The sequence below is a fragment of the Mus musculus genome, chromosome 7, assembly GCF_000001635.26.
Source record: "Mus musculus strain C57BL/6J chromosome 7, GRCm38.p6 C57BL/6J".
Classification (NCBI taxonomy): Eukaryota; Metazoa; Chordata; class Mammalia; order Rodentia; family Muridae; genus Mus; species Mus musculus.
Window position 1 is genome coordinate 79,482,532 of NC_000073.6, and position 141,890 is coordinate 79,624,421.

General features: G+C 50.0%; 1 protein-coding gene, 2 long non-coding RNA genes and 2 other non-coding genes across 10 annotated transcripts; 2 read left to right on the plus strand and 3 right to left on the minus strand.

Annotated features, from left to right (window-relative positions):
* The first annotated feature begins 17,494 nt into the window (after positions 1–17,494).
* Positions 17,495–51,872, plus strand: Mir9-3hg (Mir9-3 host gene). Of its 4 annotated transcripts, NR_040311.1 has the most exons (5): positions 17,495–17,719; positions 41,386–41,445; positions 42,015–42,145; positions 45,232–45,338; positions 48,655–51,872. It is a non-coding gene; the product is annotated as a Mir9-3 host gene (long non-coding RNA). The 4 variants fall into 4 exon arrangements; NR_040312.1 differs by lacking the exons at positions 17,495–17,719; positions 42,015–42,145 and adding an exon at positions 32,904–33,141; NR_040314.1 differs by lacking the exons at positions 42,015–42,145; positions 45,232–45,338.
* Mir9-3 (microRNA 9-3) lies at positions 22,733–22,822 on the plus strand. The gene has a single exon (NR_029818.1). It is a non-coding gene; the product is annotated as a microRNA 9-3 (primary transcript).
* On the minus strand, positions 22,748–22,805 carry Gm51285 (predicted gene, 51285). Its single transcript, NR_162809.1, has one exon. It is a non-coding gene; the product is annotated as a predicted gene, 51285 (primary transcript).
* An 8,433-nt stretch (positions 51,873–60,305) lies between the features above and the next one.
* Positions 60,306–67,899, minus strand: Gm31740. Its single transcript, XR_391642.2, has 3 exons — positions 67,501–67,899; positions 64,578–64,741; positions 60,306–62,486 (listed from the first exon to the last, which is right to left on the minus strand). It is a non-coding gene; the product is annotated as a predicted gene, 31740 (long non-coding RNA).
* Positions 67,900–110,831: 42,932 nt separating this feature from the next.
* Rhcg (Rhesus blood group-associated C glycoprotein) lies at positions 110,832–135,126 on the minus strand. 3 transcript variants are annotated; one of them, NM_019799.3, is made up of 11 exons: positions 134,809–135,126; positions 125,014–125,200; positions 121,209–121,359; positions 119,056–119,203; positions 117,963–118,129; positions 117,148–117,285; positions 116,826–116,962; positions 116,439–116,563; positions 116,010–116,083; positions 112,251–112,457; positions 110,832–111,269 (listed from the first exon to the last, which is right to left on the minus strand). In NM_019799.3, the coding sequence occupies exons 1-10, from the start codon at positions 134,993–134,995 to the stop codon at positions 112,275–112,277; spliced, it is 1,497 nt and encodes a 498-aa protein (NP_062773.2). In that variant the 5' UTR covers positions 134,996–135,126; the 3' UTR covers positions 110,832–111,269; positions 112,251–112,274. The 3 variants fall into 3 exon arrangements, with proteins under 3 accessions (NP_062773.2, XP_011249180.1, XP_006541067.1); XM_011250878.3 differs by having other exon boundaries at positions 125,014–125,234; positions 134,809–134,967; XM_006541004.1 differs by lacking the exon at positions 125,014–125,200 and having other exon boundaries at positions 134,809–134,873.
* Between the last annotated feature and the right edge of the window lie 6,764 nt (positions 135,127–141,890).

Below are 141,890 nucleotides of genomic sequence, written 5' to 3' on the forward strand. Positions count from 1 at the left end.
CCGTGAGGAAGTGTGCTACACTACTACGGAGCTTAGTGAGTTTGCTAATTCATTCAAGCAGAAGTCTGGGGAGTGTGTGTGGGAATGGACTTTAAGGGTGTGGGATAATGAGTTCATTGACGTGGACCCACTGTAGTCGAGATTCTAGATTTAATATGGAAGCTCCCACAATTAAAAAGGTGTCAAGGGTTTGTTTAATTGGTTGGCTGAAGCATTTATCAAAAGATGGCCTACTGGAAAAGAGTTGGAAATACTGATATCCCTTGGCTGACTGATGATGAAGGAATTTTAAGGTTCAGGGAAATTACAATGTTTTGGTTTTGCTTTGTAGTTTTTGTGCATACTATTCTGAAAAAGTTTTAATGGGAAACTTGACAATTTCTGTTAGAGAAGGTTGCATGGTTGGCTTTGCAGACAGAGGCAGAAGTGCTTGGGAAACAAGGGCCACTGGGAGGAGAACAAAGGCCAGGCTTGGTGAATGAGAAGGGAATGCACTGCCCATGAAAACAGTAAGCAAACGAGGCTGGAATAAAAAAGAAAGAAAGAACCAGGGTATGTTTGTAGAGGTGCATTATGGTGAGGTGGAAGGGGAAACCTTCCCCCTGAGATACCAGCCATATTATATAAAATAGAGTTTATTTAGGGTATGGGGAGAGGAGTTGAGGAGGTAGTAGAGACAGAGAAAGGGAGAGGGAGAGAGGGGGGGGGGGAGAGAGAGGGAGAGAGAGAGAGAAAGAGAGAGAGAAGAGAAGGGAGGGGAGGGGAGGGGAGGGGAGGGGAGGGGAGGGGAGGGGAGGGGAGGGGAGGGGAGGGGAGAGGCTGGCCAGGAACATGTGGAGAGAGAGGGAAGAAGGGAATGGGGAGAGAAGGGACAGAGAGGGTTAGAGAGTAAAAGACTAAGAGAGTGAAGAGGGGTCAGCAGCCCCTTCTATAGTGAGTCAGGCATACCTGGCTATTACCAGGTAACTGTGGGGTGGAGCTTAGAAGTCATGCTAACAGGTCCTACAGGTTAAGGTGCAGCCAAGTGCATCACCAGAAAACTTGCTTGTACCTTCTCAGGCACTTTCCGTCTTCCCAGTCTTGGAGCAATAAATGCCTGCTAATGATGGTGGGCAGGCTTATAATGAATTGACCTGGAGACCAATACAAATATTAGATTTAAAGCATTTTAAAGAGGCTATGGTATTGCATGACTTACATTCCTCCTTTGTCAAAGAAATGCTAAATAACCGGGCTATACGGCATAGTGTGATCCCACAAGATTGTAAGGGATTGGTATCAGCTGTTCTAGAAACTGGCCAACAATTACAATGGTTGTGGTGGTAGAGGCACGAGGCCACAAAACTAACACAACATAATTTACCAAGGGGTATAAATGTTACTAAAGGCCAGCTACTTGGTGAAGGGCGGGCATTATGCTGACTTACAAGAACAAATCCAATTTGATGATGGTGTAATTGAACAGTGTCCTACTGCAGCTTTAAGAACTTGGCTTGCTCACAGAGCTAGCTGTGCAATGCTTGAGGGTCTCTCGTCTTCGCTGATCTTCACCTCCCTGAGAGAGGCACAACCTAGAACGTATCCTGGCGTTCCTTCCTCCTGGTCCCTCCAACTGAATCAAGTTGAGGATGAGGCCTGTTTGTCTCTGCTAGGTAGTGCCACCGCTGCTGATTCGTGTTTGCTAACCTGACTCTCCTGAACTGGATTGCTGGTGTATCCATGAAGTGTTTACAAGCAGATCGAGCTGCCGTTGCTAACCTGTGAACTAAACTGCCGATTTCCGGACAACACAGGTTGGAGTTGCTCCAAAGAACCTTCCTAAATAGACCCACTTCCCCCATATCCTTTCTTTTCCACTATCTCTGGTGGATGGTGGGCTACAAGGGGGGGGGTGATAAAGCATTCAAGAACCATCATTAAAAGTAGGTTTTGAAAAAAATTAAAGTTATAGCAATGTTAGAATGGGTGCTCTGTGTAAAATGCAATCCTCTGCAATGGGAAGAGCTAGAAGACATGCCCGTCACTAATCCTATGAGACACAACATGGTGAGAGGTCACCAGCACATTTGAGGAGCTTTGCTGTCACCCTTTTCTTACGCTAGATCATGATGAGCAGACCATAATAAACAAAGTGGGTTTTTTTTAAGATTTATTTATTTATGTGAGTACACTGTAGCTGTACAGATGGTTGTGAGCCTTCATGTGGTTGTTGGGAGTTGAATTTTTAGAACCTCTGCTCGATCCGGTCGGCCCTGCTCACTCCGTTCAACTCAGCTCGCTCAGTCCCTGCTTGCTCCGGCCCAAAGATTTATTTATTATTATGCATAAGTACACTGTAGCTGACTTCAGATGCACCAGAAGAGGGTGCCAGATCTTATTACGGGTGGTTGTAAGCCACCATGTGGTTTCTGGGATTTGAACTCGGGACCTTTGGAAGAGCAGTCAGTGCTCTTGCCCAGCCTGACAAAGTGGTTTTTATGATGATATGACTCATATGGACCTTTGGTACTGGCTAATCAATCATGGTGTTTTGAGACATGAAATAGACAAGAAGCCTCCAAAAATTCTCAAATGAAAGAAAGACTACATTGAATCGTGGCAAAAGGGATTCTTGGCCTGTGAACCGATTTCTAGACTTGAGACATTTTGCATAGCCAGAGCCCCTTGAATGAAGGAGTAGCCAGGTTCCTCTGAGAAAGGACCTTAATAAAATACCTAAAAGTTTTACTGTCAGACTTCCTCCAGTTCTTCCCCAGAGGGACCTAGGGCCCTTTACAAGGCTAACGGTAGACTGTCAGTGACATTACAGAGAAATGTGTGTTTGGTGAGTTTTGTTCAGGTGAGAGTTACAGAACTGCTGCTAGCTGTGAGTGCCTGGGATACTGTGGGAACAAAGATTCCTTGAAACAGAAACCCCAAACCAAAGTCATGTATTGATTGGTTGTTTAAACTATAGCATGAGGCTGGGGAGATAGTGAGGGGCTGGAGGGATGGCTCAGTGGTTAGGAGCACTTGTGGCTCTTGCAGAGGACCTGGCTTCAATTCCCAGCACCCACATGGTAACGCAAAACCATCTGTGCCCTCTTCTGACCTTCAGGGTCACCAAACATTCACATGGCACAGATGCATGCAAACACACACACACACACACACACACACACACACACACACACACACACACTAAAATAAATCTAAAAAAATATTTGTAAAAAGTCAAGTTGTGGTAGTATGTATTTGAAGTGGTAGCTCTGGGGGGACAGACAAACGTATCTTCTAGCTGAACAGTGGTGACACACACCTCTAATCCCAGCACTCTGGAGGCAGAGGCAGGCATATCTCTGTGAGTTTGAGGTCAGCCTGGTCTACATAGACAGCCAGGGCTACACAGAGAAACCATGGCCAGCCAGACTAGCCTACATGTTCAGTGAAAAGACTCTGTCTTAGAGAGAGACAGAGACAGAGACAGAGACAGAGACAGAGACAGAGACAGAGAAACAGAGAGAGAAGAAAATGGACCACTACCTGAGTGACCCGACGAACAACACTTGAGCATCTAGCCTCTACATATCCCTCGCCCGCCCACTCTTGACTTGAACCTAATCCTGCATTTACCCATGGGACCTATGGTTCATGGTGACTTTATAGCAAAAAACTACAGCAGGTAACAAAAGCTGATCACTGCAAGGGTGGCTCATAAGAGTCCGTAGAATGAACCACGTAAGCAGTAGATATTGAGTGTAGGTAGATGGGTCCCATATTTGGGAAGGTAATAAAAAGATGTGGTGGGGGTGGAGGTGGGGGTGGGGGAGTCCTCTATGTGCTCTTCCACATGTTGGAGAGTGGAGACAGAGAGGCTGGCCCTCTCCACCGTCCATCTCCAACATTAATAAAGGAGAGAAGGGAAACCTTCCATAAGCCCCCCCTCCCCGCAAGATCCTATCTGCTATCTGCTAGGCTTGTGGGTTGTGGTGAGAAGGCTTTTGAGAACACTTTGTTGCTGTTTGTAACTCTCCGCAGTGTTCCCATACACTGCATCCCCATCTGCACTGGGCAGGGACTGCTTTTCACTGAGGACTCGGGCCCTTTTCTCAGCGATGTTTGCAACTGCCTGGACATCCAGCAGCTTCCTCTCTGCGTCTTGCAGTCCATTGTCTCCCTTGCACTCCTATGTGGGGGTATGTGTGTTCTCTGGAGGCGATGACTCACTCCTGTGCAGAGCTGGCAGCTACCTCTGTGGTGCAGAAGGGTAGCAGCGCCGAATCTTGATTTAGCTGAGACAGAACACCCACAGGGCCACCCTCACAGGCTGCTGGGAACACGACTCAGATTTGTCCCCAGTCCTTCCTGATGGGGAACTGTTGGGCTGCGGAGCACAGGCGTCTCCTCTTGGCTCTGACTGGCCTCAGAGAGAGAGAATGGAACCTACCTTCTTTAGCCAGGCTGACGCAGGGTCAGTGTCACCCCAGAACAGCCTGGGCTTTCCAGATCCATGAAGGATTTAATAGCCACAAGGGGTTGGTGGCAGATTCTCAACTGTGCTCTGTAAATTGAAATATAAATTCTAGTTTGCTTGTCCAAAAGACACACGGTCCAGGTGTTTCCAAGCTGTAAGCCTAGGCTGGGCAGATTTTGGAGTAGGTCTCACTTATATCCCAGCCGAATGTCCCTTGTCACTTGCAGTTTCTCCTGGCTTCCGGCTCATGGTCCATCTTCTCTCTTGACTGCCTCTTCCTCCCTCCATCTCCTTTCTTCCATTTTTCCTCTTCCCTGCAACTCCCAGCTTGGTAAGTAAAAACCTGCCTACTTCCATCTACTGCCCAATCATAAGCTTTAACCTTTTATTGACTAATTAACTTGGGGCACAAAGTTTGCACAACAAAAGCTGGTGTAGACAGAATTCAGTCTTCTTGGGGCAAACATCTTGGGATACAGTATTTGAATTAGCATTTGAATATGTAGCCACACCAGACCAACCCCAGGTCCTGAGTGCGTCGGGACTGGACTTGAGAGAGGGTCCTAAGAAAGACATGTTGGGGACCAGCAGAAAGTGCCAATGACCCGGTGACTCAGTAGAAGCTAAGCCCTGTGGACCTAGACTATGCTTGTGTAAACAGAGGCCCACACACCACACATTGTGATACTTCCATACCCTAAGTCCACACTGGCCCTGCAGAATAGAGTTCACCAGCCAGTGTAGGAAACAAGGCTTGGATGCACCTCCGTTCTTACAGGCCAAATCCCGCCCCCCTCCAAGTCTTAGGTTGAAGTCTAGTGCCCCTAGTTCCTCACTCGGGCTGCAGCTGCGACTATTTGGAGATAGGTGTTTGTTTGTTTGGAACTGAAGCTCATCAGCAGCCCAGGCTGGCTTGGAGGTTACGATCCATCTCGACCTCCTAAGCAAGGGAACTGTAGAGGTGTGCTGCTGCCATCCCTGCCTTGGAGATATTGTTTATGGCACTAACTGCAGGACTGGAGAGATGATTCAGTGGCTAAGAGCACTTGTTGCTCTTCCAGAGGACCCATGTTTAATTCCCAGTGTAAAACCCAGCCAATCCTGTCGTTTTTTTTTTTGTTTTTTTTTTTTTGAAGAAACTCCATTTTGTGCGAGACCAGGGGTTAAATGCCAATTCCGGGAAGAAAATCACACCAGAGCAAACATCCTATGACACCACTACCACCCCTCTTTAGCAACAGCCAAGCTACAACAGCAAGACCCAGGTACATAGAGATAACCTAAGGTGTCCGGCAGAGAGTGGATAACCTGGCCATCCTGTTTGTCAGGTGGTCCTGCCCTCATGTTCAGTTCCTGCAGATTACACCAGAAATGCAGTTTTTAAAATATATTAATCATATGGAAATTTCCAAAGTTTGCTGAAACCACAATAAAAACCCTGAACCCCTAGACTTTGGGCTCTCGCTCTGACCCACTATGATGATGAGAGTCTAAGACACCTTGCTCAAGAGCTCATAATAAAGAAGACCCTGATGTATTTATAGTGGAGTTGGCTCCTTTGGTGATCTTTGGGTACTTGAAACTTGGGCATAACACCAGCACCCCCATGACAGTTTACAACTTTGTAACTCCAGTTCTAGGGGATCCTATACCCTTTTCTGGTCTCTGCCTGCAGGCATACATATGATTCATAGACATATATGTAGGCAAAATACCCATACACATATAAAATACAAACATTTTTTTTAAGGGCCAGAGACATGGTTTGGCAGGTAAGAGCACTTACTGCTTTTATAAGGGACTCAGGTTCAGTTCCCAGGACCCATATGGCAGCTGACAACTTCCTGTAACGCCAGTCTCATGGTGATAAGTTATTTCTCTGCTAGTAAAATGAGCCAATTTAGGCCAGATCAAAGTATTCATAGGCAGGCTATTGCCATGAGGAGGGAGGAAGAGGGGATGGGAAAGAGAAACAGAGAAAGAGCACACATGCAGAGAGAGGGAAAGGAGAGAGAGATCCAAATGTCTGGGTTATATGGGCGGAGCCTCTGCGGGAGGGCGGCTCAGTTCCTGGGCTGGACAGGTCAGTGTTAGGGACTGAGGGATGCTGGGAGAACCTGGAGGCCAGGTCTGCTTTGATATGTAAAATTTGCTCCTCAGTCCCTTGTCCTGGGATCTGAAACCAAACATAGGGCATCAGACACCGTCTGTTTTCTGTAGGTACCAGGCTACACGGTGCATATAAACTCATACAGGCACACAGGCACACACATTCCCAGAAATAAAAACAACATATCAATCTATGGTGTTGCCTGCCCACCTCTGTCTGAGGCTGTGGCCTGCTGAGGACAGGAAATGTTTTTGTCACTGTCCCAGCCCATACATACATGCAGGCAAAGCACTCTCACATGCATAAAATAAAATAAAAATTTTAAAAGAGCTCATTAAATTGAATTAGATCAATATGATCTAACCCAATATGATCAGTATTCTCAGCGGAACTGGAGGTTAGGACGTAGCCAAACACCAAGGGATGACCACGTAAGACAGAGAGGGAAGGTACTTTGCCCGATAAGGTAAGACAAGAAGTCTCAGAAGATGCCAACCCAGCCATTGTCGCCTTAGGCATTGTGGGTAAATGAATTGTGTTTGCTTCAGCTGTCCAGTGTGACACTTGGCTGGGGCACCCTGACACCATCTTTCCCAGAAGGTGGGAGGCAGGTAGGCTGAGGTCCTATTCACTGATTCCACATGACTTACAGTGTCCCTTGTATGTCAGCAATGTACAAGGGCAGGAATATGATACGAATGGCAGATAGTCCCTGGTGGTATATAAGATTTATTTTATGTGAGTGTGTGAATGTTTTGCCTGTATGTATGTATGGGCTGGGACAGTGGCATAGAAACATCCCCTGTCCTGTGGTACCACCAAAGCCAGCATGGGATATGGGCATGGTGACAAATATGAAGTCCAGTGGAATTCATGGGGACCCAGGCCACCTGTGTGCCTGGCCGTGCTGCACCAGTCACACTACTGTCTGGCCAAATAAGAGGGCACTATAGCTCAGCTAAGTTGATGAATAAAATTAACCTTTACAAGGCAGTTCTGGCTTCTGGAAGGACCTTGGATACTTCTGCCTGCTCTTTCCCAAGCTAGCCCAGCAACGGTCCCTAGCTTGTTTCCTCCCAAGGTCCCCCCCTCCCCTGGCCTTTTCTACTTGCAAGGCTCAATGACCAAGATCCTTGCTGGCCTATTGTTCTCAATGCCCCGTGTAAATTATGAAGCCTGTGGATGTCGGCTTCCCCAAAGGATTCAAGAACTAGCCATGTGCTAAGCAAGCAATTGAAGCTCTCCACTGAAGACCAAGAAGGGGATGGAGGAAGCAGGGTACTGAGAGCCTGGAGTTTGGCAAAGAGGGATTTCTAACAACACCCCAGGCTCAGGCTGACACAGAGTGCCAAGAGAGTGAATCTCATAGAAGAGAAAGCTGCGCAGTGGGGGCGGGGTAGGGGGAGGGTAGAGCCTTCTCAAGCACAAGGCATCTTCGAGGCCTAGGTACTTCTGACTTTCTCCAGCAGCTAATGACACCCCAGTCTGCTGCTTCTAGAAATAAGTCTGGGGTTGAGGTCTATCTTGGTCTATCTTGGGTATCATTGACTGGGTCCTCAATGATACCCAACATGAAAACACACTTTGGTATGGCCTGACCACTCCAGTCTGAGAGCTCGACGAGGCTGTGACCTCTTGAGGATAGGAGATATTTCCAACATGAGCTCCCCAGCACACCGCCTGACCTGTGCCAGACACTCAAGAAACATTTGAGAGCAAACAAAGAAAGGAGCAAAGGCAGTATCAATCAGGCACAGACTGCCCTAGAAGCAGAAACCATGCAAATGTGTTGAGCAGAAAGGATTCTGGTCTAATCCAATTGGAGAAGCTGGCAATTCCCAACTGAAAGAAGGCCTGCAGGATAGACTCCCAAATACTACAGACTGGCCTGCCGGGGCACAGGGCCACTGCTTCCCTCTCTATTTGGCTGGCAGGAAGTTAAGAGGCATCCTATATTAGTCAGGGTTTTACTGCTGTGAACAGACATCATGACCAAGGCAAGTCTTATAAAAAAACAACATTTAACTGGGGCTGGCTTACAGGTTCAGAGGTTCAGTCCATTATCATCAAGGTGGGAGCATGGCAGTATCCAGGCAGGCATGGCACAGGAGGAGCTGAGAGTTCTATGTCTTCATCCAAAGGCTGCTAGTGGAAGACTGACTTCCAAGCAACTAGGGTGAGGATCTTATACCCACACCCACAGTGACGTACCCATTCCAACCAGGTCACACCTATTCCAACAAGGCCACACCTTCAGATGGTGCCACTCCCTGGTCCAAGGATATACGAACCATCAAACATCCCAAAGGTCTGCCGGGGGGCAAGAACTTGACCTTGAGTTTTGTGTGCACTCCTGTAATTCCATCATTTGGGAGACAGACAGACAGAGTCAACAGGACCAGGAGTTCTGGGTCATTCTCAGCTACATAGTAAGTTTGAGGCCAGCCTGATCCACCTGAGACCTTGTTTAAAATACTTTTTAAGCCAAGTGATGGTGGCGCACTCCCTTAATCACAGAACTCAGGAGGCAGAGGCAGGCAAATCTTTGTGAGTTCAAGGCTAGCCTGGCCTACAGAGTGAGTTCTGAGACAATCAAGGTTACACAGAGAAATCCTGTCTTAAAAAAAAAAAGGAAAGAAAGAAAGTAGTCTTAGACACCGTAGGCTTTCTTCAAACTTGCTGTTATTCAAGAATGACCTTGAGGGCTGGAGAGATGGCTCAGCAGTTAAGACCACTGACTGTTCTTCCAGAGATTCTGAGTTCAATTTCCATCTACCACATGGTGGCTTACAACCATCTGTAATGGGATCTGATGCCCTCTGCTGGTGTGTCTGAAGACAGCTAAAGTATAGTCACATACATTAAATAAATAATAAATCTTAAAAAACAAAACAAAACAAAAGAATGACCTTGAACTATAACTTCTGATCCTCCTGCCTTCATCTCCTGAGTACTAGGGTTACAGGCCTGTCCAAGTCACTAACTTTAAAAAAAAAAAAAAAGTGATGCTGGCAAGACAGCTTAGAGGTTAAGAACAAGTATTGCTCTTGCAGAGGACCCAGATTCAATTCCCAGAACCCATGATGAGTGGTTCACAGCTGCCTGTGTCTTAATTAGGGTTACTACTTCTGTGATGGCTAGAGAGACATGGGGAGGAAAGGGTTGATACAGCTTACACTTCCATATCACAGCTCATCATCAAAGGAAATCAGGACAAAACCTAAAGTGGGACAGGACTTTGGAGGCAGTTGCTGATGCAGAGGCCATGGAGGGATGCTGCTTACTGGCTTGCTCCCATGGCTTACTCAGCCTATTTTCTTATAGAACCTGGGACCACCCACCCAGGGATGGCACCACCCACAATAAGGGTGGCCCTTCCACATCAATTTCTGATAAACAAAACTCCACAGGCTTGCCTCCAGCCCGATTTTCTAGAGGCAGTTTCTCCATTGAGGCTGCCTTCTCTCAGTTGACTCTAGCCAGTGTCAGGTTGACATAAACAAGCACAGCTTGTAACTCCTGGTCCAGGGATCCAACACCTCTGGCTTCTAAGGGAAGCCACACACACACACACACACACACACACACACACACTCAAAAATAAAATAAATCTTAAAAAAAAGAATTTGTCATGCTAGCAAAGAAAAGATGCAGAAATATACTGGTCTTCCCGAAACTTCTTATGTATGGAAGGCATAGTTTTTCAGTTCATTCTGTGTCAAGAGCCGGAAGCAAGGGACTAAGGAAATGGCTCAGCTGGTAAGATGCTGGTCATAAGTGCACGAGGGCCTGAGTTTGATCCACAGCACAAATGTCGAAAGCCAGACATCATGGCTCACTTGTGATCCCGGTGCTGGGGATACAGAGACTGCTTAACCTCTGAGGCTTTCTGGCCAGCCTAAGCTAGTCAGTGAGCCCAGGTTGCAATGAACTATCTTGTCTCAAAAATTAGGGGGAGAGGCCTAATGATGAGCGACATCTGAGACTGACCTTCAATCATGTCCACCTGCACAAGACACAAGCCATTCTTTAGAAAGTAGCACAAGGGCTGGAGAGATGGGTCAGTGGGTAAGAGCACTGGCTGCTCTTCCAGAGGTCCTGAGTTTGATTCCCAGCAACTACATGGTTACATGGTGGCTCACAGCCATCTGTAATGGGGATCTGATGCCCTCTTCTGGTGTGTGTGAAGACAGCGACAGTGTACTCATATACATTAAATAAATAAATAAATCTTTTAAAAAAGAAAGTAGCACAAGAGCCAGACATGTGAGTATATACTTGTAAGCCCAGAATTTGGGGAGTATTTGGGGAGTAGAGGCAGGAAGATCATGAATTCAGGGTAGTCTGGTCTATAAATCAAGTTCTAGAGGGCTTGATACACATGCCAAGACTGTGCTGGGAAATGCTGGGCATTGGGCATTTGAGGCCAGGTCTACATAATAATCCAGGATAGTGTGGGGGACATAGAAAGACCATGAACAAGTTAGATTTATGGAGCTAGTATCATAGTACTTACTTATCATGCTTAAGTTTCAGCTTCAATCCCCGAAACACACACATACACACACACACACACACACACACACAGAGAGAGAGAGAGAGAGAGAGAGAGCTTCCAACCACCAGGTATTCTAGTACATATCAGAGCCAAGGTGACAGTGAACTCAGTTCAAATTCCCAGTCCTTGGGCTTCATAGTGAGACCCTAACTCTAGGTTCTCACACTGGGTCAGCCAATCTGGGATCCGGTTTTCTAGGACAGGAGTAGCAGCATCTGCTCCATCAAAAACAGCTGATGTAATGGTGTGCTTACCTCCATGCCTGGCACAACGTTCCCCCTCAGTTGTTAGCTCTAGTAGATCTCCCGCTGTGAATAAATCCAATGCAGACATCATGCACCATTTTCAAAGTTAATCAACCAGCCCATCGCTCTGAGCAGGCATCCAAGTATGTTGTAAATTGTCACAGTTGCCACATGGTGGCGCACCTGCCCTTGCCTGCGAGGGAATTTGCAGGATGGCGGTTTTGACAGGTGTCAGATCTTTTCTCTTTTCTCTGGAGCCCTGGCTTGCTTGGAACTCACTATATAGCCTCAAACTTGCTGTGATGCCTTCCGGAGGGATGACATTCTGGGCTTGCAACACTATTCCAGCTTTGGTGCCAGATCTTCCAGAGACCGGCCTCCAAAACATGTGCCCTTGACTGCACTGCAGTAAGACTCCAGGGCTACCTGCTGGGAAAGGCACACAGAGCATCTTTGAGTCAGAGAACTGGCAGTGACTGGACCGGATCTTGCTAGTACAGACCAAAGACAGGGACAAGATTCAGCTGCAAGGGGGAGTTGGGCTAGCAGAGTCTCAGACACTCTTTAGTCCTTGAGCCTCTGGTCTTTCTTTTGATGGCTGCCTCACCTATCTGCTTCAATCATTTCTGATTTTTTGTTTCCTCGTTGCTAACTCTTCCAGGCTGCTGAGCTCCCCTGCAAGCCTCCAGCCTGGGCCTTCCTCCAGTGCTCAGAAGGGATGTGCTAGATCCAGGCCAGGCTAGAGATCAGTCCTCCTGAGCATGGGACCAGGCCAAGATTCACTCAGTTGGTTGTCAGGGAGAGGGGAGGAAACGGAGTTGTAAACAGGGTCACAGAAGCCCATCTGGTCTAATTGATGGGTGAGGTCAAAATGGACATCTCTGGGTCACAGAGATGACATTGACTTAGGCTCCTCTTTTTTAACGAAAGCACATGTTTACTTTTTAAGTTTGTTTACTTTTCGTTAACATAAAGCCATGCGAGCTACTACAGCATCCCATAAGTTAGGTCTCCAGTGGCCTTTGCAGGAAGGTTCCTTTGGAATTTGGTACGAACCATGCCGTTGTTTCCATGGCCCTGAGTGAGTTAGCTTTCCCCCAGACTACTCTGGTTCTGTCCTGTCTGCCTCCAGGAGACACTGGAGCCTTTGTTTTATACACATCAGAGCATCTCTTGCCTAAGTAGAACTCTTTCGCTGGGAAGTGGTGATGCATGCCTTTAATCCCAGCGCTCGGGAGGCAGAGGCAGGTGCGTCTCTGTGAGTTCGAGGCCAGCCTGGTCTACATAGTGAGTCCCAGGACAACCAGGGCTACACAGAAAGAAAAAAAAAACTGTCTTGGAAAACAAAACAAAGAAAACAAAACAACAAAAAAAAAAGAACTGATTTTTTTCTTTTTTCTTTCTTTTTTTGTTTTTGTTGTTGTTGTTTTGAGACAGGGTTTCTCTGTGTAGCCCTGGCTGTCCTGGAACCCAGTTTGTAGACCAGGCTGGCCTCGAACTCAGAAATCTGCCTGCCTCTGCCTCCCAAGTGCTGGGATTAAAGGCGTGTGCCACCACCACAAGCATAAACATATTCAATTTTAAGCAGAGCCATTTGCTCTCTTTGGTTCCAGAGACTCGATTATAGCCTTTGGAAAGCTAATGACCTCTCCTGAGCTAAGCCTCTAGCAGTGTGGGCTCAGAACCCCCGCACATATTTGTTGAGTAAATGAATGTCAAGGACCCACCCACACTGTGGCCACTGGGAACATCATATCTGGATCTTCAGAGATTTTTCAAGACTGCAGCTGTGAGCCCTGGACCTCCAAATCTTAATCATTGCCTGAACCTCCAAGTGTTAGGTGCCCTCAACCCCACCCCTACCCCAAAAGAAATAGCTTTTTGTCTTTCGTTTTCTGAAATCTGTAGAGATGAGGAGGACCCTGGCTGGAAGGAAGCCACTGAGATGGAAAGGCAAAGCTGGGGAGGGTCTAACACTTTGGTAAGCACAGGGGTAAAGAAAGAACAGGCAAGGGTCTGAAGTCTCCAGGCTTCCATCCAACTGTCCTGATGTTCCCAGCATGCAAATGATGCCCTTGACCCGCGGCAGAGTTTGAAAGATAAAGAGGAGCCAGGAGGAGAAATAGAAGTTCAGGTCACCCCGTACTGCAGTGTCCCTGGCGTCGCTATAGACCTAGAAGCGGGCGTGTCACCGCCCACTCCACTTAAGCAGAGAGCCTTTCCCGCCGCCAGGCCAGGCTTGGTGCGCACTTGCAGCCGAGTAGAAGGTCCGGCAGAGGGCGCTGTTGGACAACGCGCGGAGCCGCGTCAGCACGCCAGAGCCGCTAGGTCAGGACAGCGGACCACAGGACCCCGGGTTTGCCCGCAAGAACGAAAGGAAAAAAATGTGAATAGGAGTGTGGGAGACTCTTAGGAACATCTGTGTCTGCGAGAGCTTTCATTTAGTCTGGGCAGATCTCGGAGCTCTGCAGGCCTCACCAAATGCAGTTCTGGAGCCAAGAGGAGGGGGAGGGATCCTTTGAGCCGCAGAGCCTGCAGCCAGCCGCAAGGTTCTGATCCGGATGGATTCGAGTCCCGAGGCCTCTCTCTCTCTCTCTCTCTCTCTCTCTCTCTCTCTCTCTCTCTCTCTCTCTCTCTCTCTCTCTCTCTCTCTCTCTCTCTCTCTCTCTCTCTCTGCTTCCCAGGACTGGCAGGAGAGGCGCCCATTGTCCTGCGCACTCCATTTGCATCCTGAGCTCTACGCACACCCTTTCTTGGGTCACAGTCCCCCATCCTTGCCCTCTCACGGGCCCCTCGGTGACTATACTTTGGACGCCTGCTCCTGAGAAGTTAGACTAATCCTGGCGATGGCCAAAACAGGCAGACCAGAGGCTCGATCAACTTCTAGAAGGTCCTGGGCATCAGGGTTGCCCCTGGATTTGACGACTTGACCCCCCCAACCCCCTCTCCCGAGCAAGAGGGTCATGCTTCAGTGACCTTGCTCTGGGAAAAGCGATGGTCAGCCTTTGCTGAGTTTTCCTGGGCCACTGACCTTCCGAACTTTCTTGTTGTTTCATGGCTTCAAGAGTTAGAGACAGTGTCAGGCTCCCGGCCTGTCTAAGGAGTTTCTGGTACACAGGGCCTCTGAACCCTTTTCTGAATATTGACCTCAGAGCTGAGCTCACTGCAAGATTCACATCTCTCTGCATCCCCGGTCCCTATGGGAGGAGCACAGGGTTCTCTTTTGGCCATATTCATGAATCTGGGAACACATAGCAAGACCATGGTTAGCAAGACCTTCCCCCATTTCTCAGTGAGTCTGGGAAGTTGTGCTGGGAAGGCAGTTTGGGCCCAGGGCACAGCAGCGCTTCCGGGGGTGACCCCTACTAAAGCTGGACCCCTGTCCCTACTCTTTCGGCCCAGGAGCAGCTTTGAGATGCTGGCTGGAGGGTGCAGGAGCAAGGAAAGCCAAGAAGGGGACTACTGGATATGAGAGTGCAGATAGAAGACTGGAGATGTGACTACCATCTGGGCTGCTTGTCCCTTCCCCATCTCATTCCTGATCCAGTTCTCTCTCAAAAAACAAAAAACAAACAAACAAACACAATAATACAACCACTGGGACCAAACACCCAGCCGCAAACCAAAGGGCTTTCAGAATGAGGTGAGTGGGTCAGATTCATTCGAGGCAGAGTTGCTTTCTCTCTCTCTCTCTCTCTCTCTCTCTCTCTCTCTCTCTCTCTCTCTCTCTCTCTCTTTCTCTCTCTCGTGAGATCCATGTAACCTCAAAACGAACCTGCCCTTTTCAGTGACTTTACTTCATCCAAAAAAGGCTGCCGAGGGCGGGAGCTTAGGGGACGAACACTGACGCCGGGGCTAGAGCCGCAGAGGCCTAATGGATTCAAGGCCTGCGCAGGCAGAGGCGCACCCGCCGGCCTGCCCGCGCTCTCAGGAGCTGACAATGGAGTCCCGGGGTGACCTGAACAAAGAATTTGGAAGTAGTTAAACTGCAGAACACGTCCTGGGCCTGGGTGCCTCCTTTCAAAAAGAGCGCTGGGAGAAGAAAAGAAAGCACTGGGGGGTGAAGGGGGCGAGAAAATGCCCAGGGGAAAAGTTGGTAGGTCGCCCTAGTTGCCGCCAGCTACCAGACGCCAGGAATTCAATAGGAAGTGGGGGAGGGGAGGAGTGGCCGAGCCTGCCAGACTGTTAAGGAGTGGCTGAGAAAGTTAGGGGAATGCTGGGGTTCCAAAACAAGAGATAGCCTTTACCTCGGGCAAGGACTCCCCCCACCCCCAACACTCTTTCTAGATCAAGTCTTCGAGGTTAGTGTGATCAAAGAGGCCAAGGGAAGATCGACTTCACCTTAGGGACTACCTCAGAAGCCTGTGGATGGAGTGCGAGGAGAAAGAGTTGGGGCCTTCAAGGCTTCCCCACGAAGACCTGCCCCCCCCCCTCTAAGTCACTGTACTATATCTTAATCTCCCAGGGTCTCCTAGGCTGCTCTGTCGGGTCTCTGGATATGTCGCCCTTTCGGATCCTTTTCTGGAAGCTTGTTTCTGGGTTGCTGTCTCCATCCAGTTCTGGAAGTCTGACTCATCACCTTCATCCTGTCTCCTGCTTTTCCGCTTTTCTTTCCCCTCTTTCTCTTCTTGCCTTGTTCTGCACAGTCAGCAATCTGGATTCTTCTAATAAGAATCTCCCCCCAAAACACAAAACACACACACACACACACACACACTTTTTCCCTTTTAAGATCAGGCCTCCAAGAGTAGAGATTAAGGCCAGTTAATATGTTATCTTATGTTTTTCTGGACTAAATTTTCCACCATGAACACCAGCACAACCCGGGAAGAGAAGACGTCTAGAAAACCAACTATACTGATCTCAAACTAATTTTAAGAGGAGGCATCTAGGAAGATCGTGGAGACCAACACAGTAAAAATAAATAAATAAATAAATAAATAAATAAATAAATAAATAAATAAATAAATAAAATAAAGTAGCAGGGGAAATAATCAGAGCAAGACCAGGAAGAAGAAAGGAGCGGTGGCAGGCACAGCTTCCGGGAGGTGGTGTTCTAGGAATCCGGGAGAGCATGCCCCATTCAAACGGCTCAACTCCCTCCTTTGGGAGGCGATCAGTTTGCAAGGGGTTAACTGCGTTGCTCATGAACTTGGCCTGTCTGTCTGGCTCAGGATGAATGATGAGACACGCTGACAAGTTCGGCCGGAGGGACCTCCCCTGCTGTGGTGGCGAGAGAAGCACACTGGCAGAAGGGACCCTGAGCGAACCACAGGGACGCAAGAGGAAGAGGTGGTTCCGCAGGTCAGGCACTCGGGTCTGCCTGCCCTCTCTGTTCCCGCCTCCTCTTGACCTTTCGCCCCCTTCCTCGTAGCTTCCTAATATCATCTTGGAGCACTAGAATTTTCAGGGGCTCTGACTCTGAGTCCCAGAACCCTGTACCCGCCCTGTGGACAATGCCGAGCGCGATGCAGCCGGGCTCTGGAGCCTGACCCGGGGAGGCCGGATTCAGCATTTGGACAGCGGCTCGGGGGCCGGTTTGCGGCCCAAAGAGTTTGCAGGTGCACCGCCCTGGATGAGGCGAGGTAGGGGACACTCTGGGTCTCGGAGGAGCGTGATCCAGGTTGGAACGCAACCCAGACTGTCAACGAAACACGTTCCTGCGAGCTAAAGAATCCCTTCCGAGCCCTCATTGCGACCACCAAACCAGCCAATCCCTCGTGGGTTCCCTCAGCCAACACTTGTGTGTGTGAAAAGATCAAATGCCCCCATTGCATCCAGAGCGCAGACGTCCCTCAAATCCTAGGCTCTCCATTCTTCCCCGAGCATCCTGGATCCCTGGGCTTGGAGCTGCCTGTGAGGCTTCCAGCCCTCTGCTTGTCACCACTTCCCAGGTGGTTGGTGGCTCTGGGTGAACCCAGTGGAGCGGGGCGTTTGCGGGGAGGGCTGTTCGGATGCAAGCTGGGCGCGGGCAGGCTGGGCCGGGTCGCAGGGCAGGGCGCCCCTCGTCTCCTGCCTCCGCCTCTCGGTTCCGCACTGGTCCGAGTGAAGCCAGGGGGGGCGGGGGGGAGCCGCGCTGACGTCACTGCGGGCCGTGCCCGCCCGAGAAGGCGGCGCTGAGCCGCTCAGAGCCGGGAGAAGCGGCGCGCCGCCAGGAACCCCCGCGCCACCGCCGCCGCGCCTGCCTCCAGCAGCTCTCGGCCACGCGACCGTGCGGTCAGCGGCGCTTGGAGGGCGGCCGGAGCTGGGCCTGAGCCTGGAGACTCGCCTGATCCCGGGCGGCCGAACCACCATCACCACAACCGCCCCACCCCCGCCGTCGCCTCGTGGGGCCCCGGCCCCCTCCCGGGTCCGTAAGTGTCACTGCCTTCTGCGTCTCGGCCGGGCTAGAAGAGAGGGGCTAGGGCGTCAGGTTGGTAGTCTCCACTAAGACAGTGTCAGGGAGCCGGCTGGACTGGTTCAGGGGCCTGGGGTATCTCTGTGGGTCCCTCTTGAACATCTCAAGGGCTCAGGGCTTTTCTTGACTACAGGGGGGTTGGGGGTTAAGCTCTAATTGTGGGTCAGAGCTCAGGCATCTCCCGCAAATCTTCAAGACCAAGGTCAAGGGTCTTGGGATAGCGAGATGAGACGCGCCTGCGGTGTTCAGAAAGGGACAGGGTGAGAGGTCCGATGGAAGTTGTGGGGAGGTAGAGAGAGAGAGGTTTGAGGGAAAGAATGTTTCTGAAAGAGGTTTCAGGGAGTCCCCTCCCTAAGTCCTACCCGTGACTTTCTTCTGCCTTCTTATCCCTCACCGCTCCCCCCCCACACACACACACACCAACACACAAATAACCTACAAAGTGGCTTCCTGGAAAAAAATTTTTTTGAGAAAAATGAAACACATAGCACCCACTCTAAGCAAGATTTGTGACGTCTTTTTCCCCTTTTAAATAGGAAGTTGGGAGAGCCCTCCTTTCAGTACTCCACTCCATGCTTTGGGGCAGGCCTTTTGGAGCTGTCTGTGGGCGTCTCTGACACTCCCTCCAGTCTAGCTTTGAGCTGAGAAGAACAAGGGAACCATGGATGGAGCTTGAGGCTGTTTAGGGTCATCTCTGGGAGAAGCTTGGGTGGTAGGGTGTCACAGGAAGGAGGCAGCTGGCTCTAGCAAGGAGAGGCTCCAGGCCAAATCTCTGGAGCAGCAAAGACATCCAAAAAAATACAATCTCTGAGCCATTGTGGCAGAGAGGCCAGATGCTGGGCTTCAAGGGGAGAGAGACCCTCTTTGAATCTTCTTCATATTGGGGGTGTGTGATAGGTTCTTAAGGGGGTCTGGAGTTTGAGGGTCTGGCTTTCAGTCAAGGGAGGTCAGAGGTAGGTTAAGTAGGCACAGACATAGGGGTGCACCTCAGGAGCCTCCAGGAGCAATACTGGCTGGTCACGGGAAAGGCTTGGCATTTTGAGGAAGGTATTTTGAGGTCCCTGTTTAGAAAAGCCCACACCCTGCTGCCTGCCTTCACCTCAGCTGTTGAGGAAGTGGGCAGGTTAAAAGACAGAAAGGAAGATACTGTCCAATCGGCCATGTGTGTTTGAGGGGAGGTGTGGAGGCCTCTGTACCCTCTGGGTACAGGGAACTGGCTCCATCTGTGGTAACCCAAAGCTGGGTCTCCTTGTGAACAGCCCTTCAAGCCTCCAGACAATAGGAAGATCAGCTTAATCAAAGCTTGAGCCCAAGGAAGGGATGGGAGAGAAAAGCTGCCAGGGGGAAGAGGCACCTGGAATCAGCCTGGGCTGTGGCTAGAGATTCTGTGTCCTAATTACAGCCCAGAGGGGGATGAAAGGGAGCGTTGCTGCCAGGCTGAATGGCAGGCCAAGTGGCTGCATCTGCTTTGCTCCACCAGCCCCAGGCTCCCAGCCTCAGGATCTGGGCAAGGTCCTGGTCGCAGGACAAGGGTATCTGCACCCTACTGTGAGTGAGGGTGTGAATTGTCCTTCTCGGAACCCCTTATCTCATAAGCGGAGTAACTACCGACAGGGAATAGAAGCACGGAGTCGAGGCAAGTGGAGTTCATGGAGTGGATGCCTGCCAGCAGGCGCAACAGCACTCCTGTACTGTGCATGTAGATCTGCATGCACAAGTAACATGCCAGCCTTGGGGGCGGCCTCATAAGCTGACTGTGGGAGAAAATGCAAGGTAGGTTTCAGTGGGCTCTAGGGCACATGTGGATAGTTTCTGTAGATTCAGATATGGGAACTCAGCGCAGGATTTTTGTCCCTCTGTGGTGATTTATGAAAATAGGAGTATGAAAAATGGAGTCTCCAACCTTTGGTGGAGATGTCTAAGTGCTGGCCGTCCCCCTGGATGCTTGCTTTTCTAAGTTACTGTAGGCACCCTTAGGACTCAGGTTTCAAACCACAACTTGGAGACCAAGGAACTTCTGAGCTAGGTGAACTGCTGAAGACAAAAAAATGCCGGGTGGGCAGTTCTCAGCACCATGGCCAGGGCCTGTCAGCAACCATGGGTTTTCTAGCTCTAGATCCACTGCCAGCTCTTTCTTGGGACTTAGGGACAGTAGGCTAGAGGCAAGAGATTGATATAGGAGGAAGTGTAGCGAACTTAGACCCGGCCCAGAGTACAGTGTGAAGATGAAAAGACAATCAGAGCCAAAGTCAGCTGGGTCCTCCGTGGGTAGGCTCAGCCCCAAACAATGTGTCCCTGCTGGGTCTGACCTGGAGGCTTCCCATCCTGTACATGGGTGTGGCTGCTAGCTCAAGGAGACTACCTACTGCCCTGTCCCACCAGAACATCCTCCAAAGGGCAAGCAATGGATGACCCAAGGCCCACACTCACTGTGGCCTCCTTCCTGAGAGAGAGCTGATAACACCTTCATGCACCCGGACACTGGAGACAGAGCCCACTCCAGCATGGTGTAGGAACCTCTGCCTGGCTGGCCTCACCTGCTTTGGCAAGGGACATGGTTTCCTAAAGGACAACAGAAATGTGGCTTTGGTGGCACTAACCTGCCTTACCTGAACAGAAAGCAAAATCAAGCTTTTTAGTCTTTCTCCCAGACTCCTAACCAGCCCTAGGCTCTCAGGCCAGGGCTCCAGCGTGCTATAACCATGAACCTCACAGCCGAGGAGCCATTTTGTGCAGCGTCCTGCTTAAATCACACTCTGAGAACGCTCCTTCTCTCTTTCCCCTCTCTCCTGCTCCCCACTCCCCCTCTTTCTTCTCCCTCCCCCTCTTTCAGGTGAATCGTGCTTGCACAGTTCCCTCTGCCTCTTCAGTTCCACCCATCCAAGCTCAGGGTGGCCCAGAAGGACTAGAGCGCAGGAGGCCGCCCACACTGACAGACACACAGCTAAATGGAAGAGGGTGTAGATTCCAGAGGCTGTAGGAGGAGAAGAAAGGGACACCTCCTAATTATGAAAAATCCTTTAGAATTAACCAGGCAGGCCCAAATTCGAGGTTCCTTCCTGGGCCTTGCTGTCGGTAGGTCGGCCCCTCTGTTTCTCTGATGCTTTTCAGTCTAGCCTGTGTCCTTTTTCTGAGACAAGGATTTGTCTGTGAGGTGGCATTTGGAAAGAGGTGTGTAACTGCTAGCTGGCTTGCTCACTGGCTGACAGGGATGGCAGTGGGGATGCAGCCCACCTTGGATTTGGGGTCAAGATAAAAAATAGGACGAATCTAAAACAAGCACGGGGTACAGAGGTGTGGTGCCAAAGCCTGGTATTAAACAAAAAAAATCCAGATGTGTCATTTAAGGGAGACTGCTTTAGATACCTTTAGAAAAATTCCCTGATCCCTTCCAAATCACCCACTTTGGGCCTATTCTTTGAACCCAGCCTTATGGGATTTGCTGATGGAGAGTGTGTAAGGGGTGCCCCCCCCCCCGCCTCACCAAAACAGATCTGAATGAGTACCCCCACCAAATCTGGGCTGCTTTGGGGATGCCTTAGCACAGAGAGTCTTTGGGACTCCCTCATAGTCACTGCTGGAATCCTGGAACCCGCTACCCCCCACCCCCACTCTATTGTTAAGTCAATCTCTAGATCTTGGATTTAAGATCTTTCTAGGGATGACTGGGGGGGGGGGAAGGAGATATCGAATTTTTCATATTTAATCCTTTGCCTCCCAGGAATGGGTGAAGGGGGTGAATCAGGGCTCATAGTGGGAGGGGTGTACAGGAGCAAGGAAGACAGGATGGGTTTCAGGTGAGCAACCTCTAAACCACCACGTTTAGGAGACTGAGACGGGACTTCAGTTTGGTGGCCAGGCTCAATTCTACTGTGAAACCTCAAAATGTCAATTCTTTTGCCCTGTAAAGTCACTTGGAGTAAGTGGGCTAGGGTGTGCTGTGAGCAGAAAGATGGCAGGAGCTGATTATTTTTATGGGAGGTGAATAGGAGCCCAATTACGGCCTTGGATATCTTTAAGGCGCAGGGGCACAATTGATTACATATCCTTGGCTGTACTAGGAATGGTCAGAGGGAAAGGGCTAACAATCTGGTGCCGACATTTAGGACCTGGTTTGAGCGAAGCATGCCATGGGAATCCCTACAAGTCAGGCAATATATATGGGATACATTGATCTAGACACCCACTCCTTCCCTTAATCCCCAGTCTCTACCGCGGTGTCTGTACAGTGCTGGGCAAGAAAAAAAAGGAAGAGAGACCTTAAGGATAAAGTGACCGGTTCGCAGCCTCTCCTGCGCTCACTTGGTTGCCTTGGAGAGACCTCGACCTTAAACCTCTTCCCTCAAACTCTAACTCTGGTGGTCTGCGGTGGCTGCCAGGCACCTAAGACGTTGCTGGGAGGTCAGAGAGGTTTGAGAGAAAGGCCAGACTGTGTGCATCCAAGCAAGCAGGCCTAAGGCTTCTGAGGGCAGAAGAGGCGCTCCCCTGTCCTCGCGGCGCAGAAGCCGTGAACGCCGAGGCCATTGTAAGGCTGGGTGGTGCCGAGCGCGGGAAGGGGGCTGGGATTTGAATGGAAGCCCGTGATAGGCCGATCCCCCGACTGACGTCACTTCCCCGCGGGGCGATTAGCCTGCGAGAGGAGGGCTGATGGTCCAGTGCGCTGGGGGCCGCCAGGGCGCCCGAGGCTGCCCAAGCGCAGAGCGCCGGTTACCCGAGTGCGCCCCGGGACGGCGTCGAAGCGGGCCGCGCACGCACTGGACGGGGAACTGGGGATGGAGAAATCGCGAGGGCGAGGGAGGAAGGGAGCTGGGCGATCCGGGTGGCGGGAGTCCGTGTGTCTGTGTGTCTGTCGGTCCCCTCTGGCTCTCCGCGTGCGCCCGGGGCTGCGGGAGCGGAGTCCGCTCAGGCCCCCGCGCCGGGTCGGCGGCGGCACGTGGGGCCCACAGCGCGGCAGCGGTGCCGGCGAATGGGAGGCCCGTTTCTCTCTTTGGTTATCTAGCTGTATGAGTGCCACAGAGCCGTCATAAAGCTAGATAACCGAAAGTAGAAATGACTCTCACAACTTCTGCGTGCGATGGCCCGGCCGGCCGCCCTGGCCACAGGAGCCAGAGGAGCCCAGAGAAGCCCACGCCACCCAGGGATTCCAGCTCGACGGAGCGGCCACGCCGGGACCAGGTATCCGACCTCGGCTCTCCTGGGGACACTTGCCGTGTCCTGGAGGCATTCCCTTCACCTCCTCCTCGGTCCCTGCACCCCCATCACCATTTCCCAGCGCCGAGGCTGGAACCCCGAAGTGGAGTGGGTTGGGGGCAGGGAACGGGCTGGGGTTGCAGAGGGGTCGCTGGCGGGGAAGGCGCCAGCCTTTGCCTTCACCCCATAAATCAGGCTAGAACAATCCACGCCCTGAGCTGCAGACTAGGATTTTGGGATGCAAATGCGATGAGAAAGAGAACGGAGAGAGGAAGGGAGAGAGGAAGGGAGAGAGAGAGGAAGGGGGAGAGAGAGAGAGAGAGAGAGAGAGAGAGAGAGAGAGAGAGAGAGAGAGAGAGAGGAGAGAGAGAGAGAGACCGGTAGGCAGTGTGTAGGGGGAGTAAAAGGGTGGGCAGGGGGCTGCCCTGCCGCTAACAATGCAGCCTTTATCGAATTATTCGACGAGTCAGCCCCTGAGCACCATTAGCATACGGCTGGGGGGTTGCTGGAGCTTCGCCCCTCGGTGAGGTCAAGTTCTTGATAATTTGATCACTTTTCACCGGCTCTGGCAGCTGCCTTTGTGTGCAGTTGGGGGGTCTGTGTGCAGCGTGAAGCGGAGCAGAACTGGCGGGGAGTGTACTCAATGGCAAGGGGCCTAGGCGGGGGGCCTCCCGCCCCGACCGACCGGCCCTGCCCTGCATACAAACCAAGAGCAGGCTGCTGGGCGGGAGAGACGTAGCCCAGATCCTCTAAACCTCTATAGTTCTGGTCGGACGGCTGGGGCCGGAGCCTCCCCAACTTCCCCAACTGGTTAAGGGGGAAGCCAGGCTCTCTGGAGCTCCTCTCCTTCCCGCCCCAATAAATGGCAACATAAGATGTATTACAATGTCTAGCAAATAAAAAAGCAATTGGGGGAAAAAATCTGAATTCCGTTCCCATGGCAACCCAATGCTGCACACCGGCCACTCAAGCTCCAGGTCCCTCTTAGCTGGGCGCTGCGAGTGGGGCGTGCCAATGTTCTGTGTCCGTGGTTCTTAGCCCCACAAGGAGCGGAAGGTCCCTTTGAGGTTTCTCTGCCTTCAGGTCCCTCTCCTTCCTGCCACTCCCTTTACTCTTTCCTTATCTTGAAGTTTGGGGCCCCCTGCAACTTAGGAAACCATTAGGGCTCCCGCGTGGTGGATGTAGACCCAGCTATGGACCCTATCAAGTGTAGGGAAGAAAGGATCCAAAGTCAGTTCACATACCTTAAGGCTTGGGGTCTTTTGGGGTTCTTTAAGGCACATATCAGTGTATACATGCTTTAGCAGATTGACTGGGAAGGATTAGTGCTACCATCCTGACTTGACCCGCTTTCTTTTCCTTGAACATATTAAGGAAGCAGATCTGGGGGGTGAGGGCCTACTCCTTAGGGAGTAGCACACACAGCGCAGAAGTGCAGAGGTGGGCACTACCTAGGTCACCTTACCTCCATCTTGGCCCAGTTCAATCCCAAGAGCCTCTTGCCTTAGTTATTTATAAGATTGGTCTCTCAGCCTCTATCCAGAACCTGCCCAGCCCCCTTGTGATAATAGAAATCTTTTTCCATCTTTGTGCCTACCAGCCGTTCCTCCCCCCCCCCCACACCCTTTGCTTAGCAAAATTATCTTAACAACAAAAAGGTGACTTGTGTAAAAGTAAAAATAAATTCAGTGATACAAAGGAGAACCTCCTGGGTCTGGGGAGGGGCAAGGTGTGGCTTCCATACGGTAGATGGAGAGTTTTTCACTGCATTGCCTTGGAATGTTAGACAAAATTAAACGCGGTGGCAGGAAAGCAGCTGTCTCTGTGCCTCCTTCTCAGGGACTCATTGGGTGGAAGGAAGGGGTTCGAGGTCCTTTCATCTTTTCCTTCCCGTTTCTTAGGCCTGTGAAGGGTCACTCGCGTGTTTGAGGACCCAGGAGCCTCCCTCCCCCCAACTGCATCTACTGGGCTTGCTCCCCCTTCCTGGTGCACCTGGGAGCCTGTGTGCTGGTGGTGACCTCATTTCTGAGGAAAGCAGAGCAGCTCTCTCAGCCTGCTTGCCCAGCACTCCCTGCCTCCACGTCTCACGGATGGGCTGGGGCTTCCCCAGAGCCTGCCCCGGTACTCAGAGCCTTCTCTTCCCTGGCCCCTCTCCTTTGCTATTTTTGTAAGAGCCAGTCCTTCCTACACCAAGGTGGTCACATAGCTTCACGACTGTGTCTTAGGTGTAGTTCAAATGTGTGTCGCCTTTGGTTCTTTTGCCGTCCAGGCAGGCTGGAGTCCCCCCATTAGGAGTCCCATGGAGGTAGAGTCCTAGCCTGAGACAGTGCAGGACTTTTACTGCTTTCTATGAAGGGGGAAATCTGCTGATACAAACCTTGCACTTTAGGGAAAAGATGAGGGCCTCAAGGGAGGAGGTGGTGGTGGTGGTGATGGAATGGGTCTGCTGATTCTGATTCACAGAGTTTATCTCACACCCACCACAAAAGGTTTTCAGGGGTGCCAGCCCATCCATTTTATCCTAACAGAGAGATGTTCAAATCCCACCCAGGACCCTTGGAGCCCGAGACACAGGCTTAAAATTGTGTTCCTTATCAACCTCCCTAGCTAGCCTATGGCTTCCTTGGGGAGCTTGGAGGGTCCTCAGCCTTTGCTCCCCCCCACCCATCCTGTCCCATTTGTTGAGCGTTCTCTGGCCTGACTGCCCAAGTTTGGGTTACACTGCTCCAACTTGCACTAACTAGTCTCTTTCTATAAGAAAAGGCTTGTGGGTCCTGAAAGCGCCGGCTGAAAGTACAGTTGGAAGCCTAAATTGGTTGAGATCTCAAAGATGTCAACACCTTTCATTTTACAACTAGAAACGCGGAGCATGTCGCAGAAGGTCACACGGTAGGCCACTTGGCAGGTCAGGGTTGAGAACAGCCCTCGTTGAGAAGGAGGCTTCGAAGGCTTCTTCCTCCGTTGTCCAAAGAATTTCAACACTGAACTATACCGGCCATATGGGCCTCAACCCGACCAATGAAAGCTGGCATCCGCAGTCCTCACGGAAACGCACGGTGCAGCGAGGCCAGAAGCTGGCTCTAGACTGGTTCGGGAGTTCTCGACCGCTGTCGGACCTCCCGGGAAATGGGAACAGAGCACGAAGCAGCCGGGCCAGGAGGCCTCCCAGGACCCAGTGCGACGCTGAAAAGCATGAAGGGTCGGAATTAGGCGCTCATTTAGCGAGCGTTACTAATCCGAAGTTACAGCGCTAATTCCCTGATCCCGCCGCTCCCACACGCAGCGCCGGGATTAGAGGCGCGGCCGCCGCCCGCCCCGCCCTCGCCCCCAACGCGCAGCCCCGCGCCCCGGGGTCCGCGGATCCCGCTAAGCCTGCGCTGGCGCTCCTGGCCGGCCGAAGCGTGCAAGCCGGCCTGCGGAGCCGGGCGGGGAGCGCTCAGCCGTGAGCCCCGGCACAGTCTTGCCCGGATTGATGCGCCCTCAAGGGCCCCCCCCCGAGAGCCGGAGTGGTCCGGAGAACCGCTGGGTTTTCTCCCATCCGGGTGTCTACACCCAGAACAGCGGCCCTTTGGAGGCTTGCGGCGCCATTTTAATCGCCTTCTCTTTCTCCTCGGCTTCTCACACGCGTGGGGTGGGATGTCCTTGTCCCCTCTTCCACCCAGACTCGAGCCCAGCCTACCTTCCTCCACCCTGGATTAAATGGCCAATCAGCTTTGGCCTAGGGTGGGATGCGTATTACCATGGCGACGGTTATAGACCCCCTAGCAGTGGTACCCAATACGGAGGGTGTCTTCACTCCACTTGAAGAGTGTGAAAGGAAATTGGGAACGAGCTAGAGGTAAGAGGCTGAAGGAAGGTTCTGGCGCTTTATCCTTACACGCTCCATTCTGGACCCTATGTGGATGCGGATGATGTGGACCCCATCTTGAGAGCTACCTGGGCTTGTGTTCAGCTTTTTAATTAGCTGAGATGATCACTCCACAGTCTTTCTCATCTTGGTCCGAAGGCCCTTCTCTCTCTTCCTAAGAGAGTAGGAGTCCCAGAAAACTTTTCCCAAACTGCCCTAAGTGTAAGTCCCATGATTTCAGGCAAGTCCATTTTCCCATCCAGAAGATGGGTGGTTGTTCAGGTGCACCCAAGGACAACATTCAAGAACAACATCAAGCATAACAGTGATACAAGCTCTGTCGTGGTTAATGCCTTCGAGGACAGGACTTGTTGGGGTAAGACCCAAAAGCTGGGGTGTCCTTTCTAGCTAGGGTGCCTCACAGATTCCTAGAGCTAGCTTTTGATTTCTCCTCTAGACAGCTGGAAACTGTAGAGAGGAAGGTCGTTAACAGAGGAGCCGGGGTGGGGGCTGTGACTGGAACAAAACCTTGGTCAGTGGCTCTGAGAATGGGCGGCCGCAGCTCCTATAGCGCTGGCTCCTTCCTTCCATCCCGGTCCGGCTTAAGCGCCACTTTAAGTGGTCCCTGCATTCACTGGCCAGCCCCTCACCGCAATTGAGCCGCAGGGGTTTGAAAAGAGGGCCAGGGCCTCAATGACAGGACCTTGGGCCAGGCTAATTGGTTTTGGTTCAAGGGGATAGTGGATTTGTGAAAAGCTCCAAACCGCCTTTCCCACGCCAGAGCCAGGTCACAGCTTTAAGGAAAAAGGTTGGAAGAGTTTGGGGCCAGGGGAGAAATCTGGGAGCCAGGTGCCTAGGACTGATCCTCTTGTACCGTCTAAAGCACGTCTCTGCTTGAAGAGTAGGGGATTTGAGGGACCTCAGGAGCACCTGTGTTTTAGGAACGGGCAGGTTGGAGACCCTGCATGCCAGCACTGTGCCAGAAGAGTCTCCCACTTCTGATTCTTTGGCTAACCCTCCCTGTGAAAGGGGCCCACTTTCCCCGCTGGGATCATTCAGAAAAATAAACCACAACAAACAGACAAATCAGAGATGGCCGAGGGAATTAATAGTTCTTACCTCAAAGAACTGGTCTTTGTCCTGAGACAGTACTAGAGTTGGCCTCAAGAAAACATACCTATTCCTTGATATGTCTTTAAACTACTTTGGTCACTAGCAGATACTTCAGAGATAAGGAACAAGAAGTCCTCAGTATTTGAAAAAATAAAATAAAAAGAGTGTCCAAAGTTTTCTTTACAGTCTCAAAAACCAACCATTAATTGTACCATGCCTTAAGTATCACAACTTGTAAACGCTTTACTGCTCTTGTCTCAAAAGGCCTTGGAAACCTATGCGTTTGCACCAAATGGTGAATAATATACCCATTATATGGGTGTGTATGTACAGGCTTTGCTGATATGCAGAATCCTACCCTTATATTAACAGTCATGGAGAGGTGAAGAGTCAGCACTATTGTTTTTTTGTTTTTACACTATGATGGAACTCCAGACCAGCTCAATGCTAGGCAAGTGCTCTACCACTGAGCTACATCCCTGGTCCAGACCTATTTAAAGGAACATTGAGTCCATAAAGAATTGCATATCATCTCCATTGTGTGTTGAATGGAACATTCTAATGTCATCGCCCGCTGAAGAAATTCTTCCCCAATCTTCCCAAATCTGCCCTATGTTTGCCTACTTGAAGCATTTGCTATGTAGAAGAAAGGTACTTTGGAGAGATAGAGAACTCTATGTATTACATTTTCTGGTTTTATTTCTATTTTTAATTGGCCAGAGCCTAATTTCTCCCAGCCTCTGTTAATTTGCACATTGGAGATTCATGTGTAAATATGCATGTGGCATGTGTGCACGCCTGGGCCTTCTTATCACCAAGCGTGTGTTTAAATACACACAATCCGCATCTACACATGATTATGGGCTTACTATTTGCCTCTTCTCGGAATCGGGTTAATTTTCCCTTGGCTAATCCTCAAACCCATTAAGTTCTCCTCTCCTCTCCCCACCCCCACCAAAAAAAATGCAAACCCCACTACAGACCAATGGTCTCACCCTGCTTCTCCAGCAGGCAGCTCTCCAGGCTGGATGCTGGAGTGAAGGTCCCTATTAGGCAGACTTCATTAATGTTACCAAATATACCCCGGCACATTTACTCGGCTACTATGAAGTATTATCATAAATAATTAAAATTAAACTGCACTTGTCAAAATAAATGAACAAAGTGGAGTTAGTGATGTCTTTGCTTTGATTTGCTTGCTAGGGCCTTGCTTACTCAGTAATTTGAAGAAAAGAAGAAAGAGAAGGAGGGAAGAAAGAGCGACTGCCGGAGAAGGGCAGAGCTGTGGAAAGGAGAGGGGAAGCCCTCCTCAGGCATCTGCCATTGGGCTTCCAGTCATTAGGGCGCTCTGGGAGGCTGGAATGCAGCCTCGGACGTCAGCTCATAATGAATATTGAGGTGTGGATGTGGAAGGGGGATTTCTTTGTTTACCAAGGAAAGGCCATGGGAGTGGGGGAGAGGATTGCCTTTGGGGATTAAGGAGTGGGCTTTGTTTTTATGAAGGGCCTCACTTCTTTTCTGAAGTTTTCTGCAGCTAATTGATTCAATTCAGACATTCCTCTTACCCACTTGGCCAGTGAGGCCTTGGTCCTTGTAAGATGTGCACAGCCCCAGTTCCCCATCTGCTCTGCCCCCTTTCTCCACTGTGACCCTTGGAAAAGGGTGTGAACCTGCACATCAACCAGATTGGGTGGATATGTGAGATGTGCGCAGGAGACACACACACACACGCACACAGACACATGGACACACACACGGACATGAATATTGCTAGAGGCATGATTTTCATCTGTAAATAGATTCTAGGTATACAGTTCTATGAATTCTGACAAATAAATTTACACCTAAGATAGCAGTTCCCCTTTTCCAGAAACTTCTCTCTTGATTCTTCCCAGTCTGCCTGCTCCCGCCCCCCCCCCCCCCGTTTTGAGGTCCCTGTCAGTTATACCTATCCAGGGTTTCATATAAATGGAATGTATGCCAGCACTTTTAAAGAAAGAATTTATTTCAAGTCTGGAGGGAGCACACTCCTTGGAGGCCTGGCTGAGCATGTGTCCAAGATTATCAGACCTGGGTTAAGCATTCTCCCCCTCAGGTGGACCCAGAAGTCAGACCTGTAATTAGATAGGGATGGGGGTTGGCTTGGGCTGGTCCTTCCACAGGAGAGCCCTATTCTCACCCTGGGTCTGTTAATGAGCCGGGGACAGGTGAGCCTCACACATTCCAACTCGCCTGCCTTCAGCGGCATCCAGGAGCTGGTGGTGAGCTATTAATGGAAGGTGCAGGCTTTGTGCTAATTAGAACTCTTCAGCTTCCATCTGTGCAGCACTGGAGCCCCTCACCGGTCAGCCTCACCACCCCCACCCCAGCTTGCAACCTAGTTTCTGTTTCCCCCATGAATTAGGGGGTGCTGTGAGCAGAATTGCTTCTCACTGGCTTGGGTTAAATCCCTAGTCTTGATGTGTTTTAGAAATGTACAGGGTGGCATTTCTCAGACCTCCCTCTTGGTAGGGTATAGTTGCCTCACAAGTTAGATGGAAGTTGAGGAACCATGGCCACTCTCCAGGGTAGGCCGGGGTTACAATGTCTGTCTACAATGTCTGTTACAACGTCTGTCGGAGGTTGTTTTGTAAAGGACTTCTGGAGAGTGTAGCTCCAGTCCCTTGAATTCTGGATGTCTCTGGAATCTAGTCTGATTGTTCCCACCTCACCTCACCTCACCTCACCTCACCTCACCTCACCTCACCCTATGGCTGCTCCAATCTTTGCTGCCTCAGACAGCCTAGGCTAGAGCCATGTCCCTTACCCTTCATCTGAAAACAAAACAAAACAAAAAACAAGACAAACAACCCAAAAAACAAAACAAAAAAACAAACCCAAAACTTTAAAAATGTAGTATTTCACCTCAAGTCCAATGGATATAGTTTCTGACTCTTATAAAGGTTTCACTGAAAAAGACTTCATTAATGTCATTTAAAGAAAACACGGATCTCAGAATGGAGCTTGGGAGAACTTCTTGCCTAAAATATGAAGGGAAAAGAGAGGGTCATCTCCATGAATGCGCCTTTCAGCCTCTGTATTCCCTCAGGTCTCTTGGGGTTGTGTGCAAAAATATCAAGCCCATAGGCCAATGCATCTCATATCGTTCTGGTTGGGTTATCCTGATAATATCATTGTGAACTGTGAGTGGGTTGTGGTCATTGTGGGGCTTCTCTGGTTCCCTCAAGTTTGCATCTAACACTGAAGAAGGGTGGAGCCTGAGAGGGCTACAGAAATCCCCTGCTTAGGGGGAAGGTAGAACTGGCTTGCTTGTGTGGCTTTTCCTGTGGGTGATCACTCCTCACTGAAGTTCTAGAGTTCAAGATGAGGAAGCACCAGGTTTAAAAACCCCACAGTGTAAATTTTAGAAAGGGTGAGCTGCCTGGTGTGCTCCACGCTGAGGCAGGACTCTTTCACAGGTTCTTATCCTTTTCCACACTGCATGAATCCTTGAGGTGTGACCTCCACCTCTCTAGGTAAAATGGGGGGGGCACAATAGTACCTGTACTGACAGGGCTCCTGTGAAATTTACATAAAACATACAAATAAAGTGCCTGGCACACAGTAGGTGTTGGTCAAATGGTATCTCAAATGGCAGGGGCACACACACACACACACACACACCCCAAAGTCTGAAATTCAAAACTCCCCCTGCTGAAGGCAGAATGAAGACCCCAATAGATGCACATAGTGTCACCAAAGGGTCCATTGGCTGCCTACCTCCCCAGCTAGTACCATCTCTGCTGAGTCCCAAGGACTGCAAAAGAGCACACACACACACACACACACACACACACACACACACACACACACACCACCCCGTGTATGGAAAAATTCTGGGCTGATTAACTAGAGGGATATGTCTTGAGACACTTGAAGTCAGCAGACTGGCTTTAGCTACTCTTGCAAGGAACGCTGGAGCTGAAAGCCAAGAGGGCGCCTCAAGGAGGGCAGTGGTTAATGCATGGAGAAAACCTCCGGGGGTCTAAATCCTCACTAGTTGTGACATTGGGAAAAGCTATGTTTGCGCCTTGGTTAGGTCGAGATCTGCCAAGGCATCCACGCATCCACGAGTCCTGTCTAGTACCAAACATGGGTACTAGATAGAACCGCTCCCTCCCTTCCATAGCAGGTACCAATGTCTCTCCCACTTCCTGGGCGCGCGTGGTGGGAGCTCAGGCTGTGGTGGTGACTTGGAGGACGCCTGTGTCCTCACCTCCAGGCCAGTGCTACAGAACCCTTGAGGATTCGAATAAACCGTACACACTTCTAGGGGTCGGTGGCGGTGCCCGTCTTATCCCCTCTGTGTTACAGTTGCTCACCAGCAGGCGCTCCAGATTCCCGCACTTCCTTCCTGGGCTCTGCAGTCCCCATCGCTAGTCCCTACAACTCCTCAGCATGGAGGGCGCCCCACCGCACAGGAAAGGTGAGTGGCTGTAGCCAAGAAAGGAGGACAAGTAGAGTCAAAAAAAAAAAAAAAAAATCCCAATACCCAAAACCAAACCCCAACCAACGAGCCGGCGACCAGGAACGTCGGAAGAAGCCAGGACCACGATGATAAGGAGACTGTGTTTCTACCTGAATCCCCTGAAAGGCGTCCCCGTCCCTCTCAAAGCCAGAAATTAAAGTCACCCCCCACCCCCATTCCCAAGTGTGCTATGGCTTTAATAATACACCTGCTGGCTTGTGCTTTGTAAGGCAACCCCGCTGGGCTGGGTGTGGAGGGACCCCCGCAGGCAGAGCGCACTGGGGTGCCAGAAGCAACCTGGCCTCCAAAGTGGCTTATTGGACATCTCTGGCCTGAGCTTGGCTCGCGAGGGGCGATCGGGAGCCTCGGCTGGTAAAGGGGCGGCCTGCCCGGGGCTCGGGACTTGGTCCCGGGCGCTCGCTCTCGGAGCCCGTGCGGTAGGAGCTTAGGCAGAGATTCCCTTGGCGGCTCCGCACGCACCTCGAGTCCCAGGCCTCCCCGGGCCTACGGAAGCACCGGGCGCCCGCGGCGAAGCCGACTGGGCAAGGCCCTCGGAGCACGGCCTGAGCACACACACTGGACGCCCGGGACCGAAAAGGAGACCCGGAGGAGCAGCCGCGTCCCCTGGGCCTGCGCCAAGGCTTCGGCGGGGCGCGCTGCGGGGCCGGGAGGCCATTTTGAGAGCGAACGAGCGGCGGCAAGATGGCTGCGTGGGCACGAGGTAGGTCGCAGCGCCGCAGGGTGCGCCGAGCTCCTCCTCGCGCCAGCAGGGCCGAGCCAAGCCCGGGGGAGCGGCGCGCGCAGAGAGAGCACCCGGCCTCGGGGGCCCCGGACTCGTCTGCAGTGGGCTGGCGCCAAGTATTCCAGGGTCCCCGGACCATCGACCATCGTCGCCCCAGGACCCTGAGGCCACCGTGCCTTTCCGGGCTGTTGACGAGAAAGCAGCAAGAGAAAGTAGGCGTCTGTTGGGCCCCTGGCAGGTACGCTGGCCAGAGGGTCTTCTCTGCCAAGCTGAGGTTCAGGCCCAGCTGACCAACAGCAGTGACAGTAGTGTGTGCTTGTTTGTTTTTGTTTTGTTTGTAGTTTGGACCCGAGAGCGCTTGGACAGTTATTTCCAAGCAGTGCTAACCTGTGCGACCAAAACCCACACTTCCTTAAAGCTAAGGCTGGAGGTAGTGAGCACCCTTCTCTCCATTATCCTGGCCCCTGGTATGACCCTAAGGCAAAGATAGTCCAGGGCTCCAACCTGAGATCTGTGAAAGTGTGGTAGAGGCTGAGGGTGACCTAGAGACCCCCATTCTCGCTGCTCAGGCTGGGGTGAGTCTGTTTGAGGATGAAGGTGACAGAATGGGAGCCAAGGGACAGCATCTTTGGATTTGCCCTCACCAGGCCTCAGCCCAAGAGTCACAATTTCATTTCTTTTTCTGTGCCCTATTCCATCAATCATTGGTCTGTCTGCCTCCTTAAGCCATGGATGCTCCAAAGCAGACCCTACACACGTATGTTTGTGTACAGAGTCACCCACCCGTTATCAATTTATGTTCGTAGGACTCTGCCTTGTCCCGGGGCCTAAGAAGGCCTTGGACCTCCTTAAATGAGTAGGGTGATGAGTCCCTTAAGTGACTTCCACCAAAGTGTGTATTCAGAGCTGTTAAGCCTGAGGCCTTGTTCCTTGATTTAAATCTCTGCAAGTACACATAAACATAAATACAAAGATTCAGCCTGTCTGTCCTCCTTTCCAGTAACCATCAGGTCTCTCCTGAACTCACATCCCCTTCTTACTCAGCCTATGTGACAGATCTCTTGGCCAATGTCTATCACAAAACCCTGGCTTAGAATAGATTTCATGATGGGATATTGCTATTGCTCTGAGCTTCCTGGCAGTCAAGACAAAGAAAACATGATGACTTTATAAGCTTGCTCAAAAGGGGAGCTTATCAGGATTTGTGAGAGATGAACGTTTTTTTTCTGACATATGTTTTGTATAAAATTTAGAGCTTTCGTGAGATGGGGATGTAGCTCAGTGGTAGAGCACTTGCCTAGTGGTACACTTTACCTAGCACCAGAAAAAATATATTAAAAAGCTGGGTGATTATGTAGGTTGCACGCATATATCATAGATGGGGCATGAGCCCTCCAAAACTTGATTTTACCTTGAGGCCACTAAGTACAATAAGAACATGGACGGGGATCCTAATTACCAGTCCAGTCCCCAATATCCAGAAGCCAGGCTTTACTGGACTTCTCAACAGGGAAAGACTTTACCTGTGGCCTATGAGTCTCACTTTTGACGATGATCATTCTTTCGGCTGGGGTGCTCTCTCGTTCTTTGCCCTGGTTCAAGGTGCTAAACTGGACTTATTGCTGTAGGAATCTATAAACATGTTGTAAACAAAAAACTAAAGCTGAACCCAGTATTGAGATGACAGTAGGGCTGGAGAAGCTGCAGCGGTGACTGGGGGGCAGGTACTTTGTTTTTTTCAGTGTGGAGTTCCTTTACCTGGTAATATAACCCCTCTGAGCCCCCCCCCCCCCAGCAAATAGTGAGAGCTGGGTTCCCCCTGTATGCTGGGCCTCGGTTCCTAGCTGCACTCCCACACATCCTAGCCCTTGCTGGAAGGGGTCATTTGTCTTTCAGGGGGAGCTGTCAGTGAGGACTACAAATCCCTTTAGGTGAAGCAAGGAAGGTTTCCCCTGTTGTGCCAGGGGATCTTTTGTCTTCTTTAGTGGAGTGCCATGCAGGCTTCTTTTCCTCCACAGGTTTGGTTCTTGTGGCTTTAAGTACTGAGTAAGTCACACTGACCTAAGTGTGACTCAGCTTAGTAAATGTCACTGGCCCCCGAAGGTGGAGTTTGAATCCTTGGCTTGATGACTGCAGGAAATAGTTTAATAACCCAGAAATCTGTACCCAAAAGTGTCCCTCCTGAATGTGGGGAGGGGTATGCTTCTTAGTAGGGAGCCCCCATTTTCAGAAAGGCTCTGGCCAGATCTGGTCCCAGTCCTAGTGCCTTCCAACAGGGTCTCCAAGGGCAAAGCTGCAGAACTGGGTCCAGTTCGCAGCTAAAGCCCCAGCTGCAGAAGAAAAACAGGGTTCAGCTCCCCAGATTAGTTACTGTCTGCAAGGATTAAAGGCCCCAAATAATGGCTGGCTTCTCCCCTCCTCTGTGCCAAGGGAAGGCATGTAAATACAGCCGCACGCCAGCTTAGGCAGTAGATGTGTATAAATCGAATTTAGCAAATCAGATCATGGTTTAAATGCACTATTTAAAGCAGTCCTGCAGGGAAGCCTTTTACAAAGGGAATAATCATTTTGTGATGCTAATCATCAGCCTCCAATTTATCTCCTTTGTAAGTTCAGATGTTGGTGCACTGGGTGTTCTGAAATTGGGGCGCTCTGGTGTAGGGCTTCAGTGATGGCTGTCTGCCTTCCTTTCCTGACCTCTCATTTTAAATGGGTGCATGTCCTGTTTCTCACTGGGGGCCTCAGGATGTGTGTCACTTAGCCTGATAGTTCTCATCCATCCCACTCATCTTTTCATAATCTCATAGAGGCCACCATTCAGCTGCTCCTGGCTCCTTTTCTAAGATTTTTCCTCTTCCTGGGGGAGATGCAAGCCCTGCTGTTCCCAGGCATTGGAACTAACTCCCTCTCTGATCTGAACCTTCCTTTGTTTCCCCTGAGCTTCTGGTACTTCTGTTGTTGATCATAAAGACGATTTCAGAGATGACTACATGACACTTAATCAACCTCTGAATTTAGAAGGCAAATTAAATGCAGGCACCCCTTTATTGAATAGGTAGTGTCCATTCACAGAAGGAAAAAAAAAAAGCGAGCCCTGAGGCCTGGATGTTAAAGTGACTTTTTCCCACAAGTTAAAATCAGAACTCAAAGAAGAACCTGTCTCCTAATTGCTATAAAAGTGTTTTATACACTGAGCTGTAGTTCCTTTCTCTGCAGAGAAAATAAAATCAGACCATCTGGGTGGGAGAGAGAATGAAGGAAAGAGATGGATCGGAGTGGAATAAAGGAAGTGGGCAGGAAGCTGAGGAGCTGTGAAGAGCCTGACCTTGCTTAGCTCACAAGCCCTGATATAGTGTCTTTGTCAATGCTGCCACTATTGACGCGTTCCTTGGTAATTATGACTGTGTGTTGGCATGGCGACTCAGTAAGAAGACTAGAGGCACTGGGTAAATGCAGGGCTTGTCCTCACCTTCTAAAGCAGAGAGGAGCTTTTGTGGGTAGTTCCTCCAGGGAGACGCGGTGGAAAATTCACCAGACCCTGTGCTGGGGCATGGGTATTGACACACCATGGGAGCCAGGCGGCCCTGAGCAGGATGGCACAAACAAGACTTGGTCTGACACTGAGGTCTCCCAGATCCACCCTCCAGTTCCTTTCCATTGTCTTTGTTCCCCAGGCTTGTAACATCTAGTGTGTCCATTCCTAGTCCTTTCTGGGTTGTCTATTTCAAATAGGTTTATGTTGCAGTCTCCCTGAACTTGATTGATCATACAGTCATCTACCTAATAGTCCATGGTTGTGCATCTGGAAGCCGAAAGGAAAGGCTGGTAGGCCCAGCTGTAAGGAGGGGGTCTGGGGCTGGCTTTGCTTTCTTCATTGGTGCCTTCTCCAGAGATTCTTTAACCACACACTCATCTAAAAATGAGGACTTGCTGCTAGAGTCAAAAGCTGTCCTGTCCAATGTGATATCCAATAGACGTGAATAGTTTATCTCATAAGTGTGAGCAGTATGGCACATTTAAATAATCTCTGACTAAATAAAATACATAATTATAATGACCTGCTTCTTCTGTCTTTGGAATGAGGCTTCTAGAACATTTGAGATTACACAGGAACTGAAATGGCAGGTCTAAACCAGATGATGGAGCCCTCTTACAGACTTAGACTTGTGCCTGATTCTTCTGATCTCACGCAGGAGGTGTCTAATCTCAGAGGTCTATGTTTAGAGTGCAGTGGAAAAGCCAGGTGGAGGGTCTCAGGCCTGGAAGAGCCTGTTGTGTGGGAGAATCACCCCTCAGTCTTTGGAGGTGGAAGCTATGGCCTGAGTTCGTAGGCAACATTGTGTTTTTCAGCATAGGGTGAGGTTAACCCTGGAAGAATCTTTCCATGAAGGGTCAGCAGCCCCCTAGTGGGTTTGTGTAGGTAGAGCTGGAGCTGACAGGTTCATTGTTCCAAGAGTGGCACCCACACCAGGCAGTGGTGACTTCACACTCTCCCAGATACACAAGAACCACTAAACAAGGAAAGACAGCTGTGTGTCTCAGGTTCGTATCAAACTCCCTTTTGGCTAGGTTCCTTTGGAAGATGGCTGGGGCTGCCTATCTCTTGGCTGCCCCTCCTCCCCTCAGCCTCAGCCGATGTGCAAGCTGGAGCTTCTGGGATACTCCTTGGCTCAAAGCCAGCATTTTCTTGGAGAGGCTCCTGCTTTGGCTCCCTGCCAGGCCTCTGGTCTCCAGAGAGGTTTCCCCCCCCCCCCCAGGGGAGGTGCTGGGCTTGTCCTGCTGTCAGAGGGCTGAGGCCTGTTCAGCCTTCTCACCTTGGGAGACCCCAGGCTGTGGGCTAGCCTTGCCACCAGCCCTGGCCCCTTTCAGAATATCCAGTTTCTTGCTAGGGGAATCTGGTCTGGGTCAAGGAGCTTTCAGCTCCCATACTCTAGGACTGTCTGAAAAGTGCCTCCTCCCTGGAGCCTGAGAGACAGGGAGTGGGAATCATGAGTCCTGGGGAAGATGCCACAAACATTTACCAGGCACAAGCACTGTGCCAGGCTCTGTGCTAATCTTTGCATGCTGGGTCTTTGAGGCCTGGCTCAGTGGAGTAAAGATAATACAGGGTCCACCCTTCTTTTCTCGTCATGGGGATTGCTTGAGGTGGGTCTCAGAAGCTATCTCGGTTTTCACAAGGTCCTTGTCTCCCAAGGAAGCTGCTAGGCTTTCAAAGCAGCCCAGGACTTGTTTAGGCTGTGAGAAGATGTCTCTGCAGCGTCTCCTGCTTCACGCAGGCCACACTGCTGAATAATCCAGATGGGAGAGCTCAGCGCTAGGCCCCCAGGAAGCCCAGGAGAATTGGAGAGGTGGCAAACAGCTCCTCTGGTCCTGGCTTGTCTTGATAGTGTCTGTCAGCTAACTCCTTGCTGTACTTCAGTTTATACAAATCAGGGTAGTTCTAGGACAGCCAGAGATACATAGAGATACCCTGTCTCAAATAAAATAAGCTAAATCAGGGTGACCCAACTCCACACGCTTTCACAATTGCAAGAGACTGACTGCTCAGGGTGAGTGTGGTGGATCTTGCTTTCTGCTCCTAGAAGGGGTATCCTTCTATGGAAGGATAGAATCTATGTCCTCTGTTCAATCTTGTTTTCTTTCTAAGGTGTGTGTGTGTGTGTGTGTGTGTGTGTTTAACATGCAGGAGTTGGTTCTCTCTTCTGTGTGGGCCTGGTGATCAAACTCCGTTGTCAGGTTTGGCAGCCTTCCTGAGTCGTGTTGCCAATCTCTCCCTTATGCTGTCAGAGCCCAGCCGTGAGGCAGAGGCCACAGGGCTCCCGGGATCCAGGCCGGGCCTTTCTGATCCAGTCCAGAAACAATGAGCATACTGCTTCTCCTCTTTGTGAGCTGCTGTTCTCAACTGTGAATTTGGGGTTAGCACTCAGGAAATACCAGGGCCCAAGTTCAGTCTCTGGGTCTGAGAATAAGAAGAGAAAGGAAAGGAAAGGGAAAAGAGGGGAGAAGAGATGTCATGTCACACATTGGTTAGAAATAAAATCCCTGGAAGATAGTAAGCAAGGGACCAAGCTTAGCTCTCTCTCATGTTGCACTCAAGTTGTTGTTTTGTCTTCTGCTTGTCCACAAGCTCCATAGTGGAGGGAAACCCAGAGCTGCTCCCTGACTTCTGGATCACAGAGATCAGCTTGAGCAGTGTTAGCAGGCACACATGTAGGAGTTTATGAGCACACATACAGGGTATATGATTGAACTTGGGTCCAGGAAGTTAAGAAAAGAGGGATTTTCTGGAGAAAGAAATACCAGAGAAGGCATCCTGTGCCCAAACGTGTCTTTTAGGCCACCAAGAGGGCAGGATCCACGCCAGAGGATGATATCCTCTGGCCAGAGGTTCAGAGAAGCTGGAAGTATTATACTACACTGGGCTTGAGATTTAGGTATGGAGCATCAGGTCATATGGTAGAAGCCAAGAATAACAAGGCAGGGAGACAGCTAAAGGAACTGGTCTGGTCACCATGGGAACAAGGTGGTGAGGCCCCATGCCACCTAGGCCAGCTGGAGCTGAGCAGGCATACCAACTCTGTGCCTGGCACCTCATCGCACTTGCCTTGGACTCTATCACGGAGCCATTTCCAACTTTGTGGGGTAATTGTGGAGCTCAGAAGTTGGACATCTTCCCATGCCACATTATTTTTTTTTACCACAATCATTTATTCATTCAACATTTATTGACTGCACATTATGTGTCAGGCAAGGCCTTGGGGACACAGAGGAGGAAACCACAGTCCTCCACTGAGCCCTTGAGCTCTTGTAATATGGAACTTCACGTGTCCATCCACAGCAGGAAGGTCAGCCTGAGGGAGGGAGTGCTGAGTTAGCAGGCATGGGATGTGACAGTGACCATCAGTCTGTGGCTTCTTGCCTCCCCCATGCCCCTCATTCTTCAAGGACCTGCAGAATAAAGTCAGAGGCCACTTCACGCTTTGCCATGGTGACCATCAGCTGTCACTTAGCTCAGCTAGACTTCACTAGCTAAATCCTCTAGATCCCACTGGCCCTATAGTCTCTTCTTCTCCATTTAAAACAATTTGGATCTTAAGAAACAGAATATCAATAACTTGTTGAGATTTATGTGTAAAACTAGTAGGAAATATCTTAAGTGCAATTGGATATTAAACAGTACTTGGAGGGATTCATGGAAGAATTCGTGGTTTCTTCTCCTTAGACACCAGAAGCTTGTCCAGAGTACCAGCTTTGGAATTCCCTCCTGGTTCTCCTTCAGCTGGATTCCAAGCACAGTTTTTGGCAGTCAGGTCTACATGCAAACTCACAGTGGTGAGCACCTGGCCACCACTTCCCACATAGCTGGACTGTGGCCCAGCCCTGCAAACAAATCCCTCTCCCTAGCACTCTATCCCGGACTGTCCCTTGCCTTCCTAGAACAGGAAAGACAAATAGGTTTCTTCTCATCACTACTATTCTGGTGAACTTGTTACTGGTAACTTGTTTTGTGTGTGTGTGTGTGTGTGTGTGTGTGTGTGTGTGTGTGTGTGTGTATGTGTGTGTGTAGATAAAGCTTTTAGATATTGTATGGTGGTTATCACAGCACATAGGAAAGAGTCCATTCCACTTCTGGCTGCTTGGAAGTTCCTTCTAAATCTTTGAATGATTGAGCCACCAGAAGACTAGGGGGATCTGTCCTGCCCTCATCCTCATTGTGCACTGTCCAGTTGTTGCTGGTGGGCAAGGTGAGTATACTTGAAGTAGGCTTTCTTCTGCGGACGGGTGAGTAGCGGCTGCTGAGACTGCAGTGCTGGATTCTTCCTGAAACGTCTGTCTTTCCTGTAGGAAACCGAGAGGTCAGTGAAGATGTTTCCCAGGAAGACAGCATGTCCTCTTAGTTCTTATGCTGAGCCACAGAGCAAGGGGATGCACAGGGACCAACAGCAAGTGGGTCTTCCCTGCACTGGTGGCCTTAACTCTCTTGTGGCTTCCTTTGCTTAGGTTTCTGGAGGCAGTTTACTGAATAAATGTCACATCCACAGAGACTTGCCAAGGGCTTAAATATGGGAGTGAGTTGACAGCACACACTTCAGTCACGAGGCTCCTGAGAGATGCTTCCTTTAGAGCAAAGTGGCTCACAGACTCCTGTGCTGAGGGAGTGGGTGCGCAACCGTCTCACTTCCTGTTCTGCTCTCCCTCTCATGGGCCTTGTCTCTCTTCCAGGATGCACTCCAGGGTGGGCCAGGAGAAAAGAGAAAAGACAGCTTGGTGATGACTAAGAAGGTGGGTTCCCTCCCAACCTTGGCTGCAGGCCCCACACTAAGAAGCTGGGTTCCTTCCCAACCTCCGCTGTAGGCCCCACATAGACACTGATAGCTCTCTCCAGCAGCTGTTCTTTCTCTGTGTGTGGCTGGAAGTCCATGTAGAATTCACTCAGTTTACGTCCTCATTACGGTTTCCTTTACTGGTACAAAAGCACCTGCTCGAGGAAGGCATTGAAATCGAAACAGGGAAGGCAGGTGTGGGGGTGTTCAAGTCCTGTCCTGGCTACTCGGGAAACTGAGGCAGGAGGAATGCTTGATCCCAGGAGCTCAAGGTCAATTGCAACAACCAATAAGGTCCTATCTCAAAATATGCTACAGTAAAATTAGATAAATAAACAAGTGGAATGTTTCCTTCTTGTGGGAGCAGTTGCTTGCTAGGTTGACCCATATAAAATGTCTTTATTGTTAAACTGAGAACAGTCGACTATTGGCTATTCAAGCTAGTACTTTTCCATCGTGGGGTGGTATATAGTAATCATTTATGTTTCTCTTCCTCCTGTGATACTTATCTCCGAATTATTTTAACAGCAAGAAACTGGAGCCTAAGCTAGTACTGAGAGGAAAGCTACCTCTGCAGCGCTCCACTTTGCCCCAGCTTCAGGATATGTTGTCTTGGGATACAGGACAATGCAGATGACTTTCGAAGCCCAGATACAATGGTTCGTGCCTTTAACCCTAGTACTTGGGAGATGGAGACAGGATGCAGATGACTTTCGAAGCCCAGATACAATGGTTTGTGCCTTTAACCCTAGTACTTGGGAGATGGAGACAGGACAGTAAGGAGTTCAAGGCAAGCCAGGGCTACATGAGACCCTGCCTCAGAAAACAAACAAAGGAAGAGACAGGACAAAAAGGAGAGAGCTGGGGTGCTGCCCCGCAGTGGCACCATAACCTTTGGCCACCCCAGTGGCAGGAGCTCCTGACGGACCGCTCTTGTCGTCCAGTGCTCATTACACCACTGTCAGTGTGTGTCTGCTGCCGCCTCTGGGTGTGTGTGTTTCTTTTTGTATCTCGTGTCAGTGTCAGGCAGTGTGTGTCTATTTATGTCGGCCTGTCTAGGCGTGCTCAGTGCAACAGGGAGCTGGGGGCGGTGTTGGGAAAAAGAAGACATTTCAGAGCCTCAGCTCTCCCCCTCAGGGATATCAGGATGCTGGTATGTATGTACTTGCACACATACAGATACAGGATTCTTTTTCTCTTGTTCACTGTGTGGGGATGCAGTCGAGGGTCTGGCCAGGTATGGCCTGAGCAGTTGCCGGGCTGGGTGAGCCCCATCTGCCAAGAGCTCCCAGTTGCCTTCCTTCTGCCCTGTCCATGGGGGGCCTGCCCCTCTGCAGTTTACCATCTACTTCCTAATGTAGTAGATGGGAAGGAGGAGAAGATGAAATGTTGCCTGCAAACAATGGCCGAGACAGCCTGTCTCACCCTGCACAACCACCAGTGCCTCTGTCCCTAGCCACATCTCTATAGTGAGTCTACACACTACTCTGCTAAGCCTGAGGTGAGAAAGAAAGGAAACCCCCCAACTATGCTATTCAAAAATTATGCCCGATGCTTGCACATGCAGAGATAGTTGTAGACTGTTGAAGGAAGAGCCACCAGGTTGAAGGCTTGAGTCAGAGTTTGTATCTATCTGCTGGGCCCACAGGCACAAGGTCCTGCATCCACTCTAGTGCTCCCATCTCTTAGTCCCAAGACCTCTCCCTAGCTCCCAGCCAAGCAAGGGAGGGGCAAGGGGCCCAAGGCAGCTGCAGGGGCTATGTTAGTAAACACTTTACTGGCTTCCTATTTTCTTCACACACACCCCCCACCCTTCTCCACTCCCTGATGCCCCTAACACACTCCCCACCCCCCCAGCATCCCCCTTTCTGTGGCCTGCACAATGAGCTTATTGTCCCGGGTGTGATTTGAATAAGGGATCTGCGGGCCTGTTCCCAGCATTGTCCGAGGGGCTGGGAAAAACCCCAGTGCAGGCAGGAGGACCAGACCAGACAGAGACAGATGCCTAAATTAGCAACAAAGCTTTGTGCAGGTCCCCCGGACAAGGGATCGCCTTGTCTGCGTGGACTCGAGGGTGTGGAGCTGGCCGGCTGCTCGCATGTCTCCCCATGTTAATTAGTTTTGCATGCATGTCTGAGAAGGTGCCAGGGGAGATGTGTTTGCCTTCCTCCTCCCCCAGGAGGGGGCTGTGTTTGTGGCTGGCCAGTGGGCTGGAGGCTGTGGAGTTGAGCTTGGCAAGGCTATGCGGGCCTACCTGGGGAGCTAGGCTGTGGCTCTGAGTGGGGAATCCCAGCTTTCCTGTCCTGCTGCTCTTCAGCCTGTGGGAAGCCTGGCCTTGCTCTCTGTGCCCCTCCACTCCTTCCCCTACCCCTGAAAGTTGGTCAGCTCTGACTCTAGGGGACTCATTGGCTTCTACCCAGACCTAGGCTACTGCCTGTCCATCTGGCAGTCTGTCTCTTGTGACACAAGGCCCCTTGGGACCAGGCAGCAGAAGCGACCAGTCTGGGCTCTCCTCTGTCCCAGAGCCAGATGGCCAGTCGGCTTATCGCATTATGGCCTCCTCTGTCCCCAGGCCCCTGCCGTCCATAACAGGTCAGGGTCTTGTTTAGGATATGATGGGGAAGTTCCCTTTTAGGCCCTTGTAGTAGGGTGGTAGACAGGGTACAGTCATGGCCTTGCCACTGGCTTACTGTGTGACCTTGGACAGATTAAGAGTCCCTTTGACTCTTAATGTCAGTAGCACAGTGATGAAGCTGAGCTTCAGGAACTCCTGGTTCTGTCCCAGCTGAGGACATCTCTGCTGGTGGTGATCATTTTAGCTTGTGTTCATTTAGCACAATGACAAGAGTGAGACTAGTGAGTTCTGAGTGTGGGTGGGTGAGGTTATGGAAAGAAGGAGTTGATCACTGCACACGCTGAAGTCTGGGGTTTTTTGAGCAATTGATGGGAGGTCAGGAGTCAGCAGAGCCTGTCTCCCCAGGTCCTTACACAGAGCCCGCTCTGAGACTTCCTCTGGCCTCTATGCTGCAGTGGTGGAAAGTCACCCCAGCCCAGCACAGGAGAGGAGAGCAACTGCTGACTGGTGCCCTGGGTGTGTCCCATTCACTCCCTGCAGGCCCTGGGCGAGGGCACAGGACTGAGAAATGCTGGGTACCTTCCAGGCTAAGCTCAGCCAGGCCTCCTAGCAACTTTCCAGCTCATGTCTTCAGAGCATCCACCCCTCTAGAGCTCCACAGGAGCCCCATAAAGTAAGGGGCATGGGGATGCAGCCTTACTCCCTCATCCATGTGCAAGTGTCTGCACATGTGACTTTGAGCTCTTTGTGGGTCATCTTCCATCACTCGTCTTGCCCTCTTGTGACACAGCCTATGGGTTACTGGACTTCCAAGCCTCGGGCTAGTCAGTCCTAACTCCCCATTCCTTTCTGATTAGATTTTATTACCAAGCCTATGCCATTCTTCATATACAGAAAAGGAACTAATTAATCTGTGTAAGTGCATGTGTATGTGTGTGTGTGCGTTTCAAATTTTAGATAGGGTCTACATATACCCCTGGATGTCCTGGAATTTCCCATGTACTCCAGACTGGCATTGAATTACAGAGATTTGCCTGCCTCTGTCTCCTGTATCCTGGGACTCAAGGAGTGTACCACCATGCTCAACTACTGTGTGTCTCTTTAATAAGTTAGGTGTCTTTAAGAAGATGTTCTAATGCCCAGTTCCCTCTCTTATTTCTTCTTTGGCAGCCTTCTCTCCTCAGACATGGTGGGATGTACTCTGATCTAGAGCAGGCAGCTGGCCAGAGGCCCACAGGGAGCTCAGTGATTGGCCTCAGATGACCTTGGGGACAAAGGTGAGCCTTGAGCCATTCTCTTCTGATTGTATGGCTCTAGCCAGTTTCTTACTTCCCGCCCCGTTCTCCATGTAGCTATCCTTCATCTGCCTCCCCACCTGTTTCTTAGTCTATCCAGGAGTCTAGTGGACTGGTCTAGACCTTAGTGAAGTCAGGTACAGTGAGCCTGCAGTAGGGGTGGGGAAGAGTCAAGATGGCAGGGACTTGGGGGAGCTGCCTGCTGCCCTCCCTGCCTCACCCCACTCTGAGCTGCCTCAGCTGCTGCCTCAGCTGTATCTCTGAGCTCCTTAATCTGGTGATCAGTGTGGTGCTGGGAGGGCGGGCTGGCAGAGGCTTTAGAGGTGACAAGGGATCTTAGGAGTCACACTCTGCTAATGGAGCATCACCAAGTGTCATGGCAAAGCTGGGGAATCACATTCCAAGCGCAGCTTCCCCTCTGGAGGCAGTAGCCTTGGCTGGGCTGGACCCAGGACGGGTGGTACCCAGTATATGTTGGGACATCAGCACTGACTGCAGCAATGCAGCACCTTGTTCTTTGTTCCTAAGAAGAAAACTTCCCAAGATCAGTATTTTCTAGGCCTTTCTATGTGACTAGGCTTTTATTTTTTGGTAGCTGCCCTTAGCTGTATGCTAGGTCCTAGATCTTCCAGCTGCCAAATCTCAATTAGAATAGTCTCCTCTGAGATGCTCAGGCCAGGGCTGAGTGGTTATGCTAGATGGTACACTTTCCATATGAGTTTGAGTGGCTCAGAGAAAACCCAGAGTTTAGAAATTGAAGTCAGGTTGCTGAATACAGTTCCAGGTAGTTCTGGGGGCATGGCCACCAGGAGGCAGGAAAATCCTGGCTGGAGAGAAGGGACAGAGGAAGAGATGCTGTGGGCAGACACTCAGCCCTGGATTAATGGGCAGTTAGATCCTGAATGTTCTGGAGTCTCTAAAGTATCATTTGTGATGTTGGGAAAACCCTACATAGAGTTGTTGTGACTGGTGCCAGACACACATGCTCTCTTCCTTAACTGAGTGATAGCTAGGAAGGCCATTTAATATGGCTTTGAGCTGAGGGGACAGACATGGTAGTGATGTCTAGAGCATTCATCACCAGTATGGCCTCGGTACCAGCATGGCAACTGGCCTGAACCAGCAGCCCAGTGAAGAGGGCACAGCTGGACCCAAATAAATCTATGTGTCTTTCTGTCTCTCTGCTCCATCACATTGGTGTCTATTCCTCAAACACACAAACCTGCCTTAGGGCAATTCCTGACAGGATGGCAGAACACAAGATTTCAGGGTGTCTTTTGCTCTCTTTCACCAGGTCAGCTCTGCTTCCTGTGGGGGGGCATACCCCATCAGATCCAACCTGTCCCAGTCTCTCCCCCTCTCCCCCTCTCCCCCTCTCCCCTCTCCCCCTCTCTCTCTCCCTCCCTCCCTCTCTCCCCCTCTCCCCCTCTCCCTCCCTCCCCCTCTCCCTCCCTCCCTCTCTCCCTCCCTCCCCCTCTCCCTCCCTCCCTCCCTCCCTCCCTCCCTCTCTCCCTCCCTCCCCCTCTCCCTCCCTCCCTCCCTCTCTCCCTCCCTCCGTCCCTCCCTCTCTCCCTCCCTCCGTCCCTCTCTTCCTCTCTTTCTCTCTCTCTGGAATGGGATGAACTTCTGAATCTCTCACCTTTTCAGAAGCACTGTGGGCCAAGGAGTGGAGGCCTGTGCTCCTTCTGACCCACCTCCTCGTGCCTGGCTTCTTTCTCTAGGGGAGGCCAGTGACAGTGCTGCCTGTTGTCTGAGCCTGTGATGCTGGAGGTGGAATAAAGCCAAGGTGCATCTCTGAAGAAAGCTTCTGGCCTCAAGCCAGCCCCAGGATTTTGGAGACTCTCCCCTCTCCTGGGCATGTGCACCTAGACAGTAGTGGTTTCTACTGAGTTCTTTTCTTCCTGAAATCTTTCCCTTTCAGGGTCCAAGGTGGCCTAGGAAAGAAACAAGATCACAAGAAGACCAGCCCCACTTACCTGGAAGTCAGAGAATGCCCTCCTGACCACCGTCTTTCTTAGTGGTCTTAGGCAAGCCTCTTTCTTCTCCAAACCTGGGAAGGGAACACTGGATAGGATGCCGTCTGCGGTACTCTGCCCCTACATTTTATAATTTGGGAATTCTTTTTTTTTTTTCTGCTTTATTACCTTCGAGTCACCTCACCTCCTGCTCCCTGAGTTTCAGGAAACCCAGCCATCTTTTTCTCCTTCGTGCTGCCCTGAGACATAGTAGACAGACACCTCTACCTAAGGCCTACAAACTAATGAACAACCAACCAACCCCGATGCTTCTTTTACTGCTAGCCTGCAGCTTTGGGTGGAAAGTACCCTGTCCTGAGCAAAGGCCTGGACCAGAGCACATGCGCTTAGACTAGGTGTGCTTTCAACCCGAGTCTGCATGCTTTGCCTTCTTCTCTAGCTCCAAATGGCTTCAGGAAGGATTTGTCATACTTCCCTGATCCAAAGCCTTTAGACTCAAAAGCTCCCTACCCTCAGGAATCCATGAGAGCATCACTTCTTGAAGCCTGGTCCCTTTCCCTGCCTTCCCCAGCCAGGTGGCTCTGTTAGAGACACAGCTGAGACAACTGTAGCTGTGAAGGGTAGAGGGTGTGGAACAATACCTTTGTATTACCAGGGTGACCCTGGGCTAGTGCATAGTCTCTCAGCCAGAGTCTCCATGTTGCTAAAATGAGAAAGGGGTAGAGAGCTTTCTAAGCATGCTCAAGGCTTTGAGATCTATTCTTAGACTCAAAATAGAACAAGAACAACAAAACAATAACCATACCTGGACTGGAGAGATGGCTCAGCAGTTAAGAACACTGGCTGCTCTTCCAAATGACTTAGGTTCGAATCCCAGCACCCAAATGGCAGTTCACAACTATCTGTAATTCTAATTCCAGGGGATCTGACACCTTCACACAGACATACATGAAGACAGAACAATGTAGATGCAATTAAAAACAATAATAACAACTATACCGTTCACATAAGTGTACACAAAGACACAAATAATCTAGGAGAACACTTTGGAATGATTAAGTTAAATCTCTTTTATCCCAGCTGGCCCCAGAAGTTCCAAAGGCCATGGTCATAAAGAAATCCTTTTTTCTCTGTTTCAGGAGTTCCCTGCTGGGGATGTCTGGAGGTAAAGTTGGAAGATCCTCTCTCCTCCCCGTTTCTCTCTTCCCAGAGAGCAACAGTTCCTAGTTTCAGCCCTGATGATACCTGAATGGAATTCATAGGACAGCAACCGCCCCACGTGCAAGTGCAAGCGGCTTACAGACTATCTCTCTTGTCTTTAGATTGTCCTGTGAAGGGAAGTGATGGCACAGGCTCTGATCAGCTCTTCTGGGAACAGACAGAGAAGTGAGAATTCCTGCCAAAGCCACAGGATGAACACAGAGCCAAGAACCTGAACCAGAAAAATCCAGCAGGAAAGGAACCTGCACTAGCCACCATCCTGAGGCTGCTGTACAGGGAGCAATCCTACCGCAGGGACTTGGCAGGAGACCAGGGGCCTGCTCCCCAGTCCTCCTCGAGGGCCTCTGTCACCGACCTGCTTGTCTAGGATCTCCTTTCTTTCTGCTTGTGCCACATCTTTCAGGCCTGTTCTGGGTCTGATGTGCTATAGAACACTCTGTTCAGGCACTTGGGAAATAGAGACTTCATCACCAGCATTTCCACCCCCAAAGAACTAGGCAGCACACTGGGAAGTTGCCAAAGGAAGGGACTCCAGCCTCCCAGGAGTTAACAACATTTCTCCCCAGCTATCCTCCCCTTGGTGCTCCTCTTCCTCCCTCCTCCTGCTCACAGCAGGCAGGGCCTGGAACCAGGAGCCATGCTGCTGTGCTGTTGCCAGGGGAGCTGGGAGGCAGATCGGAGCTATGCAGGGAAAAGGCTCGGCCTGTCAGAGTGTCTGAGATGAACCACCGCCATCCCTGTGCAGCTGGGCTCCATGTGTCTCAGGGCTCTTGTTCTGTGCCTGAGAACGGTGAAGCCCAGCGAGGTTCAAGGGCACACTCGCTATTCATCAGTCGGGGGTTCTTGACGGTCCTGCCTCTCCCAGGGATGGGTTCCCCCCTTCCTCTTTCTCTCCCTCCTATGATACATTCCTGGGTGCCTGTGGTGAGGACTGCACACCCCCTTCTCCACAGCCCCCCCAAACCCTGAATCAACTCCTATTAAGGAGGCCAGGCGAGACAGGGACAATGGCTTCAAGAAATCATTCAGGCGGGACCTCAGTCACATTCGCATGCCCGTCACTCCCAGAGCCCCTGTAGATCCCACTCTGCTGTGATTCAGGGACCCTTGGGCCCCCAGCTTGCACATGCCTAGACAGGAGCAGGCCACTAGGTGCTGCCCTACACAACAGGCCAGTGCAGTGTTTGTTCTCAGGGACCCTGGGGCCTCCATCCCACTGGCTGGATAGTGTGTGCAGTCAGTTGGAGAGCAGAAACTACAATATTTTCTGAAATGTGGTAATATCAAGATATAAGAGGCACATATACGTGATGACTAATTTCACTTCAGATATACTGGAAAAGTTTGCTAAGAACATGGACAAAGACCTGTGGTTGAGTAACGAGTCATTTCATTCCATGGAATATTACACACCTGTAAGACTGTGGTAGATCTACCTCTGCATGCAGGCTGATAGGGAAGGTTGCTAATATACTTAAGTGAATAGAATAAAGTACAAAACAGTCAAGTGTGTTCTTGTTTGTATATACTTAAAGGTCAGTTACGGTGGCAGGGGTGTGTGAAGCTCAGTGGTAAAATGCACACAGCATACAGGAGGCCTAGAGCCAAAAAACCCTGTATCAACCATAAGTATGTCTGCATGAATGGTTGGCAAGCAAGCCCTGCCCAGCAGCCTCCAGGAAGCAGGAGGCCTTTCCTCCTGTGTCTTTGTGTTTGTTTTCTCTCTGCGTTTGTGAAGCACTTTTATTGAAAAAAAGAAAGGATAGTAATCACTTAATAGGTGTAACTTCTCTCAGCCAACGAAGGGCATGCACTCCAAGACAAGGTGGTGATGTGGCTGAGAAGTGTCTTGACAGTACTGGTGGCCTCTGGCCACTGGCGGTTCTCCAACCACATGTCATCATCATGACTGCCACTGTTAATCGAAAGCCCACTTAGTCCCAGGGTTAGTTCTCTGGTTCCTGCTTAGGTGAGTGTCCTAGTATTTCAGTCTAGCCAATGCAGGAGACTGAATGGGGAAATCAGTGGGTTTCTCCAAGCTGTTTGGGTCAAGTCAGTATCCTAGAGTGGGTAAGGCAAGTGTGGGCTCTGATTTCCCTCTGGGAGGACCTGTTTTGAGGAGGGGGCTTGTGGGCTGTGTTGATTATGAGTGAGCACTCCTACTTGCTTTAGCCCAGTGGAGGTGCCCTGCTGGGGACAGGCTGGCTTCAGGAGTTGACTGTCTCTGAACCACTCCATCTGCATACACACAGCAAGTATTCAGAGACACCACCGGACTTTGCTGCTCCCAGTGTTAATCAAAAGCCTGGCCTTGCCCTCAAAGGAGTAAATTGCTGAGGGCATCTGGAAAGCGCAATGTGGAGCTGAGCACTGAGTCTTGGAGCCAACATCCTGTGGAGCTCTGTCTGCGTTGGGCCCTGATGCCTGGGAGTGGGCAAGGAAAGATCGCAGTAGAGTTGACCAGAAGAACCTGGGAGACCCATGGAGGTCCCTGGGCTTAGATGGCAGCTTTGAAAGTCAGGAGGAAAGCAACTAGGGGTGGGGCTGTCACCAGGTCTCTTACTTTGGTGCAGTGAGTCTTAGTTTTATAAGGTGCTGGTACACTCATTTTACAGGTGACATTTAAGTTCAGAAATGTTGCTACATGTCCCAGGTCACAGTTAAAAACTGCCAGAACTGAGATTTAACACCTACCCCATTGGTTGCGGTCTGAATTCATAACCCCAAATTTATTCTTTTTGGCTGAGCCACTTAAGAGAGGTCTCCTGAGCTCCAAGCCTTCCTAGCCAGTTCCATACATAGAGACATAGAGACTTCTGCCTTCAAGGTTCCCCCAGTATCTTGCCTGGGGTCTTCCCTAATTCCACCTAATTTTATCTGTGAGGTATACTAAGCTTTGGAACCTGGACCTAGAGCTGGAGAAGAAATCCAAAGCCATATACAGACTGGGGCCCTTCAGTTAGTGTTGCTATTAGCACTAATGCTATTTGCTTCCTGAGTCCGGTCATCTGCATTGTGCAGATGCGCTCTCTTTCTTCAGGTCCTTGACCCTAAAGCCTGATGGGAGGTCAAGGATGCTCCAGGGCCTACCCCTTGCTTCTCAGAGCTGGATCTGCTGAGGGCTGCAGCAAGCCTAAGACTGGAGGATCAGGCATGGGAGAGCAAAAGGAATAACCAGGCTTAGAAATCATTGGAACTCTTACTTCAGGACAACCCTGAGGGATGATTAAGCCAAATTCTGAGAGAGAAGCACTCTTCTGACCCTGGGAAACCTCTGCCTCTTTTACCCCAGCTCACAACTAATAAAAGTTCGAAAAACTTATGTCTCTAATCACTTTTCTTTCCCTCTAGAGGGACAAGAGCAAGAAAAGCCAGATTCAGCCACTAGCAAAGACAGCTCGTGGTGCTTTGTCATGTGATGGGAAGGGTGGAGTCAGAAGCTTCAGAAAGCCCTAGAAAGTCATCTCTGACAAGGGCCAAGGTCACCAGGGCAGCCAGCAGTCTATCTTGCTTTGAAGCTGGAGAGTATAGGCATTCTGCTCTCCTAAGAGGGGAGCTGGAGGTTCTGTCCCAGTCTGCTCCTAAGCCTCCAGTAACGCTTCCTCAGTTTCCACCCTGATCCCATATGGCAATCACATCGTCCACACTAGGAAACTGAGGCTCAGAGAGGCTTAGAAACTGGAAACCGGTGTCCCTGGGCTCCTGATCTCTACAATCCGAATGGGAAGTGGGGGTGGGGGTGGAGGTCATGATGCTCCAAAAGCCTTTGACAGGTTTTTTCATGTACGCGCAAATCACAATCCTGCTTTCATCAGTTTTCATTCTCACAGGCCCTTGGACCCCCAGACAATAATTAACACTTTCTGGTTCCCAGCGCAGCTCTAAGTGCCTGCGTGATCCCCAATCACATTTAATCCCCAGACGCTGGTGTGCATAGCTGGCACCATCCATCCTTATTCCCATCTAAGCTATGGAGAGGGCAAGGACCAAGAAGCTGTTCAAAGTGGCCAGTGTGTGTGTGTGTGTGTGTGTGTGTGTGTGTGTGTGTGTGTGTGAAATGTGAGCAGCAGAGGAATGCCTGTCTGTCCAGATGCCAGGCGCTTACCCATTGCCTCTCTAAAAGCGTGGTGGCTGGCCATCCTGATTTGGTCCTAAGATTATAAATGAAAAATTCTCTTGCCGATTCACAGCAGCCTGAACCACAGGATAGTCAGAGCCATAACCATCTACTACCAGGCGGCACTCCCCGGGGCGCTGGGATCCTGCGTCCCGGCTGGAGCCCCAGGGCACCGGGAGGAGCCAAGATCCTGGGCCTGGAGGAGAGGACTAGGAGGCGGGCGGCACAAAGAGCTTTTTATTCAAATTTGTTTAGAGTTTCGCGAATTTGCATGAAAAATGTGTGAGAAAAGCCAGCTCCGGTGACCTCATCCGCACCTGCCATTAACGTTCAATTAGCGGCTGAATAGTGGCTGCCGACGCGACGTGCAGAGAATCCTGCCTGCCCCGCGCAGCTCGGCGGCTGGCGGGGCGCGGGATCGGGAGGAGGGGCGCGGCGAGACTCAGGGCTCCGCCTGCGGCTCGGGGCCCCAACACCGAGGGCCTCCGCACCCCTAATCTCAAAGGACCCCAGAACCCCAGAGCCCTGGAGCACTAGGCAGTTTGGGGCGAGTCGGAGCCTTGGAGTGCAGGCTCTCCGGGTCTGCCGGACCGGTGGTGGCGGACGAGTCCTGTCCCGGCTCAGACAGGCTTCCTCACCACCTTCCGGACAAAGTGTCAAGTACAAGTTCAAGTTCAGGGGTTGGCCCCAGGAGGAAGGGGGTGGGGGGAGCCATCCCCAGCTGCCTTTGTTCTCCGGGATAAGCGCTCTCACGTCCCCGTCCCGGGCGGGGCTCGGCAGATACCCCCGCCCCGCCCCGCCGCGCCCCGCAGGAGCCACCTCCTCCCGCCCGCACGGCGCCTGTGCCTGGGTCCCGGCGACCCTCCTCAGGGCCACCGAAAGGTCTTGGGGCTTGGGGCGGGGGCGGGGGGGGCGGTCCCTGCCCGTGGGAGCCTCCCCGGCCCCGCAGTCCCAGCAGCAAACTGCGCTTGGTCGGACGGGATGCCCGCGCAGAGGTAAGGACCCTTGGCGGGGTTCGTCTGCACCCCCATATGCCCCGCCCCACTCCGGGCCTGCGCGACCTGGACTAGCAGCGCGAACCACTGCATGCTGCAAAACCTCTCCCGATGAGCCTCAGGGGGGCGCGCTGCCGCTCCAGACCTTTGAGGGTGTCAGACTTCCGGGGATGGGTACAGGTCAGGGGCGCCCTGCGACAACTTGGGCAGAACATCAGCCTTTCCCCAGGGTGGCTGCTTCAACCTCTTTCCTGCAACGATCTCTGGGCGTTTCTCTATCTTCTTTCTGCAGTTCAGACCTAGCCGAGGGGGAGGGTAGGGGAGCCTCCGACTCCCTTGGGGAAGAGAACTAAATGTGCTTGCAGCTTAGCTATAAGAGGAATCGACAGTGCTCACAGCACTACCTACCTCTCCTCTCCGCAGAGCCTAAATGAAAGTTTTGCGCCAAATGGCGATGGCGGGTGTGGGGTGAAGTTGGCTGAAACCCCAATAAGACCTCCTTCGGTTCCTGCATGCCTGATTCCGGGGTTAGGTGTCACTCTTTCCACCTTGCCCTCTCCTAACTGAAAGACACAGAGGGCAACGTCAGAGCTGTCTTTCACTCTCCCCTGCCGGATTTGACATCGTTTCTGTGACACTGCTTTACGTACAGTTCCAACACCCATGATTCTTGATTTCTAAATTCACAGTAAATTGGAAATCCGAAATCGGAGGCGTGTGTTCCCCACTGCACCCTCTATGCTCTTCCCACTGTGTTCCTGTCCCTCCGTTGGGGGTTCTTCTCCCTGCTTTCTCATTCCTGGGACATTGCCTTTCCACAAGAGCATGCTCCTCCTGACCAAATTTTGACAAGTAGCTCCTTGTCCAGGGTGCTTGCTGGAACTTCCACCACCTTCTCCCTCTCTTGGCATCTTCAGCCTCACTGTCAATGTTTTTTCAGTCAGTGAAATTGACTTATGAATACGTGAATTAAAAAAAGAAGAAGAAGAAGAAGAACATCGGTTTAAAACACGTTTGAGGTTTGCATTTATTTTGCTTTTGATATTCACTTCGATGTAAGAAAGCTCTCAGGGATTTCCTCTTTCCATTCCCTAACACTGGAGTCTCCTTTGCAAGCAGGGACCACGAGGAAGGGCGGAAGGGCTCTGCCAGGTGATCTATGAAAAGAAAAGGAAAACATCCAAAGAAACCTTGTCTTACAACATTTTGTGAAAGCAGTAACAAAAGGGAGCCCTACACACACCATACAGCCCATCTGTCCCAGCATGGTGTGGCCTGGAAGGGCTAGGTGCCTGGGGTCCTCTGACAAAACCTTAGTGTCCTTGGAGAAGCTGATATTGACCTCCCTAATCTCTTTCAGCCCCAGAGATCTGTCACCGACACTCTGGTTTATATGTACATGTGTCTGTATGTGTATGTGTAAGTTTATGTGTATAATTTTGAGACAAGGTTTCTCTATGTAGCCTTAGCTGTCCTGGAAATCATTATGTAGATGAGCTAGCTTCAAACTCACAGAAATCTCCCTGTTTCTTCCCAAGTGCTGCTATTAAAGGCATGTGTGACTATGCCCAGTTTTGTTGTTGTTGTTGTTGTTTTAACCAACACTCTGATGGTAGAGGAGTTTGGGAAGAAACTTATATTCTTTAAAAGGGGAACCAAATGACTTTACTTTTTATTTATTCTATGAATATAGGTGTTTTGCCTGCAAGTACATCTGTGCATCATGTGTGAGTGCCTGATGCCCTCCCAAGCCAGAAGAGGGCATTGGATATGCTGGGAGTGGAGTTATAGACTTAGAGACTAACGTAAGCTGCTGACCCAGATGTGGTAGTTCCCACTATGTGACTTTATTTCATCTTGGCACCTCAATGTCCTCCTTATTAATACATATTAATAACATGTGACCATCACGATCATAAGTGAGCTGATACTCGTGACCCGGGTTAGTAACGTAATTACCTCTGAACACAGTTCCACCCTTTCTAGTCCTTTTGACTTCTACAAAACATCGCTACTTCTAACCTTAAACTGCCTCCAGGATTTTAGTCTCCCCTGGCATCCTTTGGGAAAGAGAAGGGCCAAACACCTGAGTCAAGTCAGATGGTTCCCTGCCTTAATTTGCTCTCTCATTTGTTGTGATTCATACTGGGGATGGAACCCAGGACCTCACACGTGCACCTCTACCATTTAGCTGGTTTCCCAGTGGGCTCTACTTATTGACTGCTAGAGAAATGAGTCCAGTCAGCCTTGCCCTCTGGAATAACCACTACAGGCAGAGGTGGCTGGGTGTTCTTGGCTTGTAAGGATGAGTGAAGGAGGGAGATGCAGCTGACCCATCTCACTATGGGGAATCTGCTCAGAGGCAGGTAGCTCCATACCTCCATGGCTATTGCTGTGTTCTCCCCCCACCCCCGTTGCACACACACACACACACACACACACACACACACACACACAAACACCACTACCTAAGGCTTGTCTGTTTTTTGTTTGGTTGGTTTTTTTGGTTTTGTTTTTGGTTTTATTTTGAGACAGGGTTTTTCTGTGTAGCCCTGGCTGTCCTGGAACTCACTCTGTAGACCAGGCTGGCCTCAAACTCAGAAATCCACCTGCCTCTGCCTCCCAAGTGCTGGTATTAAAGGCGTGCGCCACCACTGCCTGGCTTAGGCTTGTCTGCTTTATTCCCAATGCCTATAACAGTGATTGGGGACGAATAAACCCTGGATAAATTAATATTTTTAAATGTGGCAGAGATAGCCAGCCTAGTGACAAGATCTGTTTTGGTAGCAGGATCTAGTCTTATCTCTACCCATAGGTGATGGTTAACCAACCTTATGACTAAGAAAGAAAATAAGGACATGGTTCAGATCTACCCTCATCAGAGTTTTCTATCTTGGGTCTGTAAGTCTCTCAATTATCCAAAGGGACTTTCTTCCAGGGCCCACGCCTCCAAACCTCCTTAGAGGGTAGAGCTCTCTAAGTGTCTATATTTAAGACCCCAAGGATCAGGGAGTCTTCCATGGCTGTGGTTATCTTTCTGCAAGATGGAGTATGATTTCCTAGACCCAGCTCCAGCCTTCCTCATTGCTCTCTTCAAGCACTTAGAGACCAACCAGTAGCATCAAGTGTGTGTGTGTGTGTGTGTGTGTGTGTGTGTGTGTGTGTGTGTATGTCTGTGTCTGTGTCTGTGTCTGTGTGTCTGTGTTTTAAAGTGGGAGGGAAATGACTGTAGTGGTTACTAAAGGTGATTGTTCATGACACCGTCTGCCACTCATGTGTTTGTTTATTCATAATGTCTCAGATACTCAGTCAAACATTAGCAGCCTCACTGAAGCCCACTTTACACAGGAAGAAACAGAGATTTGATCAGAGTGACAGATCTGTAAAGAAAGGGGAAGGAAATGTGTCCTCAGGAGCAGGCTTTAGGAACACGTCAGAACCTTGGCAGCATAGCCACAAGCCTAAACCGCCTGCAGCTTTTCCTAGTTGAGAGGTAACTTCTCCATTTCCTCTTCTTTAATTAGTGGAGGATAGGAACAGGATCCATGCCCTTTAATTGAGAGAACTTCAGGATTGAATACATATAGAACACACATAGATACTATATGTAATATAGATGGAATACAATACTTATATGTATTTCATCTATAGTACACATAGTATCTATGTACCTGCCTGATGCAGAACAGTATTTGTGCCAGTCTTAGCAAACCGTGGCTTCTAGTGTGCCCTTATTTACCTACTTACGAACTGAGGGGTGCTGGAGGGAAAATGAGGTTCATCTAAGATGTCATAATCTCCTAAAACCCTGGAGGCAGTTTAAGGTTAGAAATAGCGATATTTTGTAGAAACCAAATATCTGCTTATCTGGGGTGAGGCTTCTCCCTACTGAAACCCCCCTCCAGAAGGAAGGTCCCAAACACCAGGGGTTTCCTTCCAGCCACTTTATCTATCTGTCCAGGGTTTTCAGCTTTTGTTTGTTTTGAGGCAGAGTCTCACTCTTTAGTCCAGACTACTCTTCAACTTGTAGCAATCCTCCTGCCTCAGTTTCCCAGATGCTGGGGTTGCATACCTAGCACTCCTCCTACTTCTTTGAAGCACTAACTTAGAGATGCCAGGAGTCCTCTTTTACAAGTTTCTGTCTCTTGGCAGATGAGGAGTCTGGGAAAGGATTTGCCTAAAGCCATTGTCAGACTAGGTACCTGCATTCAACCATGGTCTTGGCAGAGCTCATTCACTGCCAGCCAGGCTGGAACTGAATGCCAAGGGAAGAGCTACTTGCTTGACTAGAGACCGGTCTGGGTTCAGCTGCCCACACTGCTGGGCATCCTGGTGCCAACAGAACAAAAAAGAATTAGAAGAGGAAGAGGAAGAAAATAAAGGAGAAGGAGGCGGAGGAAGATAGAGGAGGAGGAGGAGGAGAAAGGAGAAGAAGAAGAAAGAAAATAAGAAAGAAGAAGAAGAAGAGGAGGAGGAGGAGGAGGTGGAAGGGGAGGAGGAGGAGGAGGAGGAAGAAGAAGAAGAAGAAGAAGAAGAAGAAGAAGAAGAAGAAGAAGAAGAAGAAGAAGAAGGAGAAGGAGAAGGAGAAGGAGAAGGAGAAGGAGAAGGAGAAGGAAAAGGAGGAGAAGGAGAAGGAGAAGGAGAGGAGAAGGAGAAGAAGAAGAAGAATTAAAAGAAGGAGGAGGTGGCTCCATCCCCTTTGGAATGAGGGGAGAGTGTCAAGGTTCTCCTGAGTTTGAAGTCAACAATGCCAGGAGGGTGGTTTATATCTCTCCACACTTGGGGAGACTCAGTTTCTATCCAATTCTCTTGAGTTTCCTTTTCTCATTGAAAGGAAGATGAAGGCTCCTCCCTGGGGAGCCTGGTGGGTGTAGGGGGTCACAAAGGAGAGGAGGGAGAGGCTGCCTGGGCTCTACCAAGGGAGGGTGGGAGTATGTGGAACCTTTCTTATTCCACATCAATTCAACAATTGTGAAAATTTGAGCTCTAAACCAGAGAACTCTTAGCCCTTTTCTCACACACTCTAAAAGCAGTTGGAGGAGGTTATGGAAGGATGCAGGATGGAGAAGGAGGGGGCAGGGATACCAGATCCACCTGAGATCTACCCCAACCCTAGGAACTTGCTGCAGTGAGGAGTTAGGGTGGGAACCAGTTGAAGTTAATGTCTTCCCATCGGGGATTAAACAAGATGCTGTCTTAATTTGAACTTTCTGGATTTTCTTAATGGACACAGAGGCTGCTGTGTCACCAACTAATGAAAACATGAAGTATTGGTGATAAAGTCAGAGTAAGGATTAAGCATTGTGTTCTACTCCAGCCATGCCCAAATCCAGACCCAACTCTTCTTGAGTGAAAGATTTCCACTTTTGGTGAATCCAGGGTCAAGGTTAAGAGCACCAGGTCCGATCTAAAGATTTTTTTTTTTGTATTATGTATTTATTTTTGTCTCCTGCTTCTGCCTGGCAAGTCACAAGTCTTACCTAACTCACTAGACTAAGGGAGATGCTCTTAGCTCTGCCCTTGTTCAGTAAGGCTTTGCCAGAAATCAAGGATGCTAAATTCACCTGCCCAAAAATGAATTGGCCCAAAACTCTCCTAGGAAAATAAACTTAGAGTAGGGATGTGGCCAGTCAACTAGGAGGGGAAGTGTGATTACATCTAGGCATCCCTCTTTCTCTAAAAATATTATGCCATATATTATATTAAATCATATATTATATTATATATCATATTTCTATCATATAGCCGTGATTTGTTTACAATCCTAACGGGAAGGAAATAACTTGTGGGTGTTGGTACCTACCACCCTTCTTCTGAGCACACATATATCAATTAGATTTGCCTTAAAAGTCTTGGAAGCAGTCAGGTGGCGGTACAAACCCTTAATCCCAGCACTCGGGAGGCAGAGGCAGAGGCAGGTTGTTGAGTTCGAGGCCAGCCTGGTTTTTAGAGTGAATTCCAGGACAGCCAAGGCTACACAGAGAAGCCCTGTCTCATGGGGGGGGGGGGAGGCATTGAGAGCAAAAATATATATAAACCTCTTGGCATGCATCTATAGTCCACCTCTTGCGGTTCCAATCTATCTTTTATTCCCTATCTGTATTTGCCCCCCCTCCCCCCAGCAAGGGCCGATAGTCACTTTGCAACTGGGACCTGGGTGGCATCTGTAGGTCTATAGGTCTTGATTTCTCCCCTGCCCGCAGTGGTGCAGGATACCTGTTCTTTTAGCCTAAGAACTTCAGCGACGTTTTGGGCTCCTCGACCTCAAAACATTTACCCAAGGCCATCGAGTCAGAAAGCCCTTCTTAAGGGGTCTGCCAAACAGCTAAGCGCTGCACCCGGACCTCTGGTGGCTTGCCCAGAGTACCGGGTTTCCCTCATCCTAAGTGTCTCTTTGGCTCAGGAGGTATCCAAATTACTCTCTCCCTGGAACTCTAACTCAGGCCCTGGCAGATGTGAGGGGGAAGCATTTCTTTCTTAACTGTGGCGGCCAGCTCGCCTCGATGTCCTGCCCAGCAGAAGACTGGCTGGCGCTGTGCAGTTAGGGTCTTGGACACTCAGGCCTTCCTTAATAGTGTTCCTCTCGGTGTCTCTTGTTTGCCACCGTCCATCGGATTCAAAATCAGGATGTCTCTGGATATCGGATTTGCCCGAGAATCAGGCTTACCGTATCTCTATAGTTTATTCTAACCTCGAGGTTCTAGAAATGTCTCTCATGGGTGTCAATAAGCATGATGTATCTCACAAGGGAGAGCTGGTGGGTTATTCGCGGTGGGAAATGTAAAAGCTCGCCTAATGGTGGGTGACATCGTTTCCCCCTGTCTCTTGTTTTCTATCATCCTCAAAGAATTTTCTCCCCAAGAGGAACCAGCGTGTTTGAAACACATTTCTCCTGTCTGATTCTGTGGGCTGAAGATAAGTTATCTTAGTGGGCTTTTCGAAACGATTTAAAACAACAGCGACAGAGAGCAATCCCAGGCGACAGAGACCCAGGAGGACGCACACCACTGGTGTTCCCGACCTCGGGACATTACTGACATTTAGCACCTCGGCAGCCTGGGGTTTGCCTCGCACAGTGCCTGGCCTAGGTCAGGAGCTGGTCCACGTCCCGTGTCTAAAGCACGGAGAAGCCTGCGCTCGGTGCCCGTCAAGCTCTCACTACCGAGGCGAGGACGTCACTAAAGCCAGTGGTTCTTAGGGATTCTGTAGCCGCGGCGGCGAGGGCAAGATCGAGTTTGTCCCACGACCTTGGCGCCAGTAAACTGGAGAATGAGACAGACCCCAATTTTCTCCCTTTGGAGTTGAAACAAAACCTGAAAGCCCGAGGTTGTTCGCACCGCCAGAGGTGGCGCCTCCGCGGCGGGTGCCCGCGCGGTTCCCAGGCCTGGGTTCCAGGTCCTGTCCTAGTTGTCCAGTTAGTTAGCTGGTTAGCCAATGGTTAACTCCCAGGCGACATTTATGTAAACGCGAGGCCAGATCCCACGAGCCTCTGAGGCCTCCAGCCCAAGAGCTGCTCGGCTGGGCTCCCAGAGGAGGGTTGGAGGGAAATTCCTGGTAATTAGAGGGGAGGTTTTCCAGGGGCGCCCCTCTGTGAAGTGGCCTTGGCTCCAGAAGAGGAACAAAGGGCTAAGGTGCCTGCGTTAGGCGCGCCCTCCGGGCCCGCGCGCCCCGCATCCCGCCCCCTCTCCGCGCCGTGGCAGCCGCGGGCTTTGTGCGCTGGGACCGCGCGCCGAGCTGCACCTGCCCGGCTTTAAGTACCTTGGCTAGGCAGCGAGGGCGGCTGTTCTAATCGCCATCTCCAAAGTACCTGCTCATGAATAAACACCAGCCCCATTTGTCAGGTACTTAGCGCTCATTGTGAAAGGGAAATTGGTCCTTTTCTGAAAGTGTCTATCCTCAACCCATCTGCACAGTCCTGGTTGCAGAATTTCCCCCACCCTTTATACACACACACACACACACACACACACACACACACACACACACACAGAGAGAGAGAGAGTGAGAGAGAGAGAGAGAGAGAGAGAGAGAGAGAGAGAGAGAGCACGAGGCTCCTCCAAGCTAAGATAAACTTGCTTTTCTTCCGGTAAGTGCGTGATTGAGCCGCGACAATAGGCCGAGAGGAGGAGGCCGCTGGGTCAATAGCCTGCGTCTCTCCCATTGATAGGAAAAGTCAGCACCGAGAATGCAAGGCCTTTGGGAAACCTCACTCTTGCAAAAGCCACGGGGGCTTTTGGAAGTCGAACTTGCATAAACCCTCGGACACACTGCCCAGTGCGTTCCCCCAGACACTGAACAAAACGCTGGAAACAGAGGTCTGGGATGTCTGTTATTCCTACCAATTTTGGTACCTCCCTCTAGTGTCATATCCCACACTTTCTCCACTCGGGCGGTATAGTTTGGTCTGGTTTTTGAGTCTTGGGCACTTGAGACAGAGAATATAAGGATCCGGATAACACATTTTGCAAACACCCGGGCGGGTTGCGGAGTGTGGGGTGGCGCTTCCAGGAACCCGGCTGCACCGAATGAACTAAGTTCGCATCGCAGCTAAGGGTTCAGAACGCACAGCGATTCCTGCCAATACACTCATGCTTGCCTCCCAGAGGGTATAGCAACTTAGGCAAACAGCTATGCGTTTTTTAAGTTCACAGAAAAGCAGTATAGTAAACCCCAAGTAGCCCGTTGGCGTCCTGGGGGTACCACCCATAAATTCTTCCCGACATCTGTGCTTTCGGTGCGCCTGTCCTCAGGACTCTTTCCAGGGTGAATTTCGACCCGAAGCACAGGGATTTTCTAGACCTTCAGGCAACCGCGAGCAGTCCTGAAAATGAAAGAGTTTGCTAAGTGGAGATTTCTCTAAATGATCGGAGGAAAGTGGTTTTGTCTTCATTTGGCTCTCTCCCGATTTCGTTCTGTGTTTACAAACATCAGTTTAGTCCATACACTAAGCCCAGCTCTGCTGCTCAGCTCTTGCATGGCTCATGAAGGTGGCCACGCGGGGATTATAGGGTCTGAATGTTTAGATGAGTGCAAATGGGGGGGGGGTGTCCTAAAAAAACGCTCTCCTTACATTGACCACGGTTGGCCTTTGTACACCCAGTCTCCAGATCCCTGCCGACTTAGGAAGGACTCTGAGGGCTCTGTGGTTAGGTCAGATGTGACCCTACCAAGTTAGAGGAGACCTTCAGGCAGACCACCTGCTTAAGCCAGGTTGGGGAGGAGGACTGCTGGAAGGCAGGTTGCAGGGGTGGGGTGGAGTGGGAAGGGGACTGCTGGAGGCTCCATCAGGTCAACCAAAGAACCATGGCTGTTCTGGAGGCCCTGGCTGGTCGCATATTTCCATCTGGGCTCAGAGACCAGACTTTCCAGATCCTATCCATATATATATATATATATATATATATATATATATATATATATATATATATGCTTATTTAAGTAATATTCTTGCAAACAGCAAGATCTTGTTTCTCCTTGTGAGTAGCAGCTGGAAGTTGGTAGGGCAGGCAGGCCACTGGAGTGAGGACAAGGCAGAGGTAAATGACAGGTAAATGACTTTAAGGGATAGGTTTAAAAAATGGGAATGGCTCAAAAACCTTAGGCGTCCACCCCAAGGAGTCAGGAACCGAGCTGCCTCAAAGGATCCCTTTCGTGTTTGGAGAATACTCTGAAATTCCAGTTGGCAGACCTCATGGGTTAATGTTGGAATTACTAACCCATGTCTTATTGGTGAGAGTGCGTGTACTTTACAAATCCATGAGTTTGAGGAGGCCGGTTGCTGCTGCAGGAACTAAATGTTTTCCTTTCCAGGGCAATGGATTGGCCTCAGATCATAGCTCGAACAACAAGCGTTTAAGCCCACACTTTCTCTCTTGTTCAAATCTTCCCCCTTTCTGGGTCAAAGCCAGTGCACACCCTTGCTGCCCTTCAAGGAACCAGCCATACTCATCCCAAAAGCCAGGGTAGGGCATAGTCTAGTGGGAACAGAACACAGGTTAGCTTCAGATCTGGTCAGTCTACCTGGTGGGACGGGGAGGGGGACGGGGGGGGGGCAGAGGCCTGGTGCAGCTGTTGGGAAACTCCTTCTTTTTTGACTCTGGTCACACAAGAAAGGCCTGGCGCAGATGTCTCAGCTTGTGCTCCAACCACTGCCCCCTCAAATCTCTACCATACAGTCTCTTCTTCCCAATTCTAACCCCCTTGTCTTGGTCTATGGCCTGTGAAACCTCTGTGCTGGCCAAGAAGAGAGCATTGGGGTGAAGCAGCTCTCCATGACACCCAGGAAGCAGCTCTGGCCCCTGAGCATGATAATGCATGTAGTGCCAACATTTCACCTCTAAAGGGGTCTCCTCCTATCACCGTACCAACCACCCTTGTTTCTTTGAAAGGATTTGGGACTCCTGCGTATGGTGTTTCTATCTTCAAGCCAATTTGCCTTAGGTTGTTGACCTTTTGCTCTGGCTATGTGACGCTCACATAACACTGACTGCAGCTGGAGTTATAGAAGAGGACCTCTGTTGCATCTACAGTGCAGAGAGATGCCCTCATTCTGCACAACCAGTTAGCACAGTCCTTACAGCAGAGGGAACTGGCTCTGATCTCCCTAGGCCCTGGTGGCAGAAGCCCCAGGACAGGCCTTTCTACAAGCTTCTACAGCTACCCCTTCTCGGCCTGTGGTGGGTAAGAAAGGGATTCTGGCTTTTTCTTTCACGTGCTTTCTTTGATTGCCTAGAGCATCTCAGAATACACCAGAAATCAGCATCCAGGGCTAGCTCCGGGTGCGCACCCACCCCCCAACCCCCTTGGCCCTGAAGTCCACACAACCTTCATTAGCAATCTGTGGAGAATGGAGGGGCAGGGTGTGCCTAGAAGCCTTTACAGACGAGAGGCTGCGATTTTCTCGCTCCCGTACCATTTAATTTCGTGATCTTCGTTCCACTCTGGCTGGGCAGTTTCCAAGCTCCTCTCACTGCTGAGCAGAAACCCAGAGGCAGAGACTCTACAGTTCGTACTCTTGGGTTAGGTTTGCAGTTGCCTACGTTAGAGCGGGTCACAGGTCCACCGGCAGAGGGCGCCCTGAGAAAGAACAGAGCGGGTTTGAATGTCTTTCCTGGGTCCCTGGCGCCACACTGTGGGACTAGATGATTCACAGCCACACCTGTCATCGCTGTTTCCCAAACTGGCAGAGTCTCTTGGACAAAGCTACTGAAGCAGGCCTGAAAGTGGGTGGGAAGGAGGCGTCCCCACCTACAACAGGAAGGTTGCCGGCTACTGCTTCTTTTTATAACCACGTGAACACTAAAGGAAGTCATTGTTAGGCGCACTGTGGAGGTGTGTGCGTGCCAGCAGTGTGTGCATGTGCTCACATTAAGTGTGCAGAAGCAGGGGAGGGACAGAAAGCATAGCTCCTGAGATGGCTCTTAATTCTGAGCGGGTAGAGTTTTTCTAGAGCATTTAATTCAAGTAATCTCTCCTCTATTTGTGTGTGTGTGTGTGTGTGTGTGTGTGTGTGTGTGTGTGTCACTTTGTAGCCCAGGCAGATCTTGAACTCCTAATCCTCCTACTTTAGCCTCCCTAGTACTGGAGTTACAGGTCTATACTCTCCTCAACCAACTTGAGCATTCCTGTTAGTAGGGGGAAAAAAAAAGATCCTGTGATCCAGAGATTGGGACAGATTTCTCTAAGGTCTTGTAGCAGCTACAAACAGTGCAGTGTTGACTCAGCTAAGGCTGGGAAAAAGCCACCTCTCAGCTGTCATCTATGCATCATATCCTCTGCTGTTAAACACTGCAGTGAGCAGGATGTAGAGTGAATAAATAAATTAAAAAATATTGAAATTGTACCAGGTCCACGCTTCTGGGATCACATTGGAAAGTGTGAGTGCATGCGTGCGCATGTGTGTGTATGTGTGTGTGTGCACTCGTGTGCACATGTGTGCATGCATGTGTGTGTGTGCATGAATGTGCATGCATGTGTGTGTGTGTTCATGTCTGGGAGGTAGCATATGCTTTCTTGGAAAGAAAATATGTCTTATTAAGGAATGTCTGTAAAGAACTTTGTGTAACTCATTTGGTGGCTAACACCTGTAATTCCACAACTCCAGAGACTGAGGAAGGAGGAATGTGAATTTATGGCCAGCCTGGACTACATAGTGATTTCTAGGCCAGCCTGGGATACAGACTGAAACCTCTTCAAGAGAAGGGGTAAGGAGAAAATTGTGTGTGTGTGTGTGTGTGTGTGTGTGTGTGTGTGTGTGTGCCCACACACATGCTGTGTTTGCCCATGGAAAGGTTAACACATGCCTATATATTGCATGAAGGTGTATTTGTGCTATGTGTAAAGGGATGTAGAATAGTAAAGAGCTATATGTGTCTAGATAGTGTGCTCACATGTAAAGGTATAGCTCGGATTAGGAGTAACTGCTTCTCCCAACGGTATGCCTGGTACACATATACCTGGTGCTCTCCTGTTCACTGATCCCCACTGCCCCCTTTCTTCACTCCTTCAAATGAGCCCTGGAGCACACCCATCCCTGAGCCCCAAAGAAGGAAGAATGGAAAAGAGAGGGTGGGAGGGTCAAGGGGTGCTGGATCCAGGGTGTGGCCACGTCCCGAAGCCCAGCAGGCTCCAAGGGCTGCAATTAGGCAAAGCTTCTGGTCTGCAGAGGGAGGAGGAGGAGGATTATAGCAAATTCATTTCTGTTTTCCAGCTCAGTAAGCCAGCAGCATGTCCCTGATGTTAGCATGAGAATGAGCCAGAGCTCTGTGAACCCCTCCCCACCCGACCTGCTGACCCCTCTCCCCCCACCCCCCATGTGAATAGCAGGACTCACAGCCTGGACAACCTCTCCAACCAGGGCCTGCAAAGCCAGTCCTACTCAGGGTAATTTAATATATTTTAAGCCCCCGGCGGCTTTATTTTCCCTCCTTTTTGAGTTTGTTTTAGGCATTCACAGCTCTCACCCCGTCATTAGACAGCCTTATTTGACGGACGGAAGGAGCTGCTATGAGACCACAGCCCTTTGTGTCCCCCACATAAGCTGGGCTTCCCCGTAATTAGAATGGTATTCCCAGCCATTGGGGCCTTTCATGAGGCGGAACAAAAACTCCCCGAGATGAATATCCCCCAACTCTCAGCCCCCTGGATGGAAAAGGGACTGTGAGTTAAAGGGACTTCTTGGGGGAAGGTAGTCTGTGACCATGGACAGCTGAGACCCTGCCAGGAGCAGAAATTTAGAGGTCACGGGGTGTGGGTTCCAGACAAAGGTTGGTCAAGGTCTTCCCCAGGTACTTAACCGGTCCCAGGACCTGCTTGGTTCAGCCTTTGTGGCAAAGGACCCGTGTATACTCACAGAATTGGAGACAGGGTAAAAAGCTAGACAGTACATGTGAATGAGCATCTATGGGGCTCTCACTTAGAAAGGACTTCACATTTAAAAATGCAAATACACACAGCACACACAACCTCTTTCACAGGTCCGGGGATTACACTGTAAACAGTCATATGTGCATGCACATATGTGCACATGCATGCTCAGGACAGGGACATGGTGTCACAAAACAGGTGAGAAAAGAGTTGTAAATGTACACACACGTCACATGCACTGTCCTCCAGACACACAGCCATATTGCAATGTGTCTCGTCTGTGCACACACATACAAGCAGATAGACCATCTTGAGGGGACCTTGCTTGTGAACACAGATTCTAGCTCATGCGCGCGCACGCGCACACACACTCATGTACGCACATGCAGGTCTTCTGTGGCAATGGAGCATTCACCGGCTCCTGCGCCTTGAAGTGATTCCATTTTTCTTTCCCAAAGATACAGACTTACCTCTGACTGCTTTCCTGGTCAGGAGCTTTTCCACAGGAGAAGCTCAGATGCTGTTCTTTATCCTGGCAGCGGGCAAAAGGCAAATCCAGGTTTTTAAGTGGCATCCAGGAGGAGCAGTAAAACGTCCATTTTTGTGAGAATTAAAAATGAAAAGAGGTGGGCGATTGTGAGCCGTGGATGCTCTGGGTGGGGAATGTTCAATGAACAGGCTTCTAGCCTGTGTCAGACCTTGTGCACAGGGCCTGGAATAGCAGCTGAGTGATGAGTAGCATCATTCGGTACTCATTCGGGTACAAAGTGCCAGGAAAGGCTGGGGCCAGGAGAAGAGTCATAAAAGCATTTCCAGCTTCCACTTTAGAATATTAGCACAAGGGACTGGAATGGATCTTTTGTTTTGTTTTGTTTTGAGTTTTTTGTTTCATTTTTTGTTTATGTTTTGTTTTGTTTTGAGACAAGCTCTCTTGTCTCAAAATTCATTAAAGATGCCCCTCCCATAGCATCTGTGGCTCTTGATCACCCCACCTTTGTTTGTTTGTTTGTTTGTTTGTTTGTTTGTTTGTTTGAGACAGGGTTTCTCTGTGTAGCCCCGGCTGTCCTGGAACTCACTCTGTAAACCAGGCTGGCCTTGAACTTAGAAATCCACCTGCCTCTGCCTCTGCCTCCAAGTGCGTGTGCCACTACCCCTGGCTGGAGTGAACCTTTTAATATCCCGTGTCCAGATCACAACTGTGGTACCTGGGAAGTGCCAATGAGCCAGAGAGTGTGTTAGCTGTTCTCTAGGTTACCACTCTAAGTCCAGTGTGTGCCCACGGCTTTCTCATAGGGGCACCCTCTCCTACAGGGAACCCACACTACAGCACTTTTAGCCCAAGCCAGCGCTAGATCCAGACGTAGTGAGGGCAGCTGCTGGGGCCTGCTTGGATCCCCAGGAACAAAGACGAGGCTGATTCTGCTTTGACAGAGATCATCAAAGAGAAGTGGATCAGTGCTCAAATGCAGTCAATGGTTTGTTTGTGGGTTTGTTTGTTTGTTTGTTTGTTTGAGTTGGTTTTTGGAAACAGGGTTTCTCTGTGTATCCTGGCTGTCTTAGAACTCATTCTGTAGGGACAGGTTGCCCTAGAACTGAGTACTGGGGTTAAAGGCATGTGCCACCACTGCTGAGCGCTGGTTTGGTTTTTACTTTAATTTTCAATTATGTGCTTGTGTTTGTGTGGGCATGTGTATATGAATGCAGATGCCAACAGAAGTCAGAAGGGAATTTCAGATCCTCTTGATCCGAAAGTATAGATAGTTGTGAAATGCTGGGCAGGTCCCCTGTAAAAGCAGTATTCATTCTTAAACACTAGTTTCTGCTCCAGCCCCAATTTGCAAGTTATTTTTTGTTTTGTTTTTCTTTTTTTGTTTTTGTTTTTGTTTAGTTTGTTTAGTTTTTCAAGACAGGGTTTCTTTGTGTACCCTTAGCTGTCCTAGAATTTGCTCTGTAGACCAGGCTGGCCTTGAATTCAGAGATCTGCCTGCCTCTGCCTCCCAAATGCTGGGATTAAAGGTGTGCATCACCACCACCTGGCTAAACTTCATCTTCTTTTGGAAATGTGGGTGGCCTTCTTACTCATGCTATAACTGCTGGTGGTACAGATTATCATGAAACCTTGACATCTCTACCTGAATAAAACACACATCTATTTCCCTTTGAAGAAAAAAAATATTAAAGATTTTTTAGAGAATAATAATGCTATGCAGCCCTGGTGGGCCTGGGACTTGCTGTGTAGACCAGGCTACTCTCAAATTTGCAAGTAATCCTCCTACAGCCCCCCCCCCCCCGCTGTGTAGCCCTGGCTGCCCCAGAACTCACTCTGTAGACCAGGCTGGCCTTGAATTCAGAGATCTGCCTGCCTCTGCCTTCTGAGTGCTGGGATCAAAGGCATGTGCCATCACAGCCTAGCCCATCAAAGGCTTCTTGTTTTTATTATTATTATTATTATTATCATCATCATCATCATTATTATTATTTTATCACAACATTCCTTGGTATAAGGTAGGAACTGTGGCCTTAGCTCTGAAATTACCTTGGTTTAAAACCTTTTTTCAGTTTGTGTGAGCAGGGTACTGACTTGGGGGGGAGGCATGGGTGTCTTCAGCTTTAAAGTGGGGATGGTAACAGCCCCAGCCTGAGGTGAGGGTTGTGAGAGGTAAATGTGCTGATGTAAAGTTCAGCAATGCCTCTTGTATACAGTAGCTGCTCAGTTAGTATTAGCCATGATGCTTAACATTAGAGTTCTCAGTAGTTAGTGGGAAAACCAGAGCAGTTAAAAAATTTCAGTCTTTGCATTCAGGTTAAAGTGTGAAAATAAGATCTTGGCAGTCTCTTGTAAGTTACTTGGTCAGAGACAGAGATGGGTTGAGAGAGCAGAGTTCCTTGAAGTTAAAACAGGATTTCAGCAATGGGGTGTAACTCTTCTGTAGAGCACCTATCTGATATGTGTGATACTAGAATTATATTACTAAAATACAATAATGTATTGTCATATATTATTTATATATTACTAGAATACAATAATAATGAGGAGGAGGAAAAGGGGGTGGAGGGTGGGTAGGAGGAAGAATGGGAGGGAGGGAGTGAGGGAGGGAGGGAGGAAAAAGGAATGAAGGGAGAGAGGAAGTGAGGGAGGGAAGGAGGGAGGGAGGGAGGGAGGGAGGAAGGAAGGAAGGAAGGAAGGAAGGAAGGAAGGAAGGAAGGAAGGAAGGAAGGAAGGAAGGAAAAGAATACACAAGATTTCTGCGTTGGCTCAGGTTGTTACCACAGGAGTCAGCAGGGGGAGCCCAAGGTGCCGGAGCACGCAGGCGCCAAAAAGAGACCTCGCAGAGAATTACACGTGACTCTTAGCACCTACTGTGTGCAGTGTATGCGCAGGAAGACCGGGAATTTGGGGGTTCTGGTGGCCAAGTGAGGTGCCCTAGAATAAATGTAGAGGCCAGACTTCCCTAGCCTGAGGGTGTTTTCGCTGAAGCGCTGCCTGGCCTTGGGTCCCACAGAGCCCTGGGCTGCTGCAAGTTCAAAGCCAAAGACCCAGGCCACGCTGCGGAGTTAATGGCGACCTGTTCTTAGCAAAGGGTCCAGTTTCTTCGCAGCACCCCCAGCACCGGCTCAGACACCCACTCCACTGTTACTTCTCGGGGCTGGAGGAGCGGCGCAAATGTTCCCTCTCGTGGCAGTGTGGAAGTGAAAACCCCACCCAGTCTCCCTCCCTTACACACCCCTGCACCGTCCCCACTCTAGCAGAGCTGGGAGGTGGCCTCCACGGTGTCATTCCCGATTCCATGTTTTCCCACGCCGGGTTTTCTTGTCTGCTACCTTGCTCTGGCAGGTGGACCATAGAAAGAAGACCTAATCCAGGACCCTGGTATATTTGCCGAAATGAGCGCAGCAATATGTAATGTGTAATAGTTGTTTTCACAGATATTTTTAAATACCAGAGCTCCTGACAGTCCATCATTCCAGCTAATTAAAAATCAGTTGCCTCTCGGCTTCAAAAAATGCCAGAATTAGCAAGACGTGGAAAGATGGTAGACTTCTCCCCCCCCCCCCCCCCGACTCCTGAGCAGACAGGTACGCCGAGGTCAGGGTGTGGTCTGGCGTCTGCATCTGCCAAGCAGACAATCCAAAGGGACTCCTTTGCTTGGTTTGTCATGTGCAAAGATGGAGGGGGTCCACAGAATAGAGGGGCTCCTACTCTAGCCTGTGTGGAAAACCCTTCCCAGACCACTTCACTTTCTACCCCCTTCCTCCCACTTCCATCCATCAGGATCCAGAGCCTGGCTCCTGTCCTTTCAGATGCTGAGGTATAGGTGAGTTCGCGTCCCCAAGCTCCACACGTCCACAAGGTGACCTTAGCTGGGTTATTTAATTTCTTCAACCCATCGGTCCAAAAAAAAAAAAAATGCAGGCCCTTTGTGGGGGGCATCGGAGCACCATGGTGAAGGCACTGGTGATATTTTGTCTTATGTCCTTCTCCATCTGGGAAGCCTCACTCTCCTGAAGAGTGTTTGGTGAAGAGGCCAATGTGTTTGATGAAGGGCAGCTGAACATTCTTGTTCCTGTGGCAGTGAGCAAAAGTCTTCAATAGTTCCTTACACCTCTTTCAATTTATGAAAATAAATTGTATGAAAATAAATACATAGTGGTACAATGCCGGTAAATCCCAGCACTTGAAAAAGGAGGCAGGAGTTTGAGACCCATCTGGCCCATGTAATGAAACCTTGTCTCAAAATGGCAACAATAACAGTTCTGAGGGGGTGACCAGGGGCATCTATGGTGACTGGCTGAATGCTGAGGTCCCTCACCAGAGGTCTTGGTTTAAGGAAGTAGAGAAAGGTAGGACAGTTGAACTTCAGGCCTTACTTTTCCCAGCTGTAAAATGGGATTTCCTGTTTTACAGATGAGAAATGGTTGCTTGGGGCTCAGCAGAAGTCAGAAGGGTCTGGAAAGATTCTGGAAAATAGCTTGGCTGGGGGTTGAAGAAAGGCTTCCTCTAGGCATCTTCAGGTGTAGACATCTTCAGGTTTCCAAGAGAACCCTGTGACCAGTAGTTCATTTCTGGTTTCTTCCGGAGAGGGACTTGGTTGTCCTCTATTTCAAAAGTAGGGAAACTAAGATTGAGACCATTCAAGAGAAACTGACTTCTCTGAATGATGGAGACAGGAAGGTTTCCTCGGAGGACTGAAGCCACACCAAGAATCTCTGGGCTGGGCATGACTGTGTCTGTGGGCATGACCCACTGTTTCCTAAGGGTAGACACGTTCCAACGTGGAGGCCTGCTCAGTTTCAGAGACTTCTAAGGACGAAGTGAGCATCAGCACTAAGTTCCCCGGGGTGGGGAAAGATGGAGAGAGTGTGCTGGCCAGGGAGTAGTCATGTGCTAAGCTGGACATTAGCCGAGAAGTCTTACTTTGTGGCGGGCTTAGCACTGTGGCACTAGTGTTGATCCAAGGAGGACTCCCACGGGGGACTTAAGGGAATAGCTAAAGCAGAGGTCTCACTCGAACTTATTTTCCCTCTCCACAGGGAAGTTGAGAGAAGGTATGCCTTTGGAGACTGGAAACCTGGAGGTCATTTCTGAGCAAGAATTCCGGGAATCCTAAAGGTCTTCAATCTCTGCTCGCAGCACCTGGGTAGACATGGTTCCAGGGAGGAGCCTGAGTGGGTGATTCAGTTCCAGAGCCGCAGTAGTAGCACCACCCAAACTTGGAAAAAGAATCATGTTGATCGCCAGAGAAGGAATCTCATCGGAAGTAGACTTCATTCAGAGGGGCGCCAGTAGCAAAGAGGCTCCTGGATTGCATCCTGACTGCCCTGGAGGGAGGATGTGACCATTGGTGTAGGAGGCGACGAGACAACCTGGTCAGCAGAGATGTATCACAGCGGTACACTCTCCCAGCACTTTCCCACCCACAACCCGCGTCAGACCTGGCTTCATCTTTAATCCTCCAGCCTTGGGAATGACAGACCTACCTCAGAGGTCTTGCCTGCCCTCGCGCCCTCCCCAACCCCCCACCGCGTCCCGGATTCCTGTGGTGCAGTGCGGGGGGGGGGGGGCTTGTGTTCACTCACAGAGGCCGTCAGACACGGTGCGCGGTAGTTTTCTTCACTTTAGAAGGTAGCAAACTGTTTTCAAAGGTGGGATATTTTCAGAAGAAGGATTCCAAGAATCATTCCCCTAGATATCGGGCTCTGTGGGACGCGCTGGGCGTAGGTCTGTTCAGGTCACAGAGCTTCGCAAGCCTAGCCCGCAGAGAGCTGTTCTTTTAGTGGTGCTGAAAGCGAGGCCAGCTCTGCCGAGTTGCCTACAAGCTGTCTATAACTCAGCCACTACCCTCCTTCCTGCTTAGAGTCACAGGCTGAATGGTTCACTATTGTCTGGCAACAAATCGCGGTAGCCACCTAATAGATCTGATTGTTTCCAGTTACAATGTCCCCCTTCCCCAATCCTTTCTTCACTGAGCACCGAGTGATCTTTCCTTGTTGGTTTGAGTGTTTAAAAATTATGCTTATCTATCTATCTATTTTTTTTTTCGAGACAGGGTTTCTATGTGTAGCCTTGGCTGTCCTGGAACTCTGTCCACCAGGCTGGCCATAAACTCAGAAATTTGCCTGCCTCTGCCTCCCAAGTCTTGGGATTAAAAGCATGCCTGGATGCTTAATTATTATTATTTTTTTAAAGTGTGGGGTATATTTTCTGCTTGCATATATGGTGCCCAAGGAGGCCTGAAGAGGGCATTGAATCTTCTGGGACTGGAATTGCAGATGATTCTGAGCCATCCCTCAGGTGTGTGTGTGCTAGGACTCAAACCTGTTTCTCTGGGAGATTAGCCAGTGCTCAAAGCCATTGAGCCATCTCTCCAGCTCCTCTCCTTTTGTTCAGACATGCCCCATGTATCACAGGCTGAGGCTGACCCGGCAATTCTGAGCCTCTGACTTCCACCAGCTAGGATTGCATGAGGCCAGTGTGTGCATGCTCTTCTCGCTCCCTCTCGGGATGCACGAGCCAGGCTCGTGCTAGCCTGCTAAGCTACACCAGCAGCACTAGAGCAGCTCCGACTCCCCTCACAGTCTCTGCTTCCCTTCCCTTCTTTTCTTTTCTCTTTTCCTTTTTGAGACAAAGTCTCGGTTTATAGCCCAGGCTGGCCTGAAACTTTCTACATAGTCTGAGATAGCCTAAAATCTGCAGTCCTCCTGCCTGTGTCTTGCAAGTGCTTGGTTTACAGCTATGGGTCACCATGCCCAGCTAGAGTGGCAATGATCAAGGGGCAAAAGTGATCACCCGTGAAGTCCATCTAGTCTTGATGTCATGCAAAATAAAGCAAAGTTCTTGCCACAGTGAAGAGGTTCCTTTCTCTGACAATCATCTAGTGCCTGCCTCCTATCACCTGTCAAGATGGAGCCACTGCCAAGCCCTGGCTTAATTCTAGTGTGTTGAAGATTTGACATTAAGATTCAACAGGGAACCTGGATTGTGGTAAATGCCTTTAATCCCAGTACTCGGGAGGTAGAAACAGGCAGATCTCCGAGCTCAAGCCAAGCCTGGTCCACAGAGTGAATTCTAGGACAGCCTGGGCTACACAGAGAAACCCTGTCTCTAAACAAAACAACAAACAAACAAACAAGGATTTGCCAAGAGGTGGGAGGTGAGTCATGGGAAGAACTGTGAAGCCAGGCGGTCTGTGGTGGTGCTCATTATCCAGACCTGCGTGTCATCCTCCAAAAGTACATCACGGCGAGATGGCAGGGAGGCTCTGGTAGCATCCAATGATGCTGAGCAGAGTGATTCTGCTGCTCAGGACTTTACCCACTTTCTGACATGCTTTGCCCCTACCCCACGCCCGTTTCGGGGGAGGAAGCACATGGCAGATGTGAAGTGAGTGGCCCAGGGTCACACAGCTAGACAGTCACAACTCCGACTCCAGAGGAACAGGGAGCCCAGAGACTTCATCTCCGGCAGAGGCGTGAAGGTGCCGACCCTGGGACCAGACAGCCTGTGTGTAATCCCAACTCTGCCAGTTAAGGACTCAATCTCCCCGTGGCTGTGTTTCCTCGTCAGAAGAGATGGTGGTCCCCCTGCTAGCCTCACTGGGAAGACTGAGGAGATAGTCCTGCAGTCATCAGTGCTGTTCTGAATCTGAGCTCCTCCCTGACCGTGGCGAGCAAGTCCAGAAGGCAGGCTGAGAATTTCTTGCCTCATCATCCTGGATGTGCGGGAGCCGAAAGGGCAGAGGACAGAGGAGGGGCCGCGTGACTGCCTAGGCTCCTAAGCAATTTACTGGAGGAGCTCATTTGGCAACTCTGATTCCAAGTTAATTAAAGATGGCCACTAGGGGTCATTGCCATGGTGACAATTAGGCCAGAAAGAAGCCTCATTAAGGTGCGGTTTTAACTAGGCCAGTCGTTTTTAACCTAAGGTCTGTGGGAAAGGGAGTCAGCTTGCCCCCCCCCCCCCCTCTCTCCTCCGTGTTCAGATCCGTTTCCAGGCAGTTCTGGCTGAGGATGGAGGCAGAGGAGGAGTCCTGAGCTGAGCCCCCCTGAGTCCCAGCAGGGCAACAGGTTTCTCTGTGGCACTCACCCTGTCTGTGAGGCAGAAGCCTTAGGGTGGGTGGAGGCCATGATGCCAGAGCAGGCAGAGAAGAGGGGGATTTTATTCAGAGTGGCCCGGGAGACCTTATCACCCAATCTGCTTCCCAAACTGAGTGAGGGGAGCCAAGCCGAGCTGTGGGTGATAATGGAGCACATGAAACTTATTTCTTCTGTGTTGAATTGAGAATGCCAGGAGCTTAAAGCCTGTCTCAGTTCACAGCACTGTAATGTGTTTGAGCTAGGCATGGCGGTACCCACCTCCTATCTCAGGACTAAGACAAGAAGATAGTGACATCCTGGCCAGCCTCCGCCACATAGTGAGATTCTGTTTCATGGAGGTAGAGTGAGTGTGTGTGTGTGTGTGTGGGGGGGGGGGGGAACGACACAAGAGTAGTGAGATGGCTCAGCCTTTAACTTGCTTCTCTCTCTCTCTCTCTCTCTCTCTCTCTCTCTGCTTTTTTGTTTGTTTTGTTCGTTTTAGCTTTTTGTTTGTTTTTTGTTTTGCTTTTTGTTTTTGCTGTTGTTGAGACAAGGTTTCTCTGTGTTAGTCCTGGAACTCACTCTGTAGATCAGGCTGGCCTCGAACTCAGAAATATGTCTGCCTCTGCCTCCCAAGTGCTGGAATTAAAGGCATGTGCCACCACTGCCTGACAACTTGCTTCTCTTGAAGTGGGCCTGCCTGGGCTTGGTACTGGAACCCACATGGTGGCTTATGAAGTCTGTAACTCCAGTTCCAGGGAACCTGGTGCCCTCTTCTGGTCTTTATGGGCACCAGACATGCTTTTCATGCAATTATCTACATGCAAGTGAAAACTCTCATACCCATAAGATATAAATAGATTAATCTCTCTTAAAGAAATCAAGAGGCTGGGCTGAAGGGATGCTGAGAGCACTGGCTGCTCTTCCAGAGGACCAGGGTCCAGTTCTGATGCCTTCCTCAGGCCTCCCCAGAAACTGCAAGGGTGTGGTGTACAGACTTACACAGGACAAACAACCATGCATGTAACAATAAGTAAATAAATACTTTTTTAAAAAATCAAGGGGCTGTGGAAATGCCTCAGTCAATAAAGTAGTTTCCATAGAGGCATGAAGAACGGAGTTACAATCTACAACCTCTACATAAAAAACCAGGAGGACTGGTGGGCATCTGTAATCCCAGGGCTGGGTAGACAGAGCCAGGTACAGTTCTGGAGCTCACCGACTAATACAGCCAAGTGAATCCATATCAATGAGAAACCCTGTCTCCAGAAATAAAGTAGAAGATTCGGAGAGATGACCCACCAGCTAAAAGCGTTTGCTATACCTGGGGACTGGGGTTTGGTTTACCAGCCCCACACAGTGGCTCACGACCATCCATAACTCCAATTCCAGGGGATCCAGTGACCTCGTCTGACCACCAAGGACAGAAAGCATGCGTGTGGTGCACATACACACATGCTGTCAAATCACAGACACATGGAAAAGAAAAAACAAAGAAATCTTTAAAAATAAACAAGACGGAGAGTAACTAAGGAAGACCCTTGACTGCATGCACGTGTCCAGTGTGCACCTGAATATGTCTGAGTTCACTCAACACACACATATGCATATGCTACACACAAAGAAGTAAAGAATATGTTCTCTGCTCAATAGTGATATAAATGCACTGATGAGAACAGGAAGTCCCAGGTAAGCACAAAGAGAGACCACCCCCTGACATACACCACCCTGGACACGATGTCTGCTGACACTGTCCATATAGTAAGCAGAGCGCAGCCTACAGGGAGCTGGGTCCAAAGACTGGAGAAGGGGGACCTGGGTTTTGGTGTTTGTGACCTTTTCAACTGTTTGTACTTTATCAGGAAAATGTCAAATAAACTGCAGTGGAAACACCAGCTAACACCACATCCCTCTGAGTATGGAGATGCACCACACGCTTTTCTTGACAAAAATGGGGGTCGAATTGTACCTATGATTTTGAAACCTGAATTTATCACGTCAAGATAACAAGATGTCTTTAATGCTTTCCCAGGATGTTGCAACTTCTTATCTTTTTTTTTTTTAAAGCACATTGCAAACTATTCAAACTGCAAAGGCTAAAAAACAGACAAGCAAAGCTTCTTACCTGAGCTTCCCTGCGCCCCCCCTCCTCCCCCGGAGCAGCCTTGAAGATCCATTTCTTTTTCCTTCCTTCCTTCCTCCCTCTTCCCTCCCTTCCTCCTTTCCTCCCCTCCCTCCCTTCCTCTGCTTTTTCCTCCCTTGCTCCCTCCCTCCTTTCCTTCCTTCCTTCCTTCCTTCCTTCCTTCCTTCCTTCCTTCCTTCCTTCCTTCCTTCCTTCCTTCCTTCTAGCCCAAGCTGGCTTTGAACTTAGCAAATAGCTGAAGATAACCATGAACTTCTAATCTGCCTACCTCCACCTTCAGAGTACTGATACTACACACACGGAATTAATTGAGTTAATTATCACCAGAAAACTTTTCACCAAATTACACTGTGCGTAAATATGTCCAAAATAAGCCACCCAAGATCAAGTTCTTGAAGTTTGAAGCAGCACTGGTTACTGTGTTGAACCTGAACCGTTCTTGCCTGTCTTGCACCATTGTGTGGCTGGCTGTGGTGTTCACAGAGAAGCCCATAAATGCGTTGATGTGGATCAAACCCAGGGCTTTTATGCAAGCTGGGCAAGCACACTACCAAGCGAGACGCATCCCTAGGTCTTTCATATCCATTTCTCTTGCATTTATCTGTAAGCGTTCTATGTGGGTACAGGCACAGGTATTTTCTTGTATATCTATTTGTGCAACACAGTTCACCTGTTCTGTCTTTGACTTTTTTCCATGGCACGTCTTGGGGCTGGCTTCATATCAGTGTGTATAGAGCTGAGAGCTGTCTTGATCTTTTTCTAATACCTGGCAGTCTGCAGCAGCTAGGCATCATGTAAGAAGAGGTGTCTCTGGCCACGTAGTCTTTGTGTCTATTATTAAACAGGGTAGTCAACACACAGAAGTACTCTAGAAATGGTCACAGCAGATAAAAATGTAGGGAAATGATGGGAGGGGCTAAAAGAGTGATCAGGACCTCATGGATGGATCTGAGGCCTCGATGGAAGCTTTGGCTTCCTCTCCTCTGGGATATGATCCCCCTAGGAACCTCACATAAGAGCTGGCTTCCCCATAGGGGTCTTTATCTCACACGTTAGGATGACCACTGGCAGGACAGCCTTGGATACCATATCATGGGTCAAAGCTCACTGAGGTCACTGAAGACTCGCATCTTCCATCTCTTTTTTTGCACACTGATTTTACCTTCAGGAATATTTTCGTGATCATAGGATGGCAGCCAGTGGCCACCCATATCACGGAGGGTGTATACTTCCCTACAGAGAGTGAAATGTTCCACCAAACTCACAAAGCCATAACCGAAGGAAAAGAGACATCGGCGTGCATCAACCACTCTTAATCCTTCAGTGCCCCCTTTCCATAACAACTCTTCCTATCCTGATGAAAGCTGTAGAAAACACATCTCACACATTGACTTAAAATAAATCAAAGGGCTGTAGAGATGGCTCAGCAGTGAAGAACACTTGCTGCTCTTGGAGAGGACCAGAGTTCAATCTCTAGCACCTACACAGTGCTTTACAATTATCTGTAACTCTGACTCCAGGGGATCCAATGCCCTCTTCTGGCTTTGTGAGTGCTGGGCACACAAATGGTGCAAAGACATACATGCAGATAAAAGCACTTATAAACATAAAATCAAAGTAAACGAAATCTTCAAAAAATATCAATATAAGTTTCTAAGAATAAACAAACCCCATACAAAGTCTGGTTTGGTGGAATGAATCCATAGTCCAAGCAACTTTGGAGGGTGGGGAATGAAGACATGAATCCAGGGGGTTGTGACCAGATTGGATCAAATAGCCAGATGAGCAGCATCTGTGATGGTTAATCTTCATTGTCAATTTAGCTGCACTTAGAGTCCCCTAGGAGGGGCTGGAGAGATGGCTTAGCAGTTAAGAACACTGGCTGTTCTTCCAGAGGACCCGGGTTCAATTCCCATCAGCACATGGCAACTCACTTGCTTTGTAGACCAGGCTGGCCTCAAACCCACAGAGATCCACCTGTCTCTGCCTCTGCCTCCTGAGTACTAGGGTTAAAGACACATACCATCATGCCCGATCAAGTGACCTTAGTTTTAATATTTTGTTCTTATTACTTTAAAATCATATATATGTACGTACATCTGTCTGTGGGTATGCACATTGTAAGTGCCATTGTCCTGAGAGGTCAGAGGCATTGGATCCCCCTGGATATGAACCCACAGGTGATTGTGGGCCCCATGTGTGATGGCTTCTATATGTTTGGGCCAAAGAATGGCACTATTAGGAGGCGTGGCCTTGTTGAAGTGGGCGTGGCCTTGTTGGAGTAGGTGTGTCACTGAGGGCGTGGGCTTTAATACCTTTATCCTAGCTGCCTGGAAGCCAGTCTTCTCCTAACAGCCTTCAGATGAAGATGTAGAACTCTCAGGTCCTCCAGTTCCATGCCTGCCTGAACGCTGCCATGCTCTCACCTTGATGATAATGGACTGCACCTCTGAACCTGTAAGCCAGCCCCAATTAAATGACCTTATAAGAGTTACCGTGGTCATGGTGTCTGTCACAGCAGTAAAATCCTAAGACATGAAGATACGGGGCTAGGAACTGAACCTGAGCCCTATGAAAGAGCGGTGAGCACTTAATTCACTTAATTGCTGTCATCTCTCTAGCCGCTGTGAGTTTAATTTTAAATACTCCATAATTATCAACTTAACAATTTTAGTTTTCTTCACTTTTCAGAAAGGTGATTTACCTGTTCAAAATGGCTCACAGTTAAAATGAAAGTCCGTCATCCGTCCGTCGCCCCCCCCCCCCCCCCGCCCTCTGCTCTGTTCCCATCTTGGATCAACCCTGAAGGAAGTTAAAACTTAGTATTTTTTGTGTATTTTTCTTACATACATTCTACAAAATTCACCAGTATGTGTATACAGATTCTGTATTGGAAGGGTCCTCACCACTGTGCTTTTGAAAATGTTTCATTTATGTTTAAAAAATTACTAGGTGTGCCAATGTTTTGCCTACATCTATGATATCGCACCGTGGTTTTGTTGTTTGTTTTGGAGAGAGCAGCGCCTATATCAGAAGCTGGCCTCAAACTCAAGTCTAGCCTTTGACATCTGAGCTTTCTTCTAAGGATTTGGATTGCAGGCTGTTCCACATACTCTGCCTGTATGTATATATATCACCAATAAATAAATAAATAAATAAATAAATAAATAAATACTCTCCTCATCTTTTTTTCCCTTGGCTTTTTTTGTTTTGTTTTGTTTCTTGCTATGCCTCCGGCTAAAACATTTTCTGCATCCCAGACTGTCTTAAAGTTTGAGATGCACCTGCCTCAGCCTCCCGAATGCTGGTATTACAGGTGTGAGATGCCGCGTTCAGCTAAACATTGATTGCCATACCCCAAAGTACACACCTGAAGTTCCTTCCAAGTGTGTGACCCCCCCCACTCCCCCGCAATTGGAAGTCCTTAGTGCCCCTCCCCTCGTGACCTCTCCCCAGAGTCTCACGGTCATCCAGGCTGCGTAGTGTCGCACTTCCTGCAGCTTCTGCCAGGCTGTAGGTGCTACCAGTCTTGGCCTGAATCCGCTCCCCAGAGGCGCAGCACACACCCACACACCTACAGAGGCCTTCTAAGGGGTCCTGGGGACTGATCTCTCTGCCACAGCGACACGTCGTGGTGGACCTCAGAAGTACATACCGGACTGAAAAGGGGCCCAGGAACAGATTTGACCATAGGCTGTACCAGGATCTGGAAGTCTTCTAGAAGCTAACTCACTAGCATGTACCCCTTATACCCAAGACCTCACCTTGACTGCAAATGAGCGAGCCTTAGGGCGCTGTAACCCATCATTCGGATTGCGGTTGGTGAACCTACCTAGTGATTGGCAGATTTGTGCCTTGACTCTGTGTGTGTGTGTGTGTGCCTCTGTGTGTGTGTGTGTGTACACGCGCGTGTGCTACCCTTCAGGGCTCTGAAGCAGGTTTGCTTTGTTTGTGTTCTGTTTTTGTTTTTTATTTCCATCAGCACCATTTTTTTTCTGTATAAAACAAAATTATGAATAAGTATAAATGAATAGGTATAAGTGGCCTGCAGCCAAAATGTTCTTTTACTGAATTTTGTGTATAAACTTATGACACTTCAAAAATTAATATACTAAAAAATAATTATTAAAGTACAAAAAGGAGATTAATGACCATGAAATTTTCAATGAAATTCTTTTAAAATTATTTTTATTCCTTTTTTGTGTATGAGTGTTTTGCCTGCACGTATGTCTGTACACCGCGTGTATGCACGCTGCCAGAGGAAGCCAGAAGAGAGCACTGGATTTCATGGAATTGGTATTCCAGAAGGTTGTGAGCCACGGTGTGGGTGCTGGGAATTGAAGCTGGGTTCTCCGGAAGAGCAGCCAGTGCTTGTAACCTCTTAGCCATCCCTCCAGTTACTGAAATTAATTTATTGGAAAAGTGAGGAGGCATATAAATACATCTTGGTTTTTCACAGTTCTGAGAAAACAAAAAACAAAAAACAAAACAAACCCAAGTTAGCCAAGTGGAGGTGGCCCATGCCTTTAGTCCCAGCACATGGGAGGCAGAGGCAGGCAGATCTCTGTCTACAGGGTGAGTTCCAGGACAGCCAGGCTACATAGAGAAACCCTGTCTCAGAAAAAAAATAAAAGTAAAAAAAAACAAAAACAAAAACACTAAGTTGGAATTTGATGAGACTGTAAGACTGTTTGAAAAGGTGAAACTTCAATTTTTAAGCGAACTTTTCAAATTTATTAAAATGTTTCCTATGTAGCGTAGAGTTTGTACTTTCTAAGCGAATTTTTTTAGAGCATTGGAACTCACTGTCTGGTCCCATTTAAAATGTTTGGTGTTCTGGGATTGAACCCGGAGCTCTCCATGCCCTCTGCCCCTGAGCTGTACCCCTTCCCTCTTTTCAGTTTGCTTAAAGCAGTGCTGGGGGTCCAACCCAGGCTCTCAGCATGCTAGGCATGAGTATCCACTGAGCTGCACCCCGACACACTGTTCCAAGATTTAATAATAAGCAAAACCAAGATTTAATAACAAACAAAAAGAAAGGACTCAGATTCTGTTTCTAAAATATCAATTTTACTGAAGCAGGGCTTGGAAATTCAAGTTGTTCCAGAAATAGCTCAAAATTCCAACCTTTCTATCCCTCTGCCTCTTCCTCTTCTTCCTCCTCCTCCTCCTCCTCATTCCTTCTAAGATAGGGTCTCTCTGTATCCCTGACTGTCCCAGAACACCTTATGTAGTCCAGGATAGCCTTGAACTCACAGTGATTAGCCTGCTTCTGCCTTCTGAGTGTTGAGATAAAAGGTGAGAGTCAGCAGGACTGCCTCTTCCTCTTCCGACACTATAATGTAGCCCAGGCTGGCCTCAAACTTGCTGTGTAGTTGAAGCTGGACTTGAATTCCTGATTGTGCATCTATCTCCCTATTTGAAGCATACACACTTATTTAAAAAAACAAAAAACAGTAAATTAAGACAATCAAGATGGATCAGTGGGTTCAGTTGCTGGAACTCAAGTAAAAATGATAAGAAAGAGCAGAAGCCACAAAGTTGTCCCCTGAGTTTCATGTATGTCACATACATTATCCACACTCAGTAATACATACATGCATACATACATACATACATACATACATACATACATACATACATGCACATATATTGCAAACCCAGGACCTTCCAAGCACTCAGTTAGTGCTATGCCAAGGATCCACATCTCCAAGCCTGCATGAGACACTCTAAAATGACTGAAGCATGGGCTGAGGTGGTAACTCAGTGGCACAGTACATAGTTAACATAGATAAAGCCCCGAGTTCAGCATCTCTCCTTCCCTCTCCCTTCCCCTCTCCCCCCCACCCCCACACAGTTTAAGTATCACAAAAAGAAAGGGAATGCTTAAAATGGTAAGCTTTATGATACACACTTATGTATACATATACAATTTTTAAAACCAAAAAAAAAAAAAAACTCAGTAGCTTAGACTAAGAGAAAGATTTAGAAAGGAGGAAGACATTTTCATTGACATAGCTATTGAATTGTTATAGTAGGGGACTGGAGAGATGGCTCAGCCATTAAGAACACTGGCTATTCTTCTAGAGGACCTGGATTCAATTCCCAGCAACCACATATCAGTTCACAACTGTCTGTAAATTCTGTTCCAGGGGATCTGACACCCACACACAGACATGCATGCAGCCAAGTCACCAATGTATATAAAAATAAATTATATATTTATAAATACAAATGTAAATTATATATATATATCGCAGTCCTTCCAGAGGACTTCAGTTTGATTCCTAGCACCCACATCATGGCTCATAGGATCTGTAATTCCAGTCTGAGGGGATCCAATGCCCATGTGCACATACATATGCACATGCAAAATGTATACACACATAAGATTTAAAAGATTTAAAATTTAAAACAACAACAAAAATTGCCATTGAAGAGTGACAATAAAAATGTCTGAAACCAGGGGCTTGAAACAGGTCCTGTGCTTGAAGGAAGAAACAAGAGGCCATCCTTGGGTATAGAATGGGTTCGAGGCCAGCCTGGGCTAGATGAAAGCCTACTTCAAAAGGAGGAGGGGGAGGGGGAGGAGGAGGATGAGGAGGAGAAGGAGAAGAGGAGGAGGAGAAGGAAGAGATTAAGGGGAAAAAAATCAAAGGACAGGGAAGATGGCTAAGTGGGCGGTGCCTGTCTCCAAGCCTGACAACCTGAGTCTGACCCCCAGGTCCTTGTTGTGGAAAGGAGAGAACCAACTCCTTACCAGCTGTCCTCTGACTCCCACACATGCACCCAACAAAGGCCAAGATTTGCATTTAACGCAGGTTACTGCTCTCTCAAGGATTGGAATTCAGTTCCCAGAGCCCATAGGCAGCTCACAACTGCCTATAACCCAGTGCCATCTCACCTCTAACACTCAGGGGCATCTGCACACATATGAACATAAATGCCCCCTACATATACATATACATGCACATGTGAACATAAACAACCCCACACATACAGATATACACACATGAATGTACATACTCCTTACATACACAGATACACACAATTAAAGTAAAACAATTCTTTAAAAATTCTTGTTTATGCTGGCTGTGGTGGCCCAGGCATTTAATCCCAGCACTCAGGAGGCAGAGACAGGTGAATATCTGTGACTTTGAGGCCAGCCTGGTCTATCTAGTGAGTTCTGGAACAGCCAAAACTACACAGAGAAACCCTGTCTCAAATCAATCAATCAACCAATCAATCAAGTTTAAAAGCATTTAAAAAATCAAACAAATAAAATCAAGTTGAAGATGAATGTTGTTTTTGTTTGGAAATGGTAACACACGTGTCTGTGTCACCAATGCTGGCTGGAACTTGAGAACCTTTCTACTCTAGCCTCCTCACTCTCTCTAGCTATCTTCCTTCCTTTCTTCCTTCCATTCTTCCTTCCTTCTTTCCTTCCTTCCTTCCTTCCTTCCTTCCTTCCTTCCTTCCTTCCTTCCTTCCTCCCTCCCTTCCTCCCTCTCTTCCTTTTTTTATTGTTTTGTTTTGTTTGTTTTGTTTGTTTGTTGAGACAGGGTTTCTCTGTGTAGCCCTGACTATCCTGGGTCTCACTCTGTAGACCAGGGTAGCCTCGAACTCACAGAGATCCACTTGTCTCTGCCATCTTGAGTGCTGGGATCAAAGGCATGCGCCACCACTGCCCAGCTTTTTTATTTATTTATTTTTTTCATTGCTTTAAATTTGTCAGTTCTTGCAGGTTCCCAGGCTAACTCTACCTGCTTCCTGGTCACCCAGGTCCTTTCTCGGTGTGTGTCTGGGTCAGAGGGGGTGGGGGCTCATTTTTTGTTTTCCCACCATGCGTCTATCTTGCTCCATCTTTTTGTGTTGTGTGACGATTAAATGGGATCGTGGGCATCGGGCACCCGCTTTAGTGTTGTGGGGACGGATGGGCAGCTGTTGTCTCTGTGCTGGCTCCTGGGTGCCTCGTTCTCTCCTTGGGTGTCTGGAAAGTCGACGGTGGTCAGCAAAGGTCCGCAAAGGTCAGCCCAGCCGCCTCTGATGGGCTTTGCAAGTCTCAGATCTGGCCAGCAGGGGAAGAAAGGCTCCTTTTTCTTGGGTGGGGGGTGGATATTGGCACAGGCTGTGTAGATACAGACTCCAGTGTGTGTCTTGCAGGGCATTCAGATGTCCAGGACCTAGCAGACTCTGCCAGCTGCCTGGAGAAGGGGGCATTGTCCTGGCCCACATCTCTTCTGTGTTTGTCTGTGGTATATTTCTTTGGCAATCGTCACCTGGCTCCTTCTCTGGCCAGTAAATGATTAGGAGATGGGGTGTCCCACCTCTATTTTCAGATGAGGGTTCTCCTAGGGCTGGCCTGCTCTGAGAGAGCACCCCAAAGTCTGGTCTGCCCACACAATGGCTCTAAAGCTATCTTCCTGGTGACAGTCAGTCTTTCACAAGTCCCAGGTAGCCTTGCACTTGCTTGTCTCTAGGACCCTGAATGACCTAGGGAAGATCTCTTAAGGACACAGAGCTAGAGGCCTGAATCCTTACAGCCCATTGAACCACATGAGAACAAATCCTAAACTGGCATCTGAGACCCAGCGACTGTCCCTCCCATTAACTGTTGAACTTGGGCTCGTCCGTCACCACTAGGGCTCAGTTTTGCTTCCTTCAATGTGGACACAAGGACTGTGTTGAAATCTCTAGTCCCTTCCTTCTGACATATCATGAAGCAGCCTTCAGTGCAAATGCTTTCCAAGGCCGACAGTGGGAGTTTTGCTGAACCCTCCTCTACATTCAGAGCCAGGGATGAAGCAGTGCAGGGCAGGGGGGCAGGGGGCAGGGGATAGGGATAAAGGGTAGGCAGGTGGGAGGCCTGCAGTCTGAGTCTGTGGGAGCTGCTTGGCTCACAAAGGGGAGCTTCCCTCCCAGCTTGGAGTTTCCCAAGCGGATAAGGGCAAGGGTGGCCAGGAAATCTGTTTCCTGAGCAAAGGTCAGCCCGGCCGCCTCTGATGGTCTTTGCAAGTCTCAGATCTGGCCAGCAGGGGAAGAAAGGCCCCTTTTCTTGAGTGGGGGTGGACATTGGCACAGGCTGTGTAGATACAGACTCCAGTGTGTGTCTTGCAGGGCATTCAGTTGCCCAGGACCTAGCACACTCTGCCAGCTGCCTGGAGAAGGGGGCATTGTCCTGGTCCCACCAGCTCCAATGGGGAACTTCCATCTATGGCTCTTACAGGCCTGGCTAAGTCTTTGCTTCCAGGGTGGGCTGGGACCTAGAATCCAGATACTATCACCCAGCTCTAAGGGAAGATTGGTGGGAGTCGGTGTGGGGAATGAACCAGCATGGCTGCCACTCTTCCACGTGTTTGTGGTAGGGATCTGGAGTAAGATTACCCTGTGAGCTGCAGGAAGGTCCGACATGAGCCTCAGTGTTCGCATCCATAGCGTGTGTATTAAGCAAGAGGACCTCCGAGGCTATGGGACCTTAGTTCCCTGTAGTGGGGTTCAACAGACTTCCAAGTCAGCAAGAAGCCACAGAAACTTGGCTTGCACAGAGAGTTTCGCATGTGCTAATGAGTTGTTTGTTTGTTTGTTTGGTTGGTTGGTTTTTCAAGATAGGATTTCTCTGTGTGGCCCTGGGTATCCTGGAACTAGCCCTGTCATCCAGGCTGGCCTCAAACTCAGAGATCTGCCTGCCTTTGGCTTCTTTAACTCTGGTCCTGCTGTTGAAGCGAGCTTTGCCTTCCGGCTCCCATGTGGTGCTCTGCCTTCCAGGAGCAGGTGAACTGACAGAGAACGCCATCCCGATTCTTATTTGCATTGAAAGCCAAGGGACTGGACTGAGTTTGTGGCTTGTTTGGAAATAGTGCTTGCCTGGTGTGTCTGCAGTCCTGGTGTTAGTGTTGATGGTTAGTGTTGACTGGCAACCCGGCAGGGTCTAGAGTCACCTTGTAGACAAGTCTCTGTGCATGCTTGTGAGAAATTCTCTAAATTAAGCTAGCCTCCGAGCAAGCCTGGAATTGTCTAGATTAGATTAATTAGGGTGGAAGACATGGTTTTCTTTACTAATTAGTTTATTTTTATTTATGTGCATTGATATTTTGCCTGCATATATGTCTCGGTGTGTGTCGGATCCCTTGAAACTGGAGTTACAGTCTGAAGTGTAGGTGCTGGGAATTGAACCTGGGTCCTCTTGAAGCAAGTGAGTCATCTCTCCAGCCCCAGGAAGACATGTTTTAACTGTAGGTTAGCTGAGCAGCAGCACGCATCACTCTCTGCTTCCCGGCTGAACGTAATACTGGAAGATTCTGTCATAGCAATGGAACAGACTCCCCAGCTGCCAGCCAAAATCAGCCAGTAGATCACTGTTGTTATTTTATTATAGAAATAGGAAACTTAACTAATACAGATGGGCCAGATTCCCAGCACCACGTAGATGAGACAGAGTGGCCCACACCTGGAATCCCAGCGTTTGGGAAATGCAGGGAGGAGAATAGGAAATCCAAGATCATCACTAGATACAGAGTGAACTTGAGGGCCAGCCTGGGCTACAAAAGACCCTGTTTCCAAAACAAAGCAAAATAACAACAAACACGTTTGTGGAAACAAAAAGTCCAGGAAGTCTGTCAGGGTGATGTGGTCTGTGTCTATAGTCCCAGTGACTTGGGAGCCTGTGGCAGGATTTCTAAAGTCAGCCTGGATGGCATATCATGACCCTATCTTGAGCAGTAAGAAAAAAAAACGTAAGGAAGTCTGGCATTTAGTTCATACTATTCTATCAACACTCCTCAGCTGTGAGGGATGTACAAGGTTATGTGAAAATGTCAGAGGCAGGGGACTCTGGGCAGTGGGCACATGGGAGCTCTAAAGGACAGCAATATGTAACGCTAAAGCAAAAGGGGGTGCAGGCTCTAGAAGGAGCTGTTATTTCCCCGTTTCTTGGGTCTCTTTCTACCCCACTCCTATCTTTGAGTCAATGTCTCCTATAGCTCAGGCTGACCTTGAATTTAATACGTAGCCATGGTTGACCTTAAATTACTGATCTTCCTTTTCCCCTCCTAAAGATACAGGTCTGCACCCCATACCCAGCTTTTACCCCATTTCCCCCTCCCCCCAACCCCCACCCCTGCTCCCCTTCAGTTTTTGAGATAGACTTTCTCTATATAGCCCTGGCTGTCCTGGGACTCACTCTGTAGTAGTCCAGGTTAGCCTTGAACACAGAGATCTGCCTGCCTCTGTCTCCCAAGCACTGAGATTAAAAGCATGCACCACTTTACCTGGCTTTACCCCATTTATTTACCCCCGATACACACAGTTTGTTACTAAGATTGCTGGAAGTGTTAGACAGAAATTGCTTTTGGACACAACCAGTTTAGGACTGGCAATCGCTGCTATTGAGACGTCAGATTACACGTGTCACATCCTCATCCTCCCTCATGTCACGGATACCATCCTACAAGCTTTTGGTTGAGACAGAATCACTATGTCGCCCAGGCTGGTTTTGAACTCTAAGCCCAAGCAAGTCCTCCAAAGTTCAGCTTCCGGTGGGGAGATGAAGCTGGTTGAGTCAACTCTGAGCTGAGGAAGTGAGATACTTTCTTTGTATTCCTAACCTCAGAGACAGATGACTATGTGGCCAGTTGGTCAAGAACTCTTGATAGGCGCTTGAATGCACGGTGATATCAGGAGAGCGCTTTCTCGGCCTGTGCACTCATGCTCTCTGTAGACCACTGCCATCCTTGGAGTCAGAGAATGAAGAAGGTTAAGTAGAGCTGTTCTTCACCTGTCCTGGAGGCTGGTGAACCTACACTGCCAGCCCCCAGTCCCGCTACTGTCCTGGGAAGTGGGATAGCAGCCCCCTCCCCCAGCTCCCCCCTCCCCCAGCTGCCTCCCCTGGAACTCTTCTGGAACTCCTTTCTGGCCCGGGGACAGTGGAGGGTGGTTCCCTCAGCTTTCACCCAACTCCTAGCCCAGCTGTCCAGGCTGCTGGTGGCTGGGGCCCAGCTGGCCCCCTGGGATCGGGCAGTGGGGGGTGTTGGGAGGATGCCTGGGTGGGCAGCCAGGGAGCGCTGGCTTCCTGGGGCCTCCCCGGGTGCTGAGCAGCGTGGCCACTTCCGAAGGCCCCTTTGTTCGCCCCTTTATCCAGAAGAGCGGCTGCAATTGTGCAGGGTACAAAGCCCCCTCGGGCTCTGACTTCCCACCCTTGCCTGTGGCCTGGCTGGGAGCGGGTTTCCCAGGCTCCTGGACCGCAGCCTTCTGCCCCCTTCTAGGCAGCTGGGGACCCACACCCTCTTTTTCTGTGCCCAGCATCTATTCATCTAACCCTCCCTTACCTCCCCCCACACCCCCAGTCTGGCCATTCACACAGACCGCAGGCCCACTGTTCCTCTGGCACCCATCCCTGAACACACAGAGAGCCGTTCCCAGGCTTAACATTGGGAAGGCCCTCGGAACACGCAGCGCGGAGTCTGCTGTGCAGGTGGATTGGGAAGAAGGGCTGGGTGGGGACCAGAGTAGATACACTGATGGCAAAGCGAGATGGCCAGCGGACATGCCAGAAGGATTCTCGTACTTGGATTGACTGACAAGAGAAAACTGGAAGGGAAGAAGGGAAAAACAACTTCCTTTTCCGCCTCCTTTCTCTCCATCCCATTACTTCCTCCCTGTCTCAAAAGAGACAGGGTCTCTTGTAGCCCACATTGGCCTCAAACTGTATGTAGCAAAGGATGGCCTTGAACTTCTGATCTTTTTCCCTTGTCTCCTGAATGCTGGGATTACCAGCGCCCGCCACATCTGCTTTCACTGGCTTGTGGGAACCCGGGAACCCAGGGGACCCAGGGCTTTGCGCATGCTCGGCAAACACTACCCACTGAGCTACCTCTTCGGACGCTTTCTTTTCCACTAGGCTTTCTTTTGCACTAGTGTGCAAGCCAAGGTCCACACTGTTGCCCTCAGTCCTCCCAGGGTTACTCTCCTTGCAAACAGCCATGGCCAAAGGAAGCCAGGCCGATTCCTCAAGGCCAGCGGCTCTGATGAAGAATTCAAAGTAAGCCTTGATTATTACCGAGCCCATAGGGAGGGAAACGGGAATCCCAAGGCTACAGACACCTGGCCTCTGTCTGCCCAGACTCTCTTGGTGCGGAGAGCACCAAGAACCAGCCTCTGCTTGTCCCCGTGGGAGGGGCTACTCTTGAATGTGCTCTTGCGGGGGTGGGGGGCGTTGGGGACTACACAGGGACACAACAAGAGGACACAGGACACCATTCTGGTCCTTTCATCTGTTTGAGAAAGAGCCAGCAAAGCGGTTTGGCTTGCACTAACCTCTTGCCTCTCTACCCTAAGAAGGTAGACTCCGCACCGGGAGTCCTCTCAGAGATAAGACTCCTGTCTGTCAGCCTGGGTTTCTCTCTTCCCAGCTTTCCTCCATGTCAGGGAGGTGGTGGGTCCAGGCCTAGGTCCTTTCCTGCATACAAAAGGCCATTCTCAGCCATCAGAGGAAGCCTCTAGTATCAGTTTCCCTCCATGAACTCATGCCTGTCCCTGTAGCAATGGAAGTGGGCCAGCTGGCACTTCCTCTCTCCTCCCCCTTCTCCTGTCCTTCTTTTTCTACCACACTCTCTTCTCTACTTCCTGCCCTGCTCTCCTGCCTCCCTCTCCCTCCTCTCCTTCCTCTCTTCCTCTCCTTTCCTCTCCTTCCTCTCTACTATCCTTCTTTCTTTCATCCTCCTGTGTCTCACAGCCTCCTTCCTCAGCTCATTTAACTGAAGCCTTTAATTTCCCCCTATTCTTCTTTTACACATGGGCTCAGAGAGGGCATACAACTTGCCCAAGGTCACACAGCTTGACCATGGAAATAAAAATCATCGTGGTCACCTTCTACTGAGTATCTAAGTCTCAGACTAGGTACGTTGAGCCTATGACATCAGATCTATAGAATGGGGATTACAGCTTCCTATTATTTTGTACCAGGGATCTGAAACATAGAGACATATAACAGTTTGTCCCAGGATCCAGCCCGACTCTGCTCACTGCCACCAGCCAGGAGACCTAATGCAGTGGCTTAGTCTTGTTCCCTCCTGCTCAGGCATCCATCATCACTGAGTCTCCAGAAGCTACTTGAGGACTCACAGGGGCCTCCATTAGGCCAGCCTGCCCTGAACCCCAGACCTGGAACCTCTTCCTGCTCCTTGCCTCTGCTGAGCTGGTATCATCTGAGTCAGGCCTCCACCCTGCTTGGCCGGAGATGAGGGCAGAGAGAGTCCTAGGTGAATTGGGGGTTGGAGGAAATTGGCATATCTGCCCCCTCCCATCTGCCCACCCACTCAGAAGCCCCCTCTCGTATCACTAGAAACCCAGAGGTCAAGGTGGCAGTAGCCAGAGACATCCAACCCTTTAGTGCTCGTCAGACCAGGAATGGGAAGATCTGATGTTGGGGAGGGGTGGAAGACCCTCCACTGTGGGAGTTCCGAGCTTTCTACCAGCCTTGAAAGTGCTTGAGTCAGGGCAGGGCCCAGAAGGCTTGGGAGTTCAGTCTGTGATATTTCACAGCCTAATTCTCACTCTTCACACTGCTGGCCCCAAGCCCTCTGCTGAGAGCAATAAGAAGGGAGATTTTCTTTTCTTTTTTCTTTTCTCTTCTTTCTTTTTCTTTCTTTTCTTTTCTTTTCTTTTCTTTTTTTTTCTATCAGACTGAGTATCCAGGACAAACTGCTGATAGACAGATGCTGGACCTGAGCAAAATCACAAGAGCTCATTTGCTCAGTGAGAAACCCGGACAGAGATTTCGAAGGACCTCTGTGAGGTCACATAGCCAACTGCAGCCCATCGAAGCTCCTAGGTTACAGAGGAGAGGATCTGAGGGAGTGAGCACCAAGGGAAATGCTAGCACACATAGGGAGGCGAGAAGTCACCTATGCATGCCATAGAGCTTTACTGGCACATGACTCCCTGCCTCCTAGAGCCCCCAGCTGGCAGAGGAGACAGCCAATAAATGATATGTACACTGGGAATGTAGCTTAGCTGGCAGGGAGTTTGCCTGACATGCATACAGTGCTGGGTTTGAGTCCCAGCACCACATAAGAGGAGAAGTCCAAGGCCATCCTCTGTTATATATGGAGTTTGAGGCCAGCCTGGGATGAAGGAAATCCTCCCTAAACAAACAAACAAACAAACAAACAAACAACAAGATAAAGGAGTACAAAGCCAGGTGTCCGGGCTTTGATACCAGCACTCCGGGGAAGCAGAGGCAGGTGTATCTCTCTGAGTTCAAGGCCAATCTGATCTACAGAGACAGTTCTAGGACAGCCAAAGCTACAAAGTGAGATCTTGCCAACAAAACAACAACAACAACGAAGCCATCAACAACAAAACCTAAAATGAAGTACAGTATAGCCGATGTTTAGACGCTAGGTAGATAAAGTGGAACCAGTAAACAGCATGTGCTGGGGCTGCCATCAAAAAGAAGACTCTAGAACAAAGATCTAACGGCAGTCACTACGACCATCTACCATTAGTCTTTTCCCATCCAGCTAGGATATAAGCTCCAAGAGGAAAGACTAACACTGTGAGTCACGAACGCAGCCCAAGGACTGCTAACTGGTGCCTGGAGCTCCATCCCACAGACATCTGGGGACTGAGAAAGATTTGAATGGACGATGGCATGGGTTGGTGACATGGTTCAGCAATAAAGGCACTTTCTCAGAAGCCTGGTGATCCGAGTTCAACCTCCAGGACGTGCGAGGTGGAAGGAGAGAAGTGACTCTAGTAGGCAGTCCTCTGAACTTCACACTCACACAATACATAAAATACAATGAAAAGCCTAAGGCAAACCTTTGGCAGCCTCTAGCACTCAGGTCCAGACCTGCTCCTAAGAAAAAGCCCTACCCCCACACTCTTGGAATAGCACCATGCAGCCAAAAGGCTTATGGGGGGAGAGCGGGAGCTGTGGCCCAGGATTTGGGGGTGCTAGCTTTGCCTGGCCCATGTCACCATTCTTCAGGTCCTGTGGCACTGAGGTGATACCCCAAAGAAAGGTAGAACAGGCTGTAGCGACGAGATCTGGCTCTGCAGGGAAGTAGTGTTTTGTGAGAATGGGGCAGGAGCTCTGGGACCTCGTTGCCTCCCACAATCCCCAGTGTCACTCTGCGCCAGCTGTGGTCAGGAGCGGGACTGACCAGGAATCGCTTGTTCTTCGTGGCTGGGTTTTGTGAGGTTGTTTGGTGGGAGATGTCATTGGGTTTTAAACCTTGGGAGGATCATTGAACCGACAGCAGCTGTATTCCCATAGAAAAGGTAACAGCTGACCTGTTTAGGGGTCATCACGAAGACTAAAGGAAGGAGCCTCCATGTGCAGCTGAGGGACACGGTGGGTTTCAAAAACAAACAACCCCACCCCTACCCCAGAGACATCCAACCCCTTAGTGCTCCTCAGACCAGGAATGGAAAGATCTGATTTGGGGAGGGGTGAAGACCCCCCCCCCATGTGGGAGTTTTGATCTTTCCACCAGCCATCAAAGTGCCTAGTCTTGATTGGAAGCTCTGTGCCTGCAAAGACCACACCTGCCTCAAGGGGGCGCTCTTTTCTAATTTTCGCAAAAAGACTTGACCTGCGGGCTGACTGGACTCCCGCTTGTCAGGAGAGAGAAGATACTGGTACTCTGAAATCCTCCAGAAGTCTCTGAAATCAGAGTACCCTTCAGACCTAGCCAGTTCTCAGTGGCAGGAAGAACAGGATATGCAAACCCAGAGGGCCAGAAACCTGAGTCTATAGCTTCTACATAGACCCATGGCGAGTCTTTGATGTTCTGAGCCAGGGGCCTGCCAGTTTTCCACCTGCAGAACTGTCTCCAACAAACAGCACCTTCAGGATGCCTGATCTTCCCACCATCCTCCTGTCCCAGTTTCTGCCCACAGGATCCTCTCTGCTCGTTTCCCCTGCTTTTTGGGTTTGGTGACACAGAAAATAAACATATTTCCATGACATTGCTGCTGTTTCCTGGTCCAAGTAAAGAGGTGTCACGATAGTGATGAGCTAAAAGCTGCTGATTACTGAGGCTCAAATCAGGGACCAGCGAAAAGAGCCAGCGTCAGAGATAATGTGGCCCAGCTTGTTTTGGGTACCTAACCCTACAATTAGTCAGCGCGGAAGAGAAGAGGAGGTTTATCCAGCTCCTACCCTAGGAGGTAGGAGCCTGACAATTAAAGGGACAGACACTGTCCCCCAACAGGGGGGTGGTGGGTGGATCAGAAGCTGGCAAAAGAGAACAGGGCAGAGTCATCCGGAAATCAGTTTGGGTATTTTGGACTCAAACCTGTATTTTTGGTCTGTGGCTGGAGTCTCTTCTCCCATCCCCCCTCAAGCCCTTCGGATTATCATTGAATCCAATTTAGTATCCTGCCCTCTGGGGGACTGCGCGTTAGAACAGATGAAGGAAACTCCCACCAGGCTCACACACATGCTCAGAGGCATTTAATCAGTCTGGCAGGAGTGGCTGTTCATGGGCGTGATTCCATGTCTTTTATGCCCAGTCTGAGCAGGCTTGGGATGAACAAACCCTTCCCTCCCTCCCGGTAGACTGGTAAACTTGTTTTCAAGCCAGGCTGTCCTAGGGACACGGAGAGCACAAAGCCCGGGTGCAGCTTACACTTTACAGTCATTGAGGTTAACGTTTGCACTGGTAGTGTCCCCCAAAAGTTGCAGTTCAGGGCTGGGGTGGGATCTGACACCCCCAGATCAACTTCTACACTGGGTGGCCCCTTTGTTGCCTGCCGGGGCTTCTGGGATAAAGGTGCCGTCCATCACGTGGAGTGCAGGGCTGGACCTCCTGGGCTGGTGCCAACGACAGAGGTGTGCTCACTGTGAAGGGTGCGGAGAGCTTGAGGAACGGGATCTCGACGCTTTAGTCGCCCGAGGATCAGGACATCAGCCTACTAAAGGAACTCGGTTGTTTTTATCTGACATTCACGGCAGTACCCCCTCCCCCACCAAGTCCCCTTTATACATACACCCTAGGGACTCGAGAGCCCCGGACAAGACTTAAACTAACAGAGAGGTCAGAGGGGAAGGCCTGGTAATTAACCCAACATCCTAAGCAGGGAGTCAGGGGTCAGTGGGAGTGGGGGGAGGAGTAGATCTCAGCCTTTGGCCTGAGGAGGTCTCCAGGGGCACCCACAGGTGGAATTCCAGCCTCGGCCTGGCCGGCCATTCCCAGTCTCTGCTTCAGAGCCGGGGGCCCTGCCTGTCTGGGGCTAGGCCTCTTGCAGGGGTGGAACCTCTGCACCCCCCCCCCCCCGCCTCCCGCCCCCATCCGAAGCAGCAGCTGAGTCCCTCCCCCGCTGCCCCTCCCTTCTCCACTCTACTTTGGGAGAATAACCTGTGATAATTTTTTTCTTCTTCTTTCTGGCAACTAATGGACTCCTTAAATAGCAAAAATTGCGGCCTGTAATTAAGATCTTGCTTTTTAAATGATTAATCATTGTAACCCCTTTGAGCGGCAATCCTACTTTACTTTCCACTCTTCCTACATTGAAATGCAGATCGCTGGCAAAGGAGGGAGGTGCTCCCAAGCCACTGAGGAGCAATTAAACCTTCCCAGCTGTCACTTGTGCCTCGTCTGCCTCCTCGGCCTGTCCAGACGCTGAGGAGAGAGCTCAGGGCCCCTGCTCCCCGGCGGCGGCGCCAGACTCGCCAGCGGCCTGGCTGGGGGCACCGGGACAGTCTGCCTCCACGCCTGACCCCTGCCCCTGCGTGGCAGCCCGGGTCTGGCTCGTGGGAACTGCTAGGAAAGCAGGCGACCTCTGCGGAAGCCTTACTGAGGCACTTGGGGGAGTCAGACCTCATTGGGTTTCCGCCAACAGTCGAGAGGAGGAGCCTCATTTCCGCAAGGGGAGGACAGAGAGTACACAGATTCACACGGTTGGTGGGTGGTCAGAGCAGGGCCTTAAACAAGCTCTAGTGGATTCAAAACTCAAGCCCAGTTTACTCTTTCATGTCAGCAGCGAGCCAAGGGCACACCTCATGGGAACGTGAGGGGGGGGGGGGAGGGGGAAAGCCTATGCAATTCCTTACCTGCTTACAAAGGCTATCAGGACAGAGCTCTTCCGCCAACCTTGCAAACAGAATCCATCATGTGTTAGCTAAGCCTTCTTCTTCCTTTGATAGGCACATGAGCTCATGACCTGACCTGGGGATGGCAGGTGGGCAAGGCTAGAAGAGAACTCGGGAACCCCTGAGTCTACACCCTGTAATGACTTCAGAGGATCTGTGGATGAACTAGGGGGGATCACGCACGGCCTTGTCGGTACTCACTATGGTACCAAAGCACCTAGCAGAATCTCCAGGGCCAGTGAGGTGAGCAGCCTGGAACATGCCAACACAAAAGCAATTCTTGCTTCAAAGAGAACAAAAGAGTTTATTCCGGAACAGATACGAATGACCATGACTAGGGACCATGGCTGTATGTAGGTTGTTTTGGATACCCTGCTCCATTGTGGATGGGTTATAGTCACAGAACAAAGAGATGTTGGAAAGCAGCGTGCTTACTGGCATCAGCGAATGCATCGAGGGAACTCTATGTGCAGAGTCCAGGGCATCACTCACCCTTTTAGACAGAGGCCTGTTAGCCCATGCTGGTCTTCAATTCTGTAAGTAGCTGAGAAGGATATTGAACTTTTAATCCTCCTGCCCTCATCTCTGCAGAGCTGGGATTTCAGGTGTGTAGCACTGTGCCCAGTTTCTGCAGTCGTCAGCAGAAAACCAAACCAAACCAAACCACACACTTTTCACTTCAAAAGGCACAAGAGTGCATTTTGGATGCACAGATGTGAATGAGTAGAGCCCAGGAAAAGCAGGTTTGGGCTCCCCAAATTCCATGTTCCAATGTGGTAATAGTTTCATGAAGTTTCAATAGTAACAGAACCAAGAAAGTCATAAGCCAAGACACTTTAAAATTATATTGGCGGAAGGGCTGGAGAGATGGCTCAATGGGCACTTGCTGCTCTTGCGGAGGACCCAGGGTCAGCTCCCAGCATCCACACAGTGGCTCACAACCATCTGTAACTCCAATTCCAGAGATCTGACACCTTCTTCTGATGTCCATGGGAACCAGGCAGGCCCATAGTACATATACATATACACGGGCCAAACATTTATACACGAAAAAAAAAAGAAAAATATATATTGGTGGAAATATTAGACAGTTTACAAAAAAAAAAAGCAAGAAATCTCTATTGTAAACCTGGAAGCTTTGGGTCTGATTGTACATCTCCAAAGGATCTACCTAGTAGTTACAAGGCATTAGGTCAAATACAGACGTAGGCAACGCTTTGCTATTTGAGACCAGCAACATTTCAACTCTTCCCAAACATCGAAGTTCTACTCAGCCTTGCAGCATGTTTGAAATGAAGTTTGAGAAAGTTTAAGACCCCACCCCAGGAACTTCAGTTTGTACAGTGTTGGAAATCAAACCCAGGACTTCTTAATGCCAGCCAAGCTCTCTATAACTGAGCCGTAGAACTGGATGATCACGATGTCTGGCATCACTTAGCATCAGCAGAGGATGGACAGCTGCTGGGTTTAGCAGCGCGCTCCAAAAATCTTCCTTAACAGTCACAAGGCTACAAGGTCAACTGCTGAGCTTTGCGGTGCATGTTTGTAAGTCTAGTTCTCAAGAGGCAGAGATCTCAAAAGTTCAAGGCCAGCTTGGCTTATATCACAAGTTTGAAGTCAGCCTGAGCTGTACAGTAAGATTCTGTCTCAAAAGTAAGTAAGTAAGTAAGTAAGTAAATTCTGTCGGGTGTTGACGTTGGTAGCAAGCGGCCACTAAAAGGAGCTAAGAAGGCTCACACTTGCCTCTCCTCTGCAGCATCTCAGTTGCCATGGTCAGGGTGTCTGTCAGTCATCAGAGAAGCTTACAGTAGTCACAGTTCTTCCTTCCCAGTACTTGTCAACCTTTCTAATGTCGCGTGCCCCTTTAACACAGTTCCCCATGCTGTGGTGACCCCCAACCATAAAATTATTTTCACTGCTACTTCATGACTGTGATTTTGCCACAGTTATGGATTGTAATGTAAATATCCAATATGCAAGGTATCTGATATGTGATTCCCCAGGGGGTTGAGTTGAGAACTGCTGCTTAGACTCCGCTGGCACGCTTTTCCAGGAAAACACGCATGCACACTCAGAGAGAGAGAGAGAGAGAGAGAGAGAGAGAGAGAGAGAGGATGTTAGAACGGACTTCATGAATGCTGGTTGTGCAAATCTATCTCTATTGGGATGCTCAAGGCTAGAGGGCTACAAAGCCTGTGCCTCCTTGAAAACCAAATTGAGATGTGTGCAGAGATTAGTGTGGATCTGGGCTTGGGCAGGGAAATAGGAGTAGCCAACACATGGCCAAAGGGAATCTTCTTTGAAGTAGCCAGCTTACTTCTGGAGATTTACTCTACACTGGGAATCAACTGAATCAAGTGCAGAACTATTTGTTGTTGTATAAATAAATAAATCATGAACAAGAGAGAGAGATCAGTGTCAGACCGGGAAACTGAGAAGGGAGGATGGGCCCTCTGCACTGTGGGCAGATGCCTCAAGGAGTTCCAGAACCCTTGGCCATGAAGAAGAGGAGGAAGAAGAGGAGGAGGAGGAGGAGGAGTGGTGGGAGAAACACAAATAAAGAATATATAAGCATCACATTGGATCCGTCATGGTAATGAACGCCTATATTCCCACCACTGGGGAGCTGGCGGCAGTTCCAAAATCTCCTATACACTCACAAGTTTCCATCAATATCACCTCCCTCCAGATAATGGTCTTCATTCTCCCCGAATGCACACACACCCTCCATGGGTACAGGTATAGAAAGTTATTTCTCCAGGTAGGACCAATGGTGATCTGTGACCTGGCTGTGACTGTCACCGGCTATGTGTGAGCTATCCTCTCATCTTCTGCAGAGATGTCCCAGCGTCCTTGGTCTCTAACATAGTCTCATAGGCTCATTCAAATCAATGTCAGCTCACTGACCATTCTCTTGCACCTTCAGAATGCCAGACAAGTGCAAGGCTTTCCCACCAGCCATACATGGTTGTGATATATGCATATGTACAGTTACACACATAAATGGACACATTGTTCTTCTTTAAAAAAAAGATTTATTTATTTCATGTATGTGAGTACACTGTCAAGGTCTTCAGAAACATCAGAAGAGGGCATCAGATCCCCATTACAGATGGTTGTGAGCCACCATGTGGTTGCTGGGAGTTGAGCTCAGGACCTCAGGAAGAGCAGTCAGTGCTCTTAACTGCTGAGCTATCTCTCCAATCTGATGAACACATATTTATGTATGAGATGCACTTTCCATGTACAGTACTCTCTGTCTGTCTATCTGTCTATCTATCTGTCTATCTATCTATCTATCTATCTATCTATCATCCATCCATCCATTCATCTATCTACCTCAGACTTTGGCTGGCCCATTCCACATATCACAGACATCTCAGCTATGGCTAAGAAAAAGGACCTGGGCATAGAGGACAGGCTATGCCATTTTACAGTACTGGTCTCAAGTAGGCAATGCGGCTCCACATTCCTGGGGACTTGGTAAACTCAGAGAGCAGGTCATCTACATCAGACCCCAGCCCCGCCTACTTTCCAGTAAGCCAGATGTGTTCCAGGATATGTCTCTTATTTTGCTGGCAAGTCTGGAAACTGAGGCACAGAGAAACTTGTTGGCTGGCTATGAAGTCTCACAGCTGGTAAGTGGCAGAGTTAGAGTCCTATCAGGCAGGCTGGCCCAGGGTTGCAATCTGCCTCCTCCGAGCTGGCACTGTTCCTTGTGCATGCCCTGTAGCTCCCTGTGCCCTCTCATTTGATCACTTTGGGCCTCTTTCCTTGCTTTGCTCCCCATCCACTCTCTCTAGGAGGTGCTATGGGATCATGTCATGCGGGTAACAGCACAGACTGCCATTAGCCTGTCACTGCTGCCTCCAGCTGGGAAAACCGAGGGCCGGGAAAGGCAGGAATTGCAGTTATAGGGATGGGGCAGTTCTGCCATGACAGGTGATGGCAGAAGCCGTGCAGGCAGAACTGCATGGGGGAACCATGGGACAGGATGGGGTCTGGTAACTGCTCTCTTTTGATCTCTGGGCAAGGAGGTGAGGAGAGAAGGGAGGCTGAGGTCACAGGCAAGCTTCCTTTGCCTGTAAGACAGGGATGAGGATCTCAGCCCACACACAGCCAAAGTCTGAACTCAGCAGTACCTAATCGAGTGTGCTCATCGCTTCAGAATACAAAACAAACAAACCTACTTCAAGCCCAGTGGATTTCACATTTTAAAAATGGCTTGTTTTAGTCGGGCACTGGTCTCACAAGAGGGCTCAGTGGGTAGAAGGGCTTGCTGTGCGAGCCAGAGGATCTTAGTTCAATTCCTCAATCACCCAGTGGGAGGAGGGAACTAACTCTGTCTTTTCTTTTCTCTACATTGCCCTGGCTGTCCTGGAACTCACTACTAGATAGACCAGGCTGGCCTTGAACTCACAGAGATCTTTCTGCCTCTGCCTCCCTAGTGTTGTTTAAAGGTGTGCACCACCATGGCCAGCCTGAGAAGCAACTCCTGAAAGTTGTCCTCTGACCTCCACACACTCATTGTGGCACACGTGTTGCCCCCCCACCCCCCGCCCAACAAAAACGACTGTACAAGTTCATACTAAAACATTCTTTCGTGTATATTGCATGAATCTATCATACACTGCCACTGAGACTTGAACATGTGGGTCATGTATCTTAGCTTACTGGGCAATTTAAAATTAATTCAGACAATAAAGTTGTCCCTTGGGATCCTGAGGGACAGATTCAGGAGGCCTTCGTAGATATTCACAGCTGTGGAAGATCTGATCCTTTCTGTAACCTGGTGTCACATTTGTATAGAACCCACTCAGGATCTCCTGTGCATTTTAAATGGTCTCTAGATGACTTATCTAACACAATGTACACGCCAAGGGAGCAAATTGTTCCGTTGCTTACGGAATGCTGACCAGGAAAAAACATTGTGTATTCAGTATAGACAATTCCCTACCTATAGGAATTGACTGGATCTTCCTGTGGAACCTGTGGATTCCTGTGTTCTGGAAGTTTGCTTTGTGTACTGACTCTAATCCACACACAAGGTAAAGACTCCACAGCACCTAAACCCAACTCCACTGAGCCCTTCAGGAGTAGTGGAGATATTATCTACTGGGGAGACACCCAGGCTGCTGCTGCCACTCCACCATAACACACCCTAAGTACACAACAGCTTCTGGGACGGCTGTGGGGAGGGAGACACTGGTGTAGGCTCTCTGCGGAGGAGGAAGAGTGGGTATGGGTGGAAGCCAGTTCCTCATTGCTCTCACTGACTTGGGGGAGACTGGTACATAAGTGACTGAAGAAATGACTCTGGGCCACTTGCCTCACTCTGTGAACCTGACATCTTCTGCAGATGTTGCTGAAGACCCACAGCAGCCACTTCTCTGTTGTCCTTGATGGCAGAGCCTGTTTTTGTCCCTCTTCCAGGGAAGGAGAATCTTGCTAGCCCTACTAGCCTCAGAAGAAGGTTCAAGAAGGTCTAAATCATTGGGGTCCCAATTCCCATGCCAATGCCTGACTTAGGGTACAAAATGACACTTGCCCTCAGCACTGTTAATGGCGGTCTCACCACCCCCAAACTGAAAGTGATGGCAGCAAAGTAATTTATCCAGTACATCTGTTCAGGCGGAACTTGACCAAAGGACCCATTTCCCAGGACCTGCCCTCATGGCAGAGCCTAGGAATGTGGCTGACTAATGTAGGGGCTGGGATCCAAGAAATAGGTAGAAGCGCTCTCTCTCGCTCTCTCTCTCTCCTTCTCTCTTTCCTTCTCTCTCCTCTCCTTCTCTCTCTCTCTTTCCCTCCCTCCCTCCCTCCCTTCCTCCCTCCTTATTTATTTTATGTGAGTACATAATCTGTCACTGTCTTTAGACATACCAGAAGAGGGCATTGGATCCCATTACAGATGGTTGTGAGTCACCATGTGGTTGCTGGGATTTGAACTCAGGACCTCCGGGAGAGCAGTCAGTGCTCTTAACTGCTGAGCCATCTCTCCAGCCCCTGGCAGTCTCTTAAGCTAGGAGCTTGAAAACTAATCCAGTGTCACTTTTCTCTTACCCTATGGGCCAGGTGGTCACCTCACTCCGACTCAAAGGACGCCATCAAAGGGAGGCATGGCAAAGAACGTAGAGGCTGTGGTTTAAATGTTTCGTAGCCAATGAGGTGGAGAGAGATGGGCTGGGTTGGAGATCCCTGGGAAAGGCACATTTGCTCTTAAAGGGAGTCAAAAACTTAACGGAGTCACAACCATGAAGCCAACATGAGAGACAAGCTAGGCCCTGGAGGGCCATGTCTGACTCTGAGAATGCTCTCGCTTGCACAGAATTCACTGGGAAGAAGGAGCCATGACCTATCCTACAGCTGTCATATGCAGGAGGGTGGCAGACATGGCCAGATGACTTATAATTATGTGACATACTTAACATTTCCAGAATTTGAGTATTTGGGGGAAAACTCAATATTAAGATGTCAATCCTTCCCAAAGTAAGACACATTCAACGCAGGGCCACTGTGATTGGAACTTAGAAACAGATCCGGAAATGTGGCTCAGTGGGAGAGAGCTGGCCTAGCAAGCATGTGCAAAGTCCAACTGCTGGGGCCCAAAGAAGGAAGGGAAGAAGGGAGAGGGGGAGAGGAAAGGAGAAATGGGGGGGAGGGGCCATAAATGCAAAATTATCTTCTTTGAGAAATGTTCTCACAGGATGTAAAACCAGACAGAAAGGGTCATAATATAATAGAAGAAATTGGAGACAACTTGAATGCTTCTCAATGGGAAATAGTCTAAGTAAATTAGGGCAAAGTTCTTTAACCTGCTATGCTTCACCATCAGTGGCAATCTGATTAAGCCCAAATTGGCCATCTCCATGCTCTGAGCTCTGATTTTGTAGACTGGGGAAGCGAAAGGCAAAGCAATGTTGTGAATGATCTACTGCTTTCCCTGTGAGTTCATCACTCACTGTCCCGGCTCAGCATCCAAAGATGCTACTATGGGGGGTGGAGGAGTATAGTGTCTACTCAGAGGTTTCACTTTTTTTTCTTGGTTTTTTGAGACAGGGTTTCTCTGTGCAGTCCTGGCTGTCCTGGAACTCACTCTGTAGACCAGGCTGGCCTCGAACTCAGAAATGTCTGCCTCTGCCTCCCAAGTGCTGGCGTTAAAGGCGTGTGCCACCACTGCCCAGCAGGTTTCACTTTTCATATGATCAGAAAGTGAAAACCAAACAAATAAACAAATCTGTATATATACATGTTTATTAAACACTTCATAGAATAGATTTTCTTAAGATTTATTTTGTTTTTAACTGTGTGCATTTGTGTATGTGGGGGGTGGTATGCACACAAGAGTACGGTGCCTTCAGTGGTCAGAGGAGAGTATTGGATGCTATGTAGCTGGAGCTATGGGCAGCTGTGAGCTGCCTGACATGGTTCTGGGAACTAAACTCCCATCCTCTGAAAAAGCGGTAAGCCTTCTTAACTGCTGAGCCATCCCCTCGTGTAATCCTGATGCTGTGCACAATCAGAAGTGCGGCTTCAGTGTGATGTCCGTCAGCGCTGTTGACATTTGTCATCCAGTTGTCATATTGCCAACTATCCCTTTAACACTCGTGACTGAATGCAAGGTAGACTTCATTTCCAGCGTGTTGTGGATGAGGACACAGAAGCTCGGTGATAACCTGCCCAAGATCAAAATGGCAAGTGAAGGGCAAGATGCATTTGAACTTAAATCTACCTGGCATACTCGCCCTTTTCCTAACACTGAGAGGGGAGCACACAAGAAAAGAATGAGCATCTTATACGCAGTCTAGTGAAACCAGCTGTCTCCGGGCTCTCCTTGACTTGGTACCTCTGCTGTCTGTCACCCTGGGCTGTTCCTCATGACACTTGTGCTGACCAGTCCAAGTCAAGTTTCAGTTCCCAACATCTTCTGTCCTTGTTCAGATCTTACGTGCACCCAACTGGCCAGGAAGAACGACGCTGCAACAGGATCTTTCTGCACACGTTTATTCAGTCCTGTTTCTTCTTGTTTATATCTCCCTTGTTTATATCTCCCCCAAACCCTGGGCCTCTCACTCTTTTATACTCTCAGTTCCCATCCACGCACAGCAGGCCACGCCACCTCACCAGGCACGCAGCTTCAGCTAATCAGGGCAGCAGGGGCATATCTCCATCAAAATGGATTCACCAGTATCCTGGTACACCTGCGCAGCACTCAAGATGTTTGTGGTTTATATGAGGAAGTCAGGTGCAAGTCATACGACTTAGCTGCAGTCCCTGGCGCCTTTAGGACTGCCGCCACACCTGCTCCTAACATTCAGAGGGTAGTCTGTTCTGCCCATGACCATGCTGCTATAACAGGCTTCCTGCAAAGCAAACACACCCTTCCCGCCTTCCACCTCCTAGAACTCCAGGAAAGTTCAGAAGATTAACTTGCAAAGGCATTGTGCCTTCAAATTTGGAAGGGACAGAGGTGTTCTCTTATCCCATGACCCATGGAATAGAAGTCTCTTGAGTGTGGAGAAAAGAGAGGATGACACAATCACTGTGTATTGTTTCTTAGACATTGGAATCTGGGAACTAGGATCCATCAATGCTCACAACTCTGAGTGGTCTTTACAGCCCACAGTCCCCCTGACTAGGGTTTCCCTGATACTCCCCACCAGAAGTTGATGAGACTTTATCAGAATAGCAGCTGGGTAACAGGGTGGAGTGACAAAAGAATTAGGTCATAAATAATTAAAAGCATATTTCTCTTGGGTAAAAATCTGGGCATTTTTACATAATAGTATTGGAATGGTAGCTCGAGTAGTTATCAAGGACCCAGACTCTCCATCTTTGAAATAAAACAGAACGATTTATTTATGCATCTGTGTATGGGTGGGGACATGTAGAAGTCAGAGGACAGCTTGCAGCAGTGTGTGCTCTCCTTCCACAGTGTGGATCTTGGAGATCAAACTCAGGTCATCAGGCTTAGTGGCAAGTGCCTTTACCAACTGAGCCACCTCACTAACCCTAACTCTTTCCATCTTGTTGCTCTGCCTTGGAAGAGGAAAGGAACTTCCTTCCTGAAGCCAGGCATGTGCCTACCTCTCATTGGTCAGAGCCTAGCCATGTGATTACAAGAGCTCTGGGGGAGGCTGGGAAATGTAGTTTTATACTGAGCCACCATGTACCCACAAGGCAGGACAACCAGTATTCTATTAGTCGGCCAGGGTAATAATGAGTCTTGGACCGAATGGAGCTGAGGCTGACATACTTCATAGCCACGAGTGGATAGAGCTATTCTTAGTCACATCACTATGTGGCTTTCAAGGAGGCCAGATGTGTGGTTGGCTATTCTTCTGTTTGCATGCTCAGTTCCATGGGTTTCTGGTGGCTTTGTCAGGAGGAATGGTGGGAGGGAGGTCAGAGGTGTGCTACTCGGCAGTTTTAGGGTCTTGGGGCGCTCATTCAACCTCTCTCCAGTTTCTCTACGTTGTGAGAAGGGTATGTAACGACTGCCCCGACCTCATAGGTTGTGAAGATCTGTCAAATTAATGTATAGCACATGCCTAGCACAGCTTGGCACTAACACTCCCATGTTGGCTGTTGGGAGTGTTTTCTGTCCAGAGCAGTTACTATGTTCTGGATTTCAGTGCCCCTGAGCAGGGTTGAGAAGGCTGGGTGGTCAGAGCACCTGAACCTCACAGCACCTGGCTCAGCTGAGACCCAGAGGTTATTTTATCACCAGTCAGGTCTGCTCTAAGAAGACAGGACTTCTGGACATCACACAGTAACAAACAAACAAACCCTGGCCCCTTCCCTAGGCATAAGAAATGCTTTGCTGTGACTAGTGACTCTCCAGAGGTCTCTTTCCCACCCAACCCCCTGCTTGTAACCCAGCATCTTGAAGGGAGCCTCTTGCAGGGCAGATCCTAACAGCCCCAGAAGGGAAAACTAGGAGGTACTGGAGCGGGGGCCAAGCAATGATGCTGCGTTGATGTAGATGAGAAAGGTCCTCATGTACCGAGGGGGGGATTGTGGGATTCCATAAGGCAGGAGAAAGCAGGTGGTGCCTGCTCTGTGTCTGGACTAATGACACTACTGTTCACGATGAGAACTGCCCCTAAATGCCATGTCTAATGCTTGGCTGTTGTGCCCCATGCTGAGTGACATACTGGTAGCAGGGGATGATGTGCTAGTGTTTGGGGGTCCTTGTGACCATTTCTTACCTGAATCAACTTAGTCCTCAGTGGTCTCAGTGCCTCATACAAATGAGGGAGGGACAGGGACACAGTTTCTGATTGCTGGTTGAGGGGAAGAACGAAGTCATGTAGCAGGATGGGGCACAGTGACAGAGGAAGACTCAAATCTCTGCCGCTCAACTAGAAGCTGTGTGGCTTTGAAGAAATCACTAACTTCTCTATTCTTGATTGTGAACTGGGATCTCTTGTAGGCATAAAGGTTCAGTTCACCAGCAAGAACTCTCTCCAAGAATCCATCCATCTCTGAACCAGCCCCAACAATCCCATCAAGGGGGACTCAGCCTTTAAAACCTCCATCTCCCAGGTCCCTTGTCACTCACAGATTTGCTCAAGCCTGAACGTGCCCTACTAGAGAGCCAGCCAGCCCGCTGCCCAGTTTTATGGAGATCTCCTAAGGATGCCTCTCCTGTCCGGTCCTCTCTCCGGTCTCCCTGCATCGTCAGTATCACCCTTTAGTTCAGTGCTCCCCAGAGGACAAGCGAGGCTTAAGTTTCTGGACTGTGTTAAGTAAAGGCCCCTGCACTAAAGGCTCAGTGGATTCTTTAATGTGGGCCCTGGGTTCCATAGTCAGCAGCATGAGAGTGAGGGGGAAGCCCCATATCAGAGAGGGGGGCTCCAGAAGCCTTGGCACCCCTGCCCTGCCTGCTCCCTGGAGAAAGGTCCCAGTCCCTCCTATTTACCCAGCCAAGAGTCCTGCTGGTTCCCACATTACCACATGAATGGGGCACAAGCCCCCCTGTCCACTTGAACAAACAATTTGGCTAGCAAATTGACATAATTACTAAAGACTGGGAAGAAAGAAGCCCCCACCCCTTGGCCCCCCAGAGGGTGGCTCCTGCGGAGTTCCTCCGGGGCTTTGTGGGCTCAGGCGCTTGGGGCTGATTAGGGACCTTGTGGCCTTTTCAAGAGCCCTAAGTGATTGGTCCCCTTAATCTGATTACAATTTGCAGAGCCCCTCCAGCCGCCTCTGAAGGGTTGCTCTTGAGCACCCTGCTCGATCAGCCCTCAAGTACACACACACACACACACACACACACACACACACACACACTGATATATTAGGCTGCCTATTTTTAAAGCATCCTACGTACATACTACACCCAGGCCAGACAGAGCAGCTGTGCATACCCCTTCAGGGATAACTACTCATCACCCACCCAGCCCTCCTCCAGGTGGCCTCTTTAGCACCCAAGACCAGGCTGCAGGACCCCATCAAGGGCAGACTGTCTCCCCAGTAGCTTTGTCTAGGCTCCAGGGCCTGGCTCCCAGGGGATTAGGCTCAGCAGGCAATCTGGACACAGTGCAGGCTTCTCCAGCCCCTGGCCTGGGGACTCAGCAGTGAATGGTCCCAGCACTCCATATCCAAGTGGGAGCTCTTAATTCCCTTGGCCCAGGAACAATGAATGGTGCCTTTTCCCATCCTTGCTCCTGCCTATCACCAGCCTCAGCCTGGCTCCTACCCAAATGTTTCCCTATCACAGCTAAGTACCCCTTCTCCAGGACATAGGACTTGTATACGTGTGTGAGACTCTCCAGGGTGACCTCCAGCTTGATGCAAACCATCCTTGGGGAACCCCAGCCCAGAAACCCAAGAAGAACAGCAGGTGCCATATAGGAACTCCACACAGCTCACACCATCCTGGAAAAGGTGTGAACTGAAGGCTCGGTCAGGAGTCAGAGAGCCTGGAACACAAGTGGCCAGGGGCAGGCACCGGAATCAGAGACCCCATGTCTCATCCTAGGCTGTCTTTATGAACTTCATTCTTAGGAGACAGAGGTAGGCTAGATATGAAATTCCAGGCTAATCTGAGCTACCATAGTGAGACCTTCTCTCCCTACTCCAACACAGTATGGTGTTCCGGTCTCTGGGACTCAGTTTCCCCACCAGCAAGTCTGGAAGACTACAGCCTCTCTCTCAGGGTTGCTGGAAAGTTAGGTGACTGGGTGGGTGAGGGATGTCTTCAGCAAGGTACCCAGCTTAGCACGCAAAGCACACAGGGGAGGGAACTTGAAGCATATCCACAGGACGGGACATTGTCAGGGCAATGTAATCCCCAGCCCTGGTACCTGAAAGCTACCTGGGAACCTTTACAGTCCAGTTTTCTAGTACAATGCCTTAGCCCCCAGTGCTGTGATACTTCATTCCTGTTCACAGCACGTTAGGCCACCTCTGCCCAGCTGGGCTTCCAAGGCAGCCTCCATGTTGCCCACGGGCAAAAGGCTGTCAGTCGCTGTTCCAGGTGCCCAAGTCCTGTGATCGGGGATCATGGGGAGAGTGTCACACTACAGCTCCCTCAAAGCCTGGCCCACCATTGGTTTACCAGTTTGAGAGGCGGTTCATAGAGAGCCCAGGTGTGGCCCTCTGGAGGATCCTGCAGCCTCCATTCCAAAGGCACCTCGCCTCTCGAACCCCTGGCGGATCCTGCCCCTGTATTCTTCGCAGATACTCTTCCCCGCTTCCTGCACCGCTCCATCTGCAATGCTCCTCCCAGACCCCCAAATCCGTCCCTTGAGCCCCTCTCACATCTCACCCCTGCACCCCCACCACCTGCACCTTATTTTGTCCCCTCCCAGACTCCGCCTCTGTACCTCACCACCTGCGCCCCTCCCACACCCCGCCCCTGCACCCCGCCCTGGCCCTGCAGGGACCCGCTGGGCGGAACCGTGCGGCCGTGGGGGAGGGGCCGGGCTGATCAGCTGGAATCAAAGCCGCCGCCCCCTCCCCCGCCACCCTGTCCCCCTGCCGAGCCGCCGCGCACCTCCTTCTTTGTCACAATGTTTTTCAATCCGGTGAAGCAAACTGTCCAATTAGAGCCAGGGCCTCCGGCTTCCATCTTTGCCGACGTTTAATTAACATGCTCCTCTTGGCAGCTGCTGACAAGTTCCAGAAACAGGTTGTAAAGGGTTTTTGTCTTTACCCAGCATGGAAAATAAGGGGTGTTACATCGCGGAACATGAATAGGTGGCACTTCAGCTTCCTCCTTCTCTCCTCCCCCTTCCCCTTGCTCTGCAAAGGGGAGCGAAGCCTCGAGTGTGCGTGCATGCGCGTGTATGTGTGTGAGTGTGTGGATTGCCAGGGAGGCGGGGAGAGCGAGCCGGGAGGCAGGGGAGAGACCATCCCTTTCCTCTCTTTACCCCTTCCTTCCCACGAACCTTGGCTCCACAAAAGATCTTGGTTTCCTTGCTCTTTAGCCTGAACGCTTTTCCCTCCCTTCAGCTAGCTAAAGGCAAACTCCTTATCACGATTCCTGTCCACGAGTGTACCTGTGCTGTCCCCTTGTTCCGCTTCTGGTAATTCCTAGTAATCCGCCAGAACCCCACCAGGTCACCACCTTGTCACAGCCCTGTCATAGTTCACCTGTCCATTCCACACCTGGATATGTAAGGACCTGAAGCTTTCCCCATTTTAGAGCAGGAGTGGGGCGGGACTGGCAGAGGAAGGGGAGGGAGGGTTAGAGAAAGGCAACTGGGAGGGGGGTGCTCCCTCCTTACTTATGCCTGCTGGAATGGACTCAGAGAAAGCTAGTACACGGGTGGCTTTCTCACCAGTGTGGACCCTACAGAAAGAGGGGTACTTGGGGGAAAGAATGCAGTCTAGGGCTTAGCTCCTGACCCTCCCGGGCTGCGTGGACTTTTGTAGAGAGAGTGGCCCTTTGGGCAAGGGTCAGGGCCAGGCAGGAGGCCAGGTCCTCTGGGTCCGTATAGATCTCACAGGGGTCCCACCAGAACATCCACTCCCCAGTCTACAAAGAGCATCAACAACATTTATTTACTACACAAAATAGAGTGATCTTGGGTGCCTTGGAACATGGGAAATACATTGTTGGGGAGCAGGCGGAGGCTTGAAGAGTCCAAGAAGGGGTATCCCGGGTGGGGTGGGGGCAAGCTCGCCCTCCCATTCCACACCCCCTTCCCAACCCCCGGCCTCAGCTTCTCTTCATGCTACTTCTCACAGGCTATGAGCATCATGACCGCAGGCAGGGACAGACCTTCTGCAGCTGACCCTGGCTTGGAGCTCACTTTGTCCGAATCTCCTCCATTCTCAGCCCGGTGAGCCCCCTGGGATGAAGCGGGTGTAGAGGTGCTGGAGTCAGGCCAGTGGGCCTTTCCGCTGCCCTGTCCCTGAGTTCCCAGATATGTCAGCCCCAGCTCTCTCCAGAGCTTGGGGGCAATCTGTGGGGCCTGCAAGAGAGAGGGGGAGCAGCTGGTATGTCCCCACCACAGCTGTGCAGCCTCCCGGAACCTTGTCTGATCAGTGGCCGCAGTCTGGCTTTGGTCCTCCCAGAGACCTTCTCTCCTGCTTTTTACCCTAGACCCAGCTACTTCCAAGCTCTGGTCTCCAAGGGCATCAAACACTGATATGATCAATGTTAATGACCTTGAAAGGCCCCCTTCCCCTCACTTGGTAGCCGTGTGGCTTGAAGATCCTGTCCATTAATTTCTTCATCTTTTAAAAAGAAAGAAAGGGGCCTGGGATGTAGCTCAGATTGCTTGCCTAGCATGCACAAAGGCCTGAGTTTGAAGACCAGCATTTTATAAACTGGGTTTGGTGGTACACACCTATAATTCCACACTTGGGAGCTAAGACAGGATGGTCAGTAGTTCAAGGACATCCTCAGCTACTTAGTGAATTCAAACCTAGCCTGGGATATACGAGGTCCCGTCTTTCAAGGGGACAGGGATGATTGGTGGTGATGGCACCCATCTGTAATCCCAGCACTTGGCTGAGGCAGGGGGATACTTAATTCCAGGCTAGCCTGGGGTATGAACAAGAGGTAAACAACTACCTTGCTTCCTGGAAGTTTCTCAAGGTTTGGATATAGATATTACAGCACCCCATCAATTATTTTGTGCATTACAGAGGGGAAGGAGGAGGGAAGGTCTAGCCTGATCTAACCAAATAAAGCCAGGTCATAGATGGGGAAACTGAAGCTGACCTCTAGGCTGAAGAGACTCTCCAAGTCAAGCAGCGGCAGTTACAAAGCCAAGTGTGTTCTTGAGTCTCTTTCTATATGTTCCTGCAGTCTAGCCTGCCTAGTCCATCTCAACTCACACCTTCATTTCTTCATGCCTGCTGTTTGTCTCTTTCCTATGGCATCTGGCTTTGAGACCTGGGCCTCTGTTGAGAAAAGCAGATCCCCATCCCCCACAGATGAGACTTACCTGCTTCTCACCTGCCCTGGGAGTTTAGTGTACCAAGGCTGCTGAAGGTGCTGAAGTTGCTAAGGATACTGGAGGTGTCGGAGGGACTGGAGGAACTATGGATGCTGAAGTAGTTGGAAGTACCAAGGGCATTGCAGGTACCAGAGAAGTAGAATGTTTGTGAGCAAGGTCCTCGGGAATGTAGACAGTGTTCACCTCTTCATGAACCTGTGGAGAGAGAAAGCTACTCCCAGGGTCCAGGATGCCTAGTGGAATGCCAGACTAGTGTTGGGGCGGACCAAAGGCTGCAAATGCTGTGTGGCGAGCGCCACCTTGTGGGCATCTTGAAGACTACATGGTATGAATTTCCCTTCACTCTTGGTGCTGTCATGATTGGCACTGCCCGGGATGCTGGGGCACAGCAAGAACCTTGCCATAAGGACAGCAGCTGGTTAACCTTGGGTTGACACAAGCGTTCAGATTTCATTCTGGACTCAGATAAGCAGCTTGAGAGTCAGGGAGGTGGCACCCATTTTTAAAAACTGAGCAGTCTGGTATGTCAGAACTTTAGTCATATCCAAAAGTAGAAGAGGAAAATGCAAAGACCGGAAACGGATCTGGGAGGTGAAGCATCACGGTGAGGCAGCTTGGCCCACCTTCTCACAGCTGTGGACCCCTTTCTCTGGGAAGCCATTTCACTGCCCAGGTAGACAAATCAGGGGTGTGGGGACAGCTTTCACTTCCAGCAATTTAGATATTTCCCCCTAACGGAGTACTGCTGAGGTACATACCTGGGAGAAGGTATGGACTTGACATTAACTATGAAGGTCAGAACAAATCAGGATGGTCTGGAGAGATGTCTGTATAATCATGAGGAATTAGAGTTCCGTCCCAGTACCATGTAACAAGCCAGGTATCTGTCACGGGCCAGCGACCCCAGTTGCAAAAGTCGTGGATAGATGGTAGGTAAGTAGGTAGGTAGATTGAGTCAACTCTTATGCTTGGGGATTTTGGGTCCATTTTATTAGTATTATGTCCAAGTGTTTCTGATTGTGGTATCTCAAATTATGTTTCTGTGGCCTTTAAAGATAGGATGAAAACAGTTATGCTCAAGAAAGAAAAGTCTATTTGACATGTCCAGGGCAATCTGTATGCCAGACAGGAAGAGAGAAAGAGCAGGGTGGATAAGCAAATCTCAACTGCGTATGAAAAATCTACAGAGAAGGAAGAACGAGAGGAAACACACTAAAAGTATTAGTGATGCTTCAAGGAGGGTGTGTGTGTGTCTATGTGTGAGTGTGTGTCTATGTGCGTGAGTGTGTGTCTGTGTGAGTGTGTGTGTGAGTGAATGTGTGTGTGACTGTGTGAGTAAGTGTGTGTGTGTCTATATGTGAGTGTGTATGTCTATGTGCATGAGTGTGTGACTGTGTGAGTGTGTGTGTCTGTGTGTCCATGTGTGTGACTGTGTGAGTGTGTGTCTGTATGTGTGTGACTGTGAGAGTGTGTGTCTGTGTGTCCATGTGTGTGACTGTGTGAATGTGTGTCTGTGTGAGTGTGTGTGAGTGAATGTGTGTGACAATGTGTGTGACTGAGTATGTCTGTGTGAGTGTGTGTCTATGTGTATGAGTGTGTATGTCTGTGTGTGACTGTGTGTGACTGTGTGTCTGTGTCTATGTGTATGAGTGTGTATGTCTGTGTGTGACTGTGTGTGTCTGTGAGTGTGTATGTCTGTGTGTGACTGTGTGTGTCTGTGAATGTGTGTGTCTGTGTGAGTGTGACTGTGTGAGTGAATGTGTGTGCGACTTGTGTGTGTGTGTGACTGTGTGTATGAGTGAATGTGTGTGAGTGTGTGTGAGTCTGTGTGTGTGTGTGACTGTGTGAGTGAGTGTGTGTGACAGTGTGTGTGAGTTTGTGTATGTGTTGTGAGATTGAACCCTATGCTTTTTGACTTGTGCTCTACCACTGAGCTACACTCTTTGTTCCTATAATTATATTTCTAGACAGGTTTCTCTAATTCCAGAGTTTCTGTAAAGAGCTTTTAGCAATTTTGTAATTTAAAATAAGCAAATTAGGGCCAGTGAGATGTCTCAGTTGGTAAAGGCTCTTGCTACCAGGCTGGTGACCCAGAACCCATCTGATGGAAGAAGAGAGTTGACTGCCATAAATCATTCTCCCTCCCTCCCTCCCTCCCTCCCTCTCTCCCTCCCTTCTCCTCCTTCCCTTCCTCCCTTCTTCCCTCCCTCCCTCTCTCCCTCTTTCTCATAATGAAAGGAACAGGTAAACGCCTGCCATAGTGGATTGTGGGGAGAGAGATCCTGATGCCACAGGAGGCCCAAATCAGGGCATTAAAAAAAAAAAAAAAAGAGTTCTCGGCTGGCAGGATGGCCCAGTGGGTAAAGTCATTTGTAGTCAAGCCTGATTATCTGAGTTCTGTTCCTGGCACCTACATGGTGGGAGAGAACTGACTCCTACTGAAGTCTTCTGACTTCCACATATGTGCTGTGGCATGTGTGCAAACATACACACACTTGTGTGCACACATGAGACAGTGAGAGAGAAAAGTGAATGAGTGAGACAGACAGACAGACAGACAGACAGACAGACAGACAAAAATATAGAGACCTAGAGAACAGTGAGAGAGAGTTCTGCTGTATTCTGGTATTTTATTTCCTGGAACACGGCTCAGGTTGGCTTTTGTACTGATGGGCTAACAGTGGTGGAATGTGGTGGAATTCTGCTGCTGAGGCAGACTCCTCTGGGAGCTTGTTCATCTGTAGATTCCCAGACCTTCCGAATGAAGCCCCATTGGTGGGCATCAAGTGACAATTTTTAAAGTAATCACTATGGAGTCTGGGTTTGGACACCACACTGATTCTCTCACAAAGATGAGTCTCAGAATCGCCTTCGAAGTTTTACGAAATAGTCTCATGTCCAAGCCCCAAGCCACCAGACCAGTGGAACCCAAGCTACTGAATGGGAGCTCTAAGAAGCTCTGGTACAGTGGCTCTCAGCCTTCCTAATGCTGTGTGGCCCTTTAATACAGCTCCTCATAATTGTGGTGACCCCAACCACAAAATTATTTTTGTTGCTACTTCATCAATGTAATTTTGCAACTGTTACGAGTCATAACATAAATACCGGATAAGTAGGATACCTGATGTGCGACCCCTGTCAAGGGGCCATTCGACCCCCAAAGGAGTTGTGATCCACACGCACAGGTAGAGAACTACTGCTCTAGAGGCTTCCCGGGTGACTCTCAGAGGCCAGGAAGCGTAAAAAGCCACCAGCCTAACAGAGAGGCTCTCAGACGGGTCTGCCATCAGAGTCACTCAGATGGCTGTTAGTACTTCTGGGTAGGACAACTTTATTTGTTTGTTTGTTTGTTTGTTTTAAGGATAGGGTTGCGTATATCACACCAAACTTACTGCATATCTAAGAATGACTTTGAACGTCTGGTCCTTTTGCCTCAGCCTTCTCCCTAGACTAGGATTACAAGGTGACACTGATGCAGCTAGAGTTGGGGACAGAGACTGTGGAAGTTTACTAGAACACAGCTGGCTGACATTCCAGGTTCCAGCCCCATGGCAGGCTGCTCCTGTGACTCCCCTCCCAGAACATGTAGAAAGAAATGTATACAAAGCCCCTTTGGGGTCCAGAGCGGAAAGGAGGGAGGGTAGGGAAAAGAGTCTTCAATTTACAGGTGACACCGTGCCCTACATCGATGTCACAGTAGGTGAGGTGAGGCTACCGTGTGCAGAGAGACAGGTCGCTAGCGCTTACCTCCCAGTAGATGGAATCCTCAAAACAGTTCTCATCTGCAGCTTGTCCCCAGAACGGCAATTTCAAAATGAATCCTAAAGAGATTGGAGGACACGGTGCTCAGAAAACACCCTTAGCTTATCCCAACTTTCCCCCTCAGCTGGACCCCCTCCTTCCCAGGCCCACCCTTAAGACATGCTCTTGGGCCGGGTGGTGGTGGCACACGCCTTTAATCCCAGCACTTGGGAGGCAGAGGCAGGTAGATCTCTGAGTTCAAGGCCAGCCTGGTCTACAGAGTGAGTTCCAGGACAGCCAGGGCTACACAGAGAAACCCTATCTCGAAAACAAACAAACAAACAAACAAAACATGCTCTTGGGTTCCCCCCACACACACACACTTAGTCTCCCACCAAGACCCCTGCCTTTTCTGGTCTAGCCGCTGTCACTCACCCACAATGATGCCGCCCACCAGGGCCATGGCCAGGCTCAGGAGGAGGCCAAATATCTGGGACCTGCCCTGCATTCTCTTGTTCCAGTCCATCTTATAACTCCCGAAGCCGAAGGAATGGACTATCCTGGGGTACAGACAGGAAGCAAGTGAGGGCCCCATGGAGAGGCCATGATTCCTGCAACCCAACAGGTGTGCTCTTGAAACCCTAAGCCTTCCTGCTAGATGGCTCTTTCCCTGCATTCTTGGGGCGGGTCTGAGGGTGGGGAGAGAGGCCCGGGAATGGTCTAGAGTGGAAAACGAAGAGGAGGAAGATGCTTTGGTCCCACAGGAAGAAGGAATAGAGAAGGAAGGAGGGAAGCCCGCCCTCACACCTCCTCCACACTTACCCTGGCTCTCCATACACATCAGGGGAGGAGTAAGCCGCTGTCACAGCACCCACAATGCCGCCTATGATGCCAGGAATGCCGTGCAGGTTGTGAATGCCACATGTGTCCTGGATGCGATGGCGGGACTCCAGGAATGGCTAGAGGGAGGAGGGAGGATGGCACTGCTCAGGCTGTGGCTGAGTCGGGCATGGGGAGGCCATCGAAGACAAAGGGTTCCCTAAGCCTCACCCCTCCCTCTGTGTCTCCCTATCAGAAACATAACCCCCCCCCCCCCCGTGCACCCTCCCCATAGCATCCCTAGCAACAGCCCGAGGGTCCTCACCGTTAGGTATGCAAATCCTAGGGTGGAGAAAATGCCGCAGAAGAACCCCACGATGAGAGCGCCGTAAGGTGTGAGCATCATCTCCGCAGCTGTGCCCACACCCACCCCACCTGCAAGCGTGGCATTCTGGATGTGCACCTGGGCAGGGTAGGCAATGTGTGCAAACTCTCAGGTCCATGCAAAGAGCATGGCCTGTGGCTCACACCCTGTGCAAAGTTGGAAGCTGGGAACAACTCAGGTTCAGCAAGCCAGGAGCAGGCAGAGGGGGGTTAGCCTCCGTCCCAGCTTTGCAAAGGAGCCACAACCTCCAACAGTCATGTGCGCACTGCTAGACATACCCATGGGCCCTGCATGCTCCCTTTTTCTCCACATCTACCTAGAGGCCAGTACATATCTGGGTGCACATCATGTGTCTATAGAAGGTATGTGTGGGCCACATGTGTGCCCAGCTGCTACCAATTTCCTTTGTCAGCCGTGGCAGGGGCTGCGCTGCTGCTCCTCTAAGTGTGTGGGCTGGGACAGCTTTATAAAGCCCAAGAAGGCCAGTGGTGTCAGGAGGATGAAGACCTGGCAGAGGGGACAGCCCCCAACCCCCGCCGCCCACCGGCAACTCTGCTAGGCAGGCCTGGTGTGACTCTCAGCTGGCGCTGGCTCATAGCATTTCAGGCTGTGGGAAGGACGGCAACATTTGGCAGGGATGGCCCACTCTGAGCATCCAGGTTTGGGTGTGTCAATCTAGAAGCTGCCTGCCATAGTGAGGTGTGAGCAGGGCATGGCCGTAGGATGAATCCCTCCCCGCGAAGGCTTCTGCTCACCATATCCAACTTGCCCTTCTTGTGTACAATACTGGATACTGTCACTGTGGTTAGCACACTCGCTGCCAAGGAGAGGTAGGTATTGAGGGCTGCTCGGTGCTGGGCATCTCCGTGGAAGGAACTGGCTGAATTGAAACTGGGCCAGTATATCCACAAGAAGAGGGTGCCTGGGTCAGAGAATATACACAGGCCAGGGGCCAGGAGAGGAGGTGTTAGGCCAGGCTCACACACCCTCAACAGAGGCGCTGCCTTTCAGCTCCAGAGAACTCTACCTGCTCCTGACCTCTTAGCGTCCCTCTCACTGGTGCTCCTCCTAGAAGGCTCTCCTGGCCTAACTCACCTAGCTCCCACTTGGCCTCCCATACCACTTCACCAAGCTCCCCCTGTCTCCCTGACCACTGGGGCTGGTTACATGCTTCCTACACTTCTAGCATCCTAGGGGAGAGTCTCTCCCCTCTGTCGACAGATTAGCTGGTGGCACTAGCATCTCTCAGTCTACGGGGTAATGGAAGAAAGGGCTGGCTCTCAACGACTTTATACGTTCTCTGAAATGAAGGGACATAAGGAATTGGAATGCGCAGCTTGCCCCAGCACAGGGACTAAGTGGGTCAGTTCCTGGCTTCCACTCCATCTGCCCTGGGGCAGTCTAGGGAACATACAGGATATGTGACCAACTTCTTCCAATTCCACGATGGAGAGCATTGGACACCTAGGACTCTAAAGTCTCCACAGGTTCCTTCACTCTGCCCTTCCTCCCCAAGAACCAACAGTCACCCACTGATTCTGTGGAGCTCAGGGGTGGTCACGACAATCCTTGCCCATCGAGGCAGACCTTCGGACATGCATGGTTGTCTCATCCACTTATAGTGGTCCTCACCCATCTAGTGGTCCTAACTCATGATGGGTGTTCTTCTCCCACTCATGATGGCAATCTATCAACTATTCATAGTTGTCCTTACCCATTCATAGCAGCTCCCATCTACAGGTGACAGCCCTCAACCAATATGGCAGCCCTCTAAGGTGGCCCTCACCAGCATGGAACATCTCACCCGTCATGGCTGCCCTCACCACCGTGACAGCTGTTAGCTCTCACCAATCATGGCGAAAAGGTCCGAGTGGTACACTGAGCTCTGTCTCTGCTTGCTCTGATCCAGGTTTTTTCGGTAGAGGATCCAGGTCACTGTGAGCCCAAAGTAGGCGCCAAATGTGTGGATGGTCATAGAGCCCCCTGCATCCTTTGCCTGGAGTGCAAGGGGCCTGTCAGGACCAGGCGCCCTTTCTCCCTCATTCCTCATAGTACTTCCCACCCCACACGTAGGCACACAAGCTTTGCTCTCTCTGACTCTTCAGAGCAGAGCCTAGTTCCCTGACCTATTCCCCACCCTCACCTCTCTCTGTCTCTATCTCTGTCTCTGTCTCTGTCTCTGTCTCTCTCTCTCTCTGTGTGTGTGTGTGTGTGTGTGTGTGTGTGTGTGTGTGTGTGTTTGGTGGGTCAGTTTTTCTTTGTTTTGTCAATTTCACATAAGCTAGAGTCATCTGGAAAGAGGGTCCTTCAACTGAGAAAATACCTCCGTCTAATCGATCTGTAGGCAACTCTGAAGGGCGTTTTCTTGACATAGGAGGGCCCAGCTCACTGTGGTGGTGCCAACCTTGGGTAAGTGGTTTTGAGTTGTGTAAGAAGCAAGCCAGGAGGAACGAGCCAGTGAGCAACGTTCCTCTGTGGCCTCTGCTTCAGTTTCTGCCTCCAGGTCCCTGCCAGGACTTGCGTAGATAATGGATTGCCCAGTGGAAGTGTAAGCAAAACAAACCTTTTCCTTCCCCTACGTTGCTTTTCCTCATGGTGTTTCATCACAGCGACAGAAACCCTAACTAAGCTGCTTCCCACAGCAGTCATTGAGCAGAGAGAGGTAGGGAATCCCTGTACCCAGGCTTCTGGCCAGTCAACAAAATACCAGGGCCCCTCCCACTCGTCCTTCTCTTGGCTTGGTTAGCTCTCCTGGTGGGCTCCTGGCTTTAAGTGCCCCTCGGTGGGAAGCTGTGGCGCTCTCTACTGGCTGGGTTGCCCAGCCCTGGGGACAGTCCTTCACACAGGCAGGCTTGGTGCCTGATGCTGGGACCCCTCTCTGATTTGTAAACTGCTGTCTCTGCGAAGCCTGCTCCCCTCTGCCTATATCCTGCAGCACAGCTCAGCAAGACGCAGGCTCTGAAATCTGAGTGTGTGTGATATGCTGGCCAGGTGTGTGGGCAGGAAGCATCCACCCATAAGTCCTACCCCTATCAACAGGGCTCCCAAGTGCTGCAGAGAAGACAGACAAAAGCCATGGGGGAGCTATGCAAGGCAATCTGAGAGCTAGGGCCAAGGAGGGACAACATTCGGGAAAGCCGGCAGGGCCGTGGATCATGAAGTGAATAAAGATGTCTACTCCGGGCTGAGAAGACAGGATCAAGCTCCATGCAGTTGGGGACATATAGCACATGCAGTGGTGACAGAGCAGAGACTGAGCTGCGGGGGTGGGGGTGGGGGTGGGGGTGGGAAGCAGTGGGGGGGGGGGAGAGAAAGACTGGGACCAGAATCTGCAGAGCCTTCAGGCAAGTGAGATTTTACTTTAAGTGAAATGAAAACTACTTGTAGTCTTTAATCAAGGGTGTGGTTGGGCTGGAGAGATGGCTCAAAGGTTTAGAGCACTGACTGCTCTTCCGAAGGTCCTGAGTTCAAATCCCAGCAACCACATGGTGGCTCACAATGAGATCTGACGCCCTCTTCTGGTGTGTCTGAAGTACAGCTACAGTGTACTTAGATGTAATAATAAATCTTTGGGCTGGAGCGAGTGGGGCTGGAGTGAGCAGAGGTCCTGAGTCCAATTCCCATCAATTACATGATGGCTCACAACCTGCTATATAGTATACTCATATACAAAAAAATAAATAAATGCATCTTTAAAACAAAAATCAAGGAGGTGGCCTTCTCTGTCTGGTGAAAGCCTGTTCTGGCTTCTGGTGCAGACCGGCCCTCCTTAGAGGAGAACAGAGCCAAGCGTGAAGATGAAGAGAGTCTGTTCTGCCCAGATGCTGCCCAGATGTTGGGTAGACAGTGATTTCCCTTGGGAGGCATCCTGATTCCTAAGTTGTAGATGAAGAAGCCGTGATGCAGGAAGCTTACTGGCTTGTTAGGTTGTCCATAACCACAGACCTCTCTCCCTGTCTCCCTCTCTGCCCCTCCCCCCACACACCCCGAGCTCTGCTCACCTCTATCAGGTTCAGGAGGATGAACTCATTCACTGTAAAGAGAGTCACTTGGAAGAAGGTCATAATGAGCAGCTGCATCGGGCTGACCTTGCCTAGAACTGCCCCGAAGGCCACACAGGAAGATGCCACACAGAAGTCAGCTTGGATGATGCTGTAGACAGACAGACCAGAGAAGAGCTGCAGCTATAACCAGAAGTGACACACCAAGCCTTTGGTCCTCTGTGGACCACGACTGGTGGCTTAACCTTTCTGAGCCTCAGTTTCACTGTCTGTGATAACGGGCTCATCCTAGTTAGAGCCAGTCATGTAGAGTATCCAGCACAATTGCAGTGGGAGCCACACCTTCCCTTGACAGCCCTGTGCCTGGTAGACAGACTATGCTCAGAAACCAAGTGGTCTAAGCCAGCATTGTTGAACAAGCCCTGAATTTGAGTACAACCCTGCCCTCTGTCTTCTGCTTCTTTCCCAGAATTTCTTCTTATTGCCTCTGCTTGCCAAAAGTCTTTCCCAGGATCTTGAGTGCTCACTCCAGACTCACCTGTCCCTACTACCATGCATGGCCTTCTGGGACTTGGCTACTGAGTCCTTCCTGTCACTCTTACCCATAAGGAAGAGTGAGTGTCCATGGAAGAGACAGAGGGACCTTCCCACTGGAAGTGAAAACCTGTATCGGTACTAGGCATAAGGAGGGCCCACAGAAAGGCCAAGAGAAAAGGAGGCACGTAGGCTCCCCTTGATTCTGAATGGAACAGATCCAGCTACCCCAGCAGAGAGATCACGGAGAGGTAGACATCTACTGCAGCCACACAAAGCTTCCACCTGGGCTGGAGAGATGGCTCAGTGGTTAAGAGCACTGGCTGCTCTTCCGAAGGTCCTGGGATCAAATCCCAGCAACCACATAGTGGCTCACAACCATCCATAATGAGATCTGATACCCTCTTCTCGTGTGTCTGAAGTCAGCTACAGCGTACCTATTTATAATAATAACTAAATCTTTGGGCCAGAGCAAACAGGGACTGAGCAAGCAGAGCCAGAGTGAGCAGAGGTCCTAAAAATTCAATTCCACGTGCAGGACACCCTGCTCTGTCTGCAGCCTGCTCTGCCTGCATGATTGTCCCCTGTCAGCAGCAAGGTTAGCTGGCCTGCATTCTCAAGCAGACGTCCAGTGTGGGTCTTCAGACCGAAACCTGTCAGTAGGGTGGGTGTAAGGAAGGAAGGTTTGCTTCCTCAAGGCTGTCGAACATAAAGGGGTCCTCGGTGTAAAACACAGAACGGAAGTGAGACTGTCTAACTGAGGGCCAGTCTGTGAACGAGGGCAGGACCTCTCCGAGGGATGATCATAGACTATGCCTCCGCTGTTAGCCCTGTTCATCACTGTGTCCACAGGGTCTGGCAGGATGGGTGATGGGCCACTGAGTGTTAGTCACATGCCCTCTTGTGCCATCCCCCCAAGTACACAGTGGGGGTACTCTCCTCATTCACAGCTGTGACAGGAAGGCTCAGGGAGGACCAGGGACTTGCCCAGCTCTGTCCCAAAGAGCCATCTGATGGAGGCACCCTTTAAGAGGGAGAACGGATGAGAACGGAAAAGCCTGGGCTTCTTCCATTAGTACCTGGGAGGTGGGTCTGGTGCCCGCAGAGGAAAACTGTCCCCGAGTGGCAGATGAGCAGAGCCTGGGTGTCAGACATAGATATGCACCTCCAGACCTACAAGGTAACATCTGGGGACATATTCACCCCACCTTGAACTCTAGACATTGGCTCCAGGCCAGTAGCTGGAATCTAATTCCACAAAGCCAATTTGCCCAAATTCTATTTATTAAGGGACCAGCTTGCTGAATAAGTAGTTCACGCCAAACTTCCTAACTCAGAGTCTCTAACCACTCTTTTGAAAAAAAATTTTTTTAAATAGTATACTTTTCCATGTGTCATAGCGGTTCTACCACAGAGGCTAATTAGATACATAACAGGTGTATTTTTACTTTGGTCCTATGATATTGAGGATATATCTTATGCACTTTGAACTTCAGGGAGGTATGTCACAGGTTTTATTTGATTGTCTTGCCTGTTTCTTTTGTGTGTCATTCACTGGCTTGAGTGACTGATCTTTTACACATGTTTTACCTTTCAAACATCTGGCTGATAGATAATACTTGGCTGGGACTCCACTTGTGACAGCAAATGAGGTGGGTTGAGTGAGAAATGCCCCTCCCCCCACTCATTCATTTGGACAACTGGCCCTCAGTCGGTGGTGGTGGTGGTGGTGGTGCTTGGGAAAGTTAGGAGGTGTGGCCTCACGGAGGAAGGTACATCACTGATAGAGGAAGATGGGGCGGGCTTTGAGTGTATTGTGTCTTTCTTCACCCTATTTCTATGCTTGCAGTTGATCCTGTGTCCTCTATCTCCTGATCCTGATGCCATGTCTCTCTGTCATGATGGGTTCCTGGAATCAAAATCCCAAATACATGCTTCCTCCCACAGGTTGCTTTGGGTCAAGGTGTTTTATCACTGCGACAGTAACTAATACAGCAGAGCTTTGCCCTCTGCAAGTACTCATGTATTAATTTGTTCCTACCTCTGTGGATTCGATGAGTAGATTGAGGGATTTTCAATGCCGCTGAAGTCTTTCTCAAACTAGGAGCTTCGCCCACCTTTAACTAAACTTCCCTTACGGGTGCATGAGTGGAAGGCTGAACTCATACAGGGATGAGCCTGCCTTAGCCTAAAACCTGGCCCCAACGGGGAGATGCCCTCCATTATTTGGTGCTGTGCAGCACCAACAGCCACGATTCCAGGGTCCATAGTGTGACAGAACAGCTTTGCCTGTTAACTTTTTTTTTTTTTGGACAAGCTGGTTTGGGGAGATTTATTTTCCAACCTGTTATTGGTGCTGTGGTGGGTTGGGGAGGCTCAGAGGAGGCAGCTCCACAAAAGAGGAGAGTGAGGGACCTGGTGGGAAAGGGCTGGTGACTGTCATCAAACTGAGAAGTTACTGCAGATGTTATTTAGAGCTGGAGGTGGAAGTAGAGGTTGATGCCTCACCCTGGGACCCGAGGCCAATCCAGAAGGCTTTAATTGGGAGCTTCCCCCCTCCTCCAACACACCAGCCTTCCAACTCTTTTCAGTGCTCAATCTGCCTCCAGAGAAAGCGGGTGTGCAAGGAGACAAGGACTCCATTTGGTTTAGTTCCCCATTTCTGTGTCTGATACTGGCTCAGGAAGCTGGCCCTGCCTCCTGAGTTCCTGAAGTTGGATTGTCTCAGAGCTGTGAAGAAAGGATTGGGCCCTTCCTTCCTCTTTTGTGGAAAAGATTATCCTCCACCATGGGGAGAGAGACTCTCCCACAGTACCTGGATAACACTACAACCTCCAGGAAAACAGCAGGTGTCCATCACTGGACCAACGTGTCCTGGACAAGCCACCTTGTTCTAAACACTTTGAGCCCACCTCTGTCTCCATCACTCCCCCTCTCCCTGCCCACTCCCTTTCCTCCCCTCCCCCCTCCTCACTGCACCCCCACTACCACTCTGCGAGCCCCGACTTCTGAGCCTTATCCAGTTTTTCTTGCCCACCCAACCATAGAGCCATCTCTATTACTACAGGCTCCGCCCCAGCCCAGACCCCTCCCCTGCGTGAGCCACTCCCACCCTTCCAGGGCTCACTCCCATCATGTTGGCCCCGCCCCCAGCCAAACCCCAGCTCCTGCACCGCCCCCTCAGGTTCTGCCTCACCATCACCAGGCCCCGCCCTGGGCCCCCCGCCCAGTCCACCCCGCCCGCCGCCCCTTGACTGCTCCCGGGGCTCACTTCTCGACGCTCAGGACAATGTGGCCTTCTTCAAAGTAATGGAACCATCCCTGCATGAGCAGTGCCCACTGGATGCCGAAAGCTGCCAGCAGGAAGTTGAAGCCTACAGCGCTGAAGCCGTAGCGCTGCAGGAAGGTCATGAGGAAGCCGAAGCCCACGAAGACCATGGCGTGTACATCCTGGAAGCCTGCCGGGAGAGTGCAGTTGAAGATCTGTCTCTGCTGCAGAGAAGGTCGGCTTTAAGTCTGACAAGCCAGCGCAGCCTAGGGCGGCTCCTATATTTCTAGCCACTATGACAGAAGCTAGAGTCCTGACTGACACCCTGCTCCCTCCCCTCTTTCCTACAGCCAGGCCACAGCTGGGTGGCAGTAACAAAAGTGCCTCTTCACTGGCAAAACAGCCACTACCTCCATCTTAAGGTTCTGGGGAGGGGAGCCTTGAGGTGGGTCTCCAGGTTAGACTACTGGGTTGTAGGGTCAAGATGTCTGAGAGTACCCTTAGGAGATGACAGTATTCTTGTTCCACCCTTCATCCAGATAGCACTGCTGGTCCAAATGGATAGACAATGTAGTGTTGCCCTCTTCAGGGCAAGACTTTTTCCTCAGGGGAGAAGAATCAATGCTTAGCCAGGTAAGGTTGCACACCTAGCTCCTCGCGGCCACACACACACCTCCACCAAGTCCACTTCCTCCAACCATGCAGTAGGAAAAACTGGAACACCAATGTTTTATCTTCTGGTTGGAACGGCCGTTACCAAACAGACTTGGGGCTCAATGCCTTGTCTGAGGCCACCTCACAGATGTTGCAGAGGTTAAATACAGATGTATGTGTGCCCATAATAGGTGATCCTACTGGGTAGCTGTCTTTATTCATTATTATTAAAGCACTGATTCTACTTCCAAGTCTGAACAAGTCACATCCCTCTGTGAGCCTCAGGTTTCTAATAAAACTAAAGGGATCGGGTAGAAGACTTGAGATGGACCAGGATGATCTAAACTGCTCTGCCAGCACTAACGTTGCTTGCTCTTAGAGCCCAAGAAAAACGAGAGTGTCCTGGCACACACCTTTAATCCCATCACTCAGGAGGCAGAGGGCAGGCGGGTCTCTGTAGGTTCGAGGCCAGCTTGGTCTACAGAGTGAGTTCCAGGACAGGCAGAGCTACACAGGGAGGCCCTGTTTTAAAAGCCAAAAAACAAGGGCTGGAGAGATGCCTTCGAAGTTAAGAACACTGACTGCTCTTCCAGTGGTCTTGAGTTCAATTCCCGGCAACCACATGGTGGCTCACGACCATCTATAATGAGATCTGATGCCCTCTTCCGGTGTGTTTGAAGACAGCGACAGTGTACTCAGATACATAAAGGAAATAAGATAAATCTAAAAACAAAAACAAAAAATGAACAGAAACAAAAAACCCAGACAAGTAAAAACCCAACAGAAAATATAAGACACAAAGGAACTGTGGACAGCATGGGACACAAAGAGCCAGGCAGAAGGGCTCCCATTGGCCTCATCTGGGCAATTTAAGCACCAAAATAATGGTTTCTCATAATAAGTTACAGTCATTTAGATACAGGAATTCATGGGTCCACGCTGGCAATAAATATGTAAAGATGGACAGGGGAGCAAAGAGGATTCTTGGCTGCAGAAGCTGAGGATCCTGCTTATAAGGCTGAGGGGCTGCTGGTCGGTTAGGATTTGAAAAGCCAGGGCTTTCTCAGCAGCCGGGGTTCAATGAGCGATGCGAAAGGTGGAGGGAAATTCCGACAAGAGCAGGGCTTTCTGCACTGTCTTAAAGATCCTGCCAATAAATGATTCATTGGTCTCGAGGGAGGAACAAACAATTGTAATTGCACAGAGGAAAAATTAGGTTACATATTGACTGGGGGAATAAAAATTAACATGTCCGTCGGTGGCAGAAGGGCGGTGTGTGCCTCCAGATGGGACAGCCTATGAAGGATGTGTCACCTAATATCCCCCATAGGGTGCTCTCTCTGAGACTGCAGGCCCAAATTTAATAAGGAAAGAACAATTGGACACAAAACGAGAGGCCTATTGTTAAAGAGGTTGAGGCTGAGGCAAGGCACAATGGCACTTGACTGTTAGCCCAGCACTTGGGAGACTGGGGCAGGGGGATTGTAGATCTGAGGCTGGCTTGTGCTGCATCGTGAGACCTTGTCTCAAAAGCAAAACAGAACAATTGGGGTTAAGCTATACTCTTGAAAATTGTTCAAGAAGAGCTTTGGTTTTTGGTTTTGTTTGTTTGTTTGTTTGTTTGTTTTTTAATCTTCCAGATCAAAAGATATGCCAATTAATAAACCTGTGTCTGCACTGGATTGGGAGGAGAGAGTACAGGGAAGAACTAAAAGGATTATTGGGTCAGCTGAGAGAACTGGGTGGATTAAGGTACCCAGATGGGTGTATGAAGCTGAATGCTATTGTTATGGAAGTGAGTACTCTCCTTCTTAGGAAATACGCTGGGCTGTTCAAGGAAGGAAGGAAGGAAGGAAGGAAGGAAGGAAGGAAGGAAGGAAGGAAGGTGATGAGGAATGTAACTCACCCTCCAAGTGATTCGTGGGGTAAAGTGTGCATGTGCATGTGCGCGTGCGCGTGCGCGTGCGCGTGTGCGTGTGCGTGTGCGTGTGTGTTGTGTGTGTAGCTAGGGACAGAAAGAATAATGCCCATACCCGAGTTAAAGTATACACAGCCTACTGTGCCTTACTGTATTCTAGTTTTAGCAGCTTTTGTAAATTTGAAATTATTTCCAAAGAGAAAGACCAGGCAGCTTCAGGGGGCCGCAAGCCACTGGCCTTCTTTCACTGTGTCCATTTTCACCCTCCCTTCTGTGTGCCTGCTGCACTCCCCTCCCCTCCCCCTTTCATTCTCAGTCCTACTGCAGAGGCATTGCTCTGGTGGAGCCCCCTTTATCGAAAGGCCATTGCAGAGTAGCCAGCAAATGTCTCCGTACATATCTCAGCCCAACGCCTCCTCACGGGGAAGCCTGCTGACCACCAAGGTCTCAGTGTGTAGCCCTGGCTCTGGCTGTCATGGAACTCACTATGTAGACCAGGCTGGCCTCCTGCTCACAGAGACCCACCTGTTTCTGCCTCCCGAGTGCTGGGATTAAAGGTTAACACCACTAGACCCAGCTGTGACCACCTACCTACTTTAAGGCCGGGTGTCCCCTCATGTCCTTTCCAGCTCCATTACAACTCGAAGTTGTATGTCTGCTTGTTTGTCTAACCTACTAGACTATACAGCTCTGGGAACATGGGTCGTACCTGTGTTGGCCACCAGGATATTCTTAGCACCTGGGAGAGTGCCAAGGTGGGCCCTCTGTGATATTTGCATGAGTACAACACAACAGGGCTGTGGTGGCACACGTAATCTCAGCATGTGCATGAAGCAGGCGGATCTTGGAGTTTGAGGCTAGCCTGGTCTACAACATGAGTTCCAGGACAGCAGGGCTACACATAGAAACCCTGTCTTGAAGCTTACCCCCATCCCTTCCTCCTACCAAAGAAATCTCTTGGGGGGCAGTGGTGGTACATGCCTTTAATCCCAGCACTTGGGAGGCAGAGTCAGGCAGATCTCTTGAGCCTGGGGCTAGCCTGGTCTACAGAGTTTCAGAACAGCCAGGACTATACAGAGAAAGCCTGTCTCAATACTCTCTCCTCCCTTCCTCCTCAACAAGAGTACAGCATACTGGCTGCTCTTGCAGGGGCCTAACACCCTCTGGCCTCTGTAGACATCATGCATGCGAGTGATGCATAGACATGCATGAGTCAACCCCCTGCCCCACTCCCCACACATGCAAATTACATTGTGTTTGTATTTAAAAAAAACCAACAAGAGTATATCCTCACTACTTTTATCTTGCAGTTAGTTGGGCACAGTTAAAGAGCATCAGGGTGATTTTACAGTGTGGCTAGCCTGAGGCCTCTCTCCTTCTAACACCACACACAGGGCTGACAGGCCCTGGAGCCCCTGCGGTCTGGCAAGGGAATGGTGAACAACGACTTTGCTTCATGGACCTTGACCTCTCTACCTGTCCTACTCTCTCCCCACAACCCACCCTGCCTCAGGCTCCCCTGAGGCCCAAGCCATGGCTACAGACCTCTGGGCCAGCAGGAGCTGAACAAAAGTAACAGCCCCCTAGCTCCTCAAAGGGCAGGAGCACAAATAGCTAGAAGAAAGCTGACCCTTTCCGCCCCGTGTACCTCAGGGCGGCGCTCTGCATCTGCTTCAAGGTTTTAGGCTCTGTTGAGTTCAGCAGAGCAGACACATCATCCGGCTGGGGTTTCTAAATGTATGGGGATTCCGTATATTACCGTGTGCCATGCCTAATCAAGTTGCCAGCTGTTCTGGAGAAAATGGAGCCAATGTATGTGACGTGCCAGTGCTACAGGAGAGCTTGTGGTTATTCTGGGAAGTACAGATGAGTGACAGACCAGAATTGTTCCGTGAGGAGAGGCGGTATGTTCAGATGACAGACAGTCTCCCAAGCAGGGCGGAGAGCTCCGTGTGGCATGAAGACAGGGCCAGGGACGAACCTGGAGCAAAGGGACTGAAGCGGCAGGCTGTGTAAGGTTACGTGCTGGGGGCCAGCCTTGGCTGTGGTGAGCCTAAAACAACTGACCACGGAGGAGGAGGCAGGGCCTGAAGCCTGAGAGGACCAACTACCAACTGCCCTGCAGCACACAGGCCCTCAAGCTGGAGTGTGGGAATGAAGAGAGAAACAGATCAGGCATGAGTGTGCCTTGCAGCGAAGGGGAAGAAAGGGAACACTGGGGGAGGCCCCCTCAGGAGAAAACGTCCTGTCAGAATGAGCGCCTTTCAAGAAGGGGGTCGAGATCCGAATGCCACAAAGGAGCCATGCAGACAAGGAGGAGAGGGGCACCAGGGCACACAACACACATTGAAGCTGCCTTTGGTGTCGCTGCGTCCCAGGCATGAGAAACCCTGGCTTTTCCTCTTTCTGCCCCATCTGTCCCCCTTACCCTACTCCCTTGGGTGACCTGACCTTCTCTGTCCCTCTCTAGAGATGTAGCTTCCCCTCCTTGGGTCCCCTTTCTCTTCCAAATTGGTCCTGAATCAGCACTGAAACCATCCATCCATCAAGTCCTGTTTCCTAAGGTTCCGTGCTAACTGAAGAGGCAGTCATTCAGGCAGTCATTATGTGGGAATTTGGTCTGTATGACTTCACACAGGCAGCTAGCCCAGGAGGTTCTGCGGGGCGCTTCTAATGAGGGAACCCATCAAAGACCTGGCACAGGCTGTTGCTCATAAGTGAGCAGGTGTTTCTCTTTTTCTCTGTCAGGAGTGACCAGGAGCAGGTGACTTGCTACATGCAGGTAAGTGTTAGTTGGCCCTCTGCTGCTCTTCCCAGCGTAGGGCAACTCTTTCCCAAGGTCTAATGAGACAGCTCTGCACACTAGTGGCCAACTATGTTAACTTCCACCAGAGGGCGCCACTACATAGCTGTTCCCATTCTCCCCCTCATTGCTCCTCTGTAACTCCTCAGATGAGAACCCCAATACCTCCCCCCCCCGACCCCCATCCGACCGTCCTTTCTGTGTGGTGCCCCTCCCCCAGCCACAAGGTGTTCAACCAAAGTTCACAGTAAAGTTTCCCACTCGGGAGATTCGATGAAGCCCCTGTCCCCACTTCTACTGTATCAGCACACTAAGGGTGGTGCACTGTAGGGACTGGACCTCCCCTTCCATGTCCCAGAGGGCAGCCAAGCCTCTCAAGTTTTGTGGGATGACAACGACAACGACAATAACAATGATGGTGGCGATTGTGGGTAAGTGCCAAGGTCAGACGACAACATTTGGAGTTGGTTCTCTCCTTCCATCGTGGGTCACAGGGATCAAACTCAAGTTCTTGGCCCTGTGCCCCAGCTGAACCATTTCGCCTACCCCTTGCTTGTTTTCTTAGACGCCGGTTGACAGCTGCCTACTTCGCCCTACACCTGCACTGCACAGTGTCCTGGTGGGGGCAGCAATGCCACAGTCAACTCCAGAAAGCAGGCAGGCTGTGCAGTCGAAGGGTTTGGCGTCAACCCTGCCAACTGTCCGTCCTAGGGACAGTGACCAGTGCCACAGCACTGGGCTCCCTCATCCACATTTTCTTCCACTAGAAAATGAAGAGAATACATTTCCTGCTTGATAGCAGGCAGGCAGCATGAAGGAGCGTAAAACCTACGCTAGCTCTAGCCAGTCCCAGGGACATACTTCCCAGCCACGTCTCTAGCCAGATGCTGGGCCTCCATTTAAACACCACAGTGTGTTGACTCCCTTCTGGAGGCCCATGACAGTATTTACTAAGAAGCCACATCCTAAAAACCTTGAATCCTCTTAGACACTCTATGCAGCATAGTCCCACTCTACAGAAGGGCAGACTGAGGCTATGGGTTAGGGCATTGAGTGATAGATCTAACCCAGATACTTCACTGCAAGGCTCACTACCAGTCTATGCTCTCCACTTGTTCCAGTTAAACCAGTCCTGATGGGATGGGACTGAGTCTGAGGACCAGGCAACCCCAGAGGCTCTGGCCTCAGGAAACAGACCCTTAATTGTGTGGAATCTGAGCATTCTCTGCTCCAGGCTCTCTCCTAAAACAAGTCTGCACCCTCTCTTGGTGTGCTTGGTAGCTTCTAGGGTCAGGACTTGGTGGCCCTCCTTGGGCCAGCTTCTGCAGCCATAGCCCATGGTCACTACGCCAGCTAGAAGGAAGTTTTCCATCCAGCAGCTGACCTGGCTGCTGTGGTTCTCCAAGGGCATCAGGGTACATCCCGAGGTAGCTCTGGGTCTGCTGTCTGTGAAGAGCTGTGGCCGGCCTGGGTGCTGACCTCAGGCCCTCTTGAGTCCTTGTGCTGGCCTACTCTGGAAACCAGAGATGCCCAGCAGGCTCCACGAATCCCCTGGGTAGGAATGAGGCCCCACAGCTCACCCTGCATAGGTGCTGATGGCTGCAAGCCAAGAACTAGAAGCACCACAGGGGCCTGCCCTGTCCTACACCCTTGGGAATTACCGGATCATGCAGAAACCAGGGCCTGGAGACCCCCCTGACCAGGAACTTTCATTCTCCTAACTACAGTCACCATGATCAAGGGGGTTCAAAGAGTGGTGCTGGGGAGAGGGAAAGGATAGGATATGGGGGGTCACTCAAGAGGATGGGCTCAGACCCCAGGATGAGCTCACTCTCCTATTGAGTGACTTGTGTGAGACACGTCTGGTACATGGGTTTAGTTTTCTCATCTGTGAAATGGGCATGGGGAGTAGCAATGTCTCCCCTTAGGGATGGTAGAGATGATCAAGGAGAGAGCCCATGCTTGGTTACAGGTACTTCAGTCCTTCCTGTCCTTGCCAAGGAACACCGAGGCCAAGGTTACCTCCCACTTCCTGCTTGCATGCAAGTGCTCCCCCATATCTGTAGGAATTAGTGACAAGGGCAACTGGGGGGCGGGTGCATCCTTGGTGGTTAGGGCTCTCAGAGAAGAGAGCATGCTCCTCCTTCTCTCAGGCCATTCTGAGCCTCTTACCCCACTTCCCAGGCTTCCCTTTCAGAGGTCCCTTGGCTGCCCTGCCCCCTCCGCAGCAACCAGAACTCCCCAGTGTCAGAGACTGGCTGTCTGCTCAGAGCACCAGCATCAGCACCACTGGCCTTGGGTGGTATGAGAAGCAGAGCTGTGTTCCCAATAAATCTAGGAGTCCTTGAGGACCAGAGACCCAGGGTGCACAACTTGTTAGTTCAGAGGGACCAGAAACCCTAATTCACGGGGACGGTCAGGGTTTATGTCTTGGTCCTGACTCATTGCTGCCAGCATCCCTTGGTCATGTCAATAAATGCTAATGGAGTGACAGAAAAGAAGACAAGTGGCTACGATGGAGGGACAGGATAGGAGCTGGGGAGACTGAAGACCACATCCCTTCTTAAGGGACATTAGGTTTTATAGCTTTCCATTGTGGGGTCTTGATGACTATCTACCAAAAAAGATAAAAGAACTACAAACACCTACGGAAGCCTTGCCCTTTCCTGAGGGGCTGACTCTGGTGCCCAGATGTGAGCAAAACAGCTGGAGAGTCAAGAATGAATCCTGCCAGGCATGGTGGCACACACCTTTAATCCCAGCACTTGGGAGGCAGAGGCAGGCGAATTTCTGAGTTCGAGGCCAGCCTGGTCTACAAAGTGAGTTCCAGGTCAGCCAGGGCTACATAGAGAAACCCTGTCTTGGAAAACCAAAAAAAAAAAAAAAAAAAGAAGAATACTAAGCTCGCCTGCTTCCCCGCTCGCTTACCAGGTCCTCACCCAGAAGGGGAAAGTTTGGCAACATGAAAAGCGGGTTTGCACTATGGATTCTGAAACTACAGATGCCGAGACCTCTTTTGAAACACACAGCCCTGAATTGAGCCCCTTTATTTCCAGAAACAGAGAATGCTCCGCTGCTGAGCATACAAGCCACAGAGGGAACAAAGGTTGATATAGGCAGCTGCTGGAGAGAAAACCTTCAGAGTTCCCTCAAAAAAAAATTCAATGGCCCATGACTGCATGAGCACCAACTGGTAGAGGAATTGTCATTGGCTGCTAGTGGACAAAGTGGAAACTCTCAGAAAGCACAAGGGCAATGACTGGGTCCTGGGCTGGGAGTCCAAGGTTAGGCTGCCTGGAGTGACCTTGGGCTGCTCATAAGCTCCCAGAGATGCCTAAAGTCTTAAGGTGCCTGTGTGTAGTGCTCTTGTGATTGACTGCTTTGTTGTAAAGTGAGGATTGCTCCCAGTCCTGTCCCTCACACCCCTCCTCACACCATCACCCCATAGAGAAGGAAGTTAAGGTTCATTTTGATTGGCACCGGCCTGAGACCGCCCACCCTGAAGCAGCAGAGCCACGATAGAAGAGAGGTTTGTCACTTAAGGGCCATATTCTTCTTCATCGTCTTTTAAAAATCTGTTAGAGTGTTTTACCTGAATGCTTGACATGTGTGCCTGGTGCCCAGGGAGGGCAAAAGAGGGCATCAGATTCCCTGGAACTGGAGTTATAGATGGTTGTGAGCAACCATTTAAGGGCTAAGAATCAAACCCCTGGTCTTCTGGAAAAGTAGCCAATGCTCTTAACTGTTGAGCCATCTCTCCAGCCCCTACAGCCATATTCTTAGCCATAGCTTCATAGCTTCACGGATGCAGAAAAATCCCAGGAAAAGGAAGGGTGGCCACTGGCTTTTTCCCAAACCCTGGGACCTTGTGGCCCAGCACCACCTCTGGTCCCACACACAGTCTCAGTATCAGAAGTGGAGAGCTATCATGCCATCATTGTGATCCCTGACATCTATCTATATGTGAGGTGTGTGCAAGCCAGATCACCTGCTACTTAGGTGGTAAAGGTGGAATTCTGGCTTTTGACGACACCAAGTAGGCCAGGGACACAGGAGGCATCTGATGGCTGGGAGAGAGATGAAGGTTAAATAAAAAGAAGAAGAAGAAGAAGAAGAAAAAAAAAACTCAAACTAACCAAACAACAATCACAAAATCGGCCCACTTGTTTCAGGTGACTGCCTCTACCAGACTTTCAAAGTGTGAGCACATCTGACCATTTCTCCAGTGACTGGCTCAGGCTGTACCCTGGTGCAGATTCTACCCTGGGACCAGCTGGGAACTGTGGGGCATCATTGGCCCCCTCCATCTCCAGCCTGTCAGAGCCAGGGGCGGACCTAATGCGGAGCCCAGTCAGGCGCCCGCCCAACTAGCTAGGGTCTATCAGGAGACTCCTTAAGTGAATCTGCGGGCCATAGGACTTACTCGGGTAGCGATAGTAAAACTCGTTCTCAACGTCGCTGGAGATGTTCTTGCGCTTCTTCTCCAACCACCAGTGAGCATCGGCTTGGATGTCGTAGCGCACGAACACGCCAAAGAGAACCACCATGGTCACTTGCAGGATCAGGCAGGTGATGGGCAGCCGCCCCCGAAGGTTGGTGTTCCAGGCCATGCTCCGCACTGCTGGCCGCTTGCTCTGAACGCTGGGCTCCGAGACCAGGGAGACGCTTAAAGGACCGGGACACTGGGCGGGGCGGACGCGGAACAGCTGACCATGGTGCCGCCCACGCGCCTCGGGCTCTACCCAACCGGCGAGAGTCCCGCGGGGCCTCCCGAGCCCAGTACCCCTAGAAGGAAAGCTCCAGGTGATGGGAGCAGGGCAGAAGGAAGATGTAGAACGCCCCAACTTCTGCGCGTCCCGTCGATGCCTGGCCTTTCCCGCCCTGTTCGGGTGAACTGGGAGAGAGGATGCTCATCACTCATCCAGATTAGAACAAAGAATTCCCAGACTGGAATCACTATCCCCATCACCCCCCTCCCCTCATCCTTTTTAGGACACACCTTCGGTAATCTAGGCTGGTTTCAAACACTTGGCAATCCTGCCTCAAGCCTCCGACTTGAGCTACCCACCACTTAAGATCCTTTCCTTTTTCAGTTCATGAACTTTAAAGGAGATGAATGAATAGAAAGTAAAGGAAAAAGGAGAGACTGCCCCAGACCCGAGAAGCGTGGGGGGGCGGGTACAGAAAAGCATGAGGAAGAAAATGAAAACCATCAGTTCTATGCCATCTACATGCATTTAGTCTTTCAAGCCTGTCCGAGAGGGCACAGGAATGACCGTTGGAATATTATTCACATACAGCTTGTGCTACTCAACATAAATAGACATCTCCCCAACTCTTTACATCTTTATTTTATTTTATTTATGTCTTCCTTCCTTCCTTCCTTCCTTCCTTCCTTCCTTCCTTCCTTCCTTCCTCCCTTCCTTCCACAAGACAGTGGTACCCCATGCTGGCATAGTGGAGTCTGCAGAGTTCCCCACACAATGATCAATGCTCAGCCACATGTATTACCTATTGGCAAGTAAGGCTGTAAATCTGGCGCCGATGGAAGTACATGGGAAGGAATTCATGGACACATGGAAAGACCTAAGAATCCCTAAGCTTGTGCCACTGATTCCAGACACACTGTCCAACAGTAGGAACTGGCTAGAACACAAGCATCAGTTATCTTGCTTTTTTTTGTTGTTGTTTTTATTTTTTCCCAGACAGGGTTTCTCTGTGTAGCCCTGGCTGTCCTGAAACTCATTCTGTAGACCAGGCTGGCCTCAAACTCAGAAATCTGCCTGCCTCTGCCTCCCAAGTGCTGGGATTAAAGGCGTGCACCACCACTGCCCGGCTCATCTTGCTTTTAAGAAGGATGCTGGACCTGGCAAGATGACTCAGCTGGTAAAGATGCCTGCCATCAAGTCTTGAGTTAGAGCCCTCAGACCCACATGGTGGGAAGAGAGAACCAACTCCCACAAGTTGTTCCCTGGAGGCATGTGTCCACTTGCGTGCAGACACCCGTGGAAGCCAAAGGCATTTGGTCCTGGACCAGAAGTTACAGGGAGCTGTGAGGCACCGCATGTGTGTGCTGGGAACTGAATTTGGGTCCTCTGTAAGAGCAGTGTATGGTTTTTAAGATTTATTTATTTTATATACATGAGTACACTGTAGCTGTCTTCAGACACCCCAGAAGAGGGCATCAGATCTCATTACAGATGGTTGTGAGCCACCATGTGGTTGCTGGGAATTGAACTCAGGACCTCTGGAAGAGCAGTCAGTGCTCTTAACCACTGAGCCATCTCTCCAGCCTGCAGTATGTGTTTCTAACCACGCAAGGTCCTAATCCTCAGCAGAGCATTGTCATGTTTGGAAACAACCAAACACCAAAGGAGCCTTGCCAGCAAGAGGGAACATTTAGTAAGAGCCTGCTGTGGGAAAATTCTCCTATGTACCTTTAAATTTGCAGCAGTTCATAAGGTAGATGTTGTAGCCACATGCTGGAAGTGAAATTGAGTTCTCTGGTAGGCTGAAGACCTTACCAGAGAGAGATTCATACCCTAGGCCATTTGCTTTCAAAGGCTGAGACCCACCATGCTGTTGGTCCTTCACGGCCAGAGGTAAAAAGAGGCTTGATGTCAGGCAAGCACATCCTTAATGGGGGTGACATCTAGGCCCATGACAATGGAGAGAAGTGGGGTGCACAGACAGTTGTCACATGCAGGCAGATCCCCAGGCCTCTTGGTTCCATGAAGGAACAGACACTGACTGAGAAGAGCCAGCGGGTGGCACTGTCTCTGAGAACAGGCCTGGCAAGGATATGTACGAGGCCTACTCAGCAGAACGACTACCTTAGGGCTAGATAAGGAAGCAGAGGTGGCACACTCATGCCAAGGGCTGCCCATGCCTCTATCAGAGCCCCCTGGCACCCCTATATGGCTGGAACCTGGACTCTCTTTTAGGGACTGCTTACTGGACCCAGAATAGTGTGACCCAGGTCCAGGATGCTGACTGAAGAGCCCTAGAGAACCTCTGTGGGTCAGCCCTGGAGTCACAGGCCAGCCTGGTTCCTCACGAGTAGCATAAGGGAGCCCTGACATTGCCCTTCACAGAGGGCCTGGATTTGATAGGCTGGGCAGTGAGTGTATTCAGAGCACAAGGAACTCAAGGCTGAAGGAAGACACTGTTATCAGATGGTTTCCCCACCCCCACTCCCGCCTTGGTCACATTTCTGGGCCATTCAACTCATAGGTCACCATGAATTAATATTAAAAAAAAAATCGTGTCACCTTGCGGAAAGCAAGCATGGTTCTGCTGCACTAACATTCCGGATAACAAAAGCATTCATTTATTTAAGATGTCAATATATAACAGTGCTCAAGCATTTTTTTTTTTTTTTTTTTTTTTTTTTGGTCCTAGAGGTGGATTCAGGACTTTGGACATAGTAAGCAAGCACTCCATCCATCCCTGAGTTATCCTCCCTGCCTCAGTTTTTTATTCCCAGAACTACTAGGCTGGACACAGTGGTGTACACCTTTAATCTCAGGGCTCAAGAGACAGGCAATGGGATCTCTGTGAGGTCGAGGCCAGCACATTCCAGGCAGACCAATGCTTCATGGTAAAACCCTATTTAAAACCCAAACTTCCTCCCTTTCTTTTTTGGCAGTACTGGGGATTGATCTTAGGGCCTCATGCACACAGGCACGTGTTCCACTGCTGAGCTGCAGTTAAAACCCTTACTTCAACTTAAGCACCTGAGTGCCCCCAAGCCAAGTATTATCTCCCCCCACCCCATTCCTACTCATCTGTAAAATGGGAACAATAATGACCTGGTTTTAGTTTAGTTTAGTTTAGTTTAGTTTAGTTTAGTTTTTAAGATTTATTTATTTATTTATAGCCGGGCGTGGTGGCATATGCCTTTAATCCCAGCACTTGGGAGGCAGAGGCAGGCAGATTTCTGAGTTTGAGGCCAGCCTGGTCTACAGGGTGAGTTCCAGGACAGCCAGGGCTACACAGAGAAACCCTGTCTTGAAAAACCAAAAAAAAAAAAAAGATTTATTTATTATTATACATAAGTACACTGTAGCTGTCTTCAGACACCCCAGAAGAGGGCATCAGATCTCATCACGGATGGTTGTGAGCCACCATGTGGTTGTTGGGATTTGAACTCAGAGGAGTCAGTGCTCTTAACCACTGAGTCATCTCTCATGACCATGACCTGGTTTTAAAGACTCAAGGTCCGTCAGTGTGTAATGGTAGAAAGATGCTTGGGCTTGCATTTGGAGCTGGTGACTGCTTCCCCTTGCTGGGTGAACTGGAGAAAATTCTTAATCCCGCTGGGCTTGAGGACTCAACAGTAAAAAGAATATGAGGAATGGGCATCTCCAAAGACATTTGTTGGAGCAAAGGACGCCTTGCTCACGTGAAGCCGCTCAGTGCCTGTCCCTGCTTCTCCTATTCACACAAAGTCTTCCCTTTGGTTGGCCATTACTCCACACTTGTCTGCAGCCTTGCCCTGACCTAAGTCACCCTCAACCATGGGACGACTTCATGCGACTCCATGGGTCACACCCTAGGTAGTGTTGGCAGCCTCCTGCCTCTGATTCCTTAACCTTTCCTCCGGCATCCCTCTATTACTGTCTGAACGCTCACCCAAACTGGTGTTGACGTTTAGTCCCTGCTGTGAAGCATCAATACTTGGGACCAGGGGTTTCCTCTCAGAGGAGTGACTAGGTCAGGAGGACACCGAATTAGCAGGTTCATGGCGAGGAGTATACAAGGTTGGCTCCACAGAGCAGGAAGGGAAGTAGAAGAGAAGACTGAGTGTACTGTGAACAGGGTGGCTGGGAGAAAAGATTGGTTTTTTTTTCTAAGGTGTTATCCCTGATGTCCCCAGGCTTGGCTGCCAGTACCCAGTGCTACCTATGGCATTTCTAAGCTATCACCCTTCTCCAAATACCCCAACAGTTGTCTCTTTCCTTGTCTGACCTCTACTTTTTTGTGAGCCAAACCCTCAGTTTCTCCTGGACAAGCCTGGGACACATGAGAGTGTGGAAGGAGTGGAAGGTCCTGGGAAGGAGGCTCAGTGGTGAAGTGTTTTCTGTATAAGCATGAAAACCTGCATTTTGATCACCCGTGCATGCATAAAGAGCCAGGGGGAATGGTGTGTACCTGTAATCTCAGTGCAGAGATGGGAGGTGGAGATGGAAGCCTGTCTGGGGCTTGCTAGCCAGGCTGGTCTTGCCAAAACCAGTGAGCTTCAGGTTCTGTGAGAGACTCTGTCTCAAAAACTAAGATGGAGAATAATTGAAGAAGGTCGATTAGTATCGCCCTCTTGCCTACACGGGCACATTCACATGTGTGATCACATACATGAACGTGGATACATACATATATCACAGAAGAGAAGGGGGAAGGAGTGAGGGAGGGAAGGAGAGAGCCTGGAGGGAAGAAAGAGAACGAGAGAGGGCCTAATCACATGTAGTTTATAAACGATTTCTCTGAGTTAATGAGCGTATGATCTCAGGGTGTTTGCCTGAGCAACCACTGCATACTCGAGTCAGTACATGGCCTAAGCATCTTTAACAAAGATGGCGCCTCTTATAACCTACTCCAAAGAGGAAGCACAAGTCTGTCCCATCGGACAAAGCAGAACAAACTTTTTCTCCTTCAGGTCCAGAGAGCTTTGGTGAGCCCTTGGGTGCTCAGGGCGAGCTTCGCAGGAAAGGTGAACTTCATGTGGTATTTTCAGGACAGGCAACTGACTTGTCTCATCTCATGCACCCTTGACAGAGGATTCCAGACCTCCTTCTCCACACTCCTCTCCAGCCTAGGACTTCCACTGACTGCCTGGGCTCATCCTTAGATACCAGGGTTCAAGAATCTATTGCTCAGGTCAGTCAAGCAGGTCGGGCTTCCCTGGAGGAGCTTCCTCTGAAGGTGGGCATTGCTTGATGAGCAGTGATGAACCGTGGGAACCGGATGGTTCTTTCCACAGCCAGGGAGGAGCAGGGTGGAGATCCATACCGCAGACCACAGGGAAGATGTCATTAGGGAGCAAGGGCAGTTCCATTGTCTTCTTCCAAAGGTGTGGCTGTGCTGGAGTAGTGGTACAGGCAGGACTGGTCATCCCTGTGACCTTGCCCTCTTGGAGGGTCATTATTGCCACTCTCTTTTCCATTTGTTTGTTTGTTTGTTGTTTTTGGTCTGGGATCCCATAGAGCCTGCGGTTGTCTGAGAGCACTGGGTTAGAGGTCTAACATTCTCAGACTGCTCAACAGCCTCATCAGTCTGCCTTGCACAGCTCCAAGGAGGCTGTGCAGCATGGCACTTAGGCATTCTGACTCAGAGACTCAAAGTGGCCAGGGTGGGAGCCCTGTCACATTCTCGATGGGTGACCTCTGGCTGAACTTCTCTTTACCCGTTTATACAGTGAGAACGGCAGGAGTAGCAGAGGTTACGCTGGCGCACGAGATGTTTTTAACTCTGCATACTTGATGAGGTAGAAGCTGGTACATCCTGTGTGCGATACTAGAAATAAATGGGAAGGTCCTTTGCAAATGGAGATGTGTCTTGGACACAATGAGGGGTGGCTTTTGTGGCGAGGGATAACAGTGTTCTCTTTTGGAATCCTGAAGAGTCATCAAAAGTAATTGGGTCTAGGAGAGCCAGGCTCATGGCCTCAGTACCAGGGGGCAGAGGCTGGAGTTGAAAAGCACCTCTGTCCCTGTTCCCATTCCCCCAAAGTCCCTTGGAGCAGCAGAAAGTGCTCCCTTCCCCATACTTCCCATTGCAGTATACAGTGAGAACCCAGGATTCCAAAATGCTCTCTTCTCATGGCTACTGGGGCTCAAAGGTAAAGACTCTAACCCCAGGAAGCTGGCTGCGATGTGTTTGCTGACCAGTGCTCCAAGGAGAACAGCTTGGCTCTATACTCATCCTGCCAAAGTGTGTGTCCTAAATGCCATTGGGAAGAAGCAAATCTCTGGCTGAGGAGCACTGTAGAACAACTGGCCTGGATTCTTAAAACACTGCAGGTGTGGGCTCGGGGTATGGTTGTCTTGGTAGTGAGGTGCACCACCCAGAACGCTGCAAGCCCTAGGTTGGGCCTACAGTACCACATAAACCAAGCATAGGGGCACAGGTCTATAATGCCAGCACTTGGAAAGTGGGGCAGGAGGACCAGAAGTTCAAGGATCACCAGTGGCTACATAGCAAGATCACCAAGAGCCTGGGCCAAATGAAACCATCTCAAAAACAAAACAACACAAAGATGTCATGGTTGGCCCAAAAGGAAAAGGAACCATTTGAGGCTAAACAAAAAGTATGTAACGGGGGCTGGTGAGATGGCTCAGTGGGTAAGAGCACCCGACTGCTCTTCCAAAGGTCCCGAGTTCAAATCCCAGCAACCACATGGTGGCTCACAACCATTCGTAATGAGATCTGACTCCCTCTTCTGGAGTGTCTGAAGACAGCTACAGTGTACTTACATATAATAAATAAATAAATCTTTAAAAAAAAAAG

Bases quoted from the DNA above. Each gene is read 5' to 3' on its own strand.
- Rhcg (NM_019799.3), bottom strand. From the start codon at position 134,995: ATGGCCTGGAACACCAACCTTCGGGGGCGGCTGCCCATCACCTGCCTG. The intron at 116,963-117,147 runs GTGAGGACCCTC...TCCTCCCTCTAG, and splicing joins TAGGATTTGCATACCTAACG to CCATTCCTGGAGTCCCGCCA. The intron at 116,084-116,438 runs GTGAGTGACAGC...CAATCTCTTTAG, and splicing joins GGTGGGCGGCATCATTGTGG to GATTCATTTTGAAATTGCCG.